This window comes from Staurois parvus, unplaced genomic scaffold, assembly GCF_062004578.1.
Source record: "Staurois parvus isolate SC_StPar_1 unplaced genomic scaffold, SC_StPar_1.0 ptg000173l, whole genome shotgun sequence".
Lineage (NCBI taxonomy): Eukaryota > Metazoa > Chordata > Amphibia > Anura > Ranidae > Staurois > Staurois parvus.
This window is the reverse complement of record NW_028317969.1, coordinates 5,397,981-5,542,159: the sequence shown is the minus strand read 5'-3', so window position 1 is coordinate 5,542,159 and position 144,179 is coordinate 5,397,981. Positions and strand designations below refer to the sequence as shown.

The 144,179-nt window shown below is 44.3% G+C and overlaps 2 protein-coding genes across 2 annotated transcripts; one reads left to right on the top strand and one right to left on the bottom strand.

Annotated features, from left to right (window-relative positions):
- Nucleotides 1–25,336: 25,336 nt before the first annotated feature.
- Nucleotides 25,337–72,556, bottom strand: PRCP (prolylcarboxypeptidase). Its single transcript, XM_089676777.1, has 9 exons — nucleotides 72,413–72,556; nucleotides 49,822–49,962; nucleotides 43,376–43,477; nucleotides 41,870–42,048; nucleotides 38,814–38,971; nucleotides 38,301–38,473; nucleotides 36,226–36,390; nucleotides 31,273–31,460; nucleotides 25,337–28,688 (listed from the first exon to the last, which is right to left on the bottom strand). Exons 1-9 carry the CDS (start codon nucleotides 72,533–72,535, stop codon nucleotides 28,469–28,471), a joined length of 1,449 nt encoding a protein of 482 aa, XP_089532903.1. The 5' UTR covers nucleotides 72,536–72,556; the 3' UTR covers nucleotides 25,337–28,468.
- A 16,557-nt stretch (nucleotides 72,557–89,113) lies between these two features.
- DDIAS (DNA damage induced apoptosis suppressor) lies at nucleotides 89,114–143,814 on the top strand. The gene is made up of 6 exons (XM_089676776.1): nucleotides 89,114–89,151; nucleotides 101,032–101,091; nucleotides 111,799–111,927; nucleotides 116,324–116,479; nucleotides 137,536–137,653; nucleotides 141,517–143,814. Exons 3-6 carry the CDS (start codon nucleotides 111,815–111,817, stop codon nucleotides 143,716–143,718), a joined length of 2,589 nt encoding a protein of 862 aa, XP_089532902.1. The 5' UTR covers nucleotides 89,114–89,151; nucleotides 101,032–101,091; nucleotides 111,799–111,814; the 3' UTR covers nucleotides 143,719–143,814.
- The last annotated feature ends 365 nt before the right edge of the window (nucleotides 143,815–144,179 follow it).

Genomic DNA, 144,179 nt, shown 5'->3' with positions numbered 1-144,179 from the left:
TCTCATTACACACAATTAGCCTGTGAAAATAATTCTATCCATCGGTACATCTGTTTTGTTTTTTTTTTACTACATTTTTGGAGCATCTAGATGTACCTCTGCTACCATTAGGAACAGACAGAAACTTTAGCTCGCCTTTCAACATGAACGCAAATGTTTGTGTCCCAGAAGATCCACTGAGTAATTAAGAGGGCCTGCTTTGAAACAATTAGCAGCTAAAAAAGCAAAATAAGGGCAGAGAGGAGCCTGAGAACCAGCCAGTCACCGAAAACAGCTTATAAAACCAAACAGCTCCAGCCACTTGGTGCTCATTTGCATTTGTATCAGACGCTTGGCGTATGGCGATAAAACAAGCTTTATCATTTCACTGGAACTCGGGCGCTATCATGGGAAACATCTGTGTATAGAAACAAAGGGCAGCCATTGCATCTACTGATCCTGTTATTATGCTTCTCCAGCCATCGTGTTTGTATAATGCAGCTTCTGTATTCGCACATGTTGGCCGTGCATTCTCAGGTTGGCTGGAAAGGAGGAAAGCGCCATTTTCAGCTGTGCTAAAGTCGAGGGAGAATTAAGTTATCAAAAAAAACACTGACAAAGAGTTCTGAAAACTAGGATCATAGTGATAGTTCATGTTCAAGAGCACCTGTCATTTAGTAGAAGACAAGAAGCGATCAGGTTTGAGTGTAAGGGAAGATGCTGAACTTGGCTCTTCCAAGGACAAAGGGTTTTTCTTTCAATCTTTTTATCATTTTAAAGAGTATAATCACAGTATACAGACAGAAAAAAATAGGCAAAGACCTTGGCCAGGCATAATAGAAACAGATCTCAATAAGCATTATAAAGCAGCGAAATAACAATATCAGGATAAAGGTTTTCAATGTATTTTTGAGCTCCTTGTTTAAGCTATTTAGGCATTATTTGAATTTAATTCCCCCTAGCACTACCCCCTTAGGAGTTGCTGAAGATTCAGGTCCCTCTATAGTCCTGCACAGCCAGGCAACATTAATTTCCTTCAGACCACAGGAGACAGTAAACAGTCCTCAAGCTTTTTTTTTGGATTTTATTAAGGGGTATTAAACTTGGACGGGGTTGAGGAGTGCATGGGATGCCTAGGGAAACTGTCAACTTAGGACAAACTCCATAGCAACTATGTAGAAGTCCATAGAGAACAAAGTCTCTTTGTTGGAAGAGGTCTCCAGCCCTCCAGGTGTACCACCTTAGACACCAAATTAAATATCATCTTCATCCAGCTGCCTGAGGGAATCCCTGAGCAAGGGGACCCAGAATCTGCCACTTTCAAATCAGCAGTCTCAGATGGGTGCTAGTCAGGTTTTCTACCAGAATGCCCTCTCCCCTTATCCAACTCAGGGGGTGGGTGTGGGATTACTCACTCAGTCCTCTACTGCAAGCTTGTGGATTGGTGGCTGCCTTCTGGCCTTACGCTGGGATGGCTCCTTCCCTGCTTCCCAGGCTCTCCTCTCTCAGGGGATGGTTGAGGCTGAGCGATCCTCCCTTCCAGCTCCTGCCTGCAGGTAGGCCCCACTCCTGAGCCCCCTCCCAGGTTTCACACTCCATCCTCCTCACTCCATCTTCCATCCTAACTCTCCTGCTGCTGAGCAGGCTCAGCCATTCTTAAGGGCTGTCCTTCCCCCATGCCAAGACTCTTGCCTGGGGATTAGCCAGGATCCCTCAAGAGTGCAGACCAGTTCCTCCTCACCCCCACCCACTGAGTTCTAGAGACTTCTCCAGGTCAGGGGGGAGTAGCAGTGAGCTGATCTGCAGAGCCTCTCTGCCCTGACCTAAAATTACCACTGACTCAGCCTCTCTAACTAAAAAATGTATACTTGATACGTAAACATGGAAATGCCCTAACCCCCTTTGGGAAGTACCATCACCCCTACAATTGAACATGGAGACACAAAATTAAGCAAACATGGGTATCTAGTAGTAATTCATCATTTTCAACTGGACTTATTCTGTAATGATTTTATTATTATTAAACATAATTGTCCAAGCCACTTTTTCAGTTCTAATGTGTCAGGGCTCCCGATAAGACCAGAGATGTGTGAACTGACACAGGGAAATGCAGGCTCAAGTATGGTGTAACAATATAATTTATTAAAGGTTATACACAAATATAAAACGCACAATATAACAAAACCAAACCTCCAACTGATAACGGAATGAACACAGACAAGAGCAGTCAGGGCTGGTAAGGTGGAGTGGTCAGGCAGGCCAGGTCAGGAACCATCGGGCAGACAAGACACAAAGGAGCAGGCAGAAGAGTGGTCAGGAATAGCCGAGGTCAGGACAGGCGGAGTTCATTCAGAGTCAGGATCAAAGCAGAAACAGGATCAGGCAGGAAACAAACAGGATGCAGGTACAGGGGCTCATGGGAAACATACACCAAGGCACTGACTGCAGGCCTGGCCACTCCTTAAATACACCTCCTGAAATCAGCCTCAGGTGATGACTTGATTGCAGGAGTGAGCTTCTGGCTGCTGAGAGCTCCCGCTGGCCAGCCCTGGTACTGCAGCCCACACGGCAGGTGAGTCCCACCACCAGTGGTGAGTCCATTCCTGACATGAGTGTCAGGAAAATACATTGGTAGCGTCAGTACTTTGCCATTCACCATGGAAAGTGTAGATGTTGATTGTTCAAGAACAAGATGGGAGGTGTGAAAATTGTGGAACTGCCTTATACTAGTTACATAATACCTGGTGTCAGAAATACAGTACTTCATAAATGTTAATCCTTTGATTTACATGGCTTTGATTTAAACAGCATTATATGTGCAAGACAGATTGTGTCAAAGTTCACCCACCCAAGTTGAGGAATGGTTGCTCCAGTTTGACATACAGTAGATGGCCTCAAAGTTCACCCACCCAAGTTGAGGAATGGTTGTTCCAGTTTGACATACAGTAGATGGCCTCAAAGTTCACCCACCCAAGTTGAGGGATGGTTGTTCCAGTTTGACGTACAGTAGATGACCTCTTTCACGTCTCTAGTGAATCAGTTGTCTTCTCTGTCCAAAGTGTGCACCTCGCTGTCCTCAAAAGATGTCCATTTCTTGATTAAGGGCTAGTTCACACTAGATGCAGTTCAGTGCGCTTTTTTTCTGCATCAAAAATGCACACAGTGTTTTGCATGTATTCCAATGGCCCTGGTTCACACTAGTGCAGTCAGTTCCAGTCAGTTTCCAGTGCAGAACAAAAGTAGAGCACGCTGCATTTTTTCTGCACAGAATCATACTGGAACATGGCAAACTGCATCAAAACTGCACCAGAACTGCATGTGGTGTGAACTGTAAGCAAAAACGTATCTGGAATGCATTGAAGTGTGAACTGGCCCTGCATTTCAGTTGCTTTTTTTTCTGCATCCAAAATGCACAGAAAGTGCGCCATAATACAGCATGTCCGCTTTTTGGTCCACTGCGGTGGGTTGGCGACCTTGTGCATTAAATGTAACCAGGGTACACTGTAATGCCGTGAAAGGACTATGAAAATCCTTACTGTCCTTCACACATAGCGGCAATCACTGAATGCCTCCACCCTTTTTAAAAGCATTGGTGGTAAGTGGAAATGGGAGTCCTGCCAGCCCCAGGCAAAAGACACAGTGGTTAGTGGTGTTGCCTTTTCTTAATGCATGGACTGTCAGTGGTCAGTAGTGTTTTCCCTCAAAGGCATTGGTGGTCAGTGGTCAATAGTGTTTTACCCCTCCACTCAAATGCATTGGTGGTCAGTAGTGTTTTCCTCTATTCCACCCCAAAGGCATCGCTGGTCAGTACTGTTTTCTCCCCTCCCCCCATTTAAAAAAGAAGTTGAAGGATGCCTAAGCTTATTGGCCATAGCTAGTATAATAAGACACAGTGAGTGCAGGAACATACATCTTACAATACCATTTTCCTGCCGAAGGTGCTGTAGAAATGCTATCCAACTTTAGTGCAGGCAGCATAAAATAAGGACTTGTGCACATGGATGTTTGCAGATGGAAAGGTCCGCTGGCACAAAATTCTGGTTGTTTTCTAATGCGTGGGGAGCCGCGGATGGCGCCTAGAGCCAGCCACAGAAGTGAACAGCTGCACGCACTTGTGTTCTTTTGCATCAGCATTTACCTACGTGTAGTAACCCTCTGCAACCCCAGCATAGCACCTCCAGAGGCAGGGGCGGGCTAGCATTTCACACCAGGGCTTAGTTCATGCCTAAAATAGGGGGGACTGAAAAAAGATATTGGGCGCTAGTCACTTTTGTCTTTTTAAAGTTGTATTTCAGGTTAACGATTTGAGGAATAGGGGTCCCAGGCATTGTAGCAGATCACTTACAGACTCTCCAGATCCAGATCAATGTCCACATTTCAGTGCATCCTCCTAGTGAGTCAAGTCCCTTCTGAGAGTCAAGTCTTCTTCCTGGCTCTCTCCAGCAAGGGGCCACCCCTGGGTCTCTTCCTTGGCACAGCTTCCTCCAGATCAGGCTGAACAGCTTCAGAATCACTTCAGCACGTGTTGGCCCCAAGATCAGGCTATTGGGCCTAACAGCAGACCTCAATTCAGCCTCCCCAGGCCTTAGCCCAGGGGAAGAAAGCAAGCACAAGGCCTGTCCAAGTATTTATATCCTTCCCCAGCATGCACCAGTAGAAACAGCCTTATGGAAACCAGGATGGTTTGGAGATATTAATATTGTCCTGCTGCTGGTCAGTTTTACATGGTTGTATCATCTGCAGTCTCTTAACTCTTAAGCCTGGTTCACACTAGTGCGTGCCATGCAGGCCGCGTTTGCGAGGCACAGCGGCCTATTAATTTGAATGGGCTGTTGGACCCGCAGCGCACGCAAGAAAAAGGTGCAAGCACCTTTTCTGAAATGCATCCGCACGGAAACTGCATGGTTTTTTTGACCATGCGGTTTCCGTGCGCTTCTTGCACCCAGGTTTCCATGCGCTTCCGCACCCACGAACGTACTGCAATCGCACTGCGGGATGAGATGCAGGGGGTTGCCCCCATGTCTAGAGTAGCGCGATGTGGCAGCAGGTCTGGGAATTGCATTGATTCCCACAACCAGCCTGCAGAGTGCGGGTTAGTGTGTACATAGTCCTAAACAAGAAATCCAGCCAAAACTTTTTTTTTCCCATGCAGTGGAGCTGTGTGAATAAATGTTCATTTTTGTCTAGGGGTTCGTAAAGCTGAGATATACTTACTTACTCCACCAATCCTCTGAGCGCAAGACCGGTCCCCGCCACTCCTGCCCTCCTGCAGGCTATTTCCTATGAATTGGCTGTTCCTGATGTCATCACGCCCATAGATCGGCTCCAGACATGAAGATAGTAGGAACAGTCCACAGCTGACATGGGGGAGTGCAGTTTTCCGGAGGATCGGAGAACTAGTTAGTATAGCTTTTCCGTGGGCCCCTAGACAAAACAAGCAGTTAACCCATGTAGTGCGGGCACAGCCTCACCTCATGGGAAAATAAAAAATATAACTGGAGCTCTGCTTTAATAAAGGGATATTAGAAAGACTTGCTGGCTGGAACGCCAGATAAATATAGAATAAAGATTTTAAAAAAGAAAACTAATGCAGCAATCACATCTAAGAATGGGTAATAAATGTTTGCTTTTGTGTTTAATACTGCTTTGTCTTCAAAAGGCCCTGCTGTATAGCAAGTATATATATATATACTGTATATATATATATATATATATATATCTATATATATCAGGGGCGGACTGACAACTCATGGGGCCCCCGGGCAATAGGGGATCATGGGGCCCTTGTGTCCTTGCCCAAACTCAAAAAAGCCTATGAAAAAGGTACCAGGGGCATCTCATGGGGCCCCCTACTGACCCCGGGCCCTCGGGCAGTGCCCGAGTGCTCAAATGGTCAATCTGCCCCTGGTCCCTTGATGTCCCAGTAGTTTGCCTCTTAGCCCTTAAAATGGCCAGAGTTTACAACAAATTCTCCTCCTTTATCCCTGGTTCACCGTGAAAGCAACTTTGAAATCGCACTGCTTCACTTTAAGTACCGTGATTTCAAAGCCGCAGATCAGTGCGATTTGTACCTCCGATTTCACTGCAACTTGCAACTTCATTTAACAGAAGTCAATGCAAGTCGCAATGAAATTGGAACAAAGTAGTGCAGGAACTATTTTTGAAATTGCGCTACTTCAAATCGTACTGAATAAGACAGTGCCATAGAAACACATTAAATGCTACTTCAGGTGCGATTTGTAAATCGCGTGTCGCACCTGAAGTCGCACCGGTGTGAACCAGGGCTTAGACTTCAGTGTGATTCCCCGCTTTGGGTTTGCCAAATTTCAGAGATCTGCCGAACTCTTGGCAGATTCTCTCATCCCTCATCACCCTATCCTTAAAGTGTTACTAAACCCACAACAGTAAAACCAATCTGTATATGCAGTAAAACATGCTTGTTATACTCACTGTGGAACGGGTTAATCCTCTGCATTGTGTAAAAAAGCTGTTTGATCCTGTCTTCTCTGTTCCTCCCCTTTTTCAAAAGACCACCTCTTATCTCCTGATAAGACAGACTGAACCGTAGGCATTTTGCACATGCTCAGTTTGGTGCAGGGGCGGACTGACAACTCTTGGGGCTCACGGGCAATAGGGCATCATGGGGCCCCTGTGCCCTTGCCCAAACTCAAAATAGCCTATGAAAAAGGTACCAGGGGCATCTCATGGGGCCCCCTACTGACCCCGGGCCCTCGGGCAGTGCTCGGGTTTCCAAATGGTCAGTCCGCACCTGGTTTGGTGTGTATTGCTAGAGAGGTTTATTTTTTCTTGGGAGAGTGCGTGTGATCAGCACAGGGCCAAACAGCACTGTCCATACAGAGGTCAGGGGTTTTGCATCCTCCTAGAGCAGAAAGAAAACTCCTCCTACAAGCTTTAACTAGTGTTGGACTGAACACTGCTAGAAGCCACAGGACTGCTCTAACTGCTGATGAGAAAAGCTATTTAGCAGTTTATCTTTATTAAAATGATTGCATTTTCATGTTCTGTGTACCGTGGGAGACCAGATGTAGTAAATGCAGGGTCCTGGGAGACCAGATAGAGTGAATGCAGGGTCCTGGGAGACCAGATAGAGTGAATGCAGGGTCCTGTGAGATCAGATATAGTGAATGCAGGGTCCTGGGAGACCAGATTCAGTGAATGCAGGGTCCGGGGAGACCAGATATAATGAATGCAGGGTCCGGGGAGACCAGATATAGTGAATGCAGGGTCCTGGGAGACCAGATATAGTGAATGCGGGGTCTTGGGAGACCGAATATAGAGAATGCAGGGCCCTGGGAGACCAGATATAGTGAATGCGGCGTCTTGGGAGACCAGCAATAGTGAATGCAGGGTCCTGGGAGATCAGATATAGTGAATGCAGGGTCCTGGGAGACCAGATATAGTGAATGCGGGATCCTGGGAGATCAGATATAGTGAATGCAGGGTCCGGGGAGACCAGATATAGTGAATGCAGGGTCTGTGGAGACCAGATATAGTGAATGTGGGGTCCTGGGAGACCAGATATAGTGAATGTGGGGTCCTGGGAGACCAGATATAGTGAATGCAGAGTCCTGGGAGACCAGATATAATGAATGCAGGGTCTGGGGAGACCAGATATAGTGAATTCAGGGTCCTGAGAGACCAGATATAGTAAATGCAGGGTCCAGGGAGACCAGATATAGTGAATGCGGGGTCTTGGGAGATCAGATATAGTGAATGAGGGGTCCTGGGAGACCAGATATAGTGAATGCGGGGTCCTGGGAGACCAGATATAGTGAATGCGGGGTCCTGGGAGACCAGATATACTGAATGCGGGGTCCTGGGAGACCAGATATACTGAATGGGGGGTCCTGGGAGACCAGATATAGTGAATGCGGGGTCCTGGGAGACCAGATATAGTGAATGCGGGGTCTTGGGAGACCAGATATAGTGAATGCGGGGTCTTGGGAGACCAGATATAGTGAATGGGGGGTCCTGGGAGACCAGATATAGTGAATGCAGGGTCCTGGGAGACCAGATATAGTGAATGCAGGGTCCGGGGAGACCAGATATAGTGAATGCAGGGTCCTGGGTTTAGTAACTTTAAGCCAAGGATCACACTACAGCGGTGCGGAAATCCCATGTAATTCGCACAGGAACCGCACATGAGATTTGTATGCAGTGCGATCGTAGCCATACATTTTGTATGGCTCTATTCGCACTGCATCCGCACCAAAAACATGCAGGACCCTTTTTTGGTCTGCGCTAGAATAGGATCGCATGGGTATTCACACCTATGTGATCCGATTCTGCACATCGCATGTGTTTTGCGGACCAATTTCGGGGTGTTGTTAACTTAACATAAACACCCGCATCGGTTCGTATGAACAGGGTGCAATTATGATGCGGTGCGGAATTCGCACTGAAAACGCTGCAAATTCCGCACCGCATCAGTGTGAACCAGGGCTAAGAGACAAAAGGAAATTAAAGAAAAATGCCCTCTGACAGTTGTCACTGGACAAGTACCCCCATTGGAGGATTTTCCCTCTGTTCCTGTTCTGGTGACAACCAGGGGCAGACTGACCATTTGGAAACTCGGGCACTGCCCGAGGGCCCGGGGTCAGTAGGGAGCCCCATGAGATGCCCCTGGTACCTTTTTCATAAGCTTTTTTGAGTTTGGGCAAGGACACAGGGGCCCCATGATCCCCTATTGCCCGGGGGCCCCATGAGTTGTCAGTCCGCCCCTGGTGACAACTCAATATTTTAGATTTTTCATACCTAGAGAGAGTAAATCTCGCCAACAAGGCCACAGACAGCAACAAAAACCTAGCAGGGAATTTAACGTCTCACCAATCTCTCCACACCTGAATAAAAATGCTGTCTTGGCTTTATGGCAAATTCACACCAGGTAATAACAGTAACACAGGTATTATCACTGCCAATTCAGTTTGACCGGGCCCCCAATACAGGAAAAAAAGCAATCCCACTTTTTTTTTTTCTTACTGCAACACAGATGCAACGTACCCTTTTGTATTTAGGTGCTGGTCTCCTCCAGCCTCTTTCAGCCACTTCCCGTCTACATGCATCCACTTTCATCATTGCTCTGGACCGGTTTCCTGATGGGGACAATGCAAGGCCATGCTTGTGCAATGGGTGTCAGCATGACCATCTTTATGTTTCAAGAGTTTACAGTGAGATATAACTCTTTGAACAGTTTTTGTTTGTTTTTTTTATTTCAGAATATAATTTTTTTTAATTTTTAAGAGACAGAAAGCCCATAAGCCAGGATGCTGATTTGGGATTTTTGTTTCACTTTTTATCCTCATTCCAATGCCCCGCTGCTTGCTGATGGAATTAATAACATAAGCAGCGGGATGCTGGTGGCCGGGGCGAGGTCTGTCCAAATCATTATTAAACTGCACTGAGAGCATTCTATAAATTACATTGTAACCTGCGGAATCCTGGGCGCTGCTGGTGTGACTCAGGCTCATACACTTTATTGCTCCGTCACCCCCCCACCGTCCGTCCTTTCATTACATATAGAGTACATGAGAACTATACCACTGCAGAAAAGCCTACCACTAACAACACTCCATTAAAGGGAAGGCATTGTCTTTATACACGGCTCAAAAAAATTACAGGAACACTTTGAAAACACATCAGATCTCAATGGGGAAAAATTACATGCTGGAGATCTATACTGATATGGATGGGTAATGTGTTAGGAACGTAAGGATGTCCCATCGTTTGATGGAAATTAAAATTATCAACCTACAGAGGACTGAATTCAAAGACACCCCGAAAATCAGTGAAAAAATTATGCAGCAGGCTAATCCATTTTGCTGAAATTTCATTGCAGCAACTCAAAATGGTCCTCAGTAGTTTGTATGGCCCCCACGTGTCTGTATGCATGTCTGACAACATCGGGGCAGGCTCCTAATGAGACGATGGATGGTGTCCTGGGGTATTACCTCCCAGATCTGAACCAGGGCATCACTGAGCTCCTGGACAGTCTGAGGTGCAACCTGGTGGCATCGGATGGACAGAAACATGATATCCCAAAGGTGTTCTATTGGATTTAGGGCCATTCAATGGTATCAATTCCTTCATCCTCCAGGAACTGCATGCATACTCTCTGGGCATTGTTGTGCACCAGGAGGAACCCAGGACCCACTGCACCAGGAGGAACCCAGGACCCACTGCAGCAGCGTAGGGTCTGACAATGGGTCCAAGGATTTCATCCCGATACCTAATGGCAGCCAGGGTGCCATTGTCTAGCCTGTAGAGGTCTGTGCGTCCCTCCATGGATATGCCTCCCCAGACCACCAAAACGATCATGCTGAGCCATGTTACAGGCAGCATAACGTTCTCCATGGCTTCTCCAGACCCTTTCATGTCTGTCACATGTGCTCAGGGTGAACCTGCTCTCATCTGTGAAATGCACAGGGTGCCAGTGGTGGACCTGCCAATTCTGGTGTTCAATGGCAAATGTCAAGTTCTATGGTGCCAGGCAGTGAGCACAGGGCCCACTAGAGGATGTCGGGCCCTCAGGCCACCCTCATAAAGTCTGTTTCTTATTGTTTGGTCAGAGACATTCACACCAGTGGCCTGCTGGAGGTCATTTTGTAGGGCTCTGGCAGAGCTCCTCCTGTTCCTCCTTGCACAAAGGAGCAGATACCGATCCTGCTGATGAGTTAAGGACCTTCTACGGCCGTGTCCAGCTCTCCTAGAGTAACTGCCTGTCTCCTGGAATCTCTGTGCTGGGAGACACAGCAAACCTTCTGGCAATGGCATGTATTCATGTGCCATCCTGGAGGAGTTGGACTGCCTGTGCAACCTCTGTAGGGTCCAGGTATGGCCTCATGCTACCAGTAGTGACACTGACCCTAGACAAATACAAAACTAGTGAAAAACAGCCAGAAAAGATGAGTAAGGAAAACATGTAAGTGGCCTCCATGTGTAAAACCATTCCTGTTTTGGGGGTTGTCTCGTTGCCTAATGCACCTGTTGTTAATTTCATTAACACCAAAATAGCTGAAACTGATTAACAATCCCCTCTAATCTGATTAAAAAATGTTCCTTTAATTTTTTTGAGCAGTGTATATTTGGTTCAGTGCTAAAAAATATTTTGTATTTATTTTATTTTGGTCTTTTTTTTGTAGCTTTGGAAAATTTCTACTGCCTATTGTTTTACTGTCTGGTTAAGGGTCTCCCAACCAGGGTTCCTCCAGAGCTTAATAGGGGCTCCTTGAGCAATAAGCATTTTTTTGCCTCTCAGATAAGTTCCCTCTGACACCATTGATCTTTTTAGCAATCTGTAAGGGGGAATTGTTCCCAATGACCATAAGTATAAGGAGCATTAGTCCCACTGACCATCACACTAATGTATCATGAGTTGTATGTAGCACTACCCCCTTAGGAGCCGCTGAAGTTTGGGTTCCCCTATAGTTCTGCAAAGCAAGGCAACACGCATTTACATCATAAAGACTTCCATCCAGTAGACAGTAACCATTTCTTGAGCTTTGTTTTGAAGTTTTATTAGGGGAATTGAACTTGGATGGGGTAAGGGGGTGTATGGGATGCCCAAGGGAATCGCAAACCTCTTGGAACTATGTACAAGTCTTTACAGCAATCAATTCTCTTCCAGAGAGCTAGTCCACATCTCCCGTAGTACCACCCCAGATGAATCCTCTCCTCATCCAGCTGTACTGGGTGTTTCCCTGGGCAGGGGATCCAGTGCCTGCCACTGCAGTGCAAACAGTCCCCGGTAAAAAGCTAATTCAGTTTCCCACCAGAGTGCACCTTTCCCCTTACTGGCCCAGGGGGTGCAGGTTTACTAATTCAGTACTTCTCCTGTGCTGCTGGTAGGTTGGTGGCTGCTACTAGGACTTTTAGGTGGCCCATGCCTTCCCTGCCACATAGGTGATCCTCTCTCAGGGAGCTGGTGAAGTCCCAAGCTTTCCTCCTTCCAAGGTCCCTCTGCCTGTAGGTGAGCCTCTCTCCATCTGGGCCCCCTCCCAGGCTCCTGCTCTCCAGCCTCACTTCCTCATCTTCCACCTGAACTCTCCCCTCCCTGGCTGAGCAGGCTCAGTTACTTTTAAGGGCTGTCTTGGCCCCAAGCCAAGCCTCCTATTGGGGATTGGTCAGGATCCTCCAAGAATACAGACCATCCACTCCTTACCTCCACCTACTGGTTCTAGATCTTTCTGCAAAGTTCTAGTGCAGGGGGATGTCTCAAAGAGCTTGTCTGCAGAGCCTCTCAGCTCCTGTCTGAAATTTCATCCCTCTGACTATCACACCTGGGCTGCTACTCACCCCTTGACTAATAATTAGAACAAGAGCTTCCCCTAGCCAATTAGAAGGGTGTTACATGTAGATATAGTTATTTTTATCAGGGGTTCCCTGAGAACAGAAAGCTACTTCGATGATTGAAAAGGTTGATAAAGGCTCGTCTAGTGCATCCCTTCTGGGGCTTTAGCACAGATGCAGAGATGAGGGCTAAGCTCTGTAACAACTACCCTGAACGCATGGGTACCACAACGTTCAGTCCCTTTCCAACCAAGGGGACAACGGTCTGCAAACGGCCCAGCAGCGCTGCCGCCAGGACCACCAGCCCATAATGACAGATCCGCCACCGAGCAGGGCGGTCGTCACGGCAACATGACATCATGTGTGTGCCCCGCCCTTTCAGCTCACTGTCTCTCTGGCTCCCGCTCCCTGCCTGTGCACAAGTGTCCAACAAGGATCCCGGCACAGCTCCTGTCTTCCCTCAGGGTAGGGTGTAGTCTTACAGGGGCACTCTGATGGGCACATTAAATGTTATGGTGCACTCTGATGGGCACAACATAGAATGTGCCCATCAGAGTGTCCCTTAACATAAAACGTGTCCATCAGCATGCCCCTTATTTTATGTTAAGGGGCACACTGACAAGCACATTTTATGTTAAGGGGCACTTTGACGGGCCCATTTATATTAAGGGGCACTCTGACGGGCCCATTTTATGTTAAGGGGCACTTTGACGGGCCCATTTATATTAAGGGGCACTCTGACGGGCCCATTTTATGTTAAGGGGCACTTTGACGGGCCCATTTATATTAAGGGGCACTCTGACAGGCCCATTTTATGTTAAGGGGCACTTTGACGGGCCCATTTATATTAAGGGGCACTCTGGTCAGCCCATTTTATGTTAAGGGGCACTTTGACGGGTTCATTTATATTAAGGGGCACTCTGACGGGCCCATTTTATGTTAAGGGACACTTTGACAGGCCCATTTATATTAAGGGGCACTCTGACAAGCACATTTTATGTTAAGGGGCACTTTGACGGGCCCATTTATATTAAGGGGCACTCTGACGGGCCCATTTTATGTTAAGGCGCACAAATGGGCACATACTGTGGAAAGGGGCACTCTGATAGGCACATGTGAGGGAAAGGGGCTCTCTGATGAGGAAATATGATAGAAAGGGGTACTTTGAGTGTAAGGGGGCAATGTAATGTGGATACCTGATGTAAAGGGGCACTCTGATGGGCACACCTCATGTCATGGGAATACATGATGTAAAGTTGCACTCTGATGACGACACCTAATGTAAGAGGGCACACTGATGGGCACACCCTATTCGGACCTCGGCCAGAAGAAAATTTTAGTGAGCTGACCTCCTTGAATTTTAATTCAATACCCCTGCTCTATGGTTTCCTGGGTCACTGGAGATGCTATCCCATTGGATGCTGGCACCCCATATGATTCTGGTGGCTATCTTGGGTCAAGCAGAGCCTTTTTAAGGCCCTGGTACTCAGGTTTGGTGCACATTTTGCAAGTTGGTAGAGTAGGGACAGGTACCCCACCTGGTAGGGACAGAACTAGCAGCTGGAAAATGTTCCTGATGAAGGGGGAAAGTGTAGGACTCACAACTTCTCTGGACATGTTCCTGCTTGGGCACAAGATGGCCAGGCCACATTCTGTCCCTCTCAGTTTGGGTAAACCTTGCTCTCCACATGCTGTTGGAACTGTGTGTGTCCCCAGCTGGGCTGCCTTCCCACTGGGCTACTTGTGAACGGTCTTTCCATTATTTCAATACAAGCTCTTTCATCGCACTGGGACTGTGTGTTATTGCCACAGCTCCACACTGCACCCCACCTACAAGACACCATCTCTTTAAAGATGCCTTTGTAAAGCCCCTCCCCACCAAGCCCCCTAATACTGGCTTTACCAGCATTCCTTTGCTGCTTCTGCCTCCATTGCAGCTGAGAATTATACCAGATGCTTCTGAGTATGCATAATATGCTGGAACCAACCACCCACTATATTGTGGACATTGCCTAGGGCACAGTACGAATTAGAGGTTCAAAGTGTGGGACTGTCCCGGTAAACCCAAGACAGTTGACATCTATGGGAATGGGGGAGTCTGTGGCCTCCTCCCATGTGGCATTGCTCAGTCACATGACTGGGGGATTGATGTCATAGCTCCTCTTTAAGCCCTAGCTGTGAGTCACTGGTGGTGTAGGAAGAGAGCACTGGCAAAGTGGGAAAAAGGGGGCTGAGTGTATGCGTGTGTTGGGGGGTGGGTTCAAGAACACTGTCATTTTGTCCTGGACGGCCAAGGGGACAGTGTTTGCTTAATGCAAAGGTTCTGTTTAGAATAAAAATCTGTAGCTCCCTAATCTTTTCTATGATATATCCCCCTACAGGTGCCTATTTAGCTCTTTAGGGTGGAAGTGGTCTTGTGGAATGTTTACAGCCTTGGTGCAGAAATCTTGATGGAAGCTGACTGTGGAGTAATTTCCCATAGGCTTATGTATCACCCTCCTAGATAGCTAGGGGGAGCTAGCTAGGTTTTTCAGTTAGGCTGAATAGCAGCCTGGGCTGAGTCAGATGGTTGTTTTAGGTCAGGGCTGAGGGCTCTTCAGAGCAGTTCTGATACCTCCCCCTGCTCTCGAAACTTGAAGAAGATTCTAGAAGAGGTGGGCAGGGGTGCGGAGGGGCTGGCCTGCACACAGAGGATTCATCCCCAAGCAGGAGGCTTGACATGGGGCCAGGGCAGCCTTAAGTGTGACTGAGCCTTCTCAGCAGCAGGAGAGTTTGGGTGGAAGATCTGAAGAACAGGAAGAGATGTAGGAGCTTGCAAGGGGGCCCAGTGGGAAGGGGCCTACCTCTCGGTGGAATCTGGAATGAAGGAACACTTTACCTCACCGGCGCCCCCTGAGAGAGGACCACCTGTAGAGCTAGGGAAGGAGCTAGGGAAGGAGCTAGCCCAGCAGAAGGTAGCCACCTACCTAATCAGCCTACAGGCGAGGAAAAGGGGAGAGGGCATTTGGGTGGGAAACCTCACTAGCCCCCATCTGGACTGTGCATTTAAGGTGACAGATTCTGGGTCTCCTCATCCAGAGAAAAGCTGTAAAAGAAAAGGATTCATCAGGGGTCTGGGGTAGTACACCAAGAGAGAGCTCTCCTAGAAGAGAAACCCCTTCTTTGTGCACTTGTACATAGTTGTTAGGAAGTTGTCCTCAGTTTACAGTTCATTGGGCACCCCATGTATCCCTCATCCCCATCCAAGTTCAAGACCCCTAATAAAACTTAAAAAACAAGTTCAAGGACTGTTTTAAAGCCCATCTTCTTGTTTAGCTCTAGGAAGTTTCACTTACCCAATCTTCCACTCCGCCAGGAGCCAGCACTCTATTTCCCTATGCTCCGGCAGTGGACAGTCCCTTGCAGGGGCGGACTGACAACTCATGGGGCCCCCAGACAATAGGGGATCATGGGGCCCCTGTGTCCTCACCCACACTCAAACCATACCCAAAAAATATACACATATACAAAAAACCTTTTTGGTGATGCAATAAATCCCACATTAAATTCAAAATCCTAAATATACCAAATGATCTAATATAATATAAATACACCAACTCAAAATAGTCCAATGTGAACTCCAAAATTATGCCCAAAAATTGTCCAAAATAAATCCAATATAGTGTCCTAATTTCAATCTTTTTCCTCCAATCTGTGAAAATTATTCCTCCAAACACGTACCTCGAGAAATAAAAATAAACAATCTAGTGCAATTCAATTAATTAGAAAAAATCACCCCGTGAAACTCCACACTTCACTGCAAAAGTATATCTATTTGTGAAAAAAAAAAAAAAAAAAAAAAAAAATTCAATTATACCAATCTTATTTTATAATAGTGCAAAAACCACATCAATCAAAAGTGTGCACACTCTGTGATCACTGCTGCACAGTGAATTCCTTCAACCACCACACAATAGTACAAAATACTATTACCCTCTATGTGTGTAATTAAGGCTCTACCAACATTATGGATCAGTAATCTTCCAAAAATCTTCTTTTGGGATATTTCCAGGTCCTCAGAGAAATAAATGGTCTTAGGAGCAATATTCAAAACATAGGGATAATATTTATTAGTAACTCACACTTAAGAATTGGATTATCAGCTCCAGCTATGGTTTCTGTCCGCTTAAACAAACATTTCCTCCACCATGTGTATTGACAACCTAAAAAATGGCCGCGGCGACACTTCCGGTCTGCATACGTGCGTCCTGACGTCACTCCTTTAACGCGTTTCGTCACTTCCGGACTTCATCTGAAAGGATCAGATCCTTTCAGATGAAGTCCGGAAGTGACGAAACGCGTTAAAGGAGTGACGTCAGGACGCACGTATGCAGACCGGAAGTGTCGCCGCGGCCATTTTTTAGGTTGTCAATACACATGGTGGAGGAAATGTTTGTTTAAGCGGACAGAAACCATAGCTGGAGCTGATAATCCAATTCTTAAGTGTGAGTTACTAATAAATATTATCCCTATGTTTTGAATATTGCTCCTAAGACCATTTATTTCTCTGAGGACCTGGAAATATCCCAAAAGAAGATTTTTGGAAGATTACTGATCCATAATGTTGGTAGAGCCTTAATTACACACATAGAGGGTAATAGTATTTTGTACTATTGTGTGGTGGTTGAAGGAATTCACTGTGCAGCAGTGATCACAGAGTGTGCACACTTTTGATTGATGTGGTTTTTGCACTATTATAAAATAAGATTGGTATAATTGAATTTTTTTTTTTTTTTTTTTTTTTTTTTTTTCACAAATAGATATACTTTTGCAGTGAAGTGTGGAGTTTCACGGGGTGATTTTTTCTAATTAATTGAATTGCACTAGATTGTTTATTTTTATTTCTCGAGGTACGTGTTTGGAGGAATAATTTTCACAGATTGGAGGAAAAAGATTGAAATTAGGACACTATATTGGATTTATTTTGGACAATTTTTGGACAATTTTTGGGCATAATTTTGGAGTTCACATTGGACTATTTTGAGTTGGTGTATTTATATTATATTAGATCATTTGGTATATTTAGGATTTTGAATTTAATGTGGGATTTATTGCATCACCAAAAAGGTTTTTTGTATATATTTAACACTTTCTAGGGTGGAAAGTATTGACTTTTTGAGGGTATAAGGAGGTCATATATGTAATTATGTAATTACATACCCAAAAAAGCCTATGAAAAGTACCAGGGGCATCTCATGGGGCACCCTACTGACCCCGGGCCCTCGGGCAGTGCCCGAGTGCTCAAATGGTCAATCTGCCCCTGGTCCCTTGGTGTCCCAATGTTGGGCTATGGGCTCTCATTGGACATGACGACTCCAGAGAACCTGCATGGAGCACAGGGAAGACTGCGGGGACCGTTCTTACAGCCTAGAAGGAGCCTGTGGGTGCAGCAGATCTGGTAAGTAAAACTGCTTTTTGTGGCCCCTAACCTAAATGAGCTGCCCCACTGTAAGGGAGCGTTTTCCTTTATCTGGAGTTAAGCTTTATTTAGAGAAGGGACAGATCACTGCCCTCTCTTCTACTGTAGATACAATGTCTTCCTTAGTCAGTTATACACAGGCTGGCAACAAGCATTCAACCCAGTTTGCCTTTTCATTAGATATTACAGCATTCTTTGCAAAGTGCAACTCATATCAAGGCATGCAACTACGAGTGATGCATTGCCATGGCATTAACTTTAAATGGTATACCAACTCACTGAGCTAGCATCCAATTTGTATCCCCCATTTTTTTTTTTTTTACCCCTCTTACCTGTATTTCTGGGTTACCGTCAAAACATATCCTCATCTGCATGTGAAATCCAACATTGCCCTGCAGTGATCCGCTGTTTGGGTGACACATCCCGGGTCCTGTGCTGTCATCTTGGTCCCCTTCTGCTGGCTGCCTCTTCCAATGATGTGCCATGCCAGCTGCTCTGCATGCCTAGTCCTGATGCCTCCTAGAAGATTCAACACAAGTATCCTAGGAGGCTGCAGGACTATGGACATGTCATTAAGACTTGGGTCACAACGGTGGTGGCCAGAGAAAAAATAAATATTACATTAACCACTTGTCCTCCTGAGGATTTACCCCCCTTCCTGACCAGGCCATTGTTTTGCGTTACTTTAACTGACAATTGCGCGGTCATGCAACGCTACACCCAAATTAAAATTTACGTCCTTTTTTTCCCCACAAATTGAGCTCTCTTTTGGTGGTATTTGATTGCCTGTGCGGTTTTTTATTTTTTGCGCTATTAAAAAAAAAACTGAGAAAAAAACAATATTTTTTACTTTTTGCTATTAAACATGTCCAGTAAAAAAATCTAAAAAATAAAATTGTCAAATTTAGGCCAAAATGCATTCTGCTACATGTCTTTGCTAAAAAGAAATCCCAGTATGTGTAAATTAATTGGTTTATGTGAAAGCTTTAGCATTTACAAATGTCGGCATAGATACAGGAATTTTTTTTTTTTACTTGTAATGGTGGCAATTAACGACTTATAGCGGGACTGTGGCGGGCATTCTGACACTGGGGGGAACTGACTTGGTGTCAGTGACATCCCCAGTGACACAAATACAGTGATCAATGCTGTATATATTTTTTTTTATCTATATATATATAGATAAATAATTATGACAGGGGTTATAACCCTCCCTTACTCTATCTTTCGGTGGTATTTGATCACCTGTGCGTTTTTTTAATTTTTTGCACTATTAAAAAAAAAACATCAATTTTGAGAAAACAAAATAATATTTGTGACTTTTTGCTATTAAACATGTCCAGTAAACAAATCTAAAAATTCAATTTTGTCAAATTTAGACCAAAATGTATTCTGCGACGTCTTTGCTAAAAAAAAAAAAAAATCCCTGTACGTGTAAATTAATTGGTTTACGTGAAAGTTTTAGCGTTTACAAATAGCGTCATACATACTGGAATTTTTTTTTTTTTTACTAGTAATGGCGGCAAGCAGTGACTTATAGCAGGACTGCAGCGGGCATTCTGACACTGGGGGGGGAACTGACTTGGTGTCACTGACATCCCCAGTCACACAAATACAGTGATCAGTGTTCTCTCTCTCTCATATATATAAAATTATGACGGGTTATAACCAAGGGCAGACTGATCATTCGAGCACTCGGGTACTGCCCGAGGGCCCAGGGTCTGAAGGGGGCCCCATGAAATGCCCTGGTACCTTTTTATAGGCTTTTTTGGGTGTGCTTTGAGTGTGGGCAAGGACACAGGGGCCCCACGATCACTTTATTGCCCAGGGGCCCCATGAGTTGTCAGTCCGCCCCTGGTTATATCTCTCCCTTACTCTATCCAAAGAAAATGTAAAACAAAGTTTTACCTATAGTTCTACTTTAACAAAGTTGGCGTTGCACTACTCTATCGCCATCTAGTGAGGAAATGTACACATAACTGATTTTCATGTGAGCAGTATGACAAATGCTGCAACCCCCCTCCCCACACCCCCCCATAGTAAGAGAAGTAACTATTTATTTATTTCAGGTACTTGTATAGCGCCATCAATTTACGCAGCACTTTACATATATATTGTACATTCACATCAGTCCCTGACCCTCAAAGGGCGTACAATCTAAGGTCCCTAACTCACATTCATACATACACATACTAGGGCCAATTTAGACAGGTTTCAATTAGCCTACCAGCATGTCTTTGGAGTGTTGGAGGAAACCGGAGTACCCGGAGGAAACCCACGCAGGCACAGGGAGAACATGCAAACTCCAGGCAGGTGGTGCCGTGGCTGGGATTCGAACAGACAACGCTAGCACTGCCAGGCGGAAGTTAAACATCAGCAGTAATTAAAGTCACCCTGACCTTAGGCCGGGGATAGGCACCCTCAGCACTCCAGCCGCGCCCCCTGCATCAGAGTCATGCCTGTAGCAGTCAGAATCTTGCATTGCAAGGTCTCATTGGACTTGTAGTTCAACAACAGCTGGCGCGCAAAAGGTAGCCTACCTCAAAACCTACCCTTTATTCACAGATACCCTTACCCCCCCGGTCACATCAAAGCAGTTTTTGAAACCAATTCAAAATCAGATGACCTGCCGCTTTCATTGCGATTTGCACAGATGTCTATGCAAATCGCACCAAAAGTAAGGCATGTACTACTTTAGAAATCGGTGCGGCTCCAACCAAGTCGGAACTACACCAATATGACCTCTCTAATATCGGACAATAGGGTGGCATACGATTTGCAAATCATATGCCAAGTTACCCCCTATGTGACCGGGGGCTAACAGACATTCTTTCCAAAAACATCATCCCCTTGTGCCTATTTTATTTAAAGTGCCCAGTGAAGTGACTGGCCTCAGGTGATGCACGGAGATGACAAATCCTCCTATATAAGTTGTACCTGTTTATCTGAAATCTTCTTTACTTCCCTTCTGGCTTTATAGACTTGTCTGAGTATTCAGAAAAAAGTGGGCATAGAGATGAAATTACACTCCGCAGAGCTCAGCGAGGAGATCTCTGAAAGCTGATTGGAGGAAAGAGACCCCCCTCCTCCTTCTCACAACTCACAGGCTGTCAATCTGTTGGAGGTCCCTCCCCTGTCACCATTTTTCTTTTGATGTCAGGAAAAATTACTCATGCTGCTAGCAGAGGAACAAGGCAGCGGACAGAAATGATACTCAGTGCTCTGGACAAGTGCATGCTGTAGAGGGATACACTTTGCTCATATTTCATGTCTGAGGTTTATAACCACTTTAAATTTATTTTTTCAAACTTCCAAATGGTTTTAGGTAAACACAATATGATATTTAACCCCTTGCCTACCGGGCACTTTTACCTCCTTCATGCCCAGGCCAATTTTCAGCTTTCAGCGCTGTCACAATTTGAATGACAATTGCACGGTCATGCAACATTGTACCCATATTAAATTTCTATCATTTTTTTCACACCAGTAGAGCTTTCTTTTGGTGGTATTTAATCAGCACTGGTTGTTTTATTTTTTTTGCACTCTAAACAAAAAATCTTTTTTTTTTTGTTCCTATTATAAAATTTAGCAAACAAGTAATTTTTCTCCTTCCCTGATGTGAGTTGATGAGGCGGCACGGATAGGCAGCACTGATGGGCATTGATAGTCTGCACTGATGAAGCGGCACTGGTGGGCATTGAGGAAGCGCTGGTGATGCTGCAAAGATTTGCAGCAATGATGGGCACTGATAGGTGTCACTGATGGGTGGCGCTGACTGGCAGCACTGCTGGGTACCACTGATCATCAGTGCAGATGTCCTCTGTCATTTGCCTGTTATCTCCAGTACTTTACTCAAGCTGTGACAGCGTGAGGTAAGTGCAGCTAATAACCGGCAAGTGTACTTACCTGTTGATCTCCTGTGTCATTGCACACAGTTGATCACGTGGTAAAAGGCTGCTGTGATTGGCCTTTTACCTCATCATGTGATCAGCTGTGTCCATAGAACACAGCTGATCACAGAGAATGCCATGTGCTTGCTGCTGGGAACACGCAGGAGGGTGCGTTCTGGGCGGAGGGCATGATGCCCTCCCAGAACTGGACAACCACTCTGTAGCCGTCGTTCATGCATCCTGTAGGTAAGTGCTGAGGAAGAAGGGATTCCCCCTTCGAAACGCGTCACCTTCATCCTGAGTGTCTCTCCTCTCAATGGGATTAGCATGTGTCTCCTATTCCAGTGCTTTGATGTTGGATTGTACAATATACGCCTTAATTATTGCTACTTTTGTTAGTATATCTCGCAATTCAATAAATTCACCCTTTACTTAGGTAATGCGCAAGGTTGGCGCGCTTTGTTTTTTGTTCTTCATTACAGTTTTTAATCAGGCTTCCCCAGCCTTGTGTTAGAGCTGCTCGGTTATTGGATGAACTTTCATATCTTGTTGCACCCGCCGATTTCTGATCTGGGTCTCTGAGCGCAGGAGGCTTTGTATTTGTTTCCGAAGAAGGACTACATCTAGACTAGTGTTTCCCAATCACACTATCCTTTAAAATTCTACATAATCCTGAGAAACTCCATTCAAAAATGTAACAAATTCAACGTAGTCTTACAAAACAAATACACCTTTGCAAACTGGTACTGACTAGAATTCCAGTGTTTTGCCAATTTGATGCACCAGCTTTTGCCACCCTAGTATAGACAAGTCCCACGACCAATAAATCTCTTTTGGGTGGCTGGTCCTGCAGTAGAAGACTGAATATTCACCTCTTCCGAGGGTGGCAAATTTTTACCATAACACAGGTTCATCAGCAACTACTGTATTTGAAAACATAAAAAAAAACGCCATTGCACAGGCAGATTCCTTGAAGCCCAGGTTCACACTATGTGGTGCGGGACAAGGCATGTAATTCGCACAGGAATCGCACCGCATTCCTGCGCGAATTACATGCAAATGTCTGTGTGCTACGATTTGAGACATACACTTTGTTTGGCTCAAATGGCATCGCAAAAAAAAAGTGTAGGACCCCTTTTTTAAATCCGCACCTGAATCGCATCACATGGGAGTTATCATTAATTTATCACTCACACCAGCACCAGATCGCATGAACGTGATGCGATTGCAGTGCGGGAAAATGCACAGGATTCGCAGCATGAACCCGCACCTCATTGGTGTGTAGCGGGTCTGAAAGGAGAAGTACAGCCAAAGCTCTTTTGGCTGTACTTCTCTTCTGGATCACAGGAATGCAGTTCATCCTGTGACCCGCTGTTAGCTGATGTCATTCAGCCAGTCCAGGCTGGGGAAAGATCCTGACTTTAACCACTTGCCTAGCGGGCACTTTCACCCCCTTCCTGTCCAGGCCAATTTTCAGGTTTCAGCTCTGTCGCACTTTGAATGACAATTGTATTGTCATGCAACACTGTACCCATATGAAATTTGTATTTTTTTTGGAGACAGAGCTTTCTTCTGGTGGCATTTTGTTTTTTGATGAACCAAAAACTGAAAATTAAAAAAAAAGTTTTTTTTCTTAGTGTCCGTTATAAAATTTTGTAAATGAGTAATTTTTTCCTTCACTGATGTGTGCTAATGAGGATGCAGTGATGGGTACTGATAGGTGGCACTGACAGACATCACTGAAAGGCACTACTCATATGGCACTGATAGGTGGCACTGCCAGGCAACTTAGATGGGCACTGATGTGCACTGGTAGGCACTGATATGTAGCATTGATGAGCACTGACAGGTGGCATTGATGGGGCTACAGTGATCATCAGGACACTGTGGAATGTCGAGTACCGGCTCTCCTCACCATCGGTCAGCGTGACAGCTCACGAGGGGAGAATTGCCGATAACTGGCATTTCCTAATTTAAATGCGATCATCAGCTCTTTCCGCTGATCCGCTGTGTTCCAGGGACACAGCAGACCACATATCGCCACACGCACACGTGGGAAGATGTCATACAATGTCCTCCCACAACAAGAGAACCACTGCGCTTCCATCATTTCCTTAGATGGCGGGCGGGAGTCAATTAAAGTGGGTGTAAAGACTGAAGTTTTTTTTACCTTCATACACTCTATGCGTGAAGGTAAAACAACCTTCTCTGTGCATCATCCCCCCCCCCCCCCCACTACTCACTTAAGCCCCCCTCTCGATCCAGCGATGTGTCTTGGCTATCCTAGGGCTCCCTCTCCTCATTGGATGAGACAGCAGCAGGAGCCATTGGCTGCAGTCAATCACAGCCAGTGAGCCCATGAGAAGAGAGAGGGCAGGGCCAAGCCACGGCTCAGTGTATGAATGGACACACGGAGCAGCGGGTGCCACCATAGCAGACTGATTGCTGTGGGGGCACCCATCAGGAGGGAGGAGTGCCAGCAGGGGGACTCGAGAAAAGGAAAATTGGGGCTGCCCGGTGCATAAAAAAAAAAACAAAAAAAAAAAAACCTCACAAACCACTTTACACAGAGCAAGCCAATATAACGTTTTTTTTTTTTAAATTTGAAAAAAAAAAAAAAGTAAGGGAAGAAAAAAGGCTTAAGTATTACTTTAAAGTCAGGATCCAACCCAACCCCTGGAGGGGCTCCAGACTCAGGCTATGAGTGTGCCGCTGAGAGCCTGAGCTAGCCGCTACCTCCCCCTCCACAGCCCAATGCTCAGAGCAGATGTGGGAGCTCAGCGGTCATGTGATCATTGAGTTCTCATACTTAGAGCCAGTGGGGGACAAATGCAGCATCAGAGCAATACTGCATCCACCTGAGCAAGTATAATTGGGGGGGGGGGGGGGAGAAATTTAAAAAGCCCTACTTCCCTTTTAAAGGAAAGAAAATTGACCATAGCCATTAGAAGTTCACTTAAAGTGTTTCTAAACACCAGGACCCTGCATCCACTGTGACTAGATCATACCAGAGGCTGGATGACATACATGCATGTGATCCAGCCTGTCTGTGCCACCTGCCCACAGTAAGGTTCCGTTCACACTAGTATGACTTGTCATGAAACCTTGGATACAAAGTCATGTGACAAGTCGCAGCCCATTGATTTCAATGGAACTGGCTCCAATCTACGCGACTTAAAGTGTCACTAAACCCAGGACCCTGCATTTGCTATATCTGGTCTCCCACAGTACACAGAAGATGGAAGTGGAATTATTTTAGTAAATATAAAACTGATAACCATTTCTCATCAGCAATTAGAGCAGTCTTGTGACTTCTATCAATGTCCAGCAGAGCACTGGCTGAAGCTTGGAGTTTTCATTCTCCTCCAACTGTCCAATAAGGCCGCATGACCCCTGACCCCCTGGACAGCACTGATTGGCCCTGTGCTGATCACATGCACCCTCTCTAGCAATACACACCAAACAGAGCATGTGCAGCTTGCCCCCCAAAGGCTGTTTTATCAGCAGATGGATTGGGAACAGTAGAAGGGGAGAATCACAGAAGACAGGATCAGACAGACTTGTTACACAGTGGAGAGGATTAACCCCTTAGGTTCCAAAGCGAGTAGAACAAGCATGCTTTAATGTATATACAGACTGATTTTACGGTTGTGGGTTTAGGAATGCTTTAAATATCATTTCTGGTCAAGAATTCCCAGTCATGTTGAATCACAAATTAGAAATAAGTTTTATTGCCATGATAAGGTTGCTGGTTGTCAGAACAGTACAAAAAAGTCTGGGAAAAAAAGCACATCACAAAATCGGTTAAAAAAAAAAAAAAATTACACAAAAAAGGATCCAGTCCTTGTGACAGATTACAAAAGTTCTTTTAAAGACTTTCTAAAGTTGGAGACTTTGGTCTTCTTGAGCAAGCTTTCTGGTAAACTGGTTTCCCCGTTAGGAAAAATATATTGAAATATTTTTATATCCCTATTGGAAAAAGTTTCCATGGAAAACTTGTTTCCATGGAAATGACCATTTGTAAGTCACACTGCAGGGCTCAGGACCCCCCAAACAATTCCTGCCCGAGCAGATTTTTTCTACCCATATAAAGACAGATCTAACAGGATCGTCTAGTATAGTGGACAACTTTAGCAGTCTGTTTGTGATTTGACAAGCCACGGACCAGGGGTTGGGGACTCCTGTTGTAGATCCCAAGTTACAAAGCCTTCACCATCTGGTGGACGGCTTCATAGTGGCAAGTGACAAGCTGCATCATGTGGCAGGTTGCAGTGGCAAGTTGCATTTGGTGGCAGGCTACAGTGGCAGGATACAAACTGCATCTGGTGGTTAGGCTACAGTGGCAAGCTGCATCATGGAGGAAGACTACAACAGCACGTGACAAGCTGAATCATGTGGCAGGTTGCAGTGGCAAGTTGCATATGGTGGCAGGCTACAATGGCAAGCTGCATCATGGGGAAGACTACAGTGGCAAGGGACAAGCTGCATCATGTGGCAGGTTGCAGTGGCAAAATGCACATGGTGGCAGGCTACAGTGGCAAGCTGCATCTGGTGGTGGGCTACAGTGGCAAGCTGCATCATGGGGAAGACTACAGTGGCAAGCTGCATCTTGTAGCAGGTTTTACTCGTGACCTTTTTATGCTTCAGGATGATGCTTTACGATATCTTACAACACAGATAACCAAGCTGGCCACAGGATGTAAAGAATGCAGTAGACCAGGGGTCTCCAAACTGTGTCCCATGGGCTGGATGTGGCCCTTTGTTTGCCTTTATCTGGCCCTTGAGGCACTATTCCTTTCACTAATCATAGGTACTATTCCTCCCACTGATGCCAATGATGGGGCACAGTTCCTTCCACTGACACCAGAGATGGAGAACCAATTCTCCTACCGACACCAATGATGGGTCATTATTCTGTCTACCGACGCCAATGATGGGGCACTATTCCTTCCACTGACACAAAATGATGGGGCACTATTCCTCCCACTGATGCGAAGGATGTAATTTTTTTTTTTTTTTTTTTTACTCCCACTGACCACCAAGCCTATGGTATGGTTTACTTCCACCAATTTCACAGTCCAGCCCCGCTAAAGTTTGAAGGGCAGGAAACTGGCCTTTTGTTGGGAACGTTTGGAGACACCTGCAGTAGACCATAGCTTAGGTAACCAGGTAAGTATGCATCTGGGACCTGGGGAGGATAGGTTACACTTCTAATATTTGAGACAAAATTGCTTTGACGTATAAGCAAAAAAGCCTAAAATACAATCATTTAGGAAGAAAACATATCTTTAGAAAACAAACTGTGCAACTGGACAGCCCTACAACCGCAGAAACTGCAGCTCAAAGAACACTGGTCAGCATTTACAGCCCCCAGCATCCTACAATGCATGGAGGGCATTTCAAATGTGTCCATCATGGTACTGCAAGAGGTTCTGTAGGCAGGCCAGAGCTTGTTCTTTCCTGAAACTGTGTGTGCCATAAAAGTGTGGTGAGAACCAGGGGCAGACTGACAACTCATGGGGCCCCGGTGTCCTTGCCCAAACTCAAAAAAGCCTATGAAAAAAAAAAATATGGAAACACTAAAAATATGGAAAGACTACATGTTTCACATTGAAAGTGGAAGTGCCCTCCCATCAGATTGTGATCCAAAATAGAACTGCTGCAAAAGTGATTGCAGAGCTCAGTCTCAGTCTTCACTGGACTGAGATTGAGCTCTGCAGTCACTTTTGCAGCAGTTGTCTTCTTACTCCGGGTCACAACCCTGCGCAATGTCCTTTTGTCTTATGCAGGCCACACTTATGCTTACCGATTAGATTTTCTCAGAAACTGTATACGCCGTCATAACCTTTGATAGTGTACCTTGCGACACGGCAAATAAATGGGCAACTTCAGTCACATAGGAACCAGCTTAGTAGGCACCACCAATTTTCCATGTTTGAAGCTCAGTAAGCTCTGTCAGGACTCCTTTTTTACTAGCATTTCACACAGTGAATGACGAAAATGAGCTTCCCACTTGTCAGCTAGGGGTCTCATCATACAGCAGAAGTAAAAGAATGTTACATCACTTCCGATTTCAATTAGAAACATGTCATCACTTTCACACCTGCAAATCATGTAGAGTTTCCATTTTTTTTTTTTTTGTCCAACCCCAGTAGATCCACTAGGTACTGGCAGTATACACTTTCTTCTATCTGGATACCAGTTGACCAGCTACTTAGTGCTACAAAAAGCTTACTCCAGGCTTCGCCCAGGAAGGAGTAGGAATAAAACAGAACTAGTGATGCAGTTCAGGGTACAGATCCCTGATGCTTTTTAGGGGTTCCCCCACTTCAAAAAGTGCAGTTTTCTGATACAGTTTAGGAAAGGCAAAAAGTGCGTGTCACCAGCACACCATGGATCCATCTTATATAGTTGGGATACTTATTAAAGCACAAAATAAATATCTGGACTATACAATAGGTATCCATAATGTGTTGGAAACCCACTTCATTCTTCTGATACCAGCTGGTTGTTACTGCAGTGCCCCCAAACTCCACTCTTCTTCCAGGAAGGAGTGCGATAGGAATGGAACAAAGGCTGAAGCTTAGGGGGTCCCTCCAGTGTTCAGAATACAGTTCCCAGATGTGGTTTAGGGTTGCACCTATTTTCAATAATAGCAGAACTCCTCCAAAACATGTTTCTGCATCGGTTATAGATCTGCTTTAACACGGAGCAATTTCTACTGCTTTCAGACAGAATAAAGCTTTCTAGGTAAATCAGCATTAAAAAAAGGCCCTGAGAAGATATGACAATCCAGCAATCCCTGCGTTCAAAGTCTGTTTCCAAAGACAGAATGTTATAAGTCCTGAATGTTCAACTGTTGTCTGAATTCATTAATCCATTTCTTCATGTAAGCCACTTCCAGAGCGCGAGCCTCGATCACGGACTTCGGGTCATAAGCGCTATTGGAGCGTAGATCCAGATGGTGAGCTCCATCCCGTATAAGAATGGCGACCAGCGAATCACTGAGGCTCTGCTTGACTCCTCCAGCCGACCATGGGTCTAGATCACCATTACTGGAAAAGAATCACATGTTCAGATTCCCTTATAGGGAAAAATTCAGAGGTTTTCAATTACCAGAAAGTTCATATAAGAACTGCATACACGGGTTCAATCAAGAAAGCCTCAGCTGGAACAGTTTTTATATTCTACTGCAAGAGACTGAAAACTTTACAACCAGCTCTAGATTGGGAGTTTAGTTTTGGCACCATGTACAATGGTCTAGATCAGGGCTTGAAATGTCCACTCACCTGCTCACCAAGTGGAAATTATGGTGGGGGCGAGTGTGTGTCCCAGGGCCGTCTTGCTGAGCAGGCTCGGAGCTCAGGCCGGATATGTCATTGGCAATGGGAGCCATTAGACTGCTCAATAACTGAGTGCAGTGAAAGCAAAGCAAGGAGTGTGTGCTTTGCTCTCTGCCTCCCCCTAGAGTGCAGTACCCGGATCTGTGAGTGAACAACGAAGTACTGCAACTTTTTATGGGGGAGGGTACATGTATGTATTGGTGTGTATCTGTGTATGCACATGCAATTGTACGTGTGTATCTGTACATGTATCTGCGTGTATGTACATATGTCTGTGTGTGTGCGCGCGCACATGTACATGTGTGTCTGTGTGTGTGTGTATGCATGCATGTCTGTATACGTGTGTGTGTGTACACGCGTCTCTGTGCGTGTGTACAGGTGTCTGTTTGTTGGTGGCAAGTAACTCTAAGGTCTGGCTAGTAGCTCAGGACTTGAAATTTTAAGCCCTGGTCTAGATCCCACAGAAAGAGAAGGAGATGTTTTGAAGATCCTTTTCATTCCATGCTGATGGCTATTCAGAATTAGATCTGGCAATATTGTATATCATCTGAGATCAGATTAATTGTTTCCCTCTTGGCCATATACAGTGGGGGGAAAAAAAAAAAAAAGATCTACACACCCGTATTAAAATGTCAGGTTTCTGTGATGTAAAAAAATAAATAAAATTTCAGAACTTTCCACTTTTAATGTGACCATTGTAAACTGTACAATTCAATTAAAAAAACCAAACTGAAATCGTTTAGGAGATGGATAAAAATAATATGGCTGCACAAGTGTGCAACTAGGGATGTAGCTGTGTTCAGAATTAAGCAATCACATTCAAAATCATGTTAAAGAGGAGTCAGTACACACCTGCCATCATTTAAAGTGCCTCTGATTAGCCCCAAATAAAGTACAGCTGTTCTAGAAGGCCTGACATTTTCTTAGTCGCATCCTACAGCGACAAAGTCATGGTCCGCAGACAGCTTTCAAAGCATTAGAGGGATCTCATTGTTAAAAGGTATCAGTCAGGAGAAGGGTACAAAATTATTTCCAAGGCATTACATATACCATGGAACACAGTTAAGACAGTTATCATCAAGTGGAGAAAATATGGCACAACATTCACATTACCAAGAACTGGACATCCATCCAAAATTGATAAAAAGACGAGAAGAAAATGGGTCTGGGAAGCTGCCAAGGAGGCCTACAGCAACATTAAAGGAGCTGCAGGAATATCTGGCAAGTACTGGCTGTGTGGTACATGTGACAACAATCTCACGTAGAGTGGCAAGATGGAAGTCTTTTCTTAAAAAAGAAAGACAACCAAGCCCGGCTAAATTTTGCAAAAACACATCTGGAGTCTTCCAAAAGCATGTGGGAAAATGTTTTAAAGGTCTGATGAAACCAAGGTTGAACTTCTTGGCCATAATTCTAAAAGATGTTTGGTGCAAAAACAACACTGCACATCACCAAAAGAACACCATACCCACAGTGAAGCATGGTGGTGGTAGGATCATGCTTTGGGACTGTTTTTCTTCACCTGGAACTGGGGCCTTAGTCATGGTAGAGGGACTTATGATCAGTTCCAAATACCAGTCAATATTGGCACAAAACCTTCAGGCTTCTCCTAGAAAGCTGAACATGAAGAGGGACTTTGTCAACCCAAAGCATACATCCAAATCAACATAGGAATAGCTTCACGAGAAAAAGATGAAAGTTTCGGAATGGCCCAGCCAGAGCCCAGACCTGAATCCAATGGAAAATCTGTGGGGTGACCTGAAGAGGGCTGTGCACAGGAGATGCCCTCGCAATCTGACAGATTTGGAGTGGATTTTGGAGGAAGCGTGGGCAAATATTGCCAAGTCAAGATGTGCCATGCTGATTGACTCCTCCCCAAAAAGACTGGAATCAAATCAAAAAAGGTGCACAACAAAAGGATTAGTTTAAGGGTGTGCACACTTATGAAACCATATTATTGTAGTTTTGCATTTTTACTTCCCTCCACCTAAAAGATTTCAGTTTGTTGTTCAACCGGAGTTGTACAGTTTATAGGTCACAAAAAAAAAAAAGAAAAAAAAAAAAAAATGTGGAAAAAGGATTTAACATCACAGAAACCTGACATTTTAAAAAAAAAAAAACGGGGGTGTGTAGACTTTATACCCACTATAGGACATCTAGAAAAGTAGGTGAAAGATTAAAAAAACTGTTACTATTGCAAACAGGACCACTAGATGGCCCACCCAAAAGGCTGTGACATAAAAAAAGGACAGATTTATTTTTTTTTCTACCCACCTACATGTATTACCATTCCTACCTGAAGATGATGTTGCTGGCAGAACTGATGTTCTTCCCACCATACATGGTTGTGATCCATTTTTCACGAGGCCGCACTCCCCACTGTTTAAAGCAGTCATCTGAATAGACATCGAAATTCCACTTTTGGGGCTCAAACATGTCACCAACTCCATCAGGGCAAATTGGCATCACCATCTCTGTGCACGCCTGGGAGGAACAAAAAAAAAAAAAAATTTATAATATACATTATGTATATATACACACACATTTATATTATATTTTCATTTATATACATACACATTTACAGTCATCCCTCCACTATGCTCGGCTAACATTTAAATGGAAGAGTAGTTTTTTTGTAGGTATGGAAAAGTCGTCACAAATTAAATGCAGATCTGTAATAAATTTAATTAAATGTTGAAAAGTACAGTAATTCAAATTGGTATCAGCTTCTTGCAGTCCTTGTACAACAGGGCTGGAGCATGGACATAGAAGCAGCACATGGTGCCAGTTCATGTGCTGACAATGAGCATGCTCATGAGCAGAGAGAGAGAGAGGAGCTCATCATTTTACAATACCTTCACCTTCTCTCAAAAGACAGAACTGTCTTAACAATAACAGCCAGGTAACTAGAAAATGCCTGAAAAACACCTTCTGCAACCACCACATCCAAGAACGGGTATGCTGCAATATGGAATTTTTTATTTTTTTGTGAAGAAAAACCATCCACACCAGCTCAGTCATAGACGACTTCAGCCAGACTTCTTCCAGGCCATGCCCCTAACACGGTTCAACCAGTTAGTCCTTCATGACTGAGCCATGTTGGTGGATGAAACGCGTTGGAGATGTGGCCTGGGTGGAGCCGGGCTGAAGTCATTTACTATTACAGACGGGTTGAACTGGCTTGCGGCGGATGGATTGTTTTTTTTTTTTTTCCCACTGGGAGTTGCATAGAGCCAGGATGGACTCCCTTCTATCTGCACCCATACAGGAGTCAACAGATTATTGGATGTAGGTCTACAGTGGCACCCTCAGTATTACATGGTCCCAATATTGGTCAGGTTTTAGAAGCACACTTAGCATGGTACACAAAAAGTGTAACCTTCCAAGTATTTATTACCTCTCAAAGATCACAGTCCACGACCCCTCGCCCCAACAAAAATGGCCTTCGTCCAAATTTCCTCTCCAGTAGGACAGAGCCATCTTTGTTAATGGAGTATTCAGGGTCAGCATCTGATTCTTGAACTGAGCCGCTGGCTCAGAGATTACGCATATCATGTAAAACCTGGTGCCGCTACAGTTCTTGTTCACAAAATGTCTGACACAGACCAGCCCTTCCACAGCCTCACACCCTGTGACTTGCTACAAAATTACAATGTTGCAGGTCTGATCACTGGAGGAGGGAAGACTGAGGAAATGCTTCTCCCTGCCTGCAGCAGACTGGAGATGAAAGATGACTTACAATAAAGAAAAGTTGAGCTATACAATTGCTATATATATATATATAGGACAGGTCAGGAATTTATTAATCCAGACTTGTAAAGTAAAAGTCTTACTAAACCCACAACAGTACAATCAGTCTGTATACGCAGTAAAGCATGCTTGTTATACTCACTGTGGAACCTAAGGGGTTAATCCTCTGCATTGTGTAAACATGCTATTTGATCCTATCTTCTCTAATCCTCCCCTTCTTCCAGTGTCCCCCTCTTATCCCCTGATAAAACAGATCATGTGGAGGCACTCTGCACATGCTCAGTTTGGTGTGTATTGCTAGAGAAGCTTATTTTCTTCTTGGAAGAGTACTTGTGATCAACACAGGTTCTGCATCCTCCTAGAGAAAACTCCTTCTACAAGACTTAACCAGTGCTCTGCTGGACACTAATAGAAGTCACAAGACTGCTCTTACTGCTGATGATAAAAAGGTATTTAGCAGTTTATATTTACTAAAATAATTGCATTTCCATGTTGTGTGTACTGTGGGACACCAGATATAGCGAATGCAGGGTCCGGAGAGACCAGATATAGTGAATGCAGGGTCCTGGGAGACCAGATATAGTGAATGCAGGGTCCTGGGAGACCAGATATAGTGAATGCAGGGTCCTGGGAGACCAGATATAGCGAATGCAGGGTCCTGGGATACCGGACATAGCGAATGCAGGGTCCGGAGAGACCGGACATAGCGAATGCAGGGTCCGGAGAGACCGGACATAGCGAATGCAGGGTCCGGAGAGGCCCGGACATAGCGAATGCAGGGTCCGGAGAGGCCGGACATAGCGAATGCAGGGTCCGGAGAGACCGGACATAGCGAATGCAGGGTCCGGAGAGACCGGACATAGCGAATGCAGGGTCCGGAGAGACCGGACATAGCGAATGCAGGGTCCTGGGTTTAGTAACAATTTAAGCCTGGTACACACGGGCCAAGTCCCCCTGTCCAAGGGCGTATTTACTACAAGGCAAACAAGGCATTTGCCTAGGGCGGCATTTTTCAGGGGGGCAGCACCCTCCCAGGAAGAAGAGACATATGCGGCATGGGGACCAGGTGCAAGCCAAAAGAGGCTGCGGGCTGATTATTGGTGTATGCCGAGCCCGACCCACGTTCTCGGGGATGCCTGCAGCTGTGAAGGCGAGTGTCTCTGTTGCCAGGGTGGGGATGGGTGGGTGTTATTGGAAGGCTCTCTCGGGTGGGGGAAGCAGGGGTGTTGTTGGTCACTGCCAGGCTCCCTCCACTGGGATGGGGGTCCGCTGTTTGTCGGTGCCAGGTTCACGCCGGGGGGGGGGGGGGGGGGCGTGAACCTGGCACACACACACACACACACAACACACACAACTGCATGTGTACACAGCTTTACTGTGAGGTACACAGATACTCATGATCATTTCTAACAAACTGTCCTGGTAAAGATAGAGATATAAACGCAAGGCTCTGAAAAGGGTAACTCCACTTTTGTCGAGAGGAATAACACACATGAGGAATGTGGCAGGGTCTGCATCCCTTTAGGAATAATTAATCCTTAGAGTGTATATGATTAAAATGAAATCTTCGGTGCAGGGGGATGTCCAATCTGACTTTACCTTCATACAAGACTTCTGGGAAAATCAGTGAGCCAATCACACAAGCAGAAAATGACATTTCTGGGTGGTGTTCTGTATACCATCTGTGTACAGAACGCCTTCAGGTTGCCATATTGCATTTTACAGAAAAAAACAGCGCTGCAGATTGAATAGGAGTTGAAGAGGTCATTTTTAGATCACATTCAACTACAATAGGACTTGAGTAGCAATTGTATATGCTAGAATAATTTTTTTTTTTTTGCCATTTTTCTCCCTATGAAAGTGGAGTTATCCATAAGGCTAGGCTCATACCTATGCAGTTTGCGTTTGATCTGTTTTTGCAGTGCGTTTTTGCAAATGCGTTTGATGCTCAGCGGTTGCGCCCATCAGCGCCATCTGCGACGCCCATCAGTGACCATCATTGCTGCACATCAGTGCAGTATCATCAGTGCCTCTTATCAATGCCCACCAGTGCAGCCTCATCAGTGCACAAAATGTTGCAAAGACAAAAAACAAAAAAAAACTTTTTTGCACTATGAATAAAAAAAATAAATAAAGATTTTGTTTAAATGACAACTGCGTGGTCATGCAACACTGTACCCAAAGCGCGACAGCACTGAAAGCTGAAAATTGGCCTGGGCATGAAGGGGTAAGGGGTTAAATATACTCTTAAAACAGACATTTGACAGCCCTGTGAAATGCATTCTTTTGCACCAAGGTATATTACCACAGGGGTTACACACTCAATACACCCAACAACCACATGCCGTACGGCTTACTTGAGACATTGTAAGACATGAGGCCTTAGATAATTGGACCCACCATGCAGATCAGCAATCATGGAATCTAGTCAGCCCTCATATTTAGACACCAGACAGCTTATTCTATGCAAAGATCTCATGTTCTGGAATTCAAAGGAAGTGTTTAAAATACTTTAAGCATGAGGGTTCCCATAACATTGTGCGTTGTAGGTCATGTTTTGTACCAGAAAAAAAAAAAAAAAAAAGAAAAAAAAAAAAAAAGGGAAGGGAAGGGGGAGGAATATTGAGGATTGCATACCAAAATAGGGACTAAAAATGGGTCTCCAGTTTGGAAGCAGAAAATTTGCTTGTTATTTGCCATTCCTGGTTCCCTCCTCCCCTTTTCATCCACTTTTTTTTTTTTTTTTTTTTAGAAAAAAGGGACACACACACACACACACACACACACACACACACACACACACACACACTTAAAAAAGGGCATCAAAGGAACCCCTAAATCACATTTTCAGGTCCCAGGAAACCCATGTTTAAACCAAATTAGGGGGCAGTGGGAAAAATTGCCCTTTTACAGTGGTAGTCAGAACACCACGGACTCATACTGCTGGCTTTGCCAAGTGGAATTGGCCCCGGAACTATGCTGACCCTATCAAACGGGAGGTCAGACGCAGCTCAAGGAACCAAAGCCGCTTCTGGAGGAACCCTGTTTGAGAATGGCTGATGTAGACAGTGTGGTGCACATCCCATATAAGATTGGGACACACACACACACGCTCTAAGCCCAAGAATTGACAGGGGCTCAGTGGCATGCTGAGAGACTGAGCCAGCCATTATTGTCAGGATCCCTCCAGAGTCTGGAGTGGGCTTTAGCCTACTGACAGCTGATTCTGGGTCACAGGAGTGTACAAGTGCGCTCCTGTGACCCACAAGAGCTTTGGCCAAACTTCTCTTTTAAAGCCCATTGTTTCGAAATAAGACCATAGTTTCGATCATAAAATGGAAAAAAAAAAAAAAGACAAAATTGCATCACAAATGGGCACCTTTAGACTGGGAGGCTTTGACTATCATGAGTGAGTGAAAAAAAAAAAAAAAAAAAAAAAAAAGGGGAGGTTTAGATTTTAGTATTCGGTGACATGCGCTGCAACAATTTGTGGCATTACCTGGTAATTCCAGCCATGATCACCGAGGCTGCCCACAGCGGTCTGAGAGGTGTTGAGGCAAGGCGTCTTCCCGGTGTAATTAAAATACACATTAACTGCCTGAAAAATATTTTGCAGCAGTTTCTTGTCATCAAGGTTGGGGTTCTTCAGTTGCTTACATACTTCCTACAGGGAGACAGTGAGATGTTAGAAGTTTGGATATGTCAAAGAACAAAGCCAGGTATTCAGATAGATGATGGTTGGCTGGGGTGGCTCAATCTAATGGCCAATCTTACAAAAGATTTCTGCCTGAACACAGTGCTTACAGACACCAAACACATACCTGTAAGCTGGCCATACATGGATTGAAATTTGTCCAGCTCAGCAGGGACCAGCAGAATTGTGATCCATGCTTGGGCACCATGGTTGCACGTAATCTATCCATGGTGGAAGGAAAGAAAATTGCATAATCTATGGCCTGCTTAAGTGAAAGATCCTGGCGGTTTTGTTTTTGTTTTTTTAGACTATGGGCAACTAACCACCACAATAAAATTGGTTGTGGATCTGCACTGGTAACCACTGACAGGTGTAGCACCCTCCTAGTTTAGTGCAGATTGAGCAGGCCAGAACAATCAACAACTTACCAAACAATGTCTCACAGGCTGCTGCTCTGATTACTTCCCCAGGCATTCTAGTGCAGTGGTCTACAAACTGCGGCCTTTGCCTGCCTTTAAATCGGGCCCTTGGGGCACTATTCCTGTTATGGATAAAAGGCATTATTCTCTCTGACACCAATGATGGGGCACCCTTTCTTCCATCGGCAACGATGGGGGCTCTGTTCCTCCCACTGACACCGATGGGGGCACTATCCTTCCCGCTATTGATCACAGGTACTGGGATTTTTTTTTTTTTTTTTTTTTACTTTCACTGCCCACCAAGCCTGAGGTATTTTCTACCTCCACATGCCATAGTCCAGCCCTCCTATAGTCTGAAGGACAATTCATTTGCCCTTTGTTTAGAAAGTTTGGAGATCCCCTGTTATAGAAGATTTTAGAACCATAGTGGGAGGAAGAACAGATTGGGCAGCCTAAATATTTATAGGGACTTCAGTCAATCCCTGGGAAGGTGTGCCCAGTAGGTGCCTGGAGAGTCCATAGATCGTCTGAGCCAGGAGCAAGGGAAGAGAATTCCAGGTACAGTGATGCTGGCAGAAACCCCTGGGGCAGGATTACTGAAGGTACCATCTAGAAGCGTTGAGGTCCCAGCTACAGATTTAGCTGAGGGGGCCTATTTTGCAAAGCCTAGCTCTACAGTTGGTTTAAGTCTGGAGATGCTCACTGCAGGAGTGCCAGGATTAAGTTAGGGGAAAAGTGTCCAGCTGTCCTATGGTGGTGGGAGTTCGTATCTCCCTCACTGACAAGTGCCCGGAGGATATTAGAAGAAGGCCACCGATTATCCTGTGACATTGTGAGTAGATGACCCCAGTGCTGGATGTTAGTGACTGTGCAGCTTTTGGTCTATTGGAAAAACTCATAGTCACCAGTCAGTGGGATTTTTTTGTACAGCTCTGTGAAATGGAGAAGAGTCCTCAAAAGAGTTCAGTTCATCAGTTTGGGGTATCCCATGCTCCCGTTTCCCCATCCAAGTTCCATGTTTCAATAAAAGTGCCAAAAAAAAGGACACCCCTAGAGACTGTTCTATGCAAGCTAGTGGAAGAACGGGGAAATACTGTGTGCCTGGCTGTGTGTGCTCCAACTAAGAAAAAAGAAAACACGTTCACCAGTGGTTCCTTAGGGGGTGAGCTACACATGAAAGTCACAAGTGGTCTAAAACTTGACAAGATCAAGAGTGTCTACTTTGTTGCCTAAACTTTCCCTTTGAAGATCGTAAATGAGAATTGTGGCTGTGGCTGGATAAAAACATTGATTGGCCTGTTGACAAAAAGTGCTGCGTCAAGAACTCAAAACCACTTCAAGCTGGCCTCAAGAGGAGCAGCAATATATTGGTATATTAATGATTCTAGCATTTCACTCAGGAGGGATTGGTTTCAAGATAGCTTGCTTTAAAAAGATGGTCTCCTTTTTTTCATAGATTACCTTAACTGGCCAGGCCGGCAATGGCTCCAGAAAATTGGTGGGGTATGGATAGTCCACCATGGCTAGGTTTATCCAAATATCAGACATCCAGCTTTTCATCGCCATCACATCCTCCTTGCATTTAAGTGGAGAACACATGTGAAACGTGCTTGATAGCCATCGGATGCCATCATCTGTAATAAAGGAAGATGAGGTAGGAGTTTAAGTTTTCCAAAGAAAGGCTCTTTCCAACATCAGTGCCCAGACAAAGACATCCAGTTCCCAGGGCAGATGTGCCAAACTGCACACCCCCACCCCCCATTCATGATTTTCAAGCTTAGGGGGATCCTACACTCAGGAGTCTCTTGCTTGTCAAAATCACTGCCACGGTCACTACTTCTGTCAGCCTTGTAACAAAAAAGAAAGGCGCCCCTATACCTACAGTAAACCTATGATGCCCAGGGCAGTCGCCCTTCCCGCACATCCCTTGTCCCAGCCCTACCCAATATAAAAGATGATGCCAGAGACACTTACCCGTCTCTGCCATACGGTTTATGGCAGCCCAGGACTTTGATACGCTTTCAGCACATCCAGATCCACTCTTCTTAAAGTCATTTGTGACAATTTGATGATATAGGTTACAAGGAACCAAATCCTCAAACTGCCAGATTGGAGCCGAAGCAGCCAGAGCCCTGAAAGTTGAAGGACGGGTTTTGGGTGATTAGGTTTTCAGAGGATAGAAGTTGCCAGCACTGAAGTTCTGTGATGCTAAACAAGCTTGTTATTTACGAAAAAGAATCTACACACACACCGTAATGGTCTTGTAATCTAGGTTTCATGAAAAATCTACCTCCTTGAAATATCCAACCTGAGCGCCCAAACCTCTCCTTTTACTGCTCACTTGGAAAAAAGTGCAAGGTATTTGTGGTCACGAGCACTGAATTATGCACACTGCAAAACTCATAGCAGATACACCATCTTGGGAGTGAGAAGGTGGGAATGTTCCTACCTACGAGGTGTCCATGGAGAACAACTGTAGCCACCTAAGAGGAACATCACAGCACCAGAAAATAAGTAAATAAAATCACACACAAACACACTTAGGTAAAGGCTACGAGCAATGGAATATACCTTTTTGGTAAGAATACATATATTTCAAAAGATTTTTTTTAAATAAATGTTAAAAATTGTTACATTCAAAGGAAAGAGAAGAGGATACAAGGAAAATGGATAATAAATGCAGGGCAAAACCCTAGCACCCAACATTCCCCATCCTTTATATAATTTTTCTTCCTGTAAGTTCTGTCTATATACTCAGGATAACAGCAAAACATGGCACAGCCAACTCTCTCTCAGCTTAATGAAGCACATTAGGGTTGATTTGGTAAAAGGCAAAAAACAGGCTTCACAGGGGAAGTTGAACTTCGCAAATTTGTCCCAGAGCTTAGTGATTGCAGTGAAGTTTCACTTTGCAAAGAATACCCAATCGCGTGCAAGGAAGAAAAACAAAAAAAATTACAAAAAAAAAAAAAACAAAAAAAAAAAAAAAAAAACACACACAAAAACACAACCACACACTTTTTGCTTGATTGGACAATGGAAGCCCACAGAGCTCCACTTTTTTTTTTTTTTTTTTTTTTTTTTAACCAAGCTCTGGGGCAAAATGCAAAAAGTACAACTGTCCATGGACCAGTATTAAAATGTTTTTAGTAAAATCAACCCCATTGTCACAAGAGCCCATCCCCCTCAAGCTAGGTAGATTCACCGATCTCTGCACCTTCTCACTACTAGAGCTTACCCAGGGTGAACTCTTGCAGCAGGGAAGCGGCTAAAGAGCATGGATAGGCAAGTACACCTTAGGGGGTTGGGGCATTTTCATTTAGATTTACCAAAACCTTATATAATATAATGTAGGAGGTCAAACCTAAACATATTTAAATTTATATGAAATCAGGCAAGCCCTTGAACCACATGGTTGATGGTAAATCTAGAAGGAAACTGAAAAATTGCATAATGTATGGCCAGCTTTATCCTTGCTTTGGCTCCTAGAGCTGAATGGAGTGGTGAGGGAATGAAGGAGATAGCTGGTAATTCAAGGTATGGGAGGCACATTGGGTCAATGGAAGGAAGGAGGAAAAATGCTGCTATTATTTCCACTTTATTATTTCAGGTACTTATATAGCGCCATCAATTTACGCATCGCTTTACATATATTGTACATTCACATCAGTCCCTAACCCTCAAGGGGCGTACAATCTAAGGTCCCCAACTTACATTCATACATACCACATATTGGGGCCAATTTTTATACAGGATCCAAATTAACCTACCAGCATGTTTTTGGAGTGTGGGAGGAAACCGGAGTACCTGGAGGAAACCCACGCAGGCACAGGGAGAACATGCAAACTCCAGGCAGGTGGTGCCGTGGCTGGGATTCAAACCAACGACCCTAGTACTGCCAGGCAGATGTGCTAACCATTTATCCAGTGTGCTGCCCTACTTTATAATCAAAGTGGTTATAGAGCCTAAACATTTTATACATTAAACTTTTTTTTTACCTTTTTAGTACAAGGAATGCATTGAGCATCAGGGGACACACACACACACACACACACACACACACACACACACAACTAACTATTTACTAATGCTAGCAGCATAGGGATTAAGAATAGTCAATGTTGATTGAGTGAGATTGAGAGTTTTTCATTTTAAATGATAGAATGCTGATCTTCCAGCACTCCTGCTTCTAATAGCTTAGTATCCTGCTGGAGTCACATGTTTTAAAATGAGCTGTGCTTTGGGTTCCGCAGCTGTCAGTATGGATCAGTTAGGAAGGAAGCAAGGTTACAGGGTTGTCATCATTCGTCTTTTTTTTTTTTTCCTTTTACAAAAACATAATTTTTGTTGGAGGTTTAATTTCCTCTTTAGGGTTTTTTTTTGTTTTTGGAATTGTGAGCAAACTAACTCTGCTGATGGCTATAAAATGTAGAACAAATATAACTAGGCAAAATTACAGACTAGAACAGTTTAGTATAAGTCCACAAGTTTTTCTGCAATATTTAAACTGGTAAAGCGAATTGAAATGTTAACCACTTGTCCTCTGGAAGATTTACCCCCCTCCACCCCTTTCTTGACCAGGCCATTTTTTGCGCTATGGTGCCGTGTTATTTTAACTGACAATTGCATGGTCATGCAACGCTGTACATAAAATGAAATTTACGTCTTTTTCTTTTCACAGAAATAGAGCTCTCTTTTGGTGGTATTTGATCACCTCTGCATATTTTATTTTGTGCGCTATATACAAAACAAAGTCAATTTAAAAAAAAAAAAAAGTTAAACATTTTTGATATTTTGCTAACCAAACCTATCCAATAAAAAATAAATAGATAAAATTTAGGCCAAAATGTATTCGGCTACATGTCTTTGGCAAAAATATATCCATCCATATCCCAATAAGTGTATATTAATTGGTTTACATAAAAATTATAGCATCTACAAATGGCAAATGGAATTTTTATTTATTTTTTAATACTAGTAATGGCGGCGATCAGCAATTTATAGTGGGCATTTTAAGACTCCTCACTTACCCCACTACAACATGCGGATACTTCATTCTCATCCAGGCTGCCAGCATTCCACCATAGGACCCCCCAATAGCGATCACTGGGCTGTGCTTGGCTTCCAAACTCTCTTTAAAAAACCTTATGAGAACAGCAAAATCTGCGAGAGCCTGTTCTGAGGTCAGATAATTCAAATGTACAGGGTCCTGTTAAAACAGTAAATGAAAGCGATCTTTTATCAGCGTCTTTTTTTGAGTCATAGCTCTAGATGGAAAAGAATTACTAGAAGTTATTCTGGTGACCGTATTTTAGGAGGAGAATAGTGTAGTTTAGGGAGTAGGTTTATCTGAAAGAAAGGAGAAAATTCCTTGCTTTAATAACAGTAGTGGTCTTCATCAAGAGTCTACTTAACGGTTTCCGAATCTGACCAGCAAAGACTTTTACTGATTTTAAAGGGTGAGACACTCTAGGAAAAGAAGTCAAAGCACTATACATCTCAATAGACTACTAAACTGAACGGCACTTTTACCATGAATGCCATATATAAAGTCATGCATGCCAATAGCATGCCTCCATTCTACAGAACTTTATTCATTCAAAATGTCACGAAGCAAATGCAACATTTATGTACTTCGCAAAGTCCCTTTGTCAAGGCAAAAAGGTGGCAACATACCAAATAAAACGTTATAAAAACACACAATTTAAGCCAATGGAAAGTGGACCCACCAAGTACCAATATGAAAGTTTAAGGAATTACAAGTTGAGCTAATCCACTTCGAATCGGAGATCAACAAATTTGGTTTTATCATGTCTATGGATTTCACAAAGCACTATCCAACCAAGGACACTGCGAGTTATCTGCCACCTTTACATGTCCATGTAGGCTATAAGCCAACTAGGGCCAATTTATAAATACTAGGCCATAAAGTACAGCTTAGAAAGATATATCCTCGCTGCTATAGCCAACTGCACCATTTTTACTCTAGTTTTCAGAAGAACAGCTGCAGTTACATGGGCCATCAAGTAGAAAGTGTTTTTTGTTGCTTGTAGCCATCAAATTCTGCCTTTTGTTTTCATATCAGCACCAGACATGTATAAGTTTTGGTTTGCACTACTAGGACCTGAAAGTCACACGACTTGAGTACTACTTTTACTCAGGCATTCCCTGAAAGTTGCTTCAATCTTCCTGTAATGTTGGATCCAAGTCAGATCAATATAGATGAGGATTCTACTCCTATGAAAGTCTATGGGCACAAGTCGCCTTGAAGTAGTATAGGAACCATTTCTAAAGTCAGAGCGACTTCAGTAGTGCCAATTAAGACAGCTCTCATTGGCCAACATAGGATTTCACATGTCATGCGACTTGTGTTCCCACAAATTGGATTCCAAGTCGCGGCAGTGTGAACTGAACTTTAGTCAAACGTTTGCCAAGAAAAAAAAAAAAAAAAAAAAAAAAAAAAAAAGGAGAAACACATACTCGTTAAATACTTTTGTTACAAAACACACCACAACACCCCCCCTAAGAATACTTACACTATAGGACAGGTTACCATAAGGCATTGATTCACCGTAGTAGCGGTGTTCAGCAAATACCAGCATGGCACCAAGCTCCTCCGCTATGTCCCACATGAAGCCCTGGAGGAAAAAAAAAAAAAAAAAAAAGAAAAAAAAAGAAGGTTATATTTATATATGCGATTTGACCTAGTATATTGCTATAATGTATGTGTCAGGGATCCCCGTGGTGCTGGTCCCGGCGCAGTGCGCCGCCTTGTGCAGGGACGCGGGCAATAGGTCCTGGCCGGCCGCGGCGTCCGGGTTCGCGCATGCGCACTAGGAGCCGCGGGCACGCGCCTGGCACCAATGACGGCGCAATATTTAAACGCCCCTGAGCTGTCATTCAGTGCCTTCTGGTCTTACCTGCATTCCTGATCCTGTAAGTTGCTGACCCGGATTGTACCTGACCACGCTGTATTCTCCTGCTCTGACCCTTGGCTTGCCTGACCTCTCTCCCGGATGCCCCCTATTGGATCTGATACTCTGTTACTGACCTGGCGTGTGACCCGACTATTCTCTGCCCGCTGCTTTGTACCGCACCGTCCCCATGGCTACCGATCCGGCTTGTCTAACTTTGCACCTGCTCAGCCATCCATCCCATCGGGGGTCACCCGACCTCCTCATATCAGGCTCTCCCCTGCGGGAGCCCCTGGCGAATACCCCTACCACTGACGGGCGTGCTCAGTAGTCACGAACTGGTCTCAGGGTACTCCAAGTCCATCCCCACCATCAGGGGCCCTGGTGAACAAGTACTCTGGGGCTTAGATTCCGTGCTCTGGGGACACCTGATCAGTGGAGTGCTAGTGGTACCGCCGGGCGGTCCCTTACAGTAGGAGTAAAACTGAACAACATGGTCATTCTCTACTTGGTCCATATTTAGATATGCAATGACGAGGGGTTCTTAGAACCTCAGCATTTGAAATGTTGTTAATTGAGCTCTATAGTGCCCCACTTTAGCAGGACCAAAATCCGCAAGGCAATTCCGAGACAGTTCTCAATCTCCATCTCTGCAGCCTCAACTGCACAAAATGAATGAACAGGAAGAGCTCTGCAATGTCTCCCTGTTCATTCACAAACTGAAGCATATTAAACAGTTTAGTATGCTTCATTTATAGATGAATATGGTGCATTATCAGTACCGATCACTCTGTTCATTTAGAAAAGGAAGAGGCTGATCAGTGACATTTACTGGCCAGCTGGAAGGAGAAGTGAGGTAGCATTTACAGGAATTTATCCCCTGCATCAGCTGAATGCTGGTGGGAGGAAGAGAAGGAGAAGCCAGTTTTCAGCTTCTGCAGAAGGAAAAGGCAGGGGATTAGTTCCAGTTATTGCTGCCCCATAACCTGCCCGCGATTAATGGATAGATTGTGATTTCCAGGTTGCAGACCCCCCACTCTAGAGGAGTGCTAGTGTAAAAATATATCTCTGATGCAATATCATCCAAATGCACATTTCTATACAGTGGATATAAAAAGTCTACACTCCCCTGTTAAAATGTCAGGTTTCTGTGAAGTAAAAAAAGGGAGACAAAGATAAATCATTTCAGAACTCTTTCCACCTTTAATGGAACCTATAAAAACTGTACAACTCATTTGAACAACAAACTGAAATAGTTTAGGTGGTGGGAAGTAAAAATACAAAACTAAATAATATGGTTGCATAAGTGTGCACACCCTTAAAACTAATCCTTTGTTGAAGCACCTTTTAATGCGATTCCAGCACTCACTCTTTTTGGGTATGAGTCTATCAGCATGGCACATCCTGACTTGGCAATATTTGCTCACTGTTCCTCCCAAATCCACTCCAAATTCAACAGATTGCGAGGGCATCTCCTGTGCACAGCCCTCTTCAGATCACCCCACAGATTTTCCATTGGATTCAGGTTTGGGCTCTGGCTTTGCGTCTTTTGTTGATGTGTATGTCTGCTCTGGGTTGTTGTCATGCTGAAAGATTAGGTTCCTCTTCATGTTCAGCTTTCTAGCAGAAGCCTGAAGGTTTTGTGCCAATATTTACCGGTATTTGGAACTGTTCATAATTCCCTCTACCTTGACTAAGGCCCCAGTTCCAGCTGTAGAAAAATGGCCCCAAAGCATGATGCTGCCACCACCATGCTTCACAGTGGGTATGGTGTTCTTTTGGTGATGTGAAGTATTGTTTTTGCGCCAAACATATCTTTTGGAATTATGGCCAAAAGTTCAACCTTGGTTCTTCAGACCATAAAACACATTTTCCCACATGCTTTTGGGAGAATTCAGATGTGATTTGGCAAAATTTAGCCAGGCTTGGATGGTTTTTCTTTAAGAAAAGGCTTCCGTCTTGCCACTCTACCCATAGCCCAGACATAGGAAGAATATGGGAGATTGTTGTCACATGTACCACATAGCCAGTACTTGTTTTCTTCTCGTCTTTTCATAAATTTTGGAGAGACGTCCAGTTCTTGGTAATGTCACTGTTGCACCACATTTTCTCCACTTGATCACTTTCTTCATTGTGTTCGAATGCTTTTTAAAATTCTTTTGTACCCTTCTCCTGACTGATACCTTTTAACAATGAGATCCCTCTGATGCTTTGGAAGCACTCTGCGGACCATGGATTTTGCTGTAGGATGTGACTAAGAAAAATGTCAGGAAATACCTACTAGAACAGCTGAACATTTATTGGGGGTTAATCAGATGCACTTTAAAAAATGATGGCAGGTGTGTACTGACTCCTATTTAACATGATTTTGAATGTGATTGCCTAATTCTGAGCAAAGCTACATCCCCAGTTAGAGGGTGTGCACACTTAAGCAACTACATTATTTTTAGTTTCTGTTTACTTCCCCCTAAAAGATTTCAGTTTGGTATTTCCATGATAAAGAACTGCATCTGAAACAAAGTACTAAGAGAGATAGGACCTTGTGTGAAACTACATAAAATGAGCCACAAACACAGTGAGGATTTCGGTTAACTCCATTTATTCAGCTGACAGCACACAGGCGGCGGCGCCCCGCAAAAAAAAAAAAAAAAGAAAAAAAAAAAAAAAAAAGTGTGCCATGTCCCGTGCTGTTCTGTCTCCAGTTTACCATTTTTAATAATTTTATTCCGTGGAATAACAAAGCTAGGGAATGTTGATTGTATTTCAACTCTTCATACTCAGATTCGGGCAAACATAGCCAGAGACACAGGTGTCAGTTGAAGCTACTGGTCTGTAATGTACAGCACTGAGCGAACTGTTGGCGCTTTATAAATACTGTATAATAATACTTTTTTTTCCCCCCCTCTTTCCTTCTACTAATTTTAAGAGTTAAATTTTTAGAAAAAAAAACACACACACACACACACACACACACCTCAACAGAACATTAATAATTTCCAGAGGTTGTAATATCCTGTTATTTTTTTTTTTTTTACGTCAGGTACTTATATAGCGCAGTCAATTTACGCAGTGCTTTACATATATATAGTACATTCACGTCAGTCCCTAACCCTCAAGGGGTGTACAATCTAAGGTCCCCAACTCACATTCATACATACACATACTATGGCCAATTTAGACAGATGCCAATTAACCTACCAGCATGTCTTTGGAGTGTGAGAGGAAACTGGAGTACCCAGAGAAAACCCACGCAGGCACAGGGAGAACATGCAAACTCCAGGCAGGTGGTGCCATGGCTGGGATTTGAACCAGCAACCCTAGTACTGGCAGGCGGAAGTGCTAACCATTTAGCCACTGTGCTGCCCATTGGGGTAAAAAAATCCCGTCAAATTCTTGAGGAAAATCTGCTGCCCTCTGCCAGAACATAGTCAATGGAAAGAAGGTTTACCTTCCAATAGGACAATGGCCCAAAGCACACAGCAAAAATTACCCCACAGTGATTGGAGAAAAAAAAAAAAAAAAAAAAAAAAAAAAAAAAAAAAAAAAAGAGAATGTCCTTGCATGGCCTAGTCAAAGCCCAGACTTCAATTTGATGGAATGTTTGTGGACTGTAGTCTTCAAGTCATTCCACAGATTTTCAATGGGTTTGAACTTGAGGAAAGAGTGCACAAATATTGCAAAGTCTAGATGTGCAAAGTTAGTAGAGACATATCCCCAACAGACTAAAAGGGTAGAATTAAAGCAAAAAAGTGGTTGGACAAAATACTGACACAAGGGGTGATCCTTTCCCCTCCCCTATTTCAAGGATTTTGTTTTAGAATTAAAAAAAAAAAAAAATTAAAAAATTCTGACATGATGTTCACTCTCTTTCACTTGGATGTTATAAGTTGGAGTAATTACAGCTGGATAAAAACAAAAGAAAAGAAAACAAAACAAAACAAAACAAAAAACAAAAACGTATTTTTTTGTTGGAGGAATTAAACACACTAAAAACTATGATAAGCCACAGTTAGTTATTAGAAAATGTTTCACAATAGCAGTCTGTACAAAATGTAAACCTGGCATAAGAGAAAATGCAGACTGCTGGGATGTCACCCTGACCTTCTGGGTGCAACACCTGCCAAGTACCCCAAAAATGTATGCAAATCAGGAAAGCCTAAAGTCCTTATCAGCATACCTGTGCTACGACAGTGACTTGAACTAAAATACAAGTGCCAGCAACAGGACACTAGCATTTCTACAAAGGACAGCAGTGGCAGCCATTGTCCTACACATTTAAAAAAAAAAAAAAAGTTTTGGCATGCATTTTATTGAAATGTGAAGGACAATGGCTGCCACTGCTGTCCTTTGTGGAAATGCTAGTGTCCTGGTGCTCTGACACTTGTATTTTAGTTCAAGCCACTGTCGTAGCACAGGTATGCTGATAAGGACTTTAGGCTTTCCTGATTTACATACATTTTTGGGGTACTTGGCAGGTGCTGCACCCAGAAGGTCAGGGCGACATCCCAGCAGTCTGCATTTCTTATGCCAGGTTTACATTTTGTACAGACTGCTATTGTGAAACATTTTCTAATAACTAACTGTGGCTTATAGTTTTTAGTGTGTTAATTCCCCTTCCACAAAAATACTCTTACTTCCTTGTTTTTTAGATGTTGAAAATACTTTAGGGTAAGAAACCTTTTTTGCCTTTTTTTTAGAACCTTCAAAAAGGCATCTTCAGGACAGGAAGTGTAGGGAAATCTCCCCAGCAGGACACAGACTTCACTTAATAGGGAGTTATAACCTTTTCCCTTCTCTATCCCAAACTAAAAAAAAAAAAAAAAAAAAGTTTTGGCTTTGCATGCATTTTATTGAGTTTGGGATAGAGAAGGGAAAAGGTTATAACTCCCTATTAAGTGAAGTCTGTGTCCTGCTGGGGAGATTTCCCTACACTTCCTGTCCTGAAGATGCCTTTGAAGGTTCTAAGAAAAAGACAAAAAAGGTTTCTTACCCTAAAAGTATTTTCAACATCTAAAAAACAAAAAAAAAAAAAAATTATAATAAATCTTTACAATCACTTCAAACTATACAACATGTATAAACCAAAATGGTAATTAGTAAGTGATCATTTGATTACCAGCTTTAACCACGTCCCATGTATATAAACAGCTGGACGGTAGCATTGCAGGAGCAGGTGGCCGTTTATAAACGTCCTCACCGCTTCCCTGCCTGTGCGCGCTCCCTAGGAACGCTGTTTGGGACCTCTGTGTGAGGTCCCGATCATGTGATCGACCAATCAGTGATCACATGAATAGTAGTAAGCAAGATGTCGCTAACATTGCTTACTACTTGTGAAATCTGTGAATGATCACAGAGGTCACATAGTACAAGGCTATTCACAACAGCCATGTACCATGTGACAAGCTGTGACCAATCACAGCTCACGCAGCATTTCTCAATGGCTGCAATAATGCAGCCAGAGAGAGAAGGAGAAATTATTGCTTTTACAGCCTTTATGGCAATCAGTGTAAAAAAATTAAATAAGTCTTCATCACCCCCCACAAGTAGTACAGTGTCACTATGGTGACACTATACTGCTAGAGTGACAGTATGTTTAACCAAAAATTATAATTTTTTTTTTTTACGCTAATTTGGAGTTTTTCTTTTTATTAAAAAGTTAGCTGAAAACATTTTGGCCATGATTTATGAAGAAAGATTTAATTTGCAAACATTTATAAGAAAACTTTTTTCCAAAACGTTTGGACTTTTTCATTTATATAGCAAACAAAAATCCCAGTGGTGAATAAACACCACCCAAATAAAGTTTTGTCTCAAAAAAAAAAAAAAAAAAAAAAAAAAAAAAAAAGCTAAAAAATTCATATGGGTACAGTGTTGCATGACCACACAATTGTCAAAGTGTGATAGCGCTGAAAGCTGAAAATTGGCCTGGGCAGGAAGGGGGTGAAAGTGTCCAGACTTGAAGTGGTTAAGAGCTGGAGTGCACAAATGTTAAAAATGGCTGCTACTCTGTTACACAAATTTTTTGGGAAATAAAAAATGAAAGCCAATACAAATGGAGATATACGTACTGTGTTATTGCTGAACAAAGTGATATCGCCCTCATTGCCAGTATAGAAGAGGATGGGGCCGCCAGGCTTCTTCCAGTGCGTATCAGACACCAGATACCGCTGTCTAAATGTGGAGTCCTCAGCAAAACCAAAGTGGTCGATCTGTAAGAAACCAATAAAAAGCATTGAAGCCATGCAGAAGTATAAAACGAAGGCACCCTTACAGTGTTCAAGGCACTGCTTCCTCTAAATTCTAGTCTCAGGAGGTTTGGTGATGTCACTACAGTTCTGCTCATGGTTCTCTTTGCTGCAGATTCTGACATAAGGAAGCAAAGCCCTGTTCATACCAAGATGGCCGCCTCCACACAGGCACCATGCCGAATAAAAGGCCAGCAGCTCAGTAATAGGGAAAAGATCAGCTGCAGAGAGACCAGAGGCAACAGTAGTGACTAGCCCATTGCCCTCTGCCTGATTTTTTTTCTGGCACAGCTTCCAGCAACTTTTTAAAGGGTGGATTTTTGTAAACGTTGCCAACAGTGACAGTTTTCTTTATTACCAGTATTTATAAACTGGTCCAACAATGTACAGATTGTATATTCACATCAGTCCCTGCCCTCAAGGAGCATAAAATCGAAGGTGCCCATTTTACACACACACACACACACACACACACACACTTTAGAGATGAGGCAATTAACCTACCAGTCTGCTTGGCTGAGGTTAAGCAATATATATATATATATATATATATATATATATATATATATATATATATATATATATATATATATATCTCCAGGCAGGAGGTGCCTGGAGTTTCTTTTGCCTTTAGAACCACTTTTGACACAGACCACATGCATATATGCGGCCGCTCAGCGTGTGGGCCTAAATACCAAGTGGCCACATATATGTGGCCCTGTTAAACCCATTTACGGTTCTGAGAGCACGCTCCCAACACGGTAGCTGGTGGTCATCAGTTAGTTCTAATTTTATACTTCCATTCAGGAGCTTTCTGATCGCGTGACCACTTGTACAGCCAATCACAGCAGTCGCATGACCAGAAGGCCACCTCTGCCTCCCAGCTAATAGAACCCCTAGAGGGCCAGGAGGTGGTCAGCACCAAGGGGTTAATGCTTTCATTTCAACTCAAGGGACAATGACAAGGACACTGCATTTCTGGCATGATCAGATATTTTCTGTATTTAGTCTGAAAAATGAAAAAACTAATGCAGCCACCGCATCCAAAGCTACAAGATTACATTTTGCTCTTGGGTTTAGTTAAAAAGCAAGCTAGTCCTGAGACAAAGAGGCTGCTTTTGCTAATCTTTCTTGCCTGGCGGTCATACAGACCCTCTGTCTTTCATAAATCACATCAAAAAATTTGCAGATATGGAGATCTGGTCAGCAATGGTTTCCCATGTACTTTTCTCATGACAGAAGAACTTTAACTTAATGGACTTTACAGTACTGGACCTGGCAGCTGGATTTGGCAAGCCATGGTTAGCAGAATTAAAACATATCCTCAATTCTGTGAAAGCGAACCTAATGAGAGCCAGATTCAAAACACAAGTTTTAAATGAGCCTTTAACCTCTGGATTCACCACATATTTTGACAACTTCATTCCCTTAAAAAGGGTCACTTTCAGATGTCTTGACCTCTTTTTGTTGCCTTTGTTCTGGAATGCTGTGGTATAGAACCTTCAGCTGACCTCTTTTCTGCTGGAATATGAACTACAATCATCTAAGGCTCGAGGACAGAGTTTTTGTAACTATGGTTAAAAAGAACAGGAATTTTTGCATCCAACTGCTGTCAAAAGTTCAGAAATAGTCAAGGAATGGGTGAAGGTTGGAATTGGTGGTGAGAAATCAAACAGGTTAAAGAGCTTGACTTGTGGCCAAAGAAGTTCAGATAACCAAAAATGAATAAAATCCCCCACATATGGCTACTAAAGGCATCCTTTAGGCCAATCATGCCCGAGTTTGCAGAAAATGCCAGCAAGAGGAGGGGTGTCTGGGAGAAAGATCAGTGGTTGGAGTTATGCCCATTTATTAAATGGTCTCGGTAATCTGTGGTGGACCATGGTACCCCCACCAACATCTAATTAAATCAGATTTGGCAAGATTAGACATCTCTCATATCGAATGAGCATTCTTACAGCTGTGCGACTTAAAGCAGAAATTCACTCTCAATCAACAGACATGGTTTTTTGATCCTCATGCTGCTAGCATTAGTAAATAGATAAATTAAATTTGTTTTATACTCTTTTTACCAATTTCTTCAGTTTTTTCCTGGTTTCCAAGCCTACCCATATGGAAGAAAAATATATTTGAAATCTATAAAATTTTAAAAATATACTTCCCAAATATATTGCCATCTATGTGAAATGCTACAAGTTTGGCCAATATAGTTATATCTATATAGAAAATCTGAACATAATTTAAAGATATATTCTTTAAAAATACAAATCTACATTTTGGGAATGTAATTAAGAGACACCATATATTTGAAAATGTATTAAACACACACACACACACACACACACACTTTTTTGTATTAAAAATATGTTGAATATGGCCAAAGTTGTAGCATTTCAAATAGATTTGGGAAGAATTTTTTTAAAATGTATTTCAAATATTTTTTACTTCCATGTGGGTATGCAAATTTTGTCATACATCCCAAGAATCTTCAGAAAGGGATGGAGGGTTCTCATCTCAGCCAATGCCTTGCCTCAGCTAAGGGCAGATGGATTCTAGGAAGTAAATGTATCATCTGGCCTTAATCAAGATTGCCACTGCCAGAGTGTGTGTTTTTCAAAATTATTTCACAGCAAAATAAAGCATGGGGACATGGATAGATGGGAGGGGGGGGGGGGGGGGAATTGAGTATTCTTTAAAATATCAAAAATGAATTAAAAATAGCATTTTTGGTTTGTGGTGCTCAAATGCAGTGAAGTTCCACTTTAAGCTGGCCATTGTTTTTCTGATCAGAGGCAGGGGTTTGGACGATTTCCCCATTCACATATTCAAAAAGTGGATGAGGGAATTTTCCCTGTTGTGCTATTCCCCCACCATCAGAATATACTGATCAGCACTGGTTGAAGCAAAATTTTCCAAACAAGCCCATTCAAGAGCAGTCCATCTTTACATCAACTGCTCTTGAATGGGAACGGTCCTAAATGGATCCAAAATGTGGCCAATCCATGCTAAACCAGCTGAATTTGGAGCAATTTATGGCCATATTTATAAGTATACAAAGTTATTAATACTGCCAGTAGATAAAGATAATGGTCTATTGAAGCATACATTTCCAGTAAGAGGTGTGTAAACAAAAGGATGCCTTTAAATATCATTAAAAGCTTAATACAATGAACATGAAGCCCTTGCAGAAATGATGTCCATCCTGTCTGAGGAGCTTCCACAGATGAAGGAGATAGAGGTAAAGAGGATTTCCTCATCACCCCCATGCTGGGCCTGCCAAGTACCAAGCAGGAAGAGAGATTCTCCGGTTGCTGTACATACTAATGAGGCTGAACTTGCAGAGACCTACAGTGCCAAAGAGTTGCATGAGATTATTACATCTGATCAAGCTTCTGTTACCAACTACAGAGGTCCTGCAAATACACCAAGAACACCTACTGACCTTAAGTTGTACATTCATTCTGCAGCTTTCTACCAACATATAGATTGTGTCAATTGAACATGTACCTTTGGTCTATGAAGGCAGTATAACCATTGATCGAGGCAAATGCACGCCTCCTGGAGCTGATGCAGTTTTCATTTCTCAAAATCCAAGATGGAGAAATGGTTATAGACCCCTGAGGGAACATAGCCAATGGAGCCATACTGCTTTAGGACAGAAAACATTCAGGATCTGCATGGTGGCCTCATCTGCTGACTCCTCCAGAAAATAATAATTGCTAAAAGTGTATCAGAACCCAAAATGTTGTTGTTTTCAATGAGTGGTCAGATGTCCCACCAGGTAGATACTGCTGTCTGTGTCCCCACTGGGGGATTCACCATCTCTTAATTGTCCTGCAGACAGGACTAAATGTGAGGGAAATCCATAATTTCTCAGTTGGTCCTAGTACAGCAATAGAAAGGAAATTCAAAAAGGGGACAAATTGTAAAAAAAAAAAAAAAAAAACCCACACACCTTGCAAGGGTTTTAAACTATTCCCTACTCCATCCATAACGAAAAGTTTTGGCCCTCCTATTCCTTCTGTATTGAAAGGTCTCCCTCAACTTGTGTATGGCCTGAGTTCTCTCTTGTCTACTGTGCCCCCCCCCTCCCCTTTTTAGAAATGATGGGCCATACTTTTTATCTTTAAGTAGATTATACACATTGTTTTGATTGGGTTTAACTGCCTATGTATGAGGATTGCATTAACCCTGAGGAAATCTGCAAATTGCATAAAGTATGGTGTCCCTGGTGGGAGTTAGACCCAGACACAGCTGCCTTGTAATCACGATGTTTAAATATTATTATTATATAGGATTGATATGGAGCCAACAGCTTCCTCAGTGCTTTACAATATAAAAAGGGAGACAATACAAGAGGATTAGGAGAGCCCTGCTCCTTGAGCTTACAATCTAAGAGGGAGGGGCTGGTGGTACTAAAAAAAGATAACTGTGGGGAGATGGACTGGTAAGAGACATAGAAGATTCGGTTATTAGCTGAAGGCAGGATAGGCTCTCCTGAAGAGAAAGGTTTTCAGAGATCACCTAAAAGTGGGCAGAGTAGGCGATAGTTGGATAGATTGGGGTAGAGAGCTCCAGAGGATGGAGAGGCTCTGGAGAAGTCCTGGAGATGAGCAGGAGGAGGAAACAAGGGAGCAGGAGCAGAGAGAATGGTTTGGGTGATATTTTGAGACAAGATTGGTGATGTAATTTGAGGCAGAGTTATAAATGGCTTTATATGTTATTGTTAAGGTTTTCAAATTTTATTCGTTGGACAATGGGAAGCAAGTGGAGGGATTGGCAGAGAGGGATGGTAGACATGGAATGGTTGGTAAGGTGGATGAGTCTGGCAGCAGCATTCATGATAGACTGAAGAGGGGATAACCTGCGATGAGGTCAGCCAATGAGGAGGGAGTTACAATAGTCAAGGCGAGAGATAACAAGGGAGTGAATAAGTTGCTTAATGGTTTCAGTGGTTAAAAACAGGCGTATCTTGGAGAGGTCTACAAGATTTGGACAGTGATTGGATTTGGGGCTGAAAGGACAGATGGGAGTCTAGGATTACACCTAGCACCCTGGCATGAGGGGAGGGACTGATGGTTGTGTTATTGATCTTGATGGAGAAGTCAGGGGAGGGGGCACGGGCTGGAGAGAATACTAAGAGCTCCGTTTTATAAAGATTTAGTTTGAGAAAGTGGAGTGACATCCATGTTGATATGTCACTTAGGTGGTTATTAATACCAGAGGAGACTGAAGGGGTGAGGTGAGTAGTAGAAAGACAGATTTGTGTGTCATCAGCATAGAGATGGTACTTAAAGCCATGAGAGTTTTGTCAAGTGACCAAGGGAGGAGGTGTAGATGGAGAAAAGATGGGGTCCAAGGACACAACCTTGGAGGGACCCCTACAGAAAGAGGAAGTGGAGGAGAGAGAGTTATAGGTAACGCTGAAGGAGCACTGCGATTGTGCCCCATTGTTGGTATCAGTGGGAGGAATAGTACCCCTTCAATGGTGTTGGCCGGAGGAATGGTGGCCCATCATTTATGCAATTTGTAGGGCCAGATATGGGCAAGCATAGGTGCACATCTGGCCTGTGGACCGCAAATTGGAGACCACTTCTCTAGAACAAAGGTTTTTGGCTAGAGTTGGTTGGGCTGTCGCATCTCAACTTTAAGATGCTTGATGCTAAAGCATAATGAAAATACATCTCAAGGCATCAAACAATGGCTTTTATTAATTGATGTGCCTGTGCGCTGGTTTCCAAAAACGTAGTCTGTACTACAGGAGAGCAGAGTGCGGCAAAGTCTGGACAAGTAGAAATTGGTGCCTTCTCAAAAAGGGACACCTTTAGTACATAGACTTTAATTTTTTTAAAAGATTGTAATAAATTCCTCAAATTATTATTCTCCCAAGGAAAGCTTAGCTGTGCTCTGCACCATAAGTCTCCATTATCACATTAGCAGTAGTAGTTGAACTCTTGGTTGTCTGTTTGGGGTGTGAAATAGCACAGGAAACATGACACTGCTGGAGTCCCAGATGGTGAAGAGATCAGGAGATCCTCTACAGATGGGGCCCCACTGAAAAATCATCATCAGAGCCCTTGGCACAAACAACCTCATTGTCTTCAGATGAGAAAACAAAGTGTGATGAATCCCGTAAGAGCTCCCCTGTGGTTCCAAAACATCATCATGATCATATGGAGGGGGACATCTGCAACACCACCTATTTAGTAAGTAAACTGTTGTGCGAAGTGTAACAATCTAAAAAAATAAAAGTTTATCTGGTAAAATGAAATCTGATTGGCTGCTGTGGAATAAAATGGTTTTCACAGACTAGACATCAAAGACAGTTCCTCCTTCCTGCGACAAAAATGTATCATCTGCCTTGTTCAAATAACAGATGGACAGAAGGGCTTAACTCTGGACAAAATCAACATTTACAGTAACAGTGCTATTTAGTCTGTACGTACAGCACAGTGCTTGCACATGCACCCTAGGAAACCAGCTGCACTGATGGTTTCCCTTAGTTAAGATGCTGATGCCTGCACCATGCCAGTTTTTTGAAGAATCCGCTCGAGTGAGGACCCCTGGACAGGTAAAATATCATATTAAAAGTCAGCAGCTGCAGTATTTATAGCTGCTGACTTAAAAAAATGTTTTTTCTTGAGACCTCTGTTTTACATTGCCCATAGATGGATCTAAATGTGCCCAGTTCAGCAGAAACTGGCCGAATTTTGATCCACGTATGGGCAATGTGGAAGTCAGTAAGTCTACTGACAGACTGCTGTTCAGCCACCGTGTTGGAAAATTTCAGCTCAGTGTTGCAGGCTATAGCCTGCTGCGCTGATCAATGCATTCTAATGGAGGGGACGTTTCCCTGCGGTCAGAATACAATGACACAGAGGAAGGATTTCCCTATTCACCTACAATGTATGGAAAAATCAGGTCATTTTTCTTTTTCTCCCAACCAGCGGGTTGAAACAAAAAAAAAAAAAAAAAAAAAAACCCACTCCACAAAAAACACCTGACTCATCTATGGCCAGATTTAGACTGATGTCTCTTAAATACAAGTCCCAATTAGTACAATTCCTGTAAATTAATTTTCATGTTCTGGAACAACTCAAAATTTTGGATATTCCCCTCACTTTTAGTCCCAATTATTATTATACAGGATTTATATAGCGCCAAGAGTTTGCTCAGCGCTTTACAATATAACGGGAGAGAATACAAGAGGGATTTGAGGGCCCTGCTCCTTGGAGCTTACAATCTAGGAGGGAGGGTCTAGTGGTACAAAAAGGTAGTAACTGGGGGGGTGGACTGGTTGAAAAGTACAAGATTCCATTATTAGCTGAGGGCAGGATAGGCTTCCCCGAAGAGATAGGTTTTCAGAGATCGCCTAAAAGTGAGCAGAGTAGGCGATAGTCTGATAAATTGGGGTAGAGAGTTCCAGAGCATGGGGGAAGCTCTGGAGAAGTCCTGGAGACGAGCATGGGAAGAGGAGACAAGGGAGCTAGAGAGTCGGAGGTCTTGCGAGGAGCAGAGAGTACGGTTTGGGTGATATTTGGAGACAAGATTGGTGATGTAATTTGGGGCAGAGTTATAAATGGCTTTATATGTTAGTTAAGGTTTTGAATTTTATCCGTTGGGCAACGGGAAGCCAGTGGAGGGATTGGCAGAGAGGGGTGGCGGATACAGAACGGTTAGTAAGGTGGATGCGTCTGGCAGCAGCATTCATGATAGACTGAAGAGGGGATAGCCTGCGATGAGGTCAGCCAATGAGGAGGGAGTTACAATAGACAAGGTGAGATATAACAAGGGAGTGAATAAGTTGCCTAGTGGTTTCCGAGGTTAGGAACGGGCGTATGTTGGAGATGTTGCGGAGGTGAAGTCTTCAAGATTTGGACAGCGATTGGATTTGGGGGTGAAAGGACAGATGGGAGTCTAGGATTACACCTAGTACCCTGGCATGAGGGGAGGGACTGATGATTGTGTTATTGATCTTGATGGAGAAGTCAGGGGAGGGGGCACGGACTGGGGGGAATACTAAGAGCTCAGTTTTAGAAAGATTGAGTTTGAGGAAGTGGAGTGACATCAATGCTGATATGTCACTTAGTAGGTTAGTAATGCGAGAGAAGACTGAAGGGGTGAGGTGAGGAGTAGAAAGATAGATTTGTGTGTCATCAGCATAGAGATGGTACTTAAAGCCATGGGAGTTTATCAAATGACCAAGGGAGGAGGTGTAGATGGAGAAGAGAAGGGGTCCAAAGGACAGAACCTTGAGGGATCCCTACAGAAAGAGGGAGTAAAGAAGAGGAGGAGGCAGCGTTAGAGCGATTAACTGGTGACATTACCTATATTGGGGTAAAAAAAAACAAAAAAAAAAAAAAAAAACAGCAAGGTCTTGACAAAGACCTTTCTATAGGCCATCCTAGGCTTTCCCAGCCTTTATAACATGAAGGAACCTTTGAAATAACTTTTAGGTTTAAGGGAGTCCAGTTGCAGAAACAAAAACTATATTGAAGTTCAGCAAAGCACAACTAACCTGGCGGGAATACAACCTAACTGGGAGCACTCACAGGATGTAAAGCAACAAATATAGCAGCAGGTCTCAGGCACACCAACAGAGTACGTCTTGAGGGGCAGAATGCAGCTTGGTTGGTCCATACCCAAGTGAGGAGGCTTCCAGGAAGGATTGCTTGTTCTTGCCCTTTTCTTACTCATCTGGAATCTCTCTCTCTCTCTCTCTCTCTCTCCACCACTAAACACTGTCCCTACACTACCCACATGTAAAATGCATGCCAAGACCTGAGAGCCAGGTCTTAAATAGACTCTGCCCAACCCAAGATGGCCACCAGTATCCAATCAGATAGTTGCCCCAATAATTAAAGAAACCATGTTCCCCTTAACTTCCTCTCCCTCTGGAATGTGGCTGCACTGGAGAAAAAAACAGACTGCACCTGCCTACAGAGATACAAAAAATGAATATGAAATACTTAATGTTTCTCTTTGTTATACAGAGCAGTTGCAAATACATTATTATTATTATTATTATTAATGATTCAGACTATAAATGCAGTCAGTTAAAATGCTAGTGTTCCTTTCCATTGTTGGTCAGTGGAGAGGACTATTGTCCTGGCAAGAACAGCCAGTGTGGAAGGGGGCAAGGGGAGATGTCCTGACCTGAGAAGAATGGTGATCGGGGGGGGGGGGGGGGAAGGAGACCGCCCTGAGAGGAATGATCATCAATGGGGGTAGAAGACTACCCGGAGAAGAAGAATGGTGAGACCACACTGACAAAAACGTACCCAGTGGGGAGAGAGAACACCCTGAGAAGGGTGATTAGGTTGGGGAGACCTCACAAGGGCAGTCATAGGAGAAGACAACCCCCCCCCCCCCCCTTACAAATCAGTGGAAAAGTGCCCTTGTATAATGCTGGTCAGTGGGCATAATATCCAATGCATGGGAAGAATTACCCCCTTACCGAGAGCTACAAGATTGTTGTCAATGGTTACGTACCCACAGGTAGAAATTACCAGTTGCTCAAAGAACGCCTACAGGAACCCTGGTGAAGAAAAGCAGCTATATCCAAAACTAAGCTTTACATTTACTTGAAGCTTGTCAGAGCGGCTTTAACTGCCATCTTATTGGCTGCAAAGACAACGTAATCTATAGAAACTAAGAAGAATTCACCTTAACATCGTGCGACTTGCATGCCCTTCAACATGTCAAGTCGCACCCTATTATCCACAATTGGAGCTGTCATATTGGTGCGATTCTGACTTCAAAAAGTAGTACATGCACTACTTTTGGTGCTATTTGCAGACATCTGTATCCGAGATCTTGCAAATTGCGGCTGAAATCGGCAGGTCCCCAGACTTTGAAAAATTTTGCAACTTCAAAGTCGGGCTGGATGTGAACGGGGGCTTAGGACACACACACTTAGATAATGAAAAATTATGGCATTTGACTTTTTACTGCTTCACTAAATTAGCCTGAACCTTAAAAGTGATCTCCCCTCACCCAAATCAGAAAGAAGGATATGAAAGAGAACAGAAGGTGGATTCAGTTCTCTATCGGCCTACCACACACAGACAGACATTGTACGTTGCTGCACTGGTAAGCGGAACTAAAAAGGCATTATACTGCTATACCTCCTCCCTAATGGTCCGAATAACTACTGGACTTCAAGACTAAAAATCATCATCAATGAGTTTAAGAAAACTAAAACTGCAAACTCCAAATGACCAACTACAGACATGCTCCTTTTTTTTTGTTAAACAAAAAAAGTAAAATTCTAAATATAAAAAAAACACACAAAAAAAAAGTATTGGGCCAGCCCTCCAAATCATTGGATTCGGGTATCCCAATCACTTCCATGGCCACAGGTGTATTAAAAAAAAAAAAAAAAAAAAAAAAAAAAAATAACACAATCAAGCCCCTAGGCATGCAGACTGCTTCTACAAACATTTGTGAAAGAATGGGTCGCTCTCAGGAGCTCAGTGACTCCAAGCGTGGTCCCGTGATAGGTTGTCTCCAGTGTAATAAGTCCATCCGTGACATTTCCTGGCTACTAAATATTCCACGCTCAACTGTTACTAGTATTATAACCAGGGCTCTCCCCCCCCCCCCCCCCCCCCTCAGAGAATAAGTGCAGGGACTCCCCCCAGCTAAGTCACCCCTTGCCTCTGTCCCTTCTGCAAAAGTTGACCCCTGTCCCTTGATTTCATCCCTACAAACCTCCCAGTACCACCGTTTGTGGACCCTGCTCCCCCACAACAAAATACCACCCCAGCAACATTAGACCCCCTGCAGCAACAACAGATCTCCCAGCATTATTAGATCCTCCAACAGAAGACTTCTCCCTCAACAGTAGATCTCTCTCAGCAACAATTGACCCCCAGCAACATAAGACCAGCCATCAACAGTATATCCCCCCACAAAAGCAACAATATACACACACAAGAAAGAAAGAAGACGACCTGATTATAACAAAGTGGAAGCAACTGGGAACAACAGCAACTCAGCCACCAAGTGGTAGGCCACGTAACATGACAGAGCGGAGTCAGTGCATGCTGAAGCGCACAGAAGCCACAAACTGCCTGCAGAGTCAAAAGCTAAAGACCTCCAAACGTGTTGTGGCCTTCAGATTAGCACAACAATCGTGCTTCATGGGATAGAGGTCTTCATGGAATGGGTTTCCATGGCCGAGCAGCTGCATCCAAGCCTTACATCACCGAGTGCAAAACAAAGCGGCGTATGCAGTGGTGTAAAGCACGCTGCCACTGGACTCTAGAGCACTGGAGACGTGTTCACTGGAGTGACTAATCATGGTTCTCTGTCTGATGGACATGTCTGGGTTTGGTGGTTGCCTGACTGCATTGTGCCAAGTGTAAAGTTTGGTGGTGGGGGGGGGGGGGGGGGGGGGATTATGGTGTGGGGTTGTTTTTCAGGGGTTAGGCTTGGCCACCTAGTTCCAGTGGAGGGAACTCTTAAGGCGTCAGCATACCAAGACATTTTGGACAATTTCATGCTCCCAACTTTGTGGAACAGTTTGGGGATGGCCCCTTCCTGCTCCAACATGACTGCACACCAGTGCACAAAGCAAGGTCCATAAAGACATGGATGAGCAAGTTTGGGGTGGAGGAACTTGACTGGCCTGCACAGAGTCCTGACCTCAACCCCATAGAACACCTTTGGGATGAATTAGAGCGGAGACTGTGAGCCAGGCCTCCTCCCCCGACATCAGTGCCTGACCTCACAAATGTGCTTCTGGAAGAATGGTCAAACCTTCCCATAGACACCCTCCTAAGCCTTGTGGACGGCCTTCCCAGAAGAGTTGAAGCTGCTATAGCTGCAAAGAGTGGGAAAAGATTCTTAATAGCTGCAAGCGCTGAATGGTGTGTTCTGGCGGGGGAAGGAAATAGCTCAGTGGGGAGATCACTATACTAACTTTGCATCCTTAGTTTTTTTTTTTTTTGCAGCCTGCTGGGTTGAATAAAAAAAAAACCTGAAAACTGTGCACCAAGCTTAACTCACTTTCATAGGACCAAAGTTAAACAGGAGCCAATTAACCTACCAGCATGTCCTTCGGAGTGTTGAAGGAAACCGGATTTCCCAGAAGAAACCCACTCAGGCACAGGAAAAAAAAAACCCCATGTGAAAAGTACGGGGGTATAGAGTCACATGGTTGAGCTGCATTTTTTACTGTCCCCTAATGGACCCTCTTAAAAAGGATAAGTTTACCTTTGGGAACAAGTTACATTTTCCACCAGTTTTTAGGGTGGAGCATGTAACATGTTCCCACTTCTGCAGCCATCGCCCGCTGTCCTCTCTCCTTGTGACAGTAGTACTTGGAGAACTTCCCTGTACTAGCTGTCACTTTTTGAAAACAGCGTGGCCACGTGGCTGCATTCTCAATTAACCACAGCACTGTTGAGCACTGTGGTAGTTGATTGAGGTTTCCTGTCAGTGTGCATCTGCCTGGCCGTACAAGCACACACAGATACACTGACAGGGTTACAGGAGTCCTGCATGGCACCAACGATCTGCTAATCATTGGTGCCATGCTCTCTATAGAAAAGAAAAAAAAATTATATATATATACACACACACACACACACACACACACACACACACACACCTATCCCCCCCTTCCATCTCCTGTCCCACCAAACATGACCCATGCAACTAACAACTCCTGACCACCTGTAAAGTGCCTTCTGATAAGTGTTTGTGTGTCCCAATAGCAGAATTACCTTCACTTCCTATAGCTCTAACCCTTTATCCAAAACTGGGGGGGGGGGGGGTTATATTTTAATGCTGATCATTATAACGTGGTTATTACTCTGGCTGTTGGAAATCTGGGCCTTTCACAGACTAGATCAGTACGGTTAGGTTCTATGCATCCATCCTTTTTTAAATGTATTATCACCATTTTTTCTGCTCCTGGAAACCAAAATAGTGTTCTCCTATGTATCCATGCACACTACTTTAGTTTATTAGCATTTTGAGCATCAGCGTCTAGGAGCAGAACAAAAAACAAAAAAAACAAAAAAAAACAACACACACCACCACACACACTCCAAACAGCTTGTGTATGGAGCCTAAGGCTGGCCATCCATTTGTACAAGTTTGAGATTTTTGGTTTAGATTTACCAAAAACCATAGAATAGGTCAAAACTAACAACACTTTCAATTGTATCCAAGTAGGTGGGCTCTTGCACTACATAGTTGAAGGTAAATCTATAGGAAATTGAACAGAAAATTGTATAGTGTATGGCCAGCCTTATACTGTGTGAGGATTGCCTCTAGACATACCAATTTTTTTTTTTTTTTTTTTAAACAGATAACACCTATTCTTTAATGATTACTGACACTTAAACACGGGTCAGATGTTCTCCCACGTGCTCATCTACATTATGCATCAGTGTGCAGGAAGATCACATGCCTGGCAGGAGATATCCCAACTGGAAAACAAGTGTCAGACTGAATAACTACAAGTACACACATTTTTATATTCTCAGTGAGTGATGCACTAAAAGCTTCATTATAAACTTTGTGGGAGGCTTTACTTACTGAATTTCTCAAAGCAGTTCAGCAAAAAGGTGCCGAATGCACAGCAGTGCCAACCAGAGCCGAAAGATTTCAGTTCACTTTGGGCCGGTTCACACTATAGAAAAGCATTTCGGATGAGTTTTTGCATGCACGGTTTTGGCGCGTTCTGGTGCATTTTTTTTTTTTTTTTTATGCATTCCAGTTAATTTTTTCCCCCCTCTCTTTTTTTAAAATTTAAATAGGGACATGTGCGTTTTACCACATTACAGTACAGTAAAAAAATGCAGCATGTTCTACTTTTTTGCTGCAACTGCAAGCACTGATATGAACTATGATATCGACAACCATATCAGACACCGCTCTCTCCTGGTTCTCGTCCTATCTATCCCAACGCTCCTTCAGCGTTTCCTACAACGGTGCCACCTCCCCCTCGCTCCCCCTCTCTGTTGGGGTCCCCCAGGGCTCTGTCCTTGGACCCCTTCTCTTCTCCATCTACACCTCCTCCCTTGACAAACTCATACACTCCCACGGCTTCAATTACCACCTCTATGCTGATGATACTCAAATCTACCTATCCACCCCTCACCTCACCCCCACATTCTCCGCCCGCATCACTCACCTCCTAAACGACATCTCTGACTGGATGTCGCTCCATTTCCTCAAACTCAACCTCTCCAAAACCGAGCTTCTCATCTTCCCCCCAGCCCGCGCCCCCCCCCCATCCTTTCCATCACTACCAACAACACCACCATCAATCCCGCCCAGCAAGCCAAGGTCCTTGGCGTCATTCTGGACTCAAACCTTTCCTTTCAACCTCATATCAAATCTCTCACAAACACATGCAGGCTCCACCTCCGGAACATCTCCAAGATACGCTCCTTCCTTACCCCAGACACCACTAAACTACTCGTACACTCCCTGATTATCTCACGCCTCGACTACTGCAACTCCCTCCTCACCGGCCTACCCCAGTGCAGGCTATCCCCGCTACAGACCATCCTGAACTCAGCGGCCAGACTCATCCACCTCACCAGCCGCTCCACCTCTGCCACCCCCCTCTGCCTCTCCCTCCACTGGCTCCCCATTGCCCAACGCATTAAATTCAAATTGCTCACCCTGACCTATAAGGCCATTCACAACACTGCCCCTAACTACCTCACCGACCTGATTCCCAGGTACCACCCTACCCGTACCCTTCGCTCTTCACAGGACCTCCTTCTATCTTGCTCCCTGGTCTCCTCCTCCACGCACGACTGCAAGACGTCTCCAGGTCCTCCCCCATCCTCTGGAACTCACTACCCCAATCCATCAGACTGTCACCTTCCCTCCTCACCTTCAGGCGCTCCCTGAAAACCCACCTCTTCAGGGAAGCCTACCCCACCCTCACCTAACAGCCGCTGCCCTTCCCTCCTCCTACCACTCCATCCCCCACAGCCGTTTCCTCCTGTGCCTCTACCCCCTCCCTCCTAGATTGTAAGCTCGAAAGAGTAGGGCCCTCTTACCCCTTGTGTACTGTTTGATGTTACTGTTCTGTTTCATGTATTGTCCCCCCTCTATTGTACAGCGCTGAGCAAACCCTTTGGCGCTATATAAACTCGATAAATAAATATCACCTACTTTCTGTGCGTTTTGGATGCAGGGGAAAAAAAAAAAAAAAAAAAAAAGCATATATATATATATATATATATATATATATATATATATATATATATATATATATATATATTCAATGAAACATTAATATTTATAGAGATGCTGTGGAGGGAAGCAATGCATTTTATTACAATGCTGGAATAGAATACGATAGGAAATGCAGAACCAGGTGCTGAAATCATATTTGGAAAAAATATGAAATCCTCGAAGTATACTTTATATATGGGAAAACCTGTATACAATATCCACGGCGCGATCAGCGACTGCACGCAGTGAGGCGATTAGTGGAAGCAGAGAGGAAGTCAGATCAGTTTCCTGCTCGGGTCTGAAAGTTGTGTCTGCAGTGTGACCCTCTGAGTCGCAGTGCATAAAAATATATCATTTCACTGGCAGCAGCTAACAAGTACTTCCTTATGTTACCCAATTGCCAAACAGAGTCCATTGTTTCCCCGCAGAGACCTTTGTTTGTATTACGCTATTAAAATCCTCATTCAAGGACTGCCAAGTACATTAGCTACACTAATCAGGAAAACAATGAGGAGCCCCCAGTACAAAACGCTTTTATTTTTCCTCTAGTATGACATAACACACTAGTCTTACTGTATGCAGAATTTAAGGGAAACCCAAGCATTTGATCTTGGGTTATGAGCTGAACTTTTCATAGAAGTAGGACTATCCAGTTTTTTTGTGTTATTCATATTTTAATATTTTATTGATCCACTGTTGGATAAAGCAGACAGTGCAGTCAGCATACATGCTGAACAACTACAAGACACCTTGTGCACCACACAGAGAAGCCTTGACTGCTTGGTGATGCACTTAGTTTAATCACTTCACCACCTCACTATAGCTGAATGAAGGCTACAGCGCAGTAGTCCAATTCTGGGAGGGCGTCATATGATGTCCACCCAGAACGCGCCCCCCTTTGGAGACAGCGGATCACATGACATAGTAAAAGGCCAATCACAGCAGCTTTTTGCCACGTGATCAGCTGTGTCCAATCACAAAGATAAAAGGACTCAGGGAGCGCTCACAATATAAACTCAAAAGCAGCTGTGCACAGTAAAGGAAACCTTTCAAGGGACATGTGTAAAATAAGTGCAGTGCTAAGTATAATCCGGACAAATATATGGTAACAATGTTCATAAATGGGTTATTAGTCCACAATACAAGAGCTCAAAAGGTGATATATTATGCCCACGGTCGTAGTTTAAGTAAGACTCGGTGAGGGGCAGGGTATGTATAAAATGCGCACTCACCAGAAGGGCATGTATAAAATGCGCACTCACCGGACACGCAAAGAAAATGCGCAATATATCAACAAAACGGAGGTCTGCCAGGGGGGTCCTTTCAGGCTACGAATAGAGCCAGCCCAGGATGGATGGACATAGTCTTGATAAATGCTCTCAAACCGCAGGTCCACTTTAAGGACACGGGTGCAGCCTCTTCAGTACAGTGGAATAGTCACCAGGGGGAGCTCTGGGGGATTAAATGTTCAATGCACAGCAACAGATGGAAGTACCCATAGTGTAGTAATGTCAGAAAAATTTAATGAAGGATGTTATGCAGCAGCAAAAAAAAAAAAAAAATTATCCTCATACATGTAAATGCTGAACATATGCCAAAGGCTGTATCAAAGCAACAGGCAGGAACATTGAGGCAACAAGTTGTTATGAGCACTAACCAGCTGGTGATCAAATTAGGCCGCCGGAGCTCCGTGACGTCAAAGCTCACAGGCTCCTCCAAGACGCGTTTCGTACACTAGTACGTCTTAAGAAGGGGTGTGCCATCTTTGTCCAATCACAGCTGACCACTATGTAAATACACTTGCCGGTTATCGGCAGTACTTTTCGCACGCTGTCACAGAATGAGGAAAGTACTGCCAGTAAGCGGCGACTGTCAAGTAGACATCTACACTGATTATCAGTGCCCTGATTAACAGTGCTGCCCATCAGCGCCCCCTAAATACTCACCAGTGCAGCCTCATCAACACACATCAGTGAAGGAGAAAAATTACCTGTTTTCAAAATGGGCAGCACAGTGGCTAAATGGTTAGCACTTCTGCCTGGCAGTACTAGGGACGTTGGTTCGAATCACAACCACAGCACCACCTGCCTGGAGTTTGCATGTTCTCCCTGTGCCTGCGTGGGTTTCCTCCGGATACTCCGGTTTCCTCCCACATGCCAAAGACATGCTGGTAGGTTAATTGGATCCTGTCTAAATTGTCTCTAGTATGTGTATATGTGAGTTAGGGACCTTATATTGTACGCCCCTTGAGGGTTAAGGACTGATATGAATGTACAATATATATGTAAAGCGCTGCGTAAAATTGACGGCGCTGTGCAAGTACCTGAAATAAATAAGAAACAAAGAAAACTTTTTTTACATTTTCGTTGTTTATAGCGCAAAAAATAAAACACCCAATGGCGATTAAATACCACCAAAATAAAGCTCTATTTGTGTAAAAAAAAAAAAAAAAAAAAAAAAAAAAAAAAAAAATTCATATGGGTGCATTGCTGCATGACAATTGTCAAAAGTGCAACAGTACTAAAAGCTGAAAATTGGCCTCAACCAGAAAGGGGTAAAAGTGCCCAGTAGGCAAGTGCTTAAATACATATTGTATTAGTATTTTATTTCAAACCTGCATCATAATAGAAGCTAGGACTACAGATACAGAAAACAGAATAGATGTGTAATGAGTAAATACTTCCTCTAGATACATGTAGAAAGATTTGTTGGGGTGCCTCCTTAGGCTATGCACATCAGGGAGGGCTTCCCTCTGCACTGATGAAGTCTATCCTGTGGCAGAAGCTACATGGAAGTCTTTGGGCTGATCTGCACATCGTGGGGTCTTGGGAGAGATGTACATCGATCTGATCCTTACAATAATCCCAACATTTAAGTGATCCTGTCACTGCAGGAAATAGAAGCCATCGGCAAAACCAACAGGGAAACAGATATTTGACCCATCTGGCTAAATGCTGGCAGCAAAAAGTGGCATATCAATGCAAAGTATTTTTGTGGACTGGATTTTGGACTAATCAGGTACACCTGTCCATTTTTCAGGTAGACACGATTGGACCATCCATTACATTCTAAAGGAGCGGCTGATGCCTGTATCCGAACCACTAAAAATAGACGGATGGGGGATCCATTGCCCATCCGTCTAGCCAAGGAGTCTCCAAACTTTCTAAACAAAGGGTCAGTTTACGGTCCTTCAGAATTTAGGAGGGATGGATTGCGGTCAGTAGGAGTAGAAAAGGTTCTGAGGTCAATGAGAAAAACACTGATGCCATCTTTGGTATCAGTGGGAGGTACTGTACCCCATCGATGGGGTCAGTGGGGGGGGGGGGGGGGAATTGTGCCCCATCGTGGGCGTCATTGGGAGGAATTGTGCCCCATCGTGGGCGTCATTGAGAGGAATTGGGCCCCATCGTGGGCGTCATTGAGAGGAATTGGGCCCCATCGTGGGCGTCATTGAGAGGAATTGGGCCCCATCGTGGGCGTCATTGAGAGGAATTGGGCCCCATCGTGGGCGTCATTGAGAGGAATTGGGCCCCATCGTGGGCGTCATTGAGAGGAATTGGGCCCCATCGTGGGCGTCATTGAGAGGAATTGGGCCCCATCGTGGGCGTCATTGAGAGGAATTGGGCCCCATCGTGGGTGTCGGTGGATGACATAATGCCCCAAGGGCCAAATAAAAGCAAGCAAAAGGCCAAATCTCGCCCCCCACCACAGTTTGGAGACAACTGGTCTAGCGGATCAGATTGGATGACAGTTGGATGCAAGAGTAGGCTCACAGTAGCCCGCAGGCTGGTTGCGGGTGCAGAAATCACACCTGTTCCTTGCATCCGAATCACATTGCTCTTGCGAGACACGCAGCTGCCATTTATTCTGAATGGCACCCTCACGCATCTTAGCCCGCAGTGAGATTGCAGGAACCGCCTGGGAAATAGCATGGCCCTGCAGCCGTGTTTTCAAAAAGGGGCAGGCACCTTTATCCTGCAAGAAACCAGAGAACTGTGTCTGAGAAAAACGTGGACCACATGGACCACAATAGTGTGAACCAGGGACAAACGGACAGGTGACCCGTTTACATCTACCCAACCATTGAGGACAGCAGGCGGTGTCCGTGTCCACTGTACATAAGCGGAGATGGATCAGTCATCCACCTCCTCAGCAAGGATCTGCCCCAAACGGGAAGTTCCACTTTATGTCCTCTGACACCCGCCGGTCCATAGAAGTCTATGAATGGACCGATCAGGTCCACCCTAAAAATGGACAGGCGGATCCCATCAGTCTGCTCGTGTGAAAGGGGCCTAAGGCTCCATGTACACGGGACACTTCTGAACGATGGAAACTGACCACTGGAAAACTTAAATTAAAAAAACGTAGCTGGGTTTGCATATTGTGTTTAGAAGTGTTTTTTTTTTTTTTTTTTTTTTAAAAGATAACCTCAGGAGACCTTCCAAAATGCACTGAAAAAAAGGGTAAAATATTAACTATTTCAGACATTGAGAGAGCAGTATTTGTACAGATTAGCGTTGTTTTTTTTTTTGTGTGTGGTGTTTGGATGTGTTCCAGCTCATTTCTGTGCAGAAATTATTGCAGCAGTGTAACATTTTCTTTCATGTGAAACCTCAAAGTATGGTGTACCGGGTCCATTTGAGTACTGGGAAAACATGCTTTGCATGCATTTTTTTTTTTTATGATGAAAAAAGGCTCTGGACAGCATCTGGAAATGGAAGAGTTAAAAAAAAAAAAAAAAAATTATTTTACAAAACACTTATAAATGCAGGTAGCTGCATTTACAACGCTAATAAAATCTACTCCTGAATGCAAGTTTTCTGCGGAAAAAAAAAAAAAACCCACTGTAAACTCAACTGCCTGTAAACGACAGTCACATAGGAAAACATTAGGGAGTTCAAGGGCTGCCGGAACACACACACACACACTTAGGAGCTGTAGTGTACATGAGCCCTAAAAGGAGAAAAAAAAAAAAAAAAAATGGCCATCACACTAATGCAACATTTTCCGTACAGAGAAACCCTTGAGAAATCCCTTCTGTTATCAGGGAACCCCTGCTAAAAAATTTGCTATATCTACAACTCATGATACATTAGTGTGATGTTCATTGGGATGAATGCTCCTTAGGCTGTTCATATGTTATACAATTTTCTTGAGATTTACCAAAAACCATAATATGAGGTCAAACCTAAACACTTTCAGTTTTATCCAATTAGACAGGCCCTTGCGCTACATGGTTAAAAGGTAAATTGGGCAGAAAATTATATAGTGTATGGCCAGCCTTACAGAGAGCTAAATAGATCAATTATTTAATTACAGGTACTTATTCACTGCTGTGAATCTATGCAGCGCTTTACATATATATTATACATTCACATCAGTGCCTAACCCTCAAGGGGCGTACAATCTAAGGTCCCTAACTTCATACATACAGTACTAGGGCCAATTTAGACAGGAACCAATAGACCTACCAGTATGTCTTTGGAGTGTGGGAGGAAACCAGCACAGAGAGAACATGCAAACTCCAGGCAGGTGTTACCATGGTTGGGATTCAAACCAACGACCCTAGTGCTGCCAGGTGGAAGTGCTAACCATTTAGCCACTGCCCGTTGAGTGCACACTAAAGGCTACTGTTCAGTTCCCTATCCAGTCCAATTTACAAAATCTACATACAGCTGGAGGATAAAGCCTAGTACACACAATGAGAAAATTGTACGAAAAATATTGCTTTCGGCACGATCGTACGATAATCATCTGATCATTTAGTACACTGCTTTCATCCGAAATTATCTGAAGGGACAAGCACAAAAATTTGTCATGCCATGGTTGGGATTTGAACCATGAAATAGCGTTTCAGTCTTGGGAAGCCCCTAATAATAATAATAATCATATCTACAACTCACTATACATCAGGGATTCTCAACCACAGTTCCTTGGAATCCTAGGGCTCCTCCAGAGGTTGCTAGGGGTTCCTTGAGCAATTTCTGCCACTTAGATACGTTCCTACTGCCATTGGGGCAGCACCAGGTGGAAGTGTTAACCCATTTAGCCACGGTGCTTCCCCAATGGCAGTAGGAACGTATCTGAGAGGCAGAAATTGCTCAAGGAACCCCTAGCAACCTCTGGAGGCACCCTTGGATTCCAAGGAACGGTGGTTGAGAACAGGGGCAGACTGACCATTTGGAAACTCGAGCACTGCCCGTGGGCCCAGGGTGGGTAGGGGGCTCCATGAGATGCCCCAGTACCTTTTTCATAGGCTTTTTGAGTTTGGACAAGGATACAGGGGCCCCATGATCCCCTATTGCCCGGGGGGCCCCATGAGTTGTCAGTCCGCCCCTGGTTGAGAATTGCTCAAGGAACCCAAAGCAACCTCTGGAGGAACCCTAGGATTCCACGGAACGGTGGTTGAGAATTGCTCAAGGAACCCCTCGCAACCTCTGAAGGAACCCTAGGATTCCACGGAACAATGGTTGAGAATTGCTCAAGGAACCCCTCGCAACCTCTGAAGGAACCCTAGGATTCCATGGAACAATGGTTGAGAATTGCTCAAGGAACCCCTCGCAACCTCTGAAGGAACCCTAGGATTCCACGGAACAATGGTTGAGAATTGCTCAAGGAACCCCTCGCAACCTCTGAAGGAACCCTAGGATTCCACGGAACAATGGTTGAGAATTGCTCAAGGAACCCCTCGCAACCTCTGAAGGAACCCTAGGATTCCACGGAACAATGCTTGAGAAACCCTGATCTAATGTATAGTGAGCTGTAGATATGATATCATTAGCAGGGGCTCCCCAAGACTGAAACACTATTTCAAGGGTTCCTCCATGTTAGAAAGGTTCCTCCAGACAAAGATCCCAGACTCTGCGTAGAGAAGGTTGCACCTGTACAACACGAACTAGAAAATGACAGTGCCCAATAGAAGTCAGCTGAGGCCAACTATCTGCTGACTATCAGGAAATAACCTACAGGGAAAAAAAGAACCAAATGTCAGCACAGACAAAAGGCGATATATGTCCTGCAAAACATCTTGCGAAACCCAGGAAGACGTAAGAGACTCGTGACCAGCTGAGACGTCACCTTAACCCTTCTGAGAGTCGTAGGAGCTAAAAAATGATCACTTTGCCAAATTTAAAGTGTTAATACTGATGTGGTCAATGCTCTCCCCTTCCCATCCTAATGGGATGTCCACAGAGTGGTCACCTACCTGCTGGTCAAAGTAATATGTTTCATAGTTGGGATCAGAGTGCACAAGGTAGACCCCCAAGCAGGTCCAGATGAGGAGAAGCCAACATGATAGTGCTGAAGATGCCATGTCTGTGTCTGACATGCAGGGATTCCCTGCCTGAGTATAAACTATGGGGAGGAGGGACTTGATCGGGGAGGAGACTCTGTCGCTTCCTTTTTTTTTAACCTATTCACTGACGTACTGACACAAAGACTGAGCTGCTACAGAGTCGCCCAATAGACTTCATTAATGTTAGCTCTTCGCTGGGTTTTGATGATGTCTTTAGTCACGCTCAAGTTAATCTCTTTACCCTCTGCTATTGCTCCAAATGTACGCAACAAGAGATTCGCCAGCAATGTTTGCAACAGATCACAGATGGGAATATCTTGCTTTTTATTCAGTAAAGTTCACGGGTGATTTTTAGGTACTTGAGCCTATTACACAGGATGAGAAAATCAGACCAAAAAATATTGTTTTTTTTCTGATAACACTGTTCAACAGGTAAAAAGTTTTGGGCATAAAATTAGCTAATCTTACATAATTTTGGGGTGCTGAAAACGAAAATGACCCTAAAAAATGTTGATTGGCTCCAGTTTCCATGATATATTCACCCATCTAATGACGTAAGCCATTCAAAATTATGATGCAACTTCAGCTGCATATTGCGCAATTGATACTGGTGACCAATAGAAAATTGCATGTATACTGAGATGATGCAATATTAGCCTTTAATTGCATCACTTCACTGCATAAAAGCTGCAGTATCTGTAGCTGATTGTAGTTCGACAGCGTCTTTACATTTCGTTTTATGCTTATATAGGCTACTCAGTAATGCCTCGAACTTGTGTGAATAAAGCAGATAATTTCTGCTATATCTGCGGTGAAATAACTTTTATCTCACAAAAAAGGAGGATAACAGGAATGATTAAGAAAGCCTACAACTTGTATATTGGCTGCAAGATAGGAGACCAGGACAAGAGCTGGGCACCACATATATGCTGCAATTCTGTTGGGACGGCACTGGAGCAATGGTTGAATGGAAAAAAGGCATCTATGCCTTTCGCTGTGCCAATGATATGGAGAGAGCCAACAGATCATGTTAGTAATTGTTACTTTTGTATGGTGCCTCCAATTGTAAAAGGGCTAAATAAGAAGAAAAAGTTATCTGTGCATATTCCATCGGCAATACGTCCAGTTCCTCATGGAGAGGGGCTACCAATTCCTAAAGCACCAGAATCCTTCGTGGTTGAGTCAAGTAAGGAAGAACCTGAAGCGTGTAGTCACGTGCAGTTGTAAGAGATAGCCCTTTCCTAGAATACAAGAGAAAAGCCAAGAGAAGCAAAACCGACACAAACTGAAGACAAAACTAGTGAGAATCCTAAGTATTAAAATGATTCAACTTAGCTTATGGCTATAATTTTTCTTGGTAATCCTATGCAATATATTATGCCATTTAGGCTTTGTTATGTAGTCAATATCACTTGCTTTATATTTGTGGAAAGACATCTATCTATATAATTATTGTGCATTATGTAGTCATTACGCCATTAGTAGAAAACTTTCCGTTTACAGAAAAACTAGAGCCAATTGACAAATTTCATTGTTATATTTGAACTCAGAATGTGAAATTCATTAAGAAATGGATCCTTTTGTTTCCAAAACTGGCAAAAAATAAAAATTTGTTGAACAGTGTAATCTGATCATTAATACACAGCTTTCCAGAGACAGTTGATGTGAAATTATCTGAAGGGACAAGCACGTAAATTTCTCTCATATGATAACAGAACAAACGATTTTCGTATAACCACTTACGAACCGTGTTCCCTTAAATCAGGGGGTCTTAAAACTGTGGCACAAGGGCCAGATGTGGCCCTTTGCTACCCTTTATCCGGGCCTTGGGGCACTATTCCTCCAACTTCCTACTGAGACCAACAATGGCAGGGCACTGTTCCTCCAACTAAAACCAATGGTGGGGCACTATTCCTTCCACTGATACCAATGGCAGGGCACTGTTCCCCCAACTAAAACCAATGGTGGGGCACTTTTCCTTTCACTGATACCAATGGTGGGGCACTATTCCTTTCACTAATACCAATGATGGGGCACTATTCCTCCCACTAATACCAATGATGGGGCACTATTCCTCCCACTAATACCCATGATGGGGCACTATTCCTCCCACTAATACCAATGATGGGGCACTATTCCTTCCACTAATACCAATGATGGGGCACTATTCCTCCTACTAATACCAGTGATGGGGAACTATTCCTTCCACTGATACCAATGGTGGGGCACTATTCCTTCCACTGATAACAATGATGGGGCACTATTCCTCCCACTAATATCAATGATGGGGCACTATTCCTTCCACTGATACCAATGATGGGGCACTATCCCTCCCACTAATACCAATGATGGGGCACTATTCTTCCTACTAATACCAATGATGGGGCACTATTCCTCCAACTAAAACCAATGGTGGGGAACTATTCCTTCCACTGATACCAATGATGGGGCACTATTCCTTCCACTAATACCAATGGTGGGGCACTGTTCCTTCCACTGATACCAATAGTGGGGCACTGTTCCTTCCACTGATACCAATGATGGGGCACTATTCCTCCCACTGACACCAATGGTGGGGCACTATTCCTTCCACTGATACCAATGATGGGGCACTATTCCTTCCACTGATACCAATGATGGGGCACTATTCCTTCCACTGATACCAATGATGGGGCTCTATCCCTCCCACTAATACCAATGATGGGGCACTATTCTTCCCACTAATACCAATGGTAGGGCACTGTTCCTCCAACTAAAACCAATGGTGGGGCACTATTCCTTCCACTGATACCAATGATGTGGCACTATTCCCCCAACTAATGCCAATGGTGGGGCACTAGTTTTCCCACTGACACCAATGATGGGGCACTATTCTACCCACTAACACCAATTATGGGAAATCAACCCTGAGGCCATGTTTATCTCACTGATACTGGGGCCAGGACATTTTATGTCATTCACTGGCCCTAATCTGGCCCTCCTAAAGTCTGAAGGACAGTATTCTGTCCCTTTGTTTTAAAAGTTTGGAGACCCCTGCCTTAGATTCATGGCAGCAAAGCGGCATCCCTGTGCCCCCCCCCAGCTCTTCTGGGTAGGGGGCGCGAGCACCTGCTGCCCCAGATGTGTTGTGATTAGTTACAGCACAAGCTGATCAGCAGGTCCCAGCCAAAGACTGACCAGACTGGGACCCACCAGATGACAGGACCGAGCTCTGTGAATGTAAACAACACAGAGCTCTGTCCTGTCAGTAACGCTTCGTTCACACCTATGCAGTTTTCTTTTTCCCTGTTTTGCAGTGCTTTTTGCAGTTCGGTTTGCGTTTTTTCTACACACGTTTTTGATGCGTTTTGTTCAGCTTTTTTTTTTTTTAAGTGGAATTTATTTTTTGCTGGGCAAAATTATAATGCAAAATGTGGCAAAAATGAGGAAAAAACGCACTACCATGCATTTCAGCAGATTCTCCCATTGAACTGTATTGTAGCAAAAATGCTGCTGTTTGCCTTTAAAAAAAAAGTCCCTGACCCTTTGAAAAACACAGCAGCTCAAAAAAGCAACGATGTGAGCATGTTCCATAGGAAACCAGGTTAAATGGACTGTAGTGCGTTTCTGCAAAAAGCACTAAAATACGCATTGGTGTGAACAGAGCGTAAAAGCACCAACCAGTAAACACACAAAGCACTAGGAGAGCTGGACAGGGCCGTAGAAGGTCCTTAACCCATCAGCAGGACTGGTATCTGCTCCTTTGTACAAGGAGGAACAGGATGAGCACTGCCAGAGCCCTACAAAATGACCTCTAGCAGGCCACTGGTGTGAATGTCTCTGACCAAACAATCAGAAACAGACTTCATGAGGGTGGCCTGAGGGCCCAACGTCCTCTAGTGAGCCCTGTGCTCATTGCCCGGCACCATAGAGCTGGATTGGCATTTGCCATTGAACCCCAGAAGTGGCAGGTCCACCACTGGCACCCTGTGCTTTTCACAGAGGAGAGCAGGTTCACCCTGAGCACATGTGACAGACGTGAAAGGGTCTGGAGAAGCCATGGAGAACGTTCTTCTGCCTGTAACATCGTTCAGCATGACCGTTTTGGTGGTGGGTCAGTGATGGTCTGGGGAGGCATATCCATGGAGGGAGGCACAGACCTCTACAGGCTGGACAATGGCACCCTGACTGCTATTAGGTATCGGGATGAAATCCTTGGACCCATTGTCAGACCCTACGCTGGTGCAGTGGGTCCTGGGTTCCTCCTGGTGCAGTGGGTCCTGGGTTCCTCCTGGTGCAGTGGGTCCTGGGTTCCTCCTGGTACACGACAATGGCCGGCCTCATGTGGGGAGAGTATGCAGGCAGTTCCTGGAGGATGAAGGAATTGATACCATTGAATGGCCCCCACGCTCGCCTGACCTAAATCCAATAGAACACCTCTGGGATATCATGTTTCGGTCCATCCAACATTGCCAGGTTGCACCTCAGACTATCCAGGAGCTCAGTGATGCCCTGGTCCAGATCTTGGAGGAAATCCCCCAGGACACCATCCATGGTCTCATTAGGAGCCTCCCCCGGCGTTGTCAGGCATGCATACAAGTACGTGGGGGCCATACAAACTACTGAGGACCATTCTGAGTTGCTGCAATGAAATTTCAGCAAAATGGACTCGTCTGCTGCATCATTTTTTCACTTTGATTTTCGGGGTGTCTTTGAATTCAGTCCTCTGTAGGTTGATCATTTTCATTTCCATCAAACAATGGGCCATCCTTACGTTCCTAACACATTACCCATCCATATCAGTATAGATATCCAGCAGGAGATGTTTCCCCATTGAGACCTGATGTGTTTTCAGTGTTCCTTTCATTTTTTTGAGCAGTGTATATCTGAAAATCGATCACTCCTGATGTACTGACGGCCCGTCTCATTTCTTGAGGCCCAAAAATGCCAGGACAGTACAAGTACCCCCAAATTACCCTTTTTTGCAAAGTAGACGGTTCAAGGTGTTTAGTAAGTTTTTTGAAGTTGTATTTTTTTATCATAATTTTTTTTGGAGAATTAAGAAATAAAAAAAAACATTTTTCACAATTTTTTTTTAACATACTGTCACCAGTGCAGTATAGCGTCATCATATAACTGGTTTGGCGGTAATCAGGGACACTGACTGGTGGCAGTACAAAAAACAAAACAAAAATATGATTTTTAAAAATTTTTTATTACTTTTTTTTTTTTTTTTTACAAACTGTGACCAGAGCAATTCGATGTTACCATAGGGATGTGATTAGGTTTTTGTTTATATATATATACAGTCATGGCCGAAATTGTTGGCACCCTTGATATTTCTCCAGGAAATCATGTATTTCTCACGAAACGTATTGCATTAACACATGTTTTGCTATACACATGTTTATTCCCTTTGTGTGTATTGGGACAAAACAAAAAAAGGGAGGAAAGAAAGCAAATTCGACATAATGTCACACAAACCTCCAAAAATGGGCTGGACAAAAGTATTGGCACCCTTTCACAACTGCGGATAAATAAGAATGTTACAAGCATGTGATGCTCCTGTAAACTCACCTGGGGCAAGTAACAGGTGTGGGCAATATAGAAATCACACCTGAAAGCAGATAAAAAGGAGAGACGTTCACTTAACCTTTGCATTGTGTGTCTGTCTGTGCCACACTAAGCATGGACAACAGAAAGAGGAGACGAGAACTGTCTGAGGACCTGAGAACCAAAATTGTGGCAAAATATCAACAATCTCAAGGTTACAAGTCCATCTCCAGAGAACTAGATTTGCCTTTGTCCACAGTGCGCAACATTATCAAGAAGTTTGCAACCCATGGCACTGTAGCTAATCTCCCTGGTCGTGGACGGATGAGGAAAATTGATGAAAGATTGCAACGCAGAATAGTCCGGATGGTGGATAAGCAGCCCCAAACATGTTCCAAAGACATTCAAGCTGTCCTGCAGGCTCAGGGAGCATCAGTGTCAGCGCGAACTATCCGTCGACATTTAAATGAAATGAAACGCTATGGCAGGAGACCCAGGAGGACCCCACTGCTGACACAGAGACATAAAAAAGCAAGACTACAGTTTGCCAAAATGTACTTGAGTAAGCCAAAAGCCTTCTGGGAAAACGTCTTGTGGACAGATGAGACCAAGATAGAGCTTTTCGGTAAAGCACATCATTCTACTGTTTACCGAAAACGGAATGAGGCCTACAAAGAACAAAACACAGTACCTACGGTAAAATATGGTGGAGGTTCAATGATGTTTTGGGGTTGTTTTGCTGCCTCTGGCACTGGGTGCCTTGACTGTGTGCAAGGCATCATGAAATCTGAGGATTACCAAAGGATTTTGGGTCGCACTGTAGGGCCCAGTGTCAGAAAGCTGGGTTTGCGTCCAAGATCCTGGGTCTTCCAGCAGGACAATGACCCCAAACATACGTCAAAAAGCACTCAGAAATGGATGGCAAAGAAGCGCTGGAGAGTTCTGAAGTGGCCAGCAATGAGCCCAGATCTAAATCCCATTGAACACCTGTGGAGAGATCTTAAAATTGCTGTTGGGAAAAGGTGTCCTTCCAATAAGAGAGACCTGGAGCTGTTTGCAAAGGAAGAGTGGTCCAAAATTCCGGGTGAGAGGTGTCAGAAGCTTATTGATGGTTATAGGAAGCGACTGATTTCAGTTATGTTTTCCAAAGGGTGTGCAACCAAATATTAAGTTAAGGGTGCCAATACTTTTGTCCAGCCCATTTTTGGGGTTTTGTGTGACATTATGTCATATTTGCTTTTCTGCCTCTGTTTTATATTTGTTCCAATACATACAAAGGGAATAAACATGTGTATAGCAAAACATGTGTTAATGCAATACCTTTTTTGTGTGAAATACTTGATTTTCAGGAAAAATATCAAGGGTGCCAACAATTTCGGCCATGACTGTATATATATATACATACACATTATGATTGCTTGTAGAAGTGAATTTCAGTGCTACAATGCCTTGAAAAAGTATTCATACCGCTTGAAATGTTCCACATTTTGTCACGTTACAACCAAAAACGTCAATGTATTTATTGGGATTTGATGTGATAGACCAGTGGTGGGCAACCTTTTTTTTCAGCTGAGCCAAATCTCGCCAAAACCACGATTGAAATTTATTTTGAGAGCCACATTTTTAAAACTGAAAATACATAGGATGGTACACTGTTTTTAGTTTCAATAAGTTTTTATAGTAATTCATCCCCCATATAGTAATTCATCCCCCATATAGTAATTCATCCCCCATAGTAATTCATCCCCCATATAGTAATTCATCCCCCATATAGTAATTCATCCCCCATATAGTAATTCATCCCCCATAGTAATTCATCCCCCATATAGTAATTCATCCCCCATAGTAATTCATCCCCCATAGTAATTCATCCCTCATAGTAATTCATCCCCCATATAGTAATTCATCCCCCATATAGTAATTCATCCCCCATATAGTAATTCATCCCCCATAGTAATTCATCCCCCATATAGTAATTCATCCCCCATATTAATTCATCACTCATATAATAGTAGTAAGTAAGTAGCAAGTAGTAAGCCAAGTCCCCCCTGTTTCAATTCACTTACCTTTGCTCCGCGCGTTCCTCTCGCCGTGTTCCCCGCGCCGTTCCGGTCTTCAGGGCGGACTGTGAGAGGAGCCTAGCTCCCCTCACGTTCGTCACGCTGCCCCGCCTACACACATCCTGACAGCCAATCACTAACTATCAGGATGTGAGTGGCAGCGAGACTGGCCAATCATTGCTGGGCTAGCTGCAGAGTCCTCGGCCGCCCGAGAGGAGGTAGGGGAGCGGGCGCCCGGCACACAGAAGAGCCGCTTTAAAATGTGTAAAGAGCCGCATGTGGCTCGCGAGCCGCGGCTTGCCGACCACTGTGATAGACCAACACAAAGTGGCACATAATTGTGAAGTGGAAGGAAAATGAGAAATGGTTTTCAAATTTATTTACAAAAATCTGTGAAAAGTGTGTCGGCATTTGTATTCAGCCCCCCGGAATCAATACTTTGTAGGACCCCCTTTACCTGCAATTCCAGCTGCAAGTCTTTTTGGGGATGTCTCTTTGCACATCTAGAGAGGGACATTCCAGCCCATTCTTCTTTGCAGAATCGCTCAAGCTCTGTCAGATCGGATGCAGAGCGTCTGTGAACAGAAATTTTCAAGTCTTGCTGCAGATTCTCCATTGGATTTCGGTCTGGGCTGTGATTGGGCCATTCTAACACATGAATATGCTTTGATCTAAAGCATTCCATTGCAGCTCTGGCTGGATGTTTCAGGTCGTTGTCCTGCTGGAAGGGGAACCTCCGCCCCAGACCCAAGTCTTTTGCAGACTCTAACAGGTTTCTTCTAAGATTGCCCTGTATTTGGCTCCATCCATCTTCCCATCAACTCTGACCAGCTTCCCTATTCCTGCTGAAGAAAGTATCCCCACAATATGATGCTGCCACCACCATGTTTCACAGTGGGTATGGTGTGTTTACAATGTGCAGTGTTAGTTTTCCACCACACGTTTTACTTTTAGGCCAAGTTCAATTTTGGTCCAGGGGTGGACTGACAACTCATGGGGCCCCCGGGCAATAGGGGATCATGGGGCCCCTGTGTCCTTGCCCAAACTCAAAAAAGCCTATGAAAAAGGTACCAGAGGCATCTCATGCAGCCCGCTACTGACCCCAGGCCCTCAGGCGGTGCCCAAGTTTCCAAATGGTCAGTCCACCCCTGTTTTGGTCTCATCTGACCAGAGCACCTTCTTCCACATGTTTGCTGTTTCCCCCACATGGCTTCTCGTAAACTGCAAACGGGACTATTTCAGGTACTTTTATAGCGCCATCAATTTACGCAGCACTTATACATATATCGTACATTCACATCAGTCCCCAACCCTCAAGGGGTGTACAATCTAAGGTCCCTAACTCACATTCATACATACACATTCTAGGTACAATTTAGACAGGAGCCAATTCACCTACCAGCATGTCTTTGGAGTGTGGGAGGAAGCCGGAGTATCCGAGGAAACCCATGCAGGCACAGGGAGAACATGCAAACTCCAGGCAGGTGGTGCCGTGGCTGGGATACGAACCAACAACCCCAGTACTGCCAGGTGGAAGTGCTAACCATTTAGCCACTGTGCTACCCATGCTTTGCATTCATTGAGTTAAATGCAAAGCAGTCTGTGAATGGCAGCTGTGCGGAGTGAGTGACCTCCTGCGGTCAGCCATCAGTAAGGCAGCCTCTTGGTATGGGAGTCGCAGTTCCATGGACCACAGACTTTTACTCCCTCCGTAATGTTGGACATTGCACAATTTACAGCGTCTGCAGGATGGCGCCCCATGCTGCAATCTCTTCCCGGAACACGGTCACCCCAGACTTTTCAGTAACATTCTCTTCCAGCTAATGCTAATGAAAGCCATTGCTGTTGCCCACGGCAACCAGACTGGAAATCGCAGGACCGGCTGAGCTGCTCCAAAATACTGTTTATTAGGAAAGGTGTATCTGTGCTGTACATCAGCCCAGGATCACACTCATGCCGATTTCACAGCGTTCTCCAGTTTACAGAAACACACTCCAATCCATGTAACATGATCTCCTATGGATATAGCGTACATCTGTGTGTTTTCAGCCAATGTGTTTTTTTTGGAAAGGATCAGGGACTTTTTTCCTGCAGCAGATTGCATTTTTTATGCGTTTTGCTGTTTTTTTTTATAATATTGAAGTCTTGACTTTCATGTGACTTTGATACAACTTTGGATGGGTGCGACTTAGATGTGAGTTTGGATGGGTGCGACTTGGATGTGAGTTTGGATGGGTGCGACTTAGATGTAAGTTTGGATGGGTGCGACTTGGATGTGAGTTTGGATGGGTGCAACTTGGATATGACTTTGGATGGGTGCGACTTGGACGTGACTTTGGATGGGTGCGACTTACACGTAAGTTTGGATGGGTGCGACTTGGACGTGATTTTGGATGGGTGCGACTTGGACGTGACTTTGGATGGGTGCGACTTGGACGTGACTTTGGATGGGTGCGACTTGGACGTGACTTTGGATGGGTGCGACTTAGATGTGAGTTTGGATGGGTGTGACTTGGATGTGAGTTTGGATGGGTGCAACTTGGATATGACTTTGGATGGGTGCGACTTGGACGTGACTTTGGATGGGTGCGACTTACACGTAAGTTTGGATGGGTGCGACTTGGACGTGATTTTGGATGGGTGCGACTTGGACGTGACTTTGGATGGGTGCGACTTGGACGTGACTTTGGATGGGTGCGACTTGGACGTGACTTTGGATGGGTGCGACTTAGATGTGAGTTTGGATGGGTGTGACTTGGATGTGAGTTTGGATGGGTGCGACTTGGACGTGACTTTGGATGGGTGCGACTTGGACGTGACTTTGGATGGGTGCGACTTGGACGTGACTTTGGATGGGTGCGTCTTAGATGTGAGTTTGGATGGGTGCGACTTTGATGCAACTTTTTGGACGGTTCTGTTCACGTAGTCCAGTTTTGGATGCACTATATTACCAGAACTATCATACTTTCCAATTAGCAAAAAAAAGTCACATCCAAGTCGCGCCCATCCAAAGTCACATCCAAGTCGCACCCATCAAAAGTCACATCCAAGTCGCACCCATCCAAAGTCACATCCAAGTCGCACCCATCCAAAGTCACATCCAAGTCGCACCCATCAAAAGTTCACTACATGACCAGAACTGTCAGGCTCCATGCCCATTAGCACGTCTCCAAAGTTGCACGATTTCCAGGGTGACTTTGGACCACGACTTTGACACGACCTTTGGTGCGACTTGGATCTGACATTTTAAATTTACATTCTCTGAACCAGAGTCGCATCAAAAGTCGCACCAAAGTAGTGCAGGCACTTTTTCAAAATCCCTGTGACTTTAAGATTTAAATAGATGCCATTGAAAAGAATGGGCTGCAACTTGTCATGCGACTTTGATGTCCAAAGGTCGCACAAGTGTGAATGGAGCTTCATACTTTCCAATTAGCAAAAAAAATAAATAAAAAAGTCACAACAAAGATTCACCCATCCAAAGTTGTATCAAAGTCGCATCCATTAGAAAGTTGCACCAAAGTTGCCATTGAAAAGAATGGGCTGCAGCTTGTCATGTGACTCTGATGAATGTGTGGCAACATTTTTATTCTTTTTTGCTAATTGGAAAATATGACAGTTCTGTTCATGAAGTGCGACTTTGGATGGGTGCGACTTTGGATGAGTGCGACTTTGGATGGGTGCGGCTTTGGATGAGTGCGACTTTGGATGGGTGCGACGTTGGATGGGTGCGGCTTTGGATGAGTGCGACTTTGGATGGGTGCGACTTTGGATGGGTGCGGCTTTGGATGGGTGCGGCTTTGGATGGGTACGGCTTTGGATGACTGCGACTTTGGATGAGTGCGACTTTGGATGGGTGCGGCTTTGGATGAGTGCGACTTTGGATGGGTGCGACTTTGGATGGGTGCGGCTTTGGATGGGTGCGGCTTTGGATGGGTGCGGCTTTGGATGGGTGCGGCTTTGGATAGGTGCGACTTTGGGTGAGTGTGACTTTGATGACTTTTTTGCTGAATAGAAAAGTTGCACCAAAGTTGCCTCCAAGTCGCACCCATCCAAAGTTCATCAAGGTCGCATCAAAGTCAATACTTTCCTATTGGCAAAAAAAAAAGCATCCAGCATTTGTGTTAAAAAACGTAAAACGCATGTGAAATCGCACAATCCACAACCGCACATGCATAAATGTGAGCCTAGCCTAAGGCCAGCCATACAATTTTCGAATGATTTTTCGTTTGAAAATCGAACCTAAGAATGATCGACCGATTTTCGCTGTTAGTGAGGCAATAGCACCGGACAATTTTCGCTCTGTTAGTGGGGCACTGACACCGGACGATTTTCGCTCTGTTAGTGGGGCACTGACACCGGACGATTTTCGCTCTGTTAGTGGGGCACTGACACTGGACGATTTTCGCTCTGTTAGTGGGGCACTGGCACCGGATGATTTTCGCTCTGTTAGTGGGGGCACTGGCAGCGGACGATTTTCGCTCTGTTAGTGGGGCAATGGCACCGGATGATTTTCGCTCTGTTAGTGGGGCAATGGAACCGGACGATTTTCGCTCTGTTAGTGGGGCAATGGAACCGGACGATTTTCGCTCTGTTAGTGGGGCAATGGAACCGGACGATTTTCGCTCTGTTAGTGGGGCAATGGAACCGGACGATTTTCGCTCTGTTTGTGGGGCAATGGAACCGGATGATTTTCGCTCTGTTTGTGGGGCACTGGCACCGGACGATTTTCGCTCTGTTAGTGGGGCAATGGAACCGGACGATTTTCGCTCTGTTTGTGGGGCACTGGCACCGGACGATTTTCGCTCTGTTAGTGGGGCAATGGTACCGGACGATTTTCGCTCTGTTAGTCGGGCAATGGCACCGGACGATTTTCACTCTGTTAGTGGGGCAATGGAACCGGACGATTTTCGCTCTGTTTGTGGGGCACTGGCACCGGATGATTTTCGCTCTGTTAGTCGGGCAATGGAACAGGACGATTTTCGCTCTGTTAGTGGGGCACTGGCACCGGACGATTTTCGCTGTTAGTGGGGCAATGGCAGCGGACGATTTTGGCTCTGTTAGTGGGGCAATGGAACCGGACGATTTTTGCTCTGTTAGTGGGGCACTGGCACCGGACGATTTTCGCTGTTAGTGGGGCAATGGCAGCGGACGATTTTGGCTCTGTTAGTGGGGCACTGACACCGGACGATTTTCGCTCTGTTAGTGGGGCAATGGTACCGGATGATTTTCACTCTGTTAGTGGGGCAATGGAACCGGACGATTTTCGCTCTGTTAGTGGGGCAATGGCACCGGATGATTTTCGCTCTGTTAGTGGGGCAATGGAACCGGACGATTTTCGCTCTGTTAGTGGGGCAATGGAACCGGACGATTTTGGCTCTGTTAGTGGGGCAATGGAACCGGACGATTTTCGCTCTGTTTGTGGGGCAATGGAACCGGATGATTTTCGCTCTGTTTGTGGGGCACTGGCACCGGACGATTTTCGCTCTGTTAGTGGGGCAATGGAACCGGACGATTTTCGCTCTCTTTGTGGGGCACTGGCACCGGACGATTTTCGCTCTGTTAGTGGGGCAATGGTACCGGACGATTTTCGCTCTATTTGTGGGGCACTGGCACCGAACGATTGTCGCTCTGTTAGTCGGGCAATGGCACCGGACGATTTTCGCTCTGTTAGTGGGGCACTGGCACCGGACGATTGTCGCTCTGTTAGTCGGGCAATGGCACCGGACGATTTTCGCTCTGTTAGTGGGGCACTGGCACCGGACGATTTTCGCTGTTAGTGGGGCAATGGCAGCGGACGATTTTCGTTCTGTTAGTGGGGCAATGGAACCGGACGATTTTCGCTCTGTTTGTGGGGCACTGGCACCGGACGATTTTCGCTCTGTTAGTGGGGCACTGGCACCGGGCGATTTTGGCTCTGTTAGTGGGGCAATGGAACCGGACGATTTTCGCTCTGTTAGTGGGGCAATGGAACCGGACAATTTTCGCTCTGTTTGTGGGGCAATGGAACCGGATGATTTTCGCTCTGTTTGTGGGGCACTGGCACCGGACGATTTTCGCTCTGTTAGTGGGGCAATGGAACCGGACGATTTTCGCTCTGTTAGTGGGGCAATGGTACCGAACGATTGTCGCTCTATTTGTGGGGCACTGGCACCAGACGATTTTCGCTCTGTTAGTGGGGCACTGGCACCGGACGATTGTCGCTCTGTTAGTCGGGCAATGGCACCGGACGATTTTCGCTCTGTTAGTGGGGCACTGGCACCGGACGATTTTCGCTGTTAGTGGGGCAATGGCAGCGGACGATTTTGGCTCTGTTAGTGGGGCAATGGAACCGGACGATTTTCGCTCTGTTAGTGGGGCACTGGCACCGGGCGATTTTGGCTCTGTTAGTGGGGCAATGGAACCGGACGATTTTCGCTCTGTTAGTGGGGCACTGGCACTGGGCGATTTTGGCTCTGTTAGTGGGGCAATGGAACCGGACGATTTTCGCTCTGTTAGTGGGGCAATGGAACCGGACGATTTTCGCTCTGTTTGTGGGGCAATGGAACCGGACGATTTTCGCTCTGTTTGTGGGGCACTGGCACCGGACGATTTTCGCTCTGTTAGTGGGGCAATGGAACCGGACGATTTTCGCTCTGTTAGTGGGGCAATGGAACCGGACGATTTTCGCTCTGTTTGTGGGGCACTGGCACCGGACGATTTTCGCTCTGTTTGTGGGGCAATGGAACCGGACGATTTTCGCTCTGTTAGTGGGGCACTGGCACCGGACGATTTTCGCTGTTAGTGGGGCAATGGCAGCGGACGATTTTGGCTCTGTTAGTGGGGCAATGGAACCGGACGATTTTCGCTCTGTTAGTGGGGCACTGGCACCGGGCGATTTTGGCTCTGTTAGTGGGGCAATGGAACCGGACGATTTTCGCTCTGTTAGTGGGGCAATGGAACCGGACGATTTTCGCTCTGTTTGTGGGGCAATGGAACCGGACGATTTTCGCTCTGTTTGTGGGGCACTGGCACCGGACGATTTTCGCTCTGTTAGTGGGGCAATGGAACCGGACGATTTTTGCTCTGTTAGTGGGGCAATGGAACCGGACGATTTTCGCTCTGTTTGTGGGGCACTGGCACCGGACGATTTTCGCTCTGTTTGTGGGGCAATGGAACCGGACGATTTTCGCTCTGTTAGTGGGGCACTGGCACCGGACGATTTTTGCTGTTAGTGGGGCACTGGAACCGGACGATTTTTGCTGTTAGTGGGGCACTGGAACCGGACGATTTTTGCTGTTAGTGGGGCACTGGAACCGGACGATTTTTGCTGTTAGTGGGGCACTGGCACCGGACGATTTTTGCTGTTAGTGGGGCACTGGCACCGGACGATTTTCGCTCTGTTAGTGGGGCAATGGCACTGGACAATTTTCGCTCTGTTAGTGGGGCACTGGCACCGGGCGATTTTGGCTCTGTTAGTGGGGCAATGGAACCGGACGATTTTCGCTCTGTTAGTGGGGCACTGGCACTGGGCGATTTTGGCTCTGTTAGTGGGGCAATGGAACCGGACGATTTTCGCTCTGTTAGTGGGGCAATGGAACCGGACGATTTTCGCTCTGTTTGTGGGGCAATGGAACCGGACGATTTTCGCTCTGTTTGTGGGGCACTGGCACCGGACGATTTTCGCTCTGTTAGTGGGGCAATGGAACCGGACGATTTTCGCTCTGTTAGTGGGGCAATGGAACCGGACGATTTTCGCTCTGTTTGTGGGGCACTGGCACCGGACGATTTTCGCTCTGTTTGTGGGGCAATGGAACCGGACGATTTTCGCTCTGTTAGTGGGGCACTGGCACCGGACGATTTTCGCTGTTAGTGGGGCAATGGCAGCGGACGATTTTGGCTCTGTTAGTGGGGCAATGGAACCGGACGATTTTCGCTCTGTTAGTGGGGCACTGGCACCGGGCGATTTTGGCTCTGTTAGTGGGGCAATGGAACCGGACGATTTTCGCTCTGTTAGTGGGGCAATGGAACCGGACGATTTTCGCTCTGTTTGTGGGGCAATGGAACCGGACGATTTTCGCTCTGTTTGTGGGGCACTGGCACCGGACGATTTTCGCTCTGTTAGTGGGGCAATGGAACCGGACGATTTTTGCTCTGTTAGTGGGGCAATGGAACCGGACGATTTTCGCTCTGTTTGTGGGGCACTGGCACCGGACGATTTTCGCTCTGTTTGTGGGGCAATGGAACCGGACGATTTTCGCTCTGTTAGTGGGGCACTGGCACCGGACGATTTTTGCTGTTAGTGGGGCACTGGAACCGGACGATTTTTGCTGTTAGTGGGGCACTGGAACCGGACGATTTTTGCTGTTAGTGGGGCACTGGAACCGGACGATTTTTGCTGTTAGTGGGGCACTGGCACCGGACGATTTTTGCTGTTAGTGGGGCACTGGCACCGGACGATTTTCGCTCTGTTAGTGGGGCAATGGCACTGGACAATTTTCGCTCTGTTAGTGGGGCACTGGCACCGGACGATTTTCGCTCTGTTAGTGGGGCAATGGCACCGGACAATTTTTGTGGTTCCTCCCCATTTTGTTTATCAGACATGCAGGAAAATTAGTGAAAAACAACCAATTTTCGAAATCATTGGTGGCAATAATTTACAGAACGAACGATGTGTTTAATTTTCAATCGAACAATTGATCAGAATTTGACCCATGTATGGTCTGCTTTAGACTACAAAGCTCCTCCACCCCAGCCTACTACAATCACATCCTACAAATCACAGCCTGCACACAGGGTGTAGTATCTGGGCATGTAGACTGCCTGCAGAGGCGGCCATTTTGCGGTAGACAAATCTCTTATACTGAAGTGGAGGCCTCAAGACGATGGCGCGGAGAGGAGACACTACACAAAGAAGCAGGGCGGCCTCTAGTGTACGGGCAACGATCCAATAGCGATTCTCTTTGGAATCTCGGCTGGAAGAGCGAGAAGAGCTGCTATTGGTGGAGAAGGCAAGCCGATGACGTCACTCGGGGGGCGCCGCATTTAAACCAGGAAGAGAGCTGAGTGTGCTGGAAGGTGAGTTGTTTACATTCAGAAATGAATTGTAACGAAGGTGAGCCTGAGAGTTCTATAGTACACACATGTCCAGCAATGGAGCACATCTACTACCTCCTTCCCAGTAGAACAAACCAACCTACCCTGTGGAAGCTGCACCTCCCCCAGTCCAGGGGTAGGCAACCTGTGGCTCTCTAGCTGTTGTGGAACTACATTTCCCATGAGGCATTGCAACATTACAAAACTGACAGTTACAGCTATGACTTGCAGAGGCATGATGGAACTTGTAGTCCTGTTGCTCTCAGGTTGCCTGCCCCAGCCACTACACAGAGCTAACAACTCTGATTGTATGATTGGCCCGGTGAGATCACATGCTCTCCCATACCCGGAAGTACAGGCTGTTTCCTGTGGAGCGGAGGGAAGGTGTCTGTGCAACCAGCGGAGGAGGGGAAGAACAGAAGGCCGGGGTAAACCCCTGTGTGGCCATGTTTTGGGAGTAGGGCAGCCTACAGCATTTAAGGGCTCATTTATACCACAGTCTGTGCGTTTGCTGTGCGTTTTGCGCTGTGTTCTTTGGAATCTTTTTTTTTTTGTTTTGTTTCAGCGTATTTACGTTACAAAGTTGCTCTAACACACGTTCGATTGAGAAAAAGGTGGTTCCTTCACACCATAAGGAAATTTTGTAATGATTTGGCGTTACTTTTTTTATTGTTTTTTATTTGCCTTGCATTTGAACGCACTGCGCTGACAAAAAAAGCAGTGCGTGCCGTATTTTTCCATGGCGCATTCACACCGGATGAGCTGAGGTGCGTTTATGAGTGCATTCCCAATGCATGGTGATCAGTGATGATCTCAGCTGTGTTGGGATCTCAGAGGGAAGCTATCACTGTGGCCCACCAATCACAAGCTCTCCACAGCCACGAGTATACGCTCTTCTTGTATATGTGCGACTGCATGGCGGGAAATGCCTCCACCTCCTGTGATTGGCTGTCGGTGTTGACAGACGGCTCAGGAGGGCCATACATTACCATGTGGTGCGATGTAGTGCGTGTGCAATGTCTTGGTGCGTTGGAGTACCTTTTAGAAAGCAAAACAGATTAACACATCGCAGAGATCAAAGTGGGACCCCCTTGTCTTACAAGGTCCTGGTAGCCAAGGGGTTAAAACAAGCTCTCGGCTGTAGAGCCGCCCAGTCGCTTTTACAGTACACTGGATCGCTGGTGCCACCAAGGGTGGTTCCCGGGGCTCTTCTTGTCCTTCCAGTAAATGACCTCAGGATGCCGAGCGGGAAGGGATCAGGGAATGGGACTCCTCTAATGAACCCAGAAGTGGTGAGGATTTTGTCACTTCTAGGTTCACAGCTGTTGTTCCATGCCTACTGTAGTCGGCAGAAGCAGCTAATCAAGTTTAGCTGCCCTGGCAGGCAGGGGAGATAATGGGGGTCCAATAGACCCCAGATGACTCCATAAAGAGGACCTGTCTATTTTACCACGTTAGCACTCTTGTGATAGCAATCAAGTTCTTCCACATATGCGTTGCTGGGCAGCTGTTGTTTATGTGCAGCTACTATAACCAGGAGAAGCAGCTAATCAAGCATGATCTGTGCTTGATTATCTTCATTGAAGGGCAAGGGAGACAATGGGGGTCAATTAGACCCCTGATGACTCCATAAAGATGACCTGTCACCTGTCCATGCTACCACATGTTAGCTCTCTTGTGATAGCAATAAATGAATTGCACATATGCATCGCTGGGCAACTACTATAACCAGGAGAAGCAGCTAATCAAGCATGATCTGTGCTTGATTAGTTGCATTGGAAGGTAGGGGAGATAATGGGGGTCTAGTAGCCCCCTGATAACTCCATAAAGAGGATCTGTCACCTGTCCATAGTACCACATCGCAAGTAGATCACAAGCTTAATAATGACATGCAATGCCAAGCTGCGGTTTCTAAAGTGAGCAAAATCCTCTCTTGTATTAACAGAGGTATAGACTCCAGAGAGAGATATCATATTACCCCGATACAAATCATTAGTAAGACCTCATCTGGAACATGCAGTTCAGTTTTAGGCACCAATTCATATAGTGAACTCTTGTGATAGCAATCAAGTTATTCCACATATGCGTTGCTGGGCAGCTATTGTTTATGTGCAGCTACTATAACCAGGAGAAGCAGCTAATCAAGCATGATCTGTGCTTGATTACCTTCATTGAAGGGCAGGGGAGATAATGGGGGTCTATTAGACCCCTGATGACTCCATAAAGATGACCTGTCACCTGTCCATGCTAGCACGTGTTAGCTCTCTTGTGATAGCAATAAAGGTATTGCACATATGCGTCGCTGGGCAGCTACTATAACCAGGAGAAGCAGCTAATCAAGCATGATCTGTGCTTGATTAGTTGCATTGGAAGGCAGGGAAGATAATGGGGACCCCTGATAACTCCATAAAGAGGACCTGTCATCTGCCCATAGTACCACATCACAAGTAGATCACCACCTTAATAATGGCATGCAATGCCAAGCTGCGGTTTCTAAAGCGAGCAAAATGCTCTCTTGTATTAAAAGAGGTATAGACTCCAGAGAGAGAGATATCATATTACCCCGGTACAAATCATTAGTAAGACCTCATCTGGAATATGCAGTTCAGCTTTAGGCACCAATTCATATAGTGCACTCGGTGTAGAGTTATTCACACTGAGGTCATCACAGAGGACAAGGGGGCACTCTTTACATCTGGAGGAAAAGAAATGTAATCTCCAAACACAAAAAGGTTTCTTCACAGTGAGAGCTGTGAAAATGTGGAATAGACTCCCTCAAGAGTTGGTTCTGGCCAGCTCAGTGGATTGCTTCAAAAAAAGTCCTGGATTCTTTCTTAGATACACAGAATATAACTGGATATAACATTTATAGGTAAAGTAGATCCAGGGAATATCCGATTGCCTCTCGGGGGATCAGGAAGAAATTCTTTTCCCCCTGCAGGAGCAAATTGGATCATGTTTTGCTGGTTTTTTTTTTTTTTGCCTTCCTCTGGATCAACTGTGGGTGTAGGATTACAATTTTTTTTTTTTTTTTTTTAATGGTTGAACTGGATGGATTCTTGTCTTTTTCAGCCAGACTAACTATGTAAACTATATAAATACATGTTAGCTCTCTTGTGATAGCAATGAAGTTAAAAAAAAAAAAGAGGGGGAAAAATCTGAAATAAAATGAACCCGTTTGTGACAACCCAACACATATACATTGCCGGGCAGCCATTGTTCATGTATTAAGATCATGTTCACTGCATCAACACAAAGAATGAGATGTAGCAGACAGTTTTCTGTCCAGGATACGGATTGGTAGCTGGAGGGACCGGCTTCCAATCATTTGACCACTGTGACAGTGATCATATGATCGCCAATTCTTCCAGCCATCTGAGCGTTCCAAACTATTTAAATGGGTGGTGGGAAGGGGTTAAAAAAACCCAAATAAGAATAATAAAGGAAAAGATTGCCGGCACCCTGAGTGCAAACACACATGTATGTAAATGGAGATTGCGCCACACAGATAAGGTGTCTGTGCGAATGTTGGCAATACTGTACATCTAGAGCCGTCATTCATGGCTAAAGTATTACTGAAGGAAAAACTTTTTTTTTTCTAAATATTTAATTCTAGATAGTGCCGAGGGATTAGAACCCCTGTCAGGTTTTTATTGCTGTGTGTCTGTCACCCTCTCTATTTGTCCTATTTATCGTTTACACTGATAGCCAAAGTGAAAGAATATCCCAAATTTTGTGTTGTCACCAAAACAGGAACAGAGGGGAAATTTTCCAATGGGTGCACTAGTTCTGGTGACACCCTGGGATTCCCTCACTTTGGAAGGATTTTCTTTCACTTCCTGGTTTGGCTGTGGGACAGGAAGTGAAGGGAAATCTCCCCAATGGGACACAGATATAAAAAAAACTGACGGGTTATAATCCTCCCTTACTCTGTTCAAAATGAAAAAAAAATTGTCTTTATTTCTTCTTCAGTTCTAAGCTGATGACCTGTAGGGGTTTTTAAAGTGTCACCAATGGACAATTTTGGGTACCGTAGTGTTGCAGAAGCATGGACTTTTAAGTTGGCATGTTCGGTATCTCAAAAATAAATAACTAAATGGTGTAGCGCTAATAAATACATATCTGTGCATAACACAAACATACTAAATAAATGAATGAATAAATAAATCACTCGTGATACACAAACAAGTGAAAAAAACCTGTGAAGAGAATACACAAGCGACAACCCCCCTATCCCCAACTGGGGGATCAAATACAAATGTGATATCAGTGAGTAAATGTCAGTGAATAAAAGTGACCCCCTATATTTAAGAGAACATAATAAACATTTAAATATAATTATAAAGTGCAACCCCTAATGGGGAAACAAGTACAAAGTGATGTGTGTAGCAAACCACTTAATCACAGCAAACGAACAATATGTGATATATAAGGTCAGTCCATAAAAAAAGTCCATTCTGACAAACTCTTGTGAACACGAATAAACAGCAAATCGTGAAAGTGAAACTCGTACCAGCAATCGTGAAAAATCCTTAAGTGGCCCCTCACCGCCTTACAGTGACCACACGGGCCAGATCACTTAATGGATCAACCACATTCCTCACAGGAACTACCGTGTCATGTGAAAGATGACCGCACTGGATAACATCAGTAGTGTCAGTATTCCTCCTGAACTCCCTCCAACCACTGGATAATCTTCCAATGCCGCTCACATCAGAGGATCAAAATATAAACAAAAAAGATCCTCCATAGTGTAAATCAGCTTCATTAAAGTAAAAAATGCCAGAGAATGCCCACTCACATTTAGATGAATTCAAATCAGCCTTTCACCTCATGTAATGGGTGTACTGCATGATTTCCTGGTGTCCCAATATGGCGCCCACGCCGGAAGTGGCGTCACCGCGCAGCGGAAGTCCTGACACGGCGTACCAACGCGTTACGTCACGGTGATCACGTGACTTCTTCAGGGTAATGTTCGGTATCTATTTATTTAACACAATCTCATATTGCTCATAATTGCAACCAAATCTAAAAGTCTGATAAAGAGGGACATGCAGCAATGTAGTGCAATACTGTGTGCTGTGGTGCTGCTTTGGAGCGGTGTTGCCTTAGTGCAGTGGTGGGCAACCTTTTTTTTCAGCTGAGCCAAATCTCGCCAAAACCACGATTGAAATTTATTTTGAGAGCCACATTTTTAAAACTGAAAATACATAGGATGGTACACTGTTTTTAGTTTCAATAAGTTTTTATAGTAATTCATCCCCCATATAGTAATTCATCCCTCATAGTAATTCATCCCCCATACAGTAATTAATCCCCCATATAGTAATTCATCCCCCATATAGTAATTCATCCCCCATATAGTAATTCATCCCCCATAGTAATTCATCCCCCATACAGTAATTAATCCCCCATATAGTAATTCATCCCCCATATAGTAATTCATCCCCCATATAGTAATTCATCCCCCATAGTAATTCATCCCCCATATAGTAATTCATCCCCCATATAGTAATTCATCCCCCATATAGTAATTCATCCCCCATAGTAATTCATCCCCCATATAGTAATTCATCCCCCATATAGTAATTCATCCCCCATATAGTAATTCATCCCCCATAGTAATTCATCCCCCATAGTAATTCATCCCCCATAGTAATTCATCCCCCATATAGTAATTCACCCCCCATAGTAATTCATCCCCCATATAGTAATTCATCCCCCATATAGTAATTAATCCCCCATATAGTAATTCATCCCCCATATAGTAATTCATCCCCCATAGTAATTCATCCCCCCTATAGTAATTCATCCCCCCTATAGTAATTCATCCCCCATAGTAATTCATCCCCCATAGTAATTCATCCCCCATATTAATTCATCCCCCCTATAGTAATTAATCCCCCATATAGTAATTCATCCCCCATAGTAATTCATCCCCCATATAGTAATTCATCCCCCCTATAGTAATTCATCCCCCATATAGTAATTCATCCCCCATAGTAATTCATCCCCCATATAGTAATTCATCCCCCATATAGTAATTCGTCCCCCCTATAGTAATTCATCCCCCCTATAGTAATTCATCCCCCATATAGTAATTCATCCCCCATATAGTAATTTATCCCCCATAGTAATTCATCCCCCATATAGTAATTCATCCCCCCTATAGTAATTCATCCCCCATATAGTAATTCATCCCCCCTATAGTAATTCATCCCCCATATACAGTTGCAAGAAAAAGTATGTGAACCCCTTGGGATTACGTGGAGTTTTGCATGAATTGGGCATAAAATGTGCTCTGAACGTCATCTAAGCCACAACAATAGAAGAACACAGTCTGCTGAACATAATACTACACAAACATTAGATGTTGCCATGGTTTAATTGCACATAACATGTAAACATTCACAGTGCAGGGAGGAAAAAGTATGTGAACCTTTGGACTTAATAACTGGTTGACCCTCCTTTGGCAGCAATAACCTCAACCAAACATTTCCTGTAGTTGCAGATCAGACCTGCACAACGATTTGGAGTAATTTTGGACCACTCCTCTTCACAAAACTGTTTCAGTGTAGTAATATTCTTGGGATGTCTAATGTGAATCGCTCTCTTAAGGTCATGCCACAGCATTTCAATCGGGTTGAGGTCAGGACTCTGACTGGGCCACTCCAGAAGGCATATTCTGTGCTGTTGCCGCCATTGTTTTGTTGAATTACTTGTATGCTTTGGGTCATTGTCCTGTTGCATCACCCATCCTCTGCGGAGCTTCAGTTGGCGGACAGATGGTCGTACGTTTTCCTGCAAAATGTCTTGATAAACTCTGGAATTCATTTTCCCGTCAATGACAACAATACGTCCAGGCCCTGAGGCAGCAAAGCAGCCCCAAACCATGATGCTCCCTCCGCCATGTTTTACAGTGGGGATGAGGTTTTGATGTTGGTGTGCTGTGTCTTTTTTTCTCCACACATAGTGTTGTGTGTTCTTCCCAAACAACTCAATCTTGGTTTCATCTGTCCACAGTATATTTTGCCAGTAGTGCTGTGGAACATCCAGGTGCTCTTTTGCAAACTTCAAACGTGCTGCAATATTCTTTTTGGACAGCAATGGCTTCCTCCGTGGTGTCCTCCCATGTACTCCATTCTTGTTTAATGTTTTCCTTATTGTAGATGTGTCAACAAAAATGTTAGCATGTGCCAGAGATTTCTGTAGGTCTTTAGCTGACACTCTGGGATTCTTCTTTACCTCATGCAGCATTCTGCGCTGTGCTCTTGCAGTCATTTTTACAGGACGACCATGCCCAGGGAGAGTAGCAACAGTGCTAAACTTTCTCCATTTGTAGACAGTCTGTTTTACAATGGACACATGAACATCAAGGCTTTTGGAGATACTTTTGTAACCCTTTCCAGCTTCATGCAAGTCAACAATTCTTGATCGTAGGTCTTCTGAGAGCTCTTTTCTGCGTGGCATGGTTCACATCAGACAATGCTTCTTGAAACCAGTAAACCCAAAACAGGTGTGTGTTTTTTAAGGGCACGACAGCTGTCAGCAACACATCCAATATCATCACACTGATTGGAGTCAAGGTTGGCTCACTCCTGGCTCCAATTAGCTCTGGGAGAAGTCATTAAGCTAGGGCCTCACATACTTTTTCCTCCCTGCACTGTGAATGTTTACATGTTATGTGCAATTAAACCATGGCAACATCTAATGTTTGTGTAGTATTATGTTCAGCAGACTGTGTTCTTCTATTGTTGTGACTTAGGTGACGTTTAGAGCACATTTTATGCCCAATTCATGCAAAACTCCACGTAATCCCAAGGGGTTCACATACTTTTTCTTGCAACTGTAGTAATTCATCCCCCATAGTAATTCATCCCCCATATAGTAATTCATCCCCCATATAGTAATTCATCCCCCATAGTAATTCATCCCCCATAGTAATTCATCCCCCATATAGTAATTCATCCCCCCTATAGTAATTCATCCCCCCTATAGTAATTCATCCCCCATATAGTAATTCATCCCCCATAGTAATTCATCCCCCATATAGTAATTCATCCCCCATAGTAATTCATCCCCCATATAGTAATTCATCCCCCCTATAGTAATTCATCCCCCATATTAATTCATCCCTCATATAGTAGTAGTAAGTAAGTAGCAAGTAGTAAGCCAAGTCCCCCCTGTGTCAATTCACTTACCTTTGCTCCGTGCGTGTTCCCGCGCCGTTTCCGGTCTTCAGGGCAGACTGTGAGAGGAGCCTAGCTCCTCTCACGTTCGTCACGCTGCCCCGCCTACACACATCCTGACAGCCAATCACTGGCTATCAGGATATGAGTGGCAGCGAGACTGGCCAATCATTGCATTTGAGCGCGCTGCCCTGGCTGTTTTTTTTTTGGATCACGCTGCAGAGTCCCTGCCGCCCGAGAGGAGGGAGGGGAGCGGGCGCCAGGCACACAAGAGCCGCATTAAAGCGTGTAAAGAGCCGCATGTGGCTCGCGAGCCGCGGCTTGCCGACCACTGCCTTAGTGCATTGGGGTGGCATTTGAAACTAATAATTGTAACAAGCGCTGCAGTACGTTAGCTTAGAGGTAAAAATAATCAGCTGAGCCATGTTTTTTTCTGCCCCCCCCCCCCCCTTTAACCACTTGCCTACTGGGCACTTTCACCCCCTTCCTTCCCAGGCCAATTTTCAGCTTTCAGTGCTGTCATACTTTGAATGACAATTGCGCAGTCATGCAACCCATATGAGATTTTTATTTGTTTCACACAAATAGAACTTTCTTTTGGTGGTATTTAATCACCACTGGGTTTTTATTTTTTGCTAAACAAATTAAAAAATACCGAAAAGTTTGGGAAAAATAATATTTTTCTTAGTTTCTATTTTAAAATTTTGCAAACAGGTAATTTTTTTCTTTCGCTGATGTGCGTTGATGAAGCAGCACTGATGAACACTGATAGGCTGCACTGATGAGGCGCCACTGGTGGGCATTAATGAGGAGGCACTGATAGGCGGCAATGGTGGACACTGACAGATGAGCACTTTTGGGGCTGCACTGATAATCAGTGTCCCAATTATCAGTGTAGATGTCTCCATTAACACTTGATGGTTATCGGCTGTACCTCTGTATATACTGTGGTCCTAATTTTAGATTTCCAGAGCCTCCATAGTAGGGGCACATATAAGAATGGATAGTTTAGGGACAGGTGTGCCTGGATGTTGCCCACTCCTCCTTAAAGGCATAGGGACTCGCGTGACACCCAGCAAGAGTACAGTGGCAGCGAGGGCATCCCATGTTTCTCTGCACCCAATTCGTCCAACTGTACAAGAAAGTGGCAACCACCCCAACCTATAACTGGCCTATGCAGCAAGGTGATCAGAAAGATAGACAAATCAGGTGCTGGGACACACGGGATGCCTTCGCTGCCATTGTACTCTTGCTGGTAACCTCCTGGCACACCTGCCCCTAATCTATCCATTCTTATACAGTTGTGTTCAAAATAATAGCAGTGTGTTGAAAAAAGTGAATAAAGCTCAAAATCCTTCTAATAGCTTTTATTTCCATCCACACAAATGCATTGGGAACACGACACATTCTATTCCAAATCAAAACATGAAGAAAAATATATCATGTGTGTTGTTCCTCTAAAAAAAATGAAGAAAAGTGAATATTAGACTGTTCAAAAAAATCGCAGTGTTTGTATTCTTCTTTACAAACTCAAACATTCACTATATAAACTGAAAAATGTTTGAAGATTTTGCTTTCCTTTGAATCACTTAATGAATATTTGGTTGTAGTCGCACTGTTTCTGAGAACTGCTGTACATCTGTGTTGCATGGAGTCACCCAACCTCTGGCACCTGTGATCAGGTATTCCAGCCCAGGATGATTGGACGACATTCCACAGTTCTTCTCTATTTCTTGGTTTTGCCTCAGAAACTGCATTTTTGATGTCACCCCACAAGTTTTCCATTGGATTAAGATCCGGGGATTGGGCTGGCCACTCCATAACGTCCATCTTGTTGGTCTGGAACCAAGATGTTGCCCGTTTACTGGTGTGTTTGGGGTCGTTGTCTTGTTGGAACACCCATTTCAAGGGCATTTCCTCTTCAGCATAAGGCAGTATGACCTCTTCAAGTATTCTGATGTATTCAAACTGATCCATGATCCCTGGTATGCGATAAATAGGCCCAACACCGTAGTATGAGAAACATCCCCATATCATGATGCTTGCACCACCATGCTTCACTGTCTTCACAGTGTACTGTGGCTTGAATTCAGTGTTTGGGGGTCGTCTGACAAACTGTCTCCGGCCACTAGACCCAAAAAGAACAATCTTACTTTCATCAGTCCACAAAATGTTGCGCCATTTCTCTTTAGGCCAGTCAATGTGCTCTTTGGCAAATTGTATCCTCTTCAGCACATGTCTTTTTTCCAACAGTGGGACTTTGCGGGGGCTTCTTGCAGATAGCTTGGCTTCACATCGGCGTCTTCTAATTGTAACAGTACTCACAGGGAACTTTACACCTTCTTTCATCTTCCTGGAGCTGATTGTTGGCTGAGTCCTTGCCATTGTGGCTATTCTTCTATCCATTCCAATGGTAGTTTTTCACTTTCTTCCAGGTTTTGGTTGCCATTTTAAAGCATTTGCGATCATTTTAGCTGAGCAGCCTATCATTTTCTGCACTTGTTTATATGTTTTCCCCTCTCCAATCAACTTTTTAATCAAGGTACGCTGTTCTTCTGAACAATGTCTGGAACGACCCATTTTCCTCAGAATTTCAGAGAGAAATGCACTGTAACCAGCATGTACAACATTTGCTGCCTTCCTTCCTTAAATAAGGGCAATAATTGCCACCTGTTTTTCAAAGAATGAATGACCTCACTAATAGAACTCCACACTGCTATTATTTTGAACATGCCCCTTTCAATTAGTGATCCAATGACACAGAATCAGCAGCATGCATGTCATGACTGTTGGGTCTGTTGGATTTCTATTACTCTACTACACCTACTAGTAAATTATTTGCCATGTAGAAATATCATTTCTACCAAAAACAGTGATTGATCCGGTTAGTGATGTCTGAGTGCTGTTATTTTGACCACAACTGTATGTGCTCCTACTATGGAGGCTCTGAACATTTAGAATTAGGACCGCAGTATATACAGAGGTCCCTTGGCATGGGCACTGTGGCTTACACATATATTGGCAAATGTTTGCAAACAAAACCCTGTTTTTAGCACAAACTGTTGGACAAGGCTAATTCAGTTGTTTTGCAGACTGGTCGGTAAGTGTGCTGGGAAATCTTTTTTTTTTTTTTGCTGTGTGTTGCCCTTCTATGTGCACCTTGATGCATGGGCCAGTTATAGATTGGGGTTGTTGCCACTTTCTTGTACAGTGGAGGGGGGGTTAAGGTTAGCTATAGGGGACTAGGAACAATAGGCTTGTACCTCAAATGAAACCTGTATGAAGAAGTAGAAGAATAGAACAGATGCTTCCATTTGTAACCTACCCTTCTAGAAAATACCAGTTCCCTGGCTGGCATGTTGGTGTAATAAAATGACAGAAGATTCTATGTCACTGACTCAGGACAGTTATGCAGATTAGTTCTGACTTTTCTGCTCTGTATACTTGTTTCGGGTCAGTGTCCCAGGTTATTGAACTCAGAGTCAGACAACTAGCATTCCCTGAAGTAGGGAACAGTCTTTGCATTTCAGTACAGATTTTCTATAAGGCACCCTTTAGATCCAGTGTGATAGTGCTGGCTGCTGCTCTAAAACTCTGGACTCAGGTTCCCACATCCAATGAGGCACACCTACACATAAAAATAATAAATAACAATACATACCCTTTTTTACAGGTTCCTGCAGTCTGGTTGTGTGACGTCACAGGTCCTCTTCACTCTACTCTTCCTCTTGTGGTAGGTGGACCCTAAAATTCACGTAACGACTGCAGCTTTCTCCTGTGAGTGCAGACTGGGCAGCCTTTTTCCCTGGGCTCACAGGAAAGGGCTTGAATGACCCATGTGACTGTGCGGACCATCTTTCCTTTATTATACTGTGTATACAGGAAGGGGCTTGAATGACCCATGTGACTGTGCGGACCATCGTTCCTTTATTATACTGTGTATACAGGAAGGGGCTTGAATGACCCATGTGACTGTGCGGACCATCTTTCCTTTATTATACTGTGTATTTAGCTACTTGCCTAAAAATATTAACTGCTTCCCGTCTGCCCTATAGCAGATATACCACTACAGGGCGGCAGAGGTGGTTAAAATCAGGTATATATACGTGATTTTGCATTTCCGGGTAGGGGGAGCATGCTCTACCCGCGCCGCCATTCGTGGCCACATCTGTCCATCACCGGGTCCCGGCTGGTGATTACTCACCGGTGCCCAGTGATTTCCGATGATCTTTGACTGGGAGAACTGTTTTGTTTACTAACAGTTCTCCTCCCTGTCAGCTTGGGCACACTGCTTTTGATGGCTGTGCACAGCACAGCCATCCAAAGCAGTGTGCTTACAGTGGTGAAGCACACTGACACAGCCCCCTAGTAAAACACTCCCTGCACACAGTTAACCCTTCGATCGCCCCTCATGTTAACCCCTTTCTGCCCAGTGCCATTAGTACAGTGTCAGTGCTTTTTTTCCAGCACTGATCACTGTATTGGTATCACTGGGGATGTCAGTGACACCAAGTCAGTCCCCACCCCCCCAAGTGTTAGAATGCCCGTCGCAGTCCCACTGATCACCGCCATTACTAGTTTAAAAAAAATTCCAGTATCTATAGTGCCATTTCTAAACGCTATAACTTTTTTATTTTTATACTAGTCATATTTAACCATTAGCCGCCCGGCCAATGGCCGTTTGGCGGCTTCAGAAGTGTCTCTGCACTCCGGGTGCACGCCATTTGGCGTGCTCCCGCACATGCGCAGTTTGCGCTAATGCAGAGCGGTGCAACAGTGTGATCTGTCACCGGCCGTGCACCTCGGACACGGCCGATGACAGATCCGAGTACCGGCTCCCGTTGCTGGTACCATGTGACCTGCTGTGACCAATCACATAATGTCACATGACAGTTGTATACAATGGATGGCTTCATTCATGATGCCATCCATTGTATACTAGTGCCTAGCTGTGAATGGTCACAGCTAATCACATGCACATGTCATGTGATTAGCTGTGACCAAATCACAGCTAAGCACAAAAAAAAAAAAAAAAAAGCTGAATGAATCGATTTCATTCAGGTAAATGCTTGCTTATAGCAAAGTAATTCTTTGCTATAAGCAAATTGTGTAAAAAAAAAAAAAAAAATACTGATCACTTCCCCAAAGTAGTACAATGTTACTATGGTAACATTGTACTACTTTGGTCATAGTAAAATATAAAAAAAAAAATCTTAAAAAAATGTAATAAAAAATTAAATATAATAAAAAAATTTAAAAAAATTAAAAAAAATATATATATATATATTTTTCATACTGTCACCAGTCAGTGTCCCTGTTCACCGCCACGCCAGTTATATAATGATGCTGTACTGCACTGGTGACAGTATGTAAAAAAAAAAAATAGTGAAAATAATTTTTTTAATTTTTTCATTTTCCGAAAAATTATGACAAAAAAATACAACTTCAAAAAACTCGCCATGCCTCTTATGAAGTACGTCGGACTGTCTACTCTTTAAAAAGGGGTCATTTGGGGGATATCTGTACTGTTCTGACATTCTTGGACCTCAAGAAATTAGATTGGCTGTCAGTACTTCAGGATTGATCAATATTCAGATCTATACCATAGTTTGTGAACTCTATAACTTTCCTACAAACTAAAAAATACATCCTAATTTGGGTTATTTTCACCAAAGACATGTAGCAGAATACATCTCGGCCTAAATTTATGAAGAACAATTATTTATTTGTAAACTTTTATAACAGAAACAAAGAAAAATGTGTTTTTTTTTCAAAATTTTTGGTCTTTTTTTGTAAAATTAGCAAAAAATAAAAACCCCAGCAGTGATTAAATACCACCAAAAGAAAGCTCTAGTTGTGTGAAGAAAATGATAAAATTTTAGTTTGGGTACAATGTTGTATGACCGCGCAATTGTCATTCAAAGTGTGAGAGCGCTGAAACCTGAAAACTGGCCTGGGCAGGAAGGGGTAAAATTGCCCGGTATTGAAACGGTTAATAGCAAAAAGTCAAAAATATTGTTTTTATCTCAAAATTGTCAGTCTTTTTTTTTTCATAGCGTAAAATATAAAAAACGCACAGGCGATCAAATAGCACCGAAAGAAAGCTCAGTTCGTAGGAAAAAAAAGGACATACATTTAATTTGGTTGCAGCGTTGCATGACAGCATAATTGTCAGTTAAAGTAACGCAGCACCGTAACGCAAAAAATGTCCTGGTCAGGAAGGGGGGTAAATCCTCTGGAGGGCAAGGGGTTAATATGGGGGTAACATATATACACATCAGCAAACAGAGTGGGGGAGATTTACTAAAATTAGAGCATTTAGAATCTCGTGTAGCTGTGCATGGCAGCCAATCAGCTTCTAACTTCAGCTTGTTCAATTAAGCTTTGATAATAAAACATGAAAGCTGATTGGTTTCTTTTCAGAGCTGCACCAGATTCTGTGTGCTCCAGTTTTAGTAAATTTACCCCCCCCCCCCCATTATCTTGTCCAGAATTGACTGCTTTCTTTGGCATTGTCCTGCAGGTCTAATTTAATAACATAAATTACATTAATTGATACATTTTACACGTGGAACACACTGCCTTCTGTTTCTTTGTCACTAGAGGGAGCTGCTCATCCAGGTTTGATAAAGGCAGAATATGTTGCTATCCCTGAGTCCACATGGATCAGTATGATAAAGAAGTGAGGAATTGACAAATCTGCTACATTTTAGAGGTGGTTATTATTATTATACAGTATTTATATAGTGCCAATATTTTGCTCAGCGCTGTACATTACAATGGGAGACAATACATGAGACAGTACAATGACAATACAGTGTGATACACGAGGGGTTCGAGGGCCCTGTTCCTTGGAGCTTACAATCTAGGAGGTTTGATTTTAATCTACAGACAGAGTGGGTCCTTCTTCCTCCACCGTACTGTGACTGTAACCTGTGAGGGTCGGCAGGGACAGAAGTGTTTCCCATAGCATGGCAGTACCTGCTGAGCTCATGTCAATGCTCGTTAACCGCATGCCGCCCAGCCAATGTACATATACGGCGGCAGGGCGGCACTCACAGGCAAAACGACGTTTTAAAACGTACGTTTTGTAAACAAATAGGGGGCGCGCGCGAGGCTCGCTGCCGCCCTATTTGTCCTGTGGATCACCGCCGCAGATGTCAGTTGCCGGGTCACAGCCGCTCATTAGCGGCTATGTCCCGGCGATCGGCGGTAAACGGTGACAGAGAGCACAGCTGCAGTAGCTGTGCTGTCTGTCACCTCTCTGTCAGCTCGAGGATGAGCTGATCGAGAAAGAATAGTTTCACTTTCTCGATCAGCCTTGCCCCGCCCAGTACACACCCCCGCCCCCTAGTAAAACACTCCCCCTCACTCCTATAACCCTTCCCTGCAAAATAAAGTTAACCCCTTCCTCCCCATTGCCATTAATACAGTGTCAGTGTTTTTTTTTTTGCACTGATCACTGTATTAGTGTTTTTGGGGATGTCAGTGACCCCAAGTCAGTACCCCCCAATGTCAGAATGTCCGCCGCAGTCCCGCCATAAGTTTCTGGTCGCTGCCATAAGTCCCTGATCGCCGCCATAATTCGCTGATCGCCGCCATTATTAGTATAAAAAAAACCCTAAAAATCCCAGTATCTTTGCCGCCATTTGTAGACGCTACCAATTACTAGCAATTACCGTAAACCAATTAATTTACACGTATTGGGTTTTTTTTTAGCAAAGACATGTCGCAGAATGCATTTTGGCAGAAATTTATGACTAAATTTGATTTTTGCATTTTTTTTTTACTGGACATATTTTATAGCAAAAAGTCCAAAATATTGTTTTTTTCCTCAAAATTGTCAGCCTTTTTTTTTTATAGCGCAAAAAATAAAAACCGCACAGGCGATCAAATACCACCAAAAGAAAGCTCAATTTGTGGGGAAAAAAGGATGTACCGTATTGCATGACCACGCAATTGTCCGTTAAACTAGCGCAGCGCTGTATAGCAGAAAAATGGCGTAAATTGCAGTTTTTATACCATAGTTTGTAGACGCTATAACTTCCACACAAAGCAATCAATATACACTTATTGTGATTTTTTTTACCAAAAATATGGAGCAGAATACATTTTGGCCTAAATTTATAACCAACTTTGAGTTTACTATATATTTTTTATAGCTGAAAATAAAAAATATTGTTTTTCTTCAAAATTTTTGCCGTTTTTTTGTTTATAGCGTGAAAAATAAAAAGCGCACAGGTGATCAAATTACACCGAAAGAAAGCTCTATTTGTGTGAAAAAAAGGACGTAAATTTAGTTTGGGTGCAGCATTGCATGACCGCGCAATTATCAGTTGATTTAGTGCAGCGCCAAGTAGCAAAAAGAGGCCTGGTCATTAAGGGGGGTAAATCCTCAGGAGCGCAAGTGGTTAAAGAATCCAAGTGTTTAAAAAGGAACTCCACCCTTCCCAGCTAAAATTTACATTTTCTTTTTTGGTAATTGTTTCTGCATAAGTGAAAAAAAAAATCAATATCTACTAGTCCATGGAGTCCAGTGCCGTCCTTCCAGCTCTCAGGGCTTTGTGGCGCCATCTTGGGACCTGGCAGACTCATAAAATTGTGCTAAGTCTGTGTGCATGTACGGACATGCTGCTGGTCTCTGCCAGGTTCTATAGACCCGCATGTATGTGGTCATGCACAAGGTATGTGCACAGCAAACAGCATTCTCGCTTAAAGTGGAGTTCCACTCATCCTGTCAAAAAATAAAAGTCAGCAGCTACAAAAACTGTAGCTGCTGACTTTTAAAAAACAGCCACTTACCTGTCCCTCGGTCCTACGGTGTGTCCCCCGCAGCTCGTTTCACCGGCCGTCCTGTATTCCAGGAGGCCGGCATCTTCAGTGTGGGCACCCGGCTGTGATAGCTTGCGGCTTCACAGCCGGGTGCCCACTGCGCATGCGTGAGTAGTGCTGCTCTTCATGAATGGTCCTGTAGTCTCCTGGGACCTGTCACGTGTCCCAAAAGACTACGGGGAGGGAGAGAGGACAACTTCCATTTCCGATCGCCTAGGAAATCGGACCGGAAGTGGGAGCGGGTACCTGTCAAATTCGGGTACCCGCTCCCCCCCCCCCTAAGGTGCCAATCCTTAATAGGGAGCAGGGGTGCAGTCCTTTAAAGTGGAACTTCCCCCTTTGGGTGGAGCTCCGCTTTAAGTAAGGATGGCGGAAGTAAAAGCTATGAAGATGAAAAAAAAACAATATTTATTAATTTTATTCCAAATTGCTACAGAGGGAAGGGGAGTATTTACAGGATAGTAAGTTCTTTTCATGGGTTTTATGGTTTGCTTTAACTTTTTTATTTTTTTTGGAAATACATTACATGCAAACCCTGAGGGCTGGTATATACCATTAAACACACAAGAACACACGTTTCTGTGCGATTCACATGTTATTTGGGTGCAGTGCGATTTCGGGCTTAAACTGTTACTAAACCCACAACAGTAAAATCAGTCTGTATATGCAGTAAAGCATGCTTGCTATGTGGAACCTAAGGGGTTAATCCTCCGCATTGTGTAAAAAGGATGTTTAATCCGGTCTTCTCTGATCCTCCCCCTTCCAAGTTCCCTATTTTATCTCCTGATAGAACAGAGCCTCGGGGACACTCTGCACATGTTCAGTTTGGTGTGTACAGCTAGAGAGTTTTGCCTTTTTCTTGGGAGAGTGCATGTGATCAGCTCAGGGCACGTTCTCAGTTTGATGAGTATTGCTAGAAAGGGTTTTTTTTTTTTTTTTTTTTTTTTGGAGAGTGCATGTGATCAGCACAGGGCCAATTGGCACAGTCCAGATGGAAAGCCTGGGTTCTACATCCTCCTAGAGCAGAATGAAAACTCCTCCTACAAGCTTTAACCAGTGCTCTGCTGGACTGATAGAAGTCACAAGACTGCTCTAACTGCTGATGAGAAAAGATATTTAGCAGTTAATATTTACTAAAATAATTGCATTTCTATGTTCTGTGTACTGTGGGGGACCAGATTGAGTGAATGCAGGGTCCTGGGAAACCAGATATAGTGAATGCAGGGTCCTGGGAGACCAGATATAGTGAATGCAGGGTCCTGGGAGAACAGATATAGTGAATACAGGGTCCTGGGAGACCAGATATAGTGAATGCGGGGTCCGGGGAGACCAGATATAGTGAATGCAGGATCCTGGGAGACCAGATATAGTGAATGCAGGGTCCGGGGAGATCAGATATAGTGAATACAGGGTCTGGGAGACCAGATATAGTGAATGCAGGGTCCGGGGAGACCAGATATAGTGAATGCGGGGTTCGGGGAGACCAGATATAGTGAATGTGGGGTCCGGGGAAACCAGATATAGTGATTGCAGGATCCTGGGAGACCAGATATAGTGAATGCGGTTCCGGGGAGACCAGATATAGTGAATGCAGGGTCCAGGGAGACCAGATATAGTGAATGCAGGGTCCTGGGAGACCAGATAGTGAATGCGGGGTCCGGGAAGACCAGATATAGTGAATGCAGGGTTCTGGGAGACCAGATATAGTGAATGCAGGATCCGGGGAGACCAGATATAGTGAATGCAGGGTCCTGGGAGACCAGATAGTGAATGCCGGGTCCGGGAATACCAGATATAGTGAATGCAGGGTTCTGGGAGACCAGATATAGTGAATTCAGGGTCCTGGGAGACCAGATATAGTGAATGCAGGGTCCGGGGAGAACAGATATAGTGAATGTGGGGTCCGGGGAGACCAGATATAGTGAATGCGGGGTCCGGGGAGACCAGATATAGTGAATGCGGGGTCCGGGGAGACCAGATATAGTGAATGCAGGGTCCAAGGAGAACAGATATAGTGAATGCGGGGTCCGGGGAGACCAGATATAGTGAATGCAGGGTCCGGGGAGAACAGATAGAGTGAATGCAGGGTCCTGGGTTTAGTAACACTTTAAGTCTCACAAATGAAGTGAATGCATTACTTTTAGGCTGCATTCACACTTTCACGTAGAGGGAACAAGCAGTCCCACTCACAATTATGCATGTTGCATAGGGCCAGCCCATTCACTTGAATGGGCTGCTCTCTGCGCATTTCTCATCTAAAAAGAAGCTCTCGCTCATTTTCAGGTGACAAGCTTCATGTTATTTTTAAAGGTGTTTTTTTTAAAGGTTTTTCCACAACAGAATCGCATCATGTTCACAGTTCCATTAAGAGATAATGGCACCCACGTGTTGTGCATCGATTGCCATGCAATTTGGAGTCACGTGCAGAATCGCGGTGATTCTAAATTACAAAGTGTAAATGGAACATTAGAAAATGCACTGACTGTGACCAGATCGCATGGTACTACTGTGCTATGCAATCTGGTGCAACCATGTACTGTGTGCCCAGGGTGTGTGATATCCCCCAGGGGGGAGTGTCCATGACAGCCTGGCTCACAGGAAGTGAGTTAAATGACTTTCTTCCATTTAAGCCATAAAACTGGTGGAATCTAGTGGCAGAAAGGAATAACTGTAAGTGGCAATTTTGGATTGAAGGTTAATATTGCAAAAAGCTCTTTTTTTCCCTCTTGCTGGGCATTTTAACATCTGATTTTATATCTTGCAAGAGGATACAGTTTCAGAGTGGTCCTGGCTGCTTCCTCTGTATTCTTCCACAGAACTTCTAATCCTATTAAGTGGAGGTGGTCCTGTTCTGCTGAGCTTTAAGATGAAGCATTATAGTGTCCGTGTTCATTCATCATCGATATTGGGATCATAGAATAGACATTGCAGCCTTACGATCCAGTTGCCCTCTTGTCTTTGATTTTATTTTTCCTTTGTTTTTCCTTTTTGGGATAAAGGAACATGTTATCCTGCATTCACACCTGAGCAGAGCGCATTCCTGGTGATTTTCAAGCTTTTTTATTTCAGGCATTCGTCACGCATATTACAGGTGTGTTTGCATGCATATCAAGCTTCAGTGTTTTTTTTAACCTCAGCTGGGCAAGGGGAGAAGAGCAGTTCTAAAAGAGGAGGGGAATTCTTCATGCATAAAAAAAAGAATGCAAGCAACAAGGACTGCAAGGAACAAGCAGAAAAATTCTCAGGTGTGAATGAGAGCTTAGAAAGTCAGCCAAGAAACCGTATCTTTGTTGCTTTGCTTTGCCTTTTCCATTCCTGCCATCCTTTACCTTCTTTTCTTCCCTTGTTTTGTCAATCTCTGCTTCCTTACTTTCTTCCTCCCATTTTCTTCTTTACTTCTTTTCTTCCTACCTTCCTTTTTCTTGATTCTTTCTTTCCCCTTCCCATTTCTTCATTCCATTTTTTTCCTTCCTTTTTTCTTGCTACCTTCTTTTTATTTTCATTCCTTCCATTTATTTCCTTCTTTCCATCTTCTTGATACCTTCTTTTTCCTTCCTTCCATCCTTCCTTTTACTTGCTACCTTCCTTTTTTCTTCTTTCCCTCAATTTTGTTCCTACCTTTCTTTTTATTTATTCTTTCTTTCCTTCCTCCCATTTTCTTCTTATCTTCTTTTATTCTTACCTTCTTTTTTTGATTCCTTTCTTCCATTTCTTCAGTCCATTTTCTTCCTTCCTTTTTCTTTTTTCCTTCCCCTTTCTTCCTTCCTTCCTGCTACCTTTTTTTTTTTCCTTCTTTCCTTCCGTCCCCAATTTTCTTCCTATCTTTCTTTTTCTTGATTCCTTCTTTCCTTCCTTCCATTTTTTTCCTTCCTTCCATCTTCTTGATACCTTCTTTTTTCTTCTTTCCTTCTACTTGCTACCTTCCTTTTTTCTTCTTTCATTCCTTCCCTCAATTTTCTTCCTACCTTTCTTTTTCTTTATTCTTTCTTTCATTCCTCCCATTTTCTTCCTACCTTCCTTTTTTGATTCCTTTCTTCCTGCAACCTTCTTTTTTCTTCTTTCCTTCCTCCCCAATTTTCTTCCTACCTTTCTTTTTCTTCATTCCTTCTTTCTTTCCTTCCTTCCCTCAATTTTCTTCCTACCTTTCTTTTTTTTTATTCTTTCTTTCATTCCTCCCATTTTCTTCCTACCTTCCTTTTTTGATTCTTTTCTTCCATTTCTTCCTTCCTTTTTCTTGCTACCTTCCTTTTTCTTCTTTCCTTCCATTTTCTTCTTTCCTTTCTGCAACCTTCTTTTTTCTTCTTTCCTTCCTCCCCAATTTTCTTCCTACCTTTCTTTTTCTTCATTCCTTCCATAATCTTCTTTCAACCCTTCTTGCTACCCTTTTCCTTCCTTCCTTTCTTTCTTGCATCTGTCCATCCTCCCTTCTTTCCTTTGTGCTATCCTCTGTTTCTTTCCTGCCTTTCTTCCTTCTTTCCTTCTCCCTTTTTCTTCTTTTTTTTCTTCCCACCTTTCTTTTTCTTGATTCCTTCTTTCTTTCTTCCTTCAATTTTCCTTCTTCCTTCCAGTTTCTTGCTACCTTCCTTTTTCTTCTTTCCTTTCTTCCTTTCTTTCTCTCTTCTTTGCTTCCTTCCATTGTAGGGAGAGCACTGAAACTCCAAGGAATATTCTCACAAAGAGAACACGTGAAGCCCTGCTGAATTCTCTCTCTGGACCCCAGAATGGCAGACAGCAATCAGCCTCCATGAGGTTATGCTAACGCAAAGCGCTGTCTTCAAAGATTCAATTTTCCATTAAAGTAAACCCAAAGGCAAAACTTTTTTTTTTTTGGTGTGTGCGCCCGTTAGGGAGATTCACTTTTTCTGTTTGTCCTGGTAACTGTTATCACCGAAAGTGAAAGAAAATCTTACATTTTGGGTTGTCCCCAAAACAGTAATAGAAGTGAATTATTCCAAAGGGGACACTAGTTCTGATGACTCTGCTGGTAACCAGGGATTCCCTCATTTTGGAGAGATTTCCTATCACTTCCTGTTTTAGCTATTGGACAGGAAGTGAAGGGAAATCTCCCCAATGGGACACAGATTTAAAAAAAACCTCTCGCTTATGCAGGCCATACATGGTTCGAATTCCAAACGATTTTTCATCCGAAAATCGAAAACGTTGTTCACCCGGTAATCCGATGGTGCCATCAATCATTTCGAAAATCGGCCGACCAAGTCATAAAGTTCAACCCATATAACAGGTGAAACTTTTGTTTCTTTCCAGGTCACGGCTCATGCGCATATTCTTTTCGGAAAAACGATCGTAACCATCATTGAGTCGAAAATCGGTCATTTTTCATGAATTTTCCAACATGCCCAATCACCGAAAAGGGGAGGAACCACGATAATCGGCCGGTGCCATTGACCCACTAACAGAGCGAAAATCAGCCGATTATTCTTAGGTCCGATTTTCGGATGAAAAATCAGTCGAATTTCGATCCATGTATGGCTGTCCTTATTCTATTCAAAATTTAAAAAAAAAAAAGGTTTTGCCTATAGTTCTACTTTTGGTTGTCTTTATATTGTCAATTGGATGATATGTATTTCTGTTTTTCTTGCCCCTATAGATTGTATGACATACATATGAATGAAAAGAGAAGGTTTGTCCCTGGCACCATTCTGTCCATCCAGAATACTGGCTTTACGTATCCAGCCTGTCAGAACTGCTTCTCCCGGGTGATACACACTGCAGACAGGTAGGAAACTCCATCTTGTTTTTTTCAAACTGTCCAGCAGATGGTGCAGTTCCCATGCATGTCTGATTCTTTCCTGGCCATTATGGGGTTTATTTACTAAAGCTGGAGAGTCCAAAATCAGACTCCCTTCTGCATAGAAACCAATCAGCTTCTAACCTCAGCTTGTTCAATGAAGCTTTGGCAATGAAACCTGGAAGCTGATTGGTTTCTATGCAGAAGGGAGTCTGATTTTGGACTCTCCAGCTTTAGTAAATAAACCCCTATATGTCTGCTTCTCTAGCCAAAACGTTTTTTTTAGCTTTGGATAGATTATAGGGAAGGGTTAGAGCCCCTGTCAGATTATATTGCTGTCTGTGTTCCCACTAGGGAGATTTACCCTCTCTATTTGTTTTGGTGACCGCAGTTTGGGCAGAAAATGTTGCAAAATCCTAAATTTAGCAGTTATTGCCACATTGAGGGCACCAGTTATGGTGACTACAGTCTATGAGAGGATTTTCCTTAAAGTAAAACATGCTTGTTATACACACTGTGATTAACCTAAGGGGTTAATCCTCTGCATTGTGTAAAAAGGCTGTTTGATCCAGTCTTCTCTGATCCTCCCCTTCTTCCAGTGTCCCCCTCTTATCTTCTGATAAGGCATATCATGTGGAGACACTCTGCACATGCTCAGTTTGGTGAGTATTGCTAGAAAGGTTTTTTTTTTTTTTCTTCTTGGGAGAGTGCATGTGATCAGCACAGGTCCAATCAGCACAGTCCAGATAGAGGTCAGGGGTTCTGCATCCTCCTAGAGAAGAATGAAAACTCCTACAAGCTTTAACCAGTGCTCTGCTGGACACTGATAGAAGTCACAAGACTGCTATATACTGCTGATGAGAACATGTATTTAGCAGTTTATATTTACTAAAATAAATGCATTTCTATCTGTGTACTATGGGAGACCAGTTATAGTGAATGCAGGGTCCTGGGAGACCAGATATAGTGAATGCAGGGTCCGGGGAGACCAGATATATTGAATGCGGGGTCCAGGGAGACCAGATATATTAAATGCAGGGTCCAGGGAGACCAGATATAGTGAATGTGGGGTCCCGGGAGACCAGATATAGTGAAAGCAGGGTCCAGGGAGACCAGATATAATGACAGCGGGGTCCAGGGAGACCATATATAGTGAATGCAGAGTCCGGGGAGATCAGTTATAGTGAATGCGGGGTCCTGGGAGACCATATATAGTGAATGCAGAGTCCGGGGAGATCAGTTATAGTGAATGCAGGGTCCAGGGAGATTGGACATAGTAAATGCAGGGTCCTGGGAGACCAGATATAGTGAATGTGGGGTCCAGGGAGACTAGATATAGTGAATGTGGGGTCCTGGGAGACCAGATATAGTGAATGCAGGGTCCTGGGTGACCAGATATAGTGAAAGCAGGGTCCAGGGAGACCAGATATAGTAAAAGCAGGGTCCAGGGAGACCAGATATAGTGAATGCAGGGTCCAGGGAGATCGGATATAGTGAATGCAGGGTCCGGGGAGATCAGATATGGTGAATGCAGGGTCCTGGGAGACCAGATATAGTGAATGCAGGGTCCTGGGAGACCAGATATAGTGAATGCAGGGTCCGGGAGACCAGATATAGTGAATGCAAGGTCCAGGGAGACCAGATATAGTGAATGCAGGGTCCTGGGAGACCAGATATAGTAAATGCAGGGTCCAGGGAGACCAGATATAGTGAAAGCGGGGTCCGGGGAGATCAGCTATAGTGAATGCAGGATCCTGGGAGACCAGATATAGTGAATGCAGGGTCCAGGGAGATCGGACATAGTAAATGCAGGGTCCTGGGAGACCAGATATAGTGAATGTGGGGTCCAGGGAGACTAGATATAGTGAATGCAGAGTCCGGGGAGACCGGATATAGTGAATGCAGGGTCCTGGGAGACCAGATATAGTGAAAGCAGGGTCCAGGGAAACCAGATATAGTGAATGCAGGGTCCTGGGAGATCAGATACAGTGAATGCAGGGTCCAGGGAGACCAGATATACTGAATGCGGGGTTAAGGGAGACCATATATAGTGAATACAGGATCATGGTTTAGTAACACTTTAATTTAGGACAAATTGTCTCCAACGTCCTGTTTCACCAGGGCAGGTTGTCAAGTTTTATGCTGACCTCCAGCCTTCCCTTCAGTCTTGCACAGTTGTACAGCTCCTTTCCTCCACTGAAATTGCTTCCTCTGATTACACTGCACACTGTGAGCTTCTCACAATGTACATTTGAAGCAGTAGCTAGCTAGATAGAGCCAGCCTCATTTCATGGCTCTTTTATCCCAAGCCTTACTGTCACTGGCCCGCCCCTTATACTCCGAATCTTTCAATTATGGAGGCCCAGGGTCACGTGTGAGTTTTGTCTTGAGTGGTCTGCATGCAAATGCAGTCTGCTTAGGGATGTCCAGTCCTCCATCCTGAAATCCACCCATCAAGGCATTTTGATATTTGCATAAATTCTCCCAAAAGCCATCCCATTACTTGCATTAATGTGAAGGGTATTGAGAAGAGTACTAAAGCAGGGGGCTTTGATGTTTTCGAGAAGTTATGTACGGCACCCTGCAGTTCCCTCCCACCAGCCATGATCTTCCTGGATTGAATAGAGAAGCACAGAGACTCAGTGATGGTGTCTCAGAATCTAAAACAAGATATGTAGTGAATATAGAAAGATTTGGTTTTTTTTCATTGGGATGTTGATGAGGTGGGAATGAAGGAGCCGGGCTAGGAAAAAGGAGGTTACACCTCTGCTTTAAATAGGGAGATACAGTTTATGTTCAATTCCTACTCTATCCAAAACGTAAAAAATAGGTTTAGCTGTAGACACACTTTAATTGACGTGTCTATGAAAAAGCCATTGGCTGCCGGAGGGTAACACAGGCTGAAGACACATGTAAAATACAAAATCCATTGGTTGTGTTTCTCTCCTTAGTGACTCACAGAATAAAGAGAGAATCCAGACATACCATCGGATACACAGGTGAACACATGGAACTGTTTTATCTGGCAAAAGATTTGTAAAGCAATACACACAGGTGGATTTACTAAAACTGGAGAGTGCAAAATCTGGTGCAGCACTGCATAGAAACCAATCAGCTTCCAGGGTTTTTTTTTTTGTCAAAGCTTAATTGAACAAGCTGAAGTTAGAAGCTGATTGGCTCCCATGCACAGCTGCATCAAAGTTTGCCATCTCCAGTTTTAGTAAATCGATCCCACAGTCTTGTGTACTACCCACTCGTTCTATACTACATGAAATCAGAAATGGTGTCATGCTCCACTACCAATTGCAAAAAAGAGTAAATAAATAATAGTCCAGCTTCGAAAGTGTGCATAACGTTATCTCTGCAATTATATTATTGCTACAGACATGTCCTTATTAAATCCTTGACCTTGACACTTCTTCCAGTGCTGTGATACAAAATTATTAACTGTGCAGTTCACCAATCATAAAAAATAATGTACACCTTGAGCGGTTGTGCTTTCACCTGGTGTATATGACCAGACCGTTAAGTTAGGTCATAAAAGACTTGTGTCCCTTTAATGGTGCTAAGTGGTAAATGGATGGGATGATCCCTCTTTCCCTGGGATGGATGAATGAATGAATGGATGGATGAACGGAGTGTTCCCTCTTTCCAGCAGGGGGTCTCCTTGCTTCCTTATGGATTGTCCTGGAGCCGGATAGATGGACGGGAATATCCCTCTTCCCACTAGGGGGTCTCCTTGCTTCCTTAGGAATTTTTCTCCATAGGTATTATGGCCATGCAATGTAATAAAAAATATAGTGCCTTATCCTCTTTAAAACATAATTTATTAAATATAGTAGTGCACTCACATGTATTACAAGTTAAAACCGCATTGAAATGTTGAAATTTGAATCCACAGTAAAGTTTTCCAGTATTGTTAAATACTTGCTGTATGTTGCTTTAAGCGTCGTGACGTCAGAGCTCCTCCCCTACGCGTTACGCCACCAGGTCACGTGGCTTCATCAGGGGGAATTTCGTTCTGTACTACATGCTGGTATGGAATACGGAGGATGCAGTTCTGCAGATTCCATTCTATTGGCTTCCTCCTTCCTGTCCCAGTATGCACATAAGAAGTGAAGGCAAATCTTCCCAGCAGGGACATGGAACACAACAAGCCAGTATTAAAAAGTCCTTTTTATTGCTGTGTGTGTCCCTGTTTGACAGATCTTGCTGATTTGTGTCCCAGTGTCCACATAGGAAATGAGAGGCGGAGGTTATAAGCCTTCCCCGCTTTGTTCATTTGGAGTTGGGCTATACATTATCTGTTTACTGTTTCAGTAGAGGACAGGTCCACTTTACACAGACTCTTGCTAAAAGACACCTTTTTTCCTGCCACCATCAGATACCAATGTCAGAAATGCGGCAAAACATATCAGAATGCAACCCAGCGATACAGACTATGTGTGAAAGTCGCAGAAGATCAGAAGCTGCATATTATCACTGTGTTTGGAAGCTGCTTGGAGAGGATTTTTGGAAGCAGCGCCGATGACTTGCACAGGTAATTCAGTACTATTAGGCCAAAAACAATGTGTAGGGGAATGGTGTTAGTTGCAGATTATACCATTGGAGGGTATCATCCCTAAACAGAACATAACAGAAGAGAAGAATACATGTGATGGGACTTTAAATACTCGCCAATGGTTAAATATACGCAGTTTAAAAACACTTCAGTTAAAAGACATATACACACACCAGCCAATTTATTGGGTACACCTTGCTAGTGCCAATTGCATCTCCCCAACACCAGCCTGAACCGTTGATACAAGGCAGGATGGATCCATGCTGTCATTATTATTATTATTATACAGGATTTATATACCGCCAACAGTTTGCGCAGCGCTTTACATTATGGTGGGAGACATTACAGTTACAATACAATTTGGTACAAGAGGAAACAGAGGGCCTGGCTCGTTAGAGCTTACATGTTGATTACGCTAAATTCTGACTCTACCATCTGAATGTCGCAGCTGAACCAGTCTGCCCATTCACCTCTGACATCAACAAAGCATTTTCGTCCGCACAACTGCTGCTCACTGGATATTTTCTCTTTTTCGGACCATTCTCTGTAAACCCTAGAGATGGTTGTGCGTGAAAATCCCAGTAGATCAGCAGTTTTTGAAATACTCCGACCAACCCGTCTGGCACCAACAATCATGTCACGTTCAAAGTCACTTAAATCCCCTTTCTTCCTCATTCTGCCACTCAGTTTGAACTTCAGCAAGTCGTCTTCACCACATCTAGATGTCTAAATGCATTGAGTAACTGCCATGTGATTGCTTGATTAGCAATTACCCCTGGTTCACATATTCGCTTTTCGAGTGGGCCACGTTTTGTGAGGGCATGAGAGCCCATTCATTTGAACGGACTCTTGTGCCCCGGGACACGCAGGGAAGAAGTCCCTGCACTTCTTTGGAAACCGCAGCCCGAACAGGAACCTCGGTTCCCAGTTTGGGTGCAATTTCCAATGCGGGCAGCGTGCCATTAGAATTAATGGCACCCGCCCGTGGGTCCGCATTCTTCTGTGTGGGTGGTGCGGCTGCACAGATTTTTCTGCAGATCTGCAGCAGCACCACCCGCACATACAGTGGGGCAAAAAAGTATTTAGTCAGCCACCAATTGTGCAAGTTCCCCCACTTAAAAAGATGAGAGAGGCCTGTAATTGGCATCATAGGTAGACCTCAACTATGAGAGACAAAATGAGAAAAAAAAATCCAGACAATCACATTGGCTGATTTGGAAAGAATTTATTTGCAAATTATGGTGGAAAATAAGTATTTGGTCAATATCAAAAGTTCATCTCAATACTTTGTTATATATCCTTTGTTGGTAATGACAGAGGTCAAACGTTTCCTGTAAGTCTTCACAAGGTTGGCACACACTGTTGCTGGTATGTTGGCCCATTCCTCCATGCAGATCTCCTCTAGAGCAGTGATGTTTTGGGGCTGTTGCTGGGCAACACGGACTTTCAACTCCCTCCAAAGGTTTTCTATGGGGTTGAGATCTGGAGACTGGCTAGGCCACTCCAGGACCTTGAATTGCTTCTTACGAAGCCACTCCTTTGTTGCCCGGGCGGTATGTTTGGGATCATTGTCATGTTGGAAGACCCAGCCACGTTTCATCTTCAATGCCCTTGCTGATGGAAGGAGGTTTGCACTCAAAATCTCATGATACATGGCCCCATTCATTCTGTCCTGTTCACGGATCAGTCGTCCTGGTCCCTTTGCGGAGAAACAGCCCCAAAGCATGATGTTGCCACCCCCATGCTTCACAGTAGGTATGGTGTTCTTTGGATGCAACTCAGCATTCTCTCTCCTCCAAACACAACAAGTTGTGTTTCTACCAAACAGTTCTATTTTGGTTTCATCTGACCATATGACATTCTCCCAGTCCTCTTCTGGATCATCCAAATGCTCTCTAGCAAACTTCAGACGGGCCCGGACATGTACTGGCTTAAGCAGGGGGACACGTCTGGCACTGCGGGATCTGAGTCCCTGGCGGCGTAGTGTGTTACTGATGGTAGCCTTTGTTACGTTGGTCCCAGCACTCTGCAGGTCATTCACTTGGTCCCCCCATGTGGTCCTGGGATTTTTGCTCACCGTTCTTGTGATAATTTTGAGCCCACTGGGTGAGATCTTGCATGGAGCCCCAGATCGAGGGAGATTATCAGTGGTCTTGTATGTCTTCCATTTTCTAATTATTGCTCCCACAGTTGATTTGTTCACACCAAGCTGCTTGCCTATTGCAGATTCAGTCTTCCCAGCCAGGTGCAGGTCTACAATTTTGTTTCTGGTGTCCTTCGACAGCTCTTTGGTCTTCACCATAGTGGAGTTTGGAGTGTGACTGTTTGAGGTTGTGGACAGGTGTCTTTTATACTGATAACAAGTTCAAACAGGTGCCATTGATACAGGTAATGAGTGCAGGACAGAGGAGCCTCTTAAAGAAGAAGGTACAGGTCTGTGAGAGCCAGAAATCTTGCTTGTTTGTAGGTGACCAAATACTTATTTTCCACCATAATTTGCAAATAAATTCTTTCCAAATCAGCCAATGTGATTGTCTGGATTTTTTTTTTCTCATTTTGTCTCTCATAGTTGAGGTCTACCTATGATGCCAATTACAGGCCTCTCTCATCTTTTTAAGTGGGAGAACTTGCACAATTGGTGGCTGACTAAATACTTTTTTGCCCCACTGTAGGTGAACCTAGCCTTAGTGTTACCAAGCAGTTGAACAGGTGTACCTAATAAAGTGTCCGGTGAGTGTATAGTTTGTAGTAGGACGCCAGCTCTACCACTTTAACTGGAACTTTAGCATGGAAGTTCTCAGAGATTATTAAATGTAGGTCAACGTGTTTTCTAGGATGGCCCTCTTCAAAAGGACCTTAGATCTCAAATCTCTATACCCAGAAAGAGAGGAGAGAGAAAGGGGGGGGAGGAAGTGAAAAATAAGAGAAAATTAAACCAAATGTATATACCTTCCAACATAAGAGCTCAAATTCACTTATATATGCTCAGTTGACACACGAGTGGGGGAGTCTGTCCAAACAAGTCCCGCTGCCGGCCCGTGGGAAGACCACCAACAAGATATTTAGGAATGGGAAACATAACAAAGAAAACACTATTGCCATTAATAAGATAAATCTCAGGAGACACTATTGCTACTAACAAAACAAATCACAATAGAGGCACTAAAACATTCCCTTCCAAAACAGATTTAAATAGATGTACTGTATATACATGAGCCTATTTCCAGTAAGTATCATATATATATATATATATATATATATATATATAAAATTTAATGGCCACTATAGATACAAACTATGTGTGAAAGTTGCCGAGGACCAGAAGCTTCATATTATCACAGTGTTTGGAAGCTGCTTGAAGAGGATGTTTGGAAGCAGCGCTGATTCCTTGCACAGGTAATTCAGTACTATTGGGTATATTCACATGCAGGCATTTGAAAAGCAGAGCACACTTCAGGCTTTGTTCCCAGCATCCTCCTTCAAAGTCGTTACCTCCCTAGCGGTCTGATTATGTCCATATTTCTGTGCTCAAAGCGGTACATTTTTTTTGCATGGAAATATGTATTTTTTTATTGTAGGCCTATCATTTTTAGGAATAACTCCCTGAAATCTGTCCGAACAAGAGTCTAGTAAACATCCCGGGTATGTTGAAATTTGAAACACAAAATCATAAATTATAATTTAATAAATAATCATAAAAATGAATAATATAATAATAATGTAATCAAACCAAAAACACTGAAATTTGAAATATAGCGCCAAGTTCGCACATCACTGAGCAAAGTCGCAAAATCGTTTTCAGTGTCTGATGACGAATTTCCCCCACGAATCATTATCACTCAATTCTGCAAGTGGTTCTGATTTACTATCGCTGTTCTCTAGCCGGTCTAAAACCGATTTTGACCTAAAGGGACGCTTTTTGGACGCCATGGACATTTCTCAGTTTCCAGGCAGAAAGAACAGTAAAAATGCAGGCAGGGCACAGGACAAAGCACTCGGGACAAAATGTATCTGAAATGGTTTGATAAACTAAGGTTTTACTGTGTGATTTTAGTGAATGTCACTTTTACAACTTTCAAATTTCCTGCCAGTTCCGTCCCCGTACGTCCAGACGTCGCAGGGAGCGGAACCCGGAAGACGGATGCCGGCATCGGCCGGAGGACATTGCTAGGGACACTGCAGGAGGGACATCGTGGGAGCAAAGGGCAAGGTAAGTGAAGAAGAGATCCCGGAGCAACAATGCAGGGTATTCCCGAGTGTAGCTCAGGGTTACTGCTTGTGGTGCTGAAACTCATTCCCGAGCTACGCTCGGGAATACCGCCAGGGATGTTAAGATTGAATTTCAACCGGTTCAGCAGAGACAGGCTGAGCTTCGATCCATCTATGGGCAAGCTGGTTGTACTGAAGCCGACTTCAGTACAACCAGCATGTTGGATTTTTTAAATGCGATCACTGCCAGTGGCTATAGCCGCTAGCACTGATCATTGTGTTCTGCAGGCAGAGAAGGCTCCCTGTCGGCAGACCACAATAGCGCTGTAGGAGGGATTCCTCCATCAACACTGACTGTGTTGATGGGGGAATGGAGCAATTTTCTTTCCTTTCACCCATGGTGGAAGGAAAGAGAATTGCATAATCTATGACCTTCATTATACTCACCTGTCCATCTTTCTTCGAGATCCATGGTATGCCACCAGTGGAAAGTTGCATAGCTGTTGCTGCAAACTTTCCTAGGTGGTTTCTTTCTTCTTCTGCACATGCATTGCAAAACTCCCATTCAGTCCTATGGAGGGACCATCCACTATTGGGATGTGTCACAGATGATCTTTCTATAGGAATCAACAGAATTTTCCATGCAAGTGCATGGAAGTACAGGACCAGCCAAGATAGTTTTACGGACGCTACCAGGGGGCTGCACAATGGGGGTCAGGCAGCAATGTGGACAAGGCAGTATAAGACTTTGGGGTTGGGGGAAGGGGGTATCTTAAAGAAGATCTATCGTTATAATTTTTATTTAACAGTTCCCTCCCCTATGAGACATTGTACATGTAGTATTATGCGCCATGATTCTAAGTGTTTTCTATCCATAGTTATGAGTACTGACCTGCCCTCCTGCTGCTGCAGCTTTTCCAACAACACCTTTGAAGGAGATGGCTGAATCATAGCTGCGCTTGTCTAGGCTGTGAGCACTTTCCACAGGCAACCAAAGGCAAGAGGAATGCATAGGGAGGGAGGATGCAATGCTCTGCATTTCTCTTGCCATTGCTCGTCTTGGGAAAGTGCTAACGGCTGAGACAAGCTGCAGCTGTGAATCAGCCGTCTCCTTCAAAGCTGTTATTGGATCAGCTGCGGTGGCAGGAGGACAGGTTGGCACTCATAACTATGGATAAAAAACACTTGGAAACATAAGACAAACTGCTGATTGTACTTTGTCTCGTAGTAGACAGAACTGTACAACAAAAATTCGAATGACCTTCTTTAAATCACACTGAAAAACTAGTTAAAAATCTATATTTTTTGTTAGTGGAGCAGTGAACTACCAGAAATGTTTTTTTTGGGGATTTATACCTCGACTTATTTATATAAAAGGGGGTATGTGTAGCCAAAACATTTAGTTCTAGTTTTGGATAGCAAATGTATGGGTTGTCTGGCTAGAGAGATTTCCCACTGACAGACGGTGGGACATTTATGACATTATGACCTCTATGGTCTCTTCTGTTATCAAAAGCCTGCCTGTCAGCGGATTTTTCAAGGAATGAGTTTACTACCACTTTAAGGCTTCTCATTTGCTTTCAGTCTCTGACAATGGTCACCAGGGCAACTTGAGTGGTGCCTCTCCCCAGTGGGGACCCCACAATAAAAGCTTGACAGAAGATCTAACATTTCACCACTCTATGCAGAATAAGGAAAAAATGATGCCTTTGCATACACTTTATTGGAAATATGGTGGGGTTGGGGAGATCTTCTAGTGCCATGACTCCGGCCCAGAACCTGAAGCCACAATGATGCATCGTGAGAGATCACGTGACCATTCAGAAGCAGAACAGCTCAGATCCTCAGCATCACAGACTGATGTGCCATGGCATTGGTAGAACATCTTGCAGTGTTGTACTGAAGAGCATGGCCGACTGACATTCTCAGAATCCTCTGCTGAGGGTTGCGATTCAGAACCTAAACCCAGGTCAGGAAATTGGAATCTTACTTTTTCGGCACATTTATTCTTTGCTGCCCTTTGTTGTGCATCTACAGCAGTCAGTCTCTTACAGAGTAAGTCTGGTGCTTTCGTTGATCGCTGTATATCTTAATACAACTGCAGAAAAAAAAACAAAAGCCTCTCTAGTTCAGTTTTTGTTTTTATAATATAGACTATATTGCTAAAAGTATTGGGCCGTCTGCCTTTACACGCACATGAATTTTAATGGCATCTCAGTCTTAGTCTGTAGCGTTCAGTATTGAGTTGGCCCCGCCCTTTGCAGCTATAACAGCTTCAACTCTTCTGGGAAGGCCGTCCACAAGGTTTAGGAGGGTGTCTATGGGAAGGTTTGACCATTCTTCCAGAAGCACATTTGTGAGGTCAGGCACTGATGTCGGGGGAGGAGGCCTGGTTTATAGTCTCTGCTCTAATTCGTCCCAAAGGTGTTCTATGGGGTTGAGGTCAGGATTCTGTGCAGGCCAGTCAAGTTCCTCCACCCCAAACTCGCTCATCTATGTCTTTATGGACCTTGCTTTGTGCACTGGTGTGCAGTCATGGTGGAACAGGAAGGGGCCATCCCCAAACTATTCCCACAAAGTTGGGAGGATGAAATTGTCCAAAATGTCTTGGTATGCTGACACCTTAAGAGTTCCCTTCACTGGAACTAGGGGGCCAAGCCCACCCCTGAAAAACAACCCCACACCATAATCCCCCCACCACCAAACTTTATACTTGGCACAATGCAGGCAAGTGCCATTCCCCTGGCAACAGCCAAACCCAGACACGTCCGTCGGATTACCAGACAGAGAAGCGTGATAGGTCACTCCACACTCAACATGTCTCCACTGCTCTAGAGTCCAGTGGCGGCGTGCTTTACACCACTGCATCCAACGCTTTGCATTGCACTTGGTGATGTGAGGCTTGGATACAGCTGCTCGGCCATGGAAACCCATTCCATGAAGCTCTCTACACACTGTTGTTGTGCTAATCTGAAGGCCACACCAAGTTTGGAGGTCTTTAGCTATTGACTCTGCAGACAGTTGGTGACTTCTGCGCACTGTGAGCTTCAGCATACACTGACCCCGCTCTGTCATGTTACGTGGCCTACCACTTGGTGGCTGAGTTGCTGTTGTTCCCAGTTGCTTCCACTTTGTTATAACACCACTAACAGTTGAGCGTGGAATATTTAGTAGCCAGGAAATGTCACGGATGGACTTATTACACAGGTGACAACCTATCACTGAGCTCCTGAGAGCGACCCATTCTTTCACAAATGTTTGTAGAAGCAGTCTGCATGCCTAGGTGATGATTTTATACACCTGTGGCCATGGAGGTGATTGAAACACCTGAATCACATGATTTGGAGGGCTGGACCAATAATTTTGGCAATATATTGTGTATTAAACTCTGGAAGTATTGATGTCTAAAATCTACCATCATGTTTACTTCCTACAGTTCTGTCTCTGTATAGCTGAACTCAAGCCTTCCCTTCAGTCTTGTACACTTGTACCGGCTCCTCTCCTGGACTGAAATCGCTTACTCTGATTTCACTGCACACTGTGAGCTTCTCGCAACGTGCATTAGAAGTCGCAGCAAGTCAGATTAAGCCTACCTCATTTCCTGGCTGGAGGACATTCATCTAGCTCTTTCCTTCCCAACCTGTCTCTGGTCCTCTTCTTTCATCTATTGGCTTTCAGTTCTTTCAACCATGGAGGCCCAGCATCATAAGTCGGCATTACCTAGGGTCTACATGGAAATACAGTCTACTTATGAACACCCACTTCTCCGGCCTGGCACCTACCGATCAAGGCGTTTTGATATTTGCATAAATCCTCCCAAGAGCCAGCCCACTGCTTGCATTAGGGCGAAGGTACTTGAGTTTTGAGGCAAGGGGGCTTTGATGTTTTCGAGAAGCTATGTACAGCACCCTGCTGGCCCCTCCCACCAGGCATTATCTGCCTGCATTACTTAGAGAAGCACAGAGACCCAGTAATGGAGTCACAGGGTCTAAAACTCCTTTAACCACTTCCCGTCCAGCTGTTGTATATAAACAGCTGGACAGTGGCAGTGCAGGGTCTGGTGGCCATTTATAAATGACCTCCCTGCCCCCTGCTTGTGCGCGCTCCCTGGGAGCGTGCAGCACCGTGATCCAGTGCCCGCTGTGTCCTTTGGACACAGTGGAACACTGATCATCAGATGGGACCTCTCTGCGAGGTCCCGATCATGTGATCACTGATTGGCCAATCAGTGATCACATGCAGAGTAGTAAGCAAGATGTCACTTCTGACATCATTGCTAACTACGTGTGAAATCTGTGAATGATCACAGGGGTCACATGGTACAAGGCTATTCACAACAGCCTTGTACCATGTGACAAGCTGTGACCAATCACAGCTCACACAGTAGTTCTTAATGGCTGCAAGAATGCAGCCAGAGAGAAGGAGAAAGGATTGCTTTTACAGCCTTTATGGGTGTAAAAGCAATCAGTGTTAAAAAAAAAAATCTTCATCACCCCCCACAAGTAGGGGACACTGTACTGCTAGGGTGACAGGGTGTAGAAAAAAACATAAATAATAATATAAAAAAATAAAATAAAAAATGTTTAAAAATTATAATTTTTGGTTATAAACTAATTTGGGTTATTTTGGGGTTTTTTACTAAAAAGATAACGGAATACATTTTGGCCAAGATTTATGATGAAATATTATTTATTTGCAAAATGTTATAAGAAAATCACTTTTTTTAAAACATTTTTGGACTTTTTCATTTACATAGCAAAAAAAAAATCCCAGTGGTGAATAAATACTACCAAAATAAAGCTTTATCTGTCTAAAAAAAATGCTAAAAAATTCATACGGGAACAGTGTTGCATGACCGCGCAATTGTCATTCAAAGTGTGATAGCTCTGAAAGCTGAAAATTGGCCTGGGCAGGAAGGGGGTAAAAGTGTCCGGACTGGAAGTGGTTGAAAGTGTCCAGGGAAGGAAAAAAAACCCATCCTGCATAAGGGGTTAAAGAGGATCTTCGGTGATTTTAAAGAAAGGGCAGCCTGCAGGTAACCTCTCTTTCAGTTTCAGCCGTTCTGTGTCTCAGTGCTGGTACTTCCAGGAATGAGGGAAGCAGGGGCGGACTGACCGTTTGGAAACTCGGGCACTGCCCGAGGGCCCGGGGTCAGTAGGGGGCCCCATGAGATGCTCCTGGTACCTTTTTCATAGGCTTTTTTGAGTTTGGGCAAGGACACAGGGGCCCCATGATCCCCTATTGCCCAGGGGCCCCATGAGGTGTCAGTCCACCCCTGGAGGGAAGATTACCACTTTGCAGTAGCGTTTGCAGCTTCCACGTATCTATGTAACTGAAGCTTCTGTCTATCTTTTTAAAGTTAGTTCAGGCCAAGCAGTGAGATTTTGTTTAGCTCCGCTCACAGTGAGCGGCAGCCGCCATCCTACCAGCCTTTCTGAGGATGTCGCGGTAAATCTGCCAGATAACGAGTAACAAAAAAAAAGACGAGTGCAGATAGGACATTTGTTTGAACATCAACCATTTCATTTAAATGACAGATAATATTTGATGTTTTAAACAAAATGTCATCTCGCTGTTACCATGTAATTTGTGATGTACCGCGGAGACAATCAAAATGTAAATGAATGAACAAACATCTCCGCTTGTTTTGTAGCTGAAAATAGTTTAAAGATCCACTGATAAAAATATTATATTCTGTTTACAAAACTATGTTTATTTCCCAACTAGATATTATTGTGCCAAAACTTGACATTTTCACTTCAAAGGCATGTCAACCCAAACTTAAAGCTGAACTCCAGCTTCCCTTTTTGTCTTGCACAGTTGCACCGGCTCCTCTTCTTCACTGAAATGTCTTACTCTGATTTCACTGCACACTGTGAGCTTCTCACATAGTGTATTAAAAGCTGCAGCAAATCAGATAGAGCCCGTCTCATTTCCTGGCTGGAGGACACCCAGCATCATCCAGCCTAGGGGTCTCCAAACATTCCAAGCAAAAGGGCAGTTTACTGACCTTCAGACTTTGAAGGGTCTGGATTGTGATCAGTGGAGGTAAAAAATGTCCTGGGCCCAGCATCAACCTTAGTAAACAATGCCTCAGGTGTGATGTTTAGTTGCATAGGGCCTGTGGTTAATAGGAGGAGGAATGGTCCTCCATCATTGGTATTACTGGGAGGAAGTGTACCCCATCATTGGTGTCAGTGGAAGGAATAGTTCCCCATCATTGGTGTCAGTGGGAGGAATAGTGCCCCATCATTGGTGTCAGTGGAAGGAATAGTTCCCCATCATTGGTGTCAGTGGGAGGTATAGTGTTCCATCATTGGTGTCAGTGGATGGAATAGTGCCCCATCATTGGTGTCAGTGGGAGGAATAGTTCCCCATCATTGGTGTCAGTGGATGGAATAGTTCCCCATCATTGGCGTCAGTGGATGGAATAGTGCCCCATCATTGGTATTAGTTGATAGAATTGTGCCTCTTCAGTGATAATAATGGGAGGTATAGTTCCCCATTATTGGTATTAATGGGAAGAATAGTGCCCCATCATTGTTGTCAGTGTAAGGAAAAGTGCCCTATTATTGGTATCTGTGGGAGGGATACTGCCCCATCATTGGTATTAGTTGGAGGAATAGTGCCCCATCATTGGTATTAGTGGGAGGAATTGTGCCCCATCATTGGTATCAGTGGGAGGAATAGTGCCCCATCATTGGTATTAGTGGGAGGAATAGTGCCCCATCATTGGTATCAGTGGGAGGAATAGTGTCCCATCATTGGTGTCAGTGAGAGGAATAGTGCCCCATCATTGGTATCAGTGGGAGGAATAGTGCCCCATCATTGGTATTAGTGGGAGGAATAGTGCCCCATCAATGGTGTCAGTGGGAGGAATAGTGCCCCATCATTGGTATCAGTGGGAGGAATAGTGTCCCATCATTGGTGTCAGTGAGAGGAATAGTGACCCATCATTGGTATCAGTGGGAGGAATAGTGCCCCATCATTGGTATCAGTGGAAGGAATAGTGCCCCATCATTGGTGTCAGTGGGAGGAATAGTGCCCCATCATTGGTATCAGTGGGAGGAATAGTGCCCCATCATTGGTATCAGTGGAAGGAATAGTGCCCCATCATTGGTATTAGTGGGAGGAATAGTGCCCCATCAATGGTGTCAGTGGGAGGAATAGTGCCCCATCATTGGTATCAGTGGGAGGAATAGTGTCCCATCATTGGTGTCAGTGAGAGGAATAGTGACCCATCATTGGTATCAGTGGGAGGAATAGTGCCCCATCATTGGTATCAGTGGGAGGAATAGTGCCCCATCATTGGTGTCAGTGAGAGGAATAGTGACCCATCATTGGTATTAGTGGGAGGAATAGTGCCCCATCATTGGTATTAGTGGGAGAAATAGTGCTCCATCATTGGTATTAGTGGGAGGAATAGTGCCCCATCAATGGTGTCAGTGGGAGGAATAGTGCCCCATCATTGGTATTAGTGGGAGGAATAGTGCCCCATCATTGGTGTCAGTGGGAGGAATAGTGTTCCATCATTGGTGTCAGTGGATGGAATAGTGCCCCATCATTGGTGTTAGTGGGAGGAATAGTTCCCCATCATTGGTGTCAGTGGATGGAATAGTTCCCCATCATTGGTGTCAGTGGATGGAATAGTGCCCCATCATTGGTATTAGTTGATAGAATTGTGCCTCTTCAGTGATAATAATGAGAGGTATGGTTCCCCATTATTGGTATTAATGGGAAGAATAGTGCCCCATCATTGTTGTCAGTGTAAGGAAAAGTGCTCTATTATTGATATCCGTGGGAGGGATACTGCCCCATCATTGGTGTAGTTGGAGGAATGGTGCCCCATCATTGGTATTAGTTGGAGGAATAGTGCCCCATCATTGGTATTAGTGAGAGGAATAGTGCCCCATCATTGGTATCAGTGGGAGGAATAGTGCCCCATCATTGGTATTAGTGGGAGGAATAGTGTCCCATCATTGGTGTCAGTGAGAGGAATAGTGCCCCATCATTGGTATCAGTGGGAGGAATAGTGCCCCATCATTGGTATTAGTGGGAGGAATAGTGTCCCATCATTGGTGTCAGTGAGAGGAATAGTGCCCCATCATTGGTATCAGTGGGAGAAATAGTGCCCCATCATTGGTATCAGTGGGAGGAATAGTGCCCCATCATTGGTATCAGTGGAAGGAATAGTGCCCCATCATTGGTATTAGTGGGAGGAATAGTGCCCCATCAATGGTGTCAGTGGGAGGAATAGTGCCCCATCATTGGTATCAGTGGGAGGAATAGTGTCCCATCATTGGTGTCAGTGAGAGGAATAGTGACCCATCATTGGTATCAGTGGGAGGAATAGTGCCCCATCATTGGTATCAGTGGGAGGAATAGTGCCCCATCATTGGTGTCAGTGAGAGGAATAGTGACCCATCATTGGTATTAGTGGGAGGAATAGTGCCCCATCATTGGTATTAGTGGGAGAAATAGTGCTCCATCATTGGTATTAGTGGGAGGAATAGTGCCCCATCAATGGTGTCAGTGGGAGGAATAGTGCCCCATCATTGGTATCAGTAGGAGGAATAGTGCCCCATCATTGATATTAGTGGGAGGAATAGTGCCCCATCATATGTATTAGTGGGAGGAATAGTACCCCATCATTGGTATTAGTGGGAGGAATAGTGCCCCATCATTGGTATTAGTGGGAGGAATAGTGCCCCATCATTGATATTAGTGGGAGGAATAGTGCCCCATCATTGGTATTAGTGGGAGGAATAGTGCCCCATCATATGTATTAGTGGGAGGAATAGTACCCCATCATTGGTATTAGTGGGAGGAATAGTGCCCCATCATTGGTATTAGTGGGAGGAATAGTGCTCCATCATTGGTATTAGTGGGAGGAATAGTGCTCCATCATTGGTATTAGTGGGAGGAATAGTGCCCCATCATTGGTATCAGTGGGAGGAATAGTGCCCCATCATTGGTGTCAGTGAGAGGAATAGTGACCCATCATTGGTATTAGTGGGAGGAATAGTGCCCCATCATTGGTATTAGTGGGAGAAATAGTGCTCCATCATTGGTATTAGTGGGAGGAATAGTGCCTCATCAATGGTGTCAGTGGGAGGAATAGTGCCCCATCATTGGTATTAGCGGGAGGAATAGTGCCCCATCATTGGTGTCAGTGGGAGGAATAGTGTTCCATCATTGGTGTCAGTGGATGGAATAGTGCCCCATCATTGGTGTTAGTGGGAGGAATAGTTCCCCATCATTGGTGTCAGTGGATGGAATAGTTCCCCATCATTGGTGTCAGTGGATGGAATAGTGCCCCATCATTGGTATTAGTTGATAGAATTGTGCCTCTTCAGTGATAATAATGGGAGGTATGGTTCCCCATTATTGGTATTAATGGGAAGAATAGTGCCCCATCATTGTTGTCAGTGTAAGGAAAAGTGCTCTATTATTGATATCCGTGGGAGGGATACTGCCCCATCATTGGTGTAGTTGGAGGAATAGTGCCCCATCATTGGTATTAGTTGGAGGAATAGTGCCCCATCATTGGTATTAGTTGGAGGAATAGTGCCCCATCATTGGTATTAGTGAGAGGAATAGTGCCCCATCATTGGTATCAGTGGGAGGAATAGTGCCCCATCATTGGTATCAGTGGGAGGAATAGTGCCCCATCATTGGTATTAGTGGGAGGAATAGTGCCCCATTATTGGTATCAGTGGGAGGAATAGTGCCCCATCATTGGTATTAGTGGGAGGAATAGTGTCCCATCATTGGTGTCAGTGAGAGGAATAGTGCCCCATCATTGGTATCAGTGGGAGAAATAGTGCCCCATCATTGGTATCAGTGGGAGGAATAGTGCCCCATCATTGGTATCAGTGGAAGGAATAGTGCCCCATCATTGGTATTAGTGGGAGGAATAGTGCCCCATCAATGGTGTCAGTGGGAGGAATAGTGCCCCATCATTGGTATCAGTGGGAGGAATAGTGTCCCATCATTGGTGTCAGTGAGAGGAATAGTGACCCATCATTGGTATCAGTGGGAGGAATAGTGCCCCATCATTGGTATCAGTGGGAGGAATAGTGCCCCATCATTGGTGTCAGTGAGAGGAATAGTGCCCCATCATTGGTGTCAGTGAGAGGAATAGTGACCCATCATTGGTATTAGTGGGAGGAATAGTGCTCCATCATTGGTATTAGTGGGAGGAATAGTGCCCCATCAATGGTGTCAGTGGGAGGAATAGTGCCCCATCATTGATATTAGTGGGAGGAATAGTGCCCCATCATTGATATTAGTGGGAGGAATAGTGCCCCATCATTGGTATTAGTGGGAGGAATAGTGCCCCATCATTGGTATTAGTGGGAGGAATAGTGCCCCATCATTGGTATTAATGGGAGGAATAGTGCCCCATCATATGTATTAGTGGGAGGAATAGTGCCCCATCATTGGTATCAGTGGGAGGAATAGTGCCCCATCATTGGTATTAGTGGGAGGAATAGTGCTCCATCATTGGTATTAGTGGGAGGAATAGTGCCCCATCAATGGTGTCAGTGGGAGGAATAGTGCCCCATCATTGATATTAGTGGGAGGAATAGTGCCCCATCATTGATATTAGTGGGAGGAATAGTACCCCATCATTGGTGTCAGTGGGAGGAATAGTGCCCCATCATTGGTATTAGTGGGAGGAATAGTGCCCCATCATTGGTGTCAGTGGGAGGAATAGTGCCCCATCATTGGTATTAGTGGGAGGAATAGTGCCCCATCATTGGTATTCGTGGTAAAAATAATGCCCTGTCATTGGTATTAGTGGGAGAAATAGTGCCCCATCATTGGTGTCAGTGGATGGAATAGTGCCCTAATATTGGTGTCAGTGGATAGAATAGTGCCCCATCATTGGTATTAGTGGAAGGAATCGTTCGTGTTGGTTAGGGAAATTGTGCCCCACTGTTGGTCTCAGTGTTGCCTCAAATCAGTGGGAGATTTAGTGCCCCAAGGGTCAGATAAAGGCTTACAAAGGGCCACGTCTGGTCCTTGGGCCACAGTTTGGAGATAATGATCTAGATGTCCCTGGCCTGCCCCTTTCATTCATTAGATTTTAGTTCTTTCAATCATGGACCCCAGATATCCCTGGCCTGCTCCTTTCATTCATTGGATTTTAGTTCTTTCAATCATGGACCCCAGATATCCCTTATAATCGTTCTGTCTAGAGTACTACTTTAGAGTGTATGTCAAACCAAAAAATGCTTTTAAGTTAATTTTGGATGGAGTGGGGGAGGGGTTACCCACTCATCTTGTTTTTACTGCATTCTCTTTTAGAGACAATTACCTTCACTTCTTGTCCTCCTCATAATGGTGAAGAAAGTGAGTTCAAGTTTCAAACAGGGACACTGACAGAAATAAACATTTCCAGGGGGTCTAGCCTTCCCCTACTCTACTAAAGGAAAACCTTTTTATTTCTTTCTGAGTTGGAGGTTTACTCTTACTTCCTGTCTGATAACATGTTGTCAGTAGGACAGGAAGTGAGAGTAAATCTCTCTATCAGAGCCCCAGGTAGCAAAAAACAAAAGGGGTCCTAATCCTTCTCAGCCGTATACAAAGATTTGTTGTTTTTTTTTTTATAACATACACTTTAACCAGCCCTTTTCCACAGTGCAGGGGGCCCATGAAACATAGAGATTGTATCTATATTACCAATAAACTGGGATGATTGAGAAGATAATAAATGAGTCATAATGAACAGAACAAAATCTTCTAGCAGATCTGTCTATTCATTATGTATAAGGAACACTCTGTGTTCTGGAGTATCAAAGACCCAGACTAACTGCATGGAATCCAGGAGCGTTCCCTGATTGCCTCCATTCTTTAGTTTAAGAAGACCGCATTAAAGTGGACATAAAAGGACATCAAGTGTACCATGGAATGAAAGTCCATTTTAAAAAATAGTACATGTCCATAATGTAATTGCATGCAAAGGCAAATCTAAAAACTATATTCCACACATCCTCCGGTACCTTGGCATCGGTCATTGATCTCTGCTTAAGGCCAGGAGCAGCTCACAGGTAGAATTTTGGATTGGCCGGCTGCATCTGATCTCTGGTCTTCCAAAACTCTTTAACCACTTCATGTCCGGACACTTTCACCCCCTTCCTGTCCAGGCCAATTTTCAGCTTTCAGTGCTATCACACTTTGAATGACAATTGTGCGGTTATGCAACACTGTACCCATATGAATTTTTTAAGCATTTTTTTGAGACAGATAAAGCTTTATTTTGGAGGTATTTATTCACCACTGGGATTTTTATTTTTTTTTGCTATATAAATGAAAATGTCCAACAATTTTGAAAAAAAGTGTTTTTCTTATAACATTTTGCAAATAAATAATCTTTCTTCATAAATCTTGGGCAAAACGTATTTGGTTATCTTTTTAGTAAAAAAAAAATAACCCAAATTAGTTTATAACCAAAAAGTATAATTTAAAACAAATTTTTTTTTTACAATTTTTTTTATATTATTATTTGTTTTTGTTTTTTTTAACATACCGTCACCCTAGCAGTACAGTGTCACCATAGTGGCACTACTACTTGTGGGGGGCGATGAAGATTTTTTTTTTCTTTTTTTTTTTTTTTACACTGATTGCTTTAACATCTATAAAGGCTGTAAAAGCAATCATTTCTCCTCTCTGGCTGCATTCTTGCAGCCGCTGAGAAATACTGTGAGAGCTGTGATTGGTCACAGCTTGTCACATGGTACAAGGCTGTTGTGAATAGCCTTGTACCATGTCACCTCTGTGATCATTCACAGATTTCACTAGTAGTAAGCAATGATGTCAGAAGTGACATCTTGCTTACTATTATTCATGTGATCACTGATTGGCCAATCAGTGATCACATGATCGGGACCTCACACAGAGGTCCTGTACAGCGATCGGTGTTCGAACACAGCGGGCACCATATCGCGACGCCGCGTGTTCCCACGGAGCGCGCACAGCTTGAAAGTGCAGGCGCCATTTATGTACGGCAAACCGCTCGTGCACTACTCCCGTCCGGCCGTTTATGTACATGGGGTGGACGGGAAGTGGTTAAAACTGACCTCCAGCCTTCTCTTCAGTCTTGCACAGTTGTACATGCTCCTCTCCTCAACTGAGCTTGCTTGACTGTGATTTCACTGCACACTGTGAGCTTCTCTTGTGTGCATTAGATGCTGAAACATGTCCAGTAAATCTCACCGCATTTCCTGGCTGGAGGACGCTCAGCATTATTTGGCCTAACCCCTTCATTTATTGGATTTCAATTCTTTCTAAAATACAGGCTTAGTATAACATGCGGGCATTACTTCGGGACATCCAGCTAAAAATGTCTCTCTGACTGACACCCACCCTTCACAGGGGGGTTATGGGAGAAAGAAGTATTTGAGTGTATATCCTAATGCGAGGGTCAGCAACTAGTAGATCTAGGCCAGGTGACTGGTAGATCGTGGTTTGGGCTTCCTGACCCGCTATCCCAGAGCATCAAACAGAGTGCAAAGCAGAGGAACTACTTGTAAAGTTGGAGGTGTAGTAGGGAGCAAGAGCCGCATAAGCCGGTGCCTCCTCTGTAGTGCCGGCTCCTGTCCCATGCCGAGTGATACCAACTGCACCCCACCGCTCCAGAGAGGTGCCAGCAGCAGGAAAGAAGAGAACTTCAGGTCAGTGTGAAGCAATACACTGGGCATAATAGTATAGGGCTGCTTTCACACCGATACTCTGCAGTTCACCTGCATTGCGAGTGCAGTGCAGTGTACCTGCAGCTTTACTGTGGGTTTGCTGTACTTAGCCATAGACTTCTATTATATCCTGCGGGTTTTCTGCACTTTCTGAAATCGCATTAAAACTCCTGAATGCATGAGTTTTGGTGCGCTTTCAGAAAGTGCACCACACCTGTAGGATATAATAGAAGTCTATGGCAAAGCACAGCTACTCCAGGAAAGTTGCAGATGCACTGCACTGAGCCCACGGTGCAGATAAACCACATCAGTGTGAAAGCAGCCTTATAGGGGGCTCAGAACAGTAAGGGTTCATTTACATTTGCAGTTTGGGGCGTGGTAAAATCGCATAGTTAAAGCGGAGCTACACCCAAAAGGGGAAGTTCCGCTTTAAGTGACTGCTCCCCATTAAGGATTGGCACCTTTGGGGGGCGCGGGGGCGAGCGGGTTACCGAATTTGACAGGTACCCGCTCCCACTTTTGGTCCGATCACCTAGGCGACCGGAAGCGAAAGGTGTCTTCCTTCTCTGTAGTCTTTTGGGACACGTGACAGGTCCCAGAAGACTACAGGACCATTCATGAAACGCAGCACTACTCGCACATGCGCAGTGGGTACCCGGCTGTGAAGCCGCAAGCTGTCACAGCTGGGTGCCCACACTGAAGATGCCGGCCTCCTGGAATACAGGACGGCCGGTGAAACGGGCTGTGGGGAGGACACCAAGGGACAGGTAAGTAGCAGTTTTTTAAAAGTCAGCAGCTACAGTTTTTGTAGCTGCTGACTTTTATTTTTTGACACGGTAAGTGGAACTCCGCTTTAAGGTGTGTTTTTGCCACTCCAACCACACCCCCTTTAGGTGTACACATGTTGCAGCCACAGCAGGACTTATACGCCCTGTCATGGTTGGTAAGTGTAGCTGTGTGCAAAGAAACAAACATGGGCCTAGTGCATTACCTTCTAAAAATGAGATTTACTGAATAATAAGTAGTATACTCACAAGAGAATAAAATCAAAGGCACATCACAAAAAAGACAGCATGGTCCAATCTCCCTAGATGGTGGCTGTTGGAGGACTGTATGCCTCCAAATGTCTGACGCTTTTCGAGGAAGAACCTCTTCCTCAGAGCCTTGAGATTTATTCAATAAATCTCATTTTTAGAAGGTAATGCACTAGGCCCGTGCACCCTCTGTTTGTTTCTTTGCACATAGCTTCTTTGGATTTCCCTGGTCCGTTGAGGGCATCAAGGCTTGCATTCCCAGAAAGTACTCCGCGTGGGGTTACTGACATTGTGGAGCTCATCGTCCAGCACAGGAGTTTCAGCATTTATTTGCTCATGCTTTTTTATTGGTGGGTGTAGCACCTGGTAAGCATGACCCATTTAAGTGTATGAGGGTGCTCTGCAAGTGCCCTGCAACCTTGTGCTGTACAGCAAACAAGAGGTTAAAGCAGGCAGCATTGTGTCGCTTTCTCACCACCTGATTTAACCCCTTGGACTGCAAAGAAGCATGCAGTTCAGGGGCGCTTGGAGAGTGGCCCCATTTAATTGAAGTCACGATTGGCAGGTGGTAGCACCCACCCAAAGTAACAGGGGGTTTAATTCCTGCTGCAGCATGTGTACACCTTTGGCTGATGCCTCAGCAGCTAAAGGGGGTAGAGATTGGTGGTGGTAAAACCCCAACTCAACAGCAGGGTTTTACCACATGAACGAGCTCTAAGGGTGCTGTTATCAAATACAACTAAGGGCTCATTCACAAGTGCAGCAGGCACTGCTGCTCCTCTGAAAAGCGACCGAGTGTGTTTGACTCCTCAACACCTGATTTAAACCCATGATTGCCGTGCAATGCACGCGACTGCAACACAGTAGTACGGTAATTAGAGGTTTAAATCAGGTATGAGGAGGCGACACTGACCAGTGATCTTTGACTTCTCCCTTCTGGACTGAGGTCAGATCAATAACCCAGAAATTTACAGCCTGTAGTATTCCTGATTGTTTGGCGTTCTCCCTATTGCATCATTTCTCTCTGAAGATATACATAGAAGAAATGTGTACTTTGTCATCTTTTGAACAAAGCCAAGGCTTGCGTCCCCCTGAAATGGAAAGACCCTAACCCTCCTCCCATTGCACTCTGGCTATGTCAAGTGGAGGACACAATCCGTAGGGAAGGCCTGGTTCTCTCATCCCAAAACCAACATGAAGCCTATAAGAAAACATGGTTCCAGTGGAACTACTAGATCTTTTTTGAAGAAGGGATAGGCACAACTGTTTGGAGACCCTCCCGCTCCAGCTGGGGACATTTCACTCATTTAGCTCACCATGCCCCGAATTGTGGTTTTCCGTTCTCCAACCCCCCCCCCCCCTTTTTTTTTTGCCCTCTCTTCTATTCCCACCCTTTTCTTTTTTTTCCTCACTATGTAGAAGTGACCTTCCCATCTGTATGTACAAACTTGTATGTGTATATAAATAAAGAATTCAAACAAAATCAATAAAAGAACAATAAACACTGGTCAGCACCTGTGATCCATTTTCGAGTTACGAGATCCATTTCTGCATCCTCTTTACGGACCCCCCACTTGCTTTACAACCAGCTCTAGTAGGATATTTTGTTTGGTTTAACCTATTATTGCAGAGTTGTTTAGGTCTAATTTAAAGTGTATGGGAAAAAAAAATAAACATTCGGTGTATCTCTGAAACACATGCATGTTTCCTCATATTTATTTTCCCTGAAAACTACTGTATAAAAAAATACCAGCTGACCTGTCCAAAATCCAGGGTTTTCTAACTTCCTGTAGTGAGCTGCCTCTGCTAGACTGAATTCCCAAGCAGTGTTGGCCTTGTCTGAGGTCTCCTCTGCTGGACTACAACCCCCTCCATTTTGTAACAGGGAAGGGGGTGTGGGGGGTCTGTAGTCCAACACTGAATGACAGGAAAAGCCTCACTGGCTGCCGTGGGCATCATAGACCATCCTCATCAGACACTAATAAAAGATAAAAAGAAACATTGTTTGGGGTCTATTAGCACTCTCTATATGTTATATTTTTGAATATATTTTTATTCAGTTTTAAGTGTGTTTGTTTTTTTTCTTTCCTATAAGGCATCTGCAGGAGTCCAATCAACCTTCTTATGATCTAGGATGGGACAAGGCTCAGCAGTTGTTGTTTCAGGCAGCAGAGGATTGTCTCATTGGCAGAAGCTTCATATTTGCTGTGAAGGTAAATGCAGTTATTTCATGTGTGCATCCTTGGCGTATAGGAACCAAGTATATACTGTCTTTCATGTACCTAGTGTTAGTTATGGAAGGAAAAAAGGAAAAATAATTGGTCGATGAGGGTTTCTGTGAAACTATTTTTGGGCTAGGTTTTTAATATTTTTAAAGATGCAGCTGTAAGTCAAGGCTACAGGGGACCTGTTCTCATCCACTTGCACAAACTGTAAGTGAAAGAGGCCGCCCCACCTCCAGACCCTTCCTTTTTTTCCATAAACGTTATTTTATAGTGACCTGTGCATCACAAACAAACACCATCCACCTGGCCCTTCTCCTCCAATGTGTTTCATCCCAGAAGGGGCTTATTGTCCACCAAACCCTGCTCTTCCTCCATCAACATATTTTACCCCAGGAGAGGCTTAGCATCCACAAGACCCTGCTCCTCCTTCAAAATTTTGCATCCAGTGATGGGCTTATCATCTACCAGATGCTGCTCATCTCACATATTTCTCCCTAGCAGGGCTTACCATCCACCAGACACAGCTCCTCCTTCTCTAAGATATTGCACCCCAGGAGGGGCTTGCCGTCACCATACCCTGCTCCTTCCCTGCCACTTACCATCTACCAGACCCCATTCCTGTTTCTCTAACACGTTTCACCCCTCTGGAGGGGCTTATTATCCACCAAACCCTGCTCCTCCTTCAGCATCTTTCACCCCAGCAGGAGCTTATCATCTATCAGACCCTGTTCCTTCTCAACACATTTCATCTTGGGAAGCTTACCATCCACCAGACCCTGCTTCTCCTTCTCTGACATATTTTACCCCAGGAAGAGCTTATCGCCTGCAGGACCCTGCTCCTTCCCAACCAACCTGTTTCACCCTGGGAGGCACTTACCATCCACCAGACCTTGTTCTTCTTTCTCCAATGTGTTTCACTCCTCCAGGGGAGCTTATCATTTGCAAGACCTTGCTCCTCCTTCAGCACCTTTCACCCCAGGAAGGACTTACCGCCTTCAAGACCCTGCTCCTTCCCAACCAACATGTTTCACCCTGAAAGGCACTTACCATCCACTAGACCTTGTTCTTCTTTCTCCAGTGTGTTTCACCCTCCAGGGGGGCTTATCATCTACCAGACCCTGCTCCTCCTTCAGCACCTTTCTCCCCAGGAAGAGTTTACCGCCTTCAGGACCCTGCTCCTTTCCCTACCAATGCGTTTCACCCTGGGAGGCACGTACCATCCACCAGACCTTGTTCTTTTTTTTTTTCCTACAATGCGTTTCACCCCTCCAGAGGAACTTACCCATCAGACCCTGCTCCTCCTCCTCAAACACATCTTTGGGGAGGCTTACTATGCACCAGACCCTGCTCCTCTTCCTGGGGTGAGATGCATTGGAGGAGCAGGAGCTGAGCCTGGTGAACAGCGTTGTTTGCAATGCATGGTTCCCTATAGGACAAAGTTTATTAAATAAGGAAAGAGAGTATTTAGTAGTGGCGGTGCAGCTTCTTAGACTTTCATTTTTAACTTTGAAATGAGAGGGGAGCTAGAAAGTAGCCATGACACAAATTAGGTTCTTATTTCTCTCTGGGTGTTTCAGTTATGTGTCAGGTATGAAGCTGGGGAAGGTACTTTTGGCAACTTTTAGAGTTCAAGCATGCTTCAAGAGCAGATCTGTGACACAGATGCTGAAAAGTGTCACTGTCTTCGGATTAAAGCAGTCAGGAAGCTTGGGGAACAATTAGGAGCCAAGAGGTATCTGCATAGGAGAAGAATAACTGTAGCAGAAAGTCAGATCCCATTGGAATGGCTTGAATAGGGTTTTTTAAATTTCTTTTACAAAGAGCTTGTATCTTATCCATGATGTTCGTTTTGTTTAAAGCTGAATTCCAAAAATTGAGCTCCTTTGTAAAAAATGAAGGCACACTGTGAGGGAGATTTACTAAAACTGGTGCACACAGAATCTAGTGCTGCTGTGAATAGTAACCAATCAGCTTCTAGCTTGTTCAATCAAGCTTCGACAATAAAACCTAGCAGCTGATTGGTTACTATTCACAGCTGCGCCAGATTCTGTGTGCACTAGTTTTAGTAAATCTCCCCCTATAAGTTAAGTCCAGCAAGGTGCATGGCACCTCTTGGGTTAGTTCTAATATTTATATCTGCCAGCTTTATAGTACTCCCGGAAGGCCGCTATTGCTTTAGTTCCAGGAGAGCAATGCTGATCCGTCTAAGCTATGCATCTTAAACAGGAGAGTCGCTGCAGCTGCTACGCCCGCCCCTCCTCTGCTCCTGCCTATTCACAGAAGCCTTTGTATTATGTGAACACATTCACAAAATACAAAGTCTTCTCTGAATGGACAGCAGAGGGGAGGGGCAGGCATAGCTGCTTTGTGTGCCTTTCTCCTCTCTCACAGTCCCAAGTGTCTGAGTATAATTGCCAACACAGCAATAAACCTGTCAGATATAAATAATAGAGATTAACCCAGGAGATGTCATTCAGCTCCTTGGACTTAACTTATTGTGTGCCGTTACTTATTACAAAGTGGCTGGATTTCTGGAACTCCGCTTTAACCACCTCCTGCTCGCCATATAAGGTAATGACGGGCACAAGGTGGTGCTCTTGTTCTGGGAGGATGTCATGTGGCGTCCTCCCACTCTAACTGCGTGTGCGTGCCCCCGCGGGCGCGCAGTGTGGCGATCGGTGGTGCGCTGTGTCCCTGGGACACAGTGGATCATCAATCAGCGGAAAGAGCCGATGATGTCGGCTCTGTCATGTGATCAGCTGTGTCCAATCACAGCTGATCGCATGTAAATAAGGAAATGACGGTTATCGGCATTCCTCTCCTCATGAGCTGTCACGCTGACAGCTGGTGAGGAGAGGAGAGCCGGTAATCGGTATTACTCAGAGGGAACATGTATACTTATTATCAGGGCACTGATGATCAGTATGCCCTGATGATCAGTGTAGCCCCATCAGTGCCACCTGTCAGTGCCACATATCAGTGCCAGTCAGTGTGCATCAGTGTTGCCTGTCAATGCCCATCAGTGCCACCTACCAGTGCCTCCTCATCAGTGCCCAGCACTGCAGCCTCATTAGCGCACATCAGTGAAGGAGACAAATCACTTATTTACAAAATGTTATAACAGAAACTAAGAAAAAACTTTTTTTTTCAAAATTTTCAGTTGTTTTTGGTTTGTTTAGCAAAAAATAAAAAAACCCAGAGGTGATTAAATACCACCAAAAGAAAGTTCTATCTGTCTCAAAAAAATTATACAAATTTCATATGGGTACAGTGTTGACCGCGCAATTGTCATTCAAAGTGCAACAGCACTGAAAGCTGAAATTGGCCTGGGCAGGGAGGGGGTATAAGTGCCTTGTAGGCAAGGGGTTAAGCAAACTTGAGAATATGAGCGATGCTTCTCACAGAAAAGCTGCCTGGCCGTCATGCTGGTTCAATGGCTTTTGAGTTGAAACCTAGAAGAAGCATGCAGATAGTGAAGTCAGACCTCTTGATCTCCACACTTGTTCCAGATTTGTAATGAAGCCTCTAAATCACCATGAAAGGCGACTAGCGTGTTTAAAGGGACAGGCCTTGCTATTTCCCTGTCAGCAGTTTCCTTCAGAAGAAGAGACTAATATATGCAGAGTGGGGAAGGGGATAGACCCTCAGCCCCCATAGACAAAGTTTCATCTTACTTCCTGTCTTGGTGACACAATGGGAGGGGAGGGGGATTCTAATCAGTGACAATACAGCAAAAAATAGTAATAATATCCGTTCCCCTATCCATATTATGAAAAAAGATAAATAATTGTTTTGGTTGGAGTTCTGTGTTTTTTTTTTTCTTTTAACTATGTATTAATTTTCCATAATAGGTTCCAGATCATCTGCTCAGGGATGGATCAGTTTACTCATCACAACTTGTCGCTTGCCAGATCATTCCCATAAACGAGGACCATGCCATCAGCATCCTAAACCGCTACCACCGTCTGGTTGAATTCATATCGAGTAACAGCATGATAAACACCAGACACGAGCTCTCTGCACAGTCCGCTCACAAAGGCATCTGGGATTTGACAGATTCTGAGAGCAGCCATAGTCTTCATCAAAGTGCGAACCAGTTTGCAGATTACTGGCAGCAATCCCTTGGCCTAGCCTCCTCACCCACACTGAACACATCAGCAGAAACTCCATCCTGCAGTCCCAGCCCAAGTCAGACAAACAAGCCCAAGGGGCAGTCTTGTGAGGGGGAACATAAATGCAAGGAAAGCGTCCTCCTTGCTCAGGGCAATGCAAAACCTAAAGATCATAAAGTTGTCAGTAAAGATCACCTCTGCATTCCACAGAACAGTCCTCTGAGGGTTAAAAATCCTTCAGCGAATATAGTTAGGCCCCACTCTGATACATGTGGCTGCAATCAGTGCTCATCACATGCAAACCGCCTATCCTCGCGGGTGAGCTGCCGGCATCACCGCCATCTGCAAAATATTTGTAATTCAAACAGTTACGGGTGCCAAGACTGTTCAGCCTGCCTTAAACGTTTTCCTTCCCAAAACACGCAGGCAGCTGAAAGCCATCAAGTCGAAAATGGAACTTGGGACGAGTTCCCGTTCTCTGAAAGCCTCAGCGAGTTTATAGCAAGACTTGAGACCTCGGAAGAGGAAAGAATTTTTAATCTCAAAGAGAATAAGTTTTGTGTCAGCAACAAAAAGGGAGAGTTTTATGAAGGCCATTCCAAAACTGCTCATGACCTCATTAAAACACCAGATGCCTTGTTAACACCATCTAGTAAGAAAATCGAAATCAAAACACCTACAAAGTCCAGAGCTTCGCACTGCTTGGGGGACACTGGATCTAACACCTTTGCATCAAAAGAGCCTTCTGAAATTATTCAAAGTGACAATTCTGAAGAGGCATTGGCTAGCTCTGCATCGGAAAGCCTTCAAGGACTTGTACAGAAGCGTTTTATACATGACTTCCCGTCGAAAGACTCAGTTGTTAGTGTAGCCAGTTCAATGAGTTCTCACCACGACACCTTTTTACCAACGAATGAAAGGGCACCTTATATAGGTACAGAAGGTGAAAGAAACTTAGGAATAAATACTATCGATAAGAACATAGAAGAGTATATCCTTTCTGTAGGGCATTCTAGCTCTTCTCATCCTAAAGGGACAGTAGATGTAGATCATGAGAGAAGCTTGGAAAACAAAGATCTTGATCTTTTAAGGTCTGACAACCTGGAACCAACTAACGCAAGTCCCGGAAGCTACAATGTTTCTGCCGATCTCTTCGATGACGTGGAAAAAATCTCAGGCGAAACACTACAGTCAAAACATACGAGATCCCTCAAAAGAAGACATGCCAAGCAGGTTAGAAGCTTAAAGACTCCTCCTCCATGGGAATCGCCGTGTACAGATGTTATAGTTCGAAGAAATTCCCACTTCCAGGCCAGTTATTTGCAGGAAGTTCCTGAAACTGGCACCATACATGATCTTCTGTCATGCTTGCAGTCTACTCCAATACTAAGACCACTCTCAGAGTCCAGTTTTCTTATTGGCAATGGTTGTATCGTCAGTGATCCCAGAGCCCCTGTTCTTTCCAGGAGATCAAGTAATTGTCTTACAAATTTCCTGCTGAAGAAAATCAAACAGTCGCTGTCAAGAAGCAGTTCAAATGTGTGTTGCACGACTTCTGATCATTTCCGTCTTTGCTCCCCAGGCTTCACTTCATTTTCAGAGATGTCAAGGTGCCAAGCCTTACAGAGGAGAAGCACATTGGTTATTAAGCCAGGAAAAAAGAAATTGATATTGGAAGGCAAAGATAACTGCAATATCCGGAGATATAATGGTGGGCCTAATGAGGATGGAGGAGACGGCAGCATCGTGACTAGACGTGAAATGGACAAGTCTGAAATGGATATAGTGCAAGATGGAGTAACCGCATCTCCAGTGATGTCCTCCTTGCATATGTTTACTGTAGAGAATCCTCTTCCTAATGACTGGTCTCCAGAACTTTTCAATGAAAAGTCAAATGTTTCCAAGGAAAATGACACTCTTCAGAGGCGTTTGTTTTCATAGGGAGATACATTAGCAGAAAACTATATTATTTAATAAATGAATTGTAAGGCCAAATTATGGCTTTGTTTCAAATATGCAGCAAATGTCAACAATTTCCATAGGGTGTATGTATGTGTGTGTGATATATATATATAATTTATTTATTTATTGCATATTTGTCACACTTAAACTGTTACTAAACCCAGTACCCTGCATTCTCTATATCTGGTCTCCCAGGACCCCACATTCACTATATCTTGTCTCCCCGGACCCTGCATTCACTATATCTGGTCTCCGAGGACCCCGCATTCACTATATCTGGTCTCTCTGGACCCTGCATTCACTGTATCTGGTCTCCCAGGACCCTGCATTCTCTATATCTGGTCTCCCAGGACCCCGCATTCACTATATCTGGTCTCCCAGGACCCCCATTCACTATATCTGGTCTCCCACATCTGGTCTAAACATCTTTTCTCAGCAGT

Bases quoted from the DNA above. Each gene is read 5' to 3' on its own strand.
- PRCP (XM_089676777.1), bottom strand. From the start codon at position 72,535: ATGTCAGACACAGACATGGCATCTTCAGCACTATCATGTTGGCTTCTC. The intron at 43,478-49,821 runs GTACGTATATCT...TTTTTCCTCCAG, and splicing joins CTTTGTTCAGCAATAACACA to GGCTTCATGTGGGACATAGC. The intron at 42,049-43,375 runs GTAAGTATTCTT...CTGTTTTAACAG, and splicing joins ATGGTAACCTGTCCTATAGT to GACCCTGTACATTTGAATTA.
- DDIAS (XM_089676776.1), top strand. From the start codon at position 111,815: ATGAATGAAAAGAGAAGGTTTGTCCCTGGCACCATTCTGTCCATCCAG. The intron at 116,480-137,535 runs GTAATTCAGTAC...CTTTCCTATAAG, and splicing joins AGCGCCGATGACTTGCACAG to GCATCTGCAGGAGTCCAATC. The intron at 137,654-141,516 runs GTAAATGCAGTT...TTTCCATAATAG, and splicing joins GCTTCATATTTGCTGTGAAG to GTTCCAGATCATCTGCTCAG.